Source organism: Zalophus californianus, chromosome 17 (genome assembly GCF_009762305.2).
Source record: "Zalophus californianus isolate mZalCal1 chromosome 17, mZalCal1.pri.v2, whole genome shotgun sequence".
In the NCBI taxonomy this organism is placed as follows: Eukaryota; Metazoa; Chordata; class Mammalia; order Carnivora; family Otariidae; genus Zalophus; species Zalophus californianus.
This window is the reverse complement of record NC_045611.1, coordinates 57,333,039-57,436,312: the sequence shown is the minus strand read 5'-3', so window position 1 is coordinate 57,436,312 and position 103,274 is coordinate 57,333,039. Positions and strand designations below refer to the sequence as shown.

Below are 103,274 nucleotides of genomic sequence, written 5' to 3'. Positions count from 1 at the left end.
ACCCTGGGTCACATGCAGAGAAGCACAGTCAGGAAGGGATCACGATCATTCTTGTTAACCGAGCACATGATATGCCGAGCTCTGTCCTTGCCCACACCACCTCATCTAATCCTCACCACCACCACCTCCCCAGAGGGCACGTGCTATTTCTCTCCCTGGGTACCCGACGAGAAGGTTCAGAGAAAGGAAACAAAACCCCAGAGTCCCACCGCCTGGACATGGTCTTGAGTCCAGGATAGTCTAACCCTGGGTCAGACAGGCCTGGGCACCAATCATGGCTCCACTAGATCTTCCCTGAGTGACCTGGGGCCTCAGTGCCCTGATCTGTAAAATGGAGATATGTACAATAACAACTGGCACAGAATGAGCACTTATCGAGAGCCAGGCCCTGTGCTAAGCGCTCTTACATATGCATTAATTTATCAGTTAATCGGCACAGCAACCCATGAGGTATGTCCTCATTATCCCCCTTTCATGGCTGGAAAAACTCAGACCAAGAAGTTAGGTAACTGGCTCCGGTTCACGGCCACGAGCAAACTCAGGCGTTCAGGCTCCAAAGCTCACTCCTTCTCTGCTGAGCTGTGGTAACAGTACCCTCCTCAGCAGGTGTTCATGAAGATAAAGTGACATTATGCACGTAAAGCTCTTAAAACAGAGCCTGACCCAAAAGAAGTACCCAACAAATATTAGTCATTATTATCATGTACTCATTCATTCAAGAGATATTTAAGGAGTGTGCACTCTGCGTCAAGCTCTGTTCGAAGGGCTGGGCATACGTCTGTGAACAAGACAAAGACTTCTCCCCTCGTGGGGCTTCGCCACTGCGTGGTGGCGTCATCTTCATCACCCCCATCTCCACCATGATCTTCATCACTATGTCGTCACAATCATGCCCAGGCCTGTGAGCACCTTCGTCAACAACACTGCCATGACCATGGCCAACCTGACTTCCATCACCATCATCGTTGTCACCATGACCATCACCACCATCACGGCCATTGTTAAGCTCACCATCATACGTCTACCACAGTCACAGGGACCATCATGCTCATCGCCCGTTATCACCAACACCATCACCATAAACACCATTGCCTTGCCTGGTGCCTGTGGGATTGACAAATCAAGACCAATCTTGCGATTCCATCTCTCTGGAGTTCCCCCTAGGTCCCCACAAATGTCACTGATATTTTGTTTTTAATTAGATACTTTGGTTTTCATTTTTTGTTTGGCTGTGTCTTAGCCCCTCAAATCCCATACAGGGTCACACGTCTCCCCTCAGAGGCCTTTCTTCCTCCTCTGGGGTGGTGGTGGTTGGTGCAGATGTGCTGGGGGGCCAGGCCCCCTCGGCAAGTCTTTTTACAACCTCACCCAGCTGCCCGAGGTTCCGGGTGGCCTCCACCAGCTGGGTCAGCCCCAGTCCCAGGGCTTGGCGCTGCTGCAGTTCCTGCTCCAGGACCAGGGTCAGCCTCTGCAGCTGGCCACCCACGTCCCTCACAGCAGCCACCAGCTCCACCAGGGCAGGCGGCTCACAAGCCATGACCCTTACAGGTGGTGGCGGCGCCACACATGGGCCAAGGGGGTCTGGGCTCTCACCAGGGGTTGGCTTTGGGGTGAGATGGTCAGGGAGAGGTTGAGCCAGGGGGTGGGCCATGGAAGACAGGTGGAGGTCAGAGGTCACAGTAGGGTCAGAGCCTGAGTGTGGGGTCTGGGTGGGTGGTAGGCTTGGTCTGGGGCTCTGGCTTCTTGGTGGTTCAAAGTCCTGAGTGGACAGTGTGTCCATGCTTGGGGCTGGAGAAGGCGTGGAGTGGCTGGACTCTGAGGCTGGAAAAGGCGCTTGGCTCAACATCTGGGATGTAGAGAGATGGGAGGACCCCGTGGAGGTCAACCAGGGCTGTAGGCTAGGCTTGACTGTTGGTGCTGGAGTGGGAGAGAAGAGTTCTGTTCCCAAGGAAGTTAGAATGGACTTGATAGTGATCATAGGGGTGGAGGTAGGGCTGGCCGTCATGGCGGGGCGAGTAGAGGTGGCAGAATGAAGGGTCATGGTGGGGTGAGGGGTCGTGGCAGGGTAAGGGGTTGTGATAGGGTGAGGGGCTGTGGTGGGTTGAGCGGCGGTGGACTGAGGGGATGTGGTAGACCGAGGGGTCGTGGTGGGTTGAGGGGTTGTGGTGAGGTAAGGGGCTGTGGTAGGCTGAGGGGATGTGATGGGTTGAGGGGTCATGGTGGGTTGAGGGGGTGTGGGGGGTTGTGGGGGCGTGGGGGGTTGTGGAGGTGTGGTGGGTTGTGGGGTCGTGGTGAGTTGTGGGGTCGTGGTGGAGTGAGGGGTGGTCATGGGTTGAGAGGTCATGGAGGGGTGAGAGGTCAAGGTGGAGTGAGGGGTGCTAGTGGGGTGGGGCCTTGTGGAAGGGTCTGGGGATCTGGAATGATCTGGAACTGTGTTGGTGTATGGAGCTGTGTCCAAGTTTGGGGTTGTGTCGGATTCTGGAGTCAACTCTGAGGTAGAAAAAGGTTGGGTCACCACTGCTGGTGCAGAGGGGTCAGAGGTCAGTTCTTTGGGCAAGGTGGGTGGTAGGGTGGGTGAGAGATCAGGTGTCAGCGCTGGAATCACAGCGGCCTCGGGGGTGGACAGGGTGAGGCCAGAGTTCATCCAGGAGGCCAGGTCTGGGCTGGGTGGCAAAGTGCCAGGAGGGTCAGAGGTCACCTCCCGCGTTGACGCCGTCTCGGGAATAAGCCCTGGCGCAGAGTCGGGGGTCACCGGTGGGCCAGGGGGCTCTGGCGAGGCCGAGGGAGCCGGGCAAGGGGCAGGGGGCGCCGTCCTGGCCGTTGTGGGACGCTGCAGCCGACGCTCTGGCCACGGTTTCCTCAGGGAACCTGGAGGAGGAGGAAAATCAGATGGCTGAAGTCAGCTTGCCCCGCCCACCCACTCGGCCCGCCCCGCCCCTCCAGGGAGAAACCGACCAACGGGAGGGCGCAGGGCCTTGTGACGTCATGGGTTGCCAGCAGACTTCACCCCGCCCTAGCGCCCCACCTCCCCGCCACCTGTGATGTCTCCAGGCGCCACCTGGCGTCGTCCCCTGCCGGTGAGGGAGCGCGAGGGAGGCGGGGGGGTACCGCGGCCGGCGGGAGGGGGCGGAAACGTGGGGAGCAGTAGGGGGAGGCTGCAGGGGGTTGTGGAAGCAAGCAGGAAAATGCGGGAGTGTGGGGGATGCGGGGGCTTACCTGGGGATGCAGGAGGGGCTGAAGGGCAGAGGGGTTGAGGGGGCACACGGCGGGAGGAATGTGGGAGATGCCGGAAGGCTCAGAAACGTGAGGGGGTATGCAAGAGGGCTCTGAGCCTAATCTCAGTAGTCAAGATTTTTATGTCACATTTTTAAACAAAATTATTGCAAAAGATCCACTGTGAACAAAAAAGTCACAATTTTACCCCAACAGAATCTGACGGGGCCAGGATTCGGGAAAGTCAAGTGAGGTAGATGGGATCCTGCCTTTAGTTAAATTTTTGATATTTAGTTCATTGTGAATGCTTTACACTACTTTTTATTTTTAAGACCATAGAGGTACTATTCACCTTGATAACTGAGTGTTTTGACGGCTCCTTACATTTAGGGCCTGAGTAGAGTGAGAAGCCTCACCCCCTTCCTGGCTCAGCTTCCAGGTAAATGAGAATTTTATCCCTTTTTGCAGATGAGGGGAGTCAGGCCAAGAGAGTAGGTACCTTGCCATAGGTCACACAGATACAGTTCGCAAATTGTGGGAACAAGATATGAACCAAAGTCCTTTGCATTCAGAGTCTAGGTCATTAAGTATCACTTTCTCAGTGATGGATATGATAACATGTGGCCACTGAGTACTAGAAATGTGGCTAGTCCAACTAAGGAAATGAAAGTTTCATTTAAAAAAAATTTTTTTTTTTTGGTGGGCAGCAAAGCAAGGGTTATTGAGACTTAGCAAAGTGATAATACAAAGCTCCCTAGGAGGGAGGGGACCTGAGGGGGTTGCCCTCATTTTTCAAATTTTTGATTCATTTAAAGTAAAAAGCCACCTGTGTTGATAGCTACCATATTGAACGATACAGCTCTAGAGGATTCCAGTTTTCCTGTAGGATTTTTGATGTGCATCCTGTTCTTGCCATTTGTTTACAGCATTAGAGAAGTGGTTAAGTAAAGTGTTTGGCCTCCAGCCAGGGCTTAAACCCCAGATCTGTCACTTTCCTAACTGGGTGACCATGGACAAGTTATTTAACTGCCTTGAATCTCAGTTTGTGGATGATCAATGTACCTCCCTTGTAGAGCTGTGATGATTCAGGGAGCTCCTGTGTGTACAGGGACTTAGGACAGTGCCTAGCATGTAACAGGCACTCTTGTGATTATTAATACTGTCATAGTCATTGATGTCCATACCTCAATTTCTCTCATCTGTGAAATGGGCATAATTCTAGCACCTACATCATAGGGCTCCTATAGATGTTGTGAGGGCTAAAGGGGTAATATATGTAAAGTGCTTAGAATAGTATCCAACACATGGTATATTGCTCAGTAAATATTAACTGGTTTAGTTATTATTTCAAGAATCTCAGCTTGCTTAAATATTGTAGGGGTTCAGATGCCTACAGTGGTATTTTTAATTTTTCAGACGCAAGGTACAGAGAGCTAAGCTAATCATACTCCTCTGTATATTGTCATCAACAACCCTGCAATGTCTCTTCTTTCTTCTTTTTCTTCCCCGATCTCCATCCCTTGCACTTTCTCCCACAGCTACCTCCATTAATGTATTTGACATATGTCCTTACACAATATCTTATACAATATAGAAGGCATATATGTATATATGTTAATATATTAAGTGTATGTGTATTTTTGTGTTTGTGCTTTTTAGTTTTTGCAAATCACTGGAAATTTCATTCTGCTTCTGTCTTCCTCCATATTATGTTGTTCATACCGCTCCATGTTGCTCTCTGTGCAGCTAGTCACTGCTTTAGCTATTGCATGGGATTCCATCATGTGCACCCACTGCATTTCTCTTGTTACCCATTGCTGGACCCGTAACCTGCCTCCAACTCCCTGATACCACATTCCAAAGAAAACCCTCATATAGGTTTCCCTTAGAAGCCTGTTCAACAATTTCTCTGGAATACAGGAAGATGATTGCTGGGTCACAATGTACAATCCTACTTAATTTTACTAAATTGTCTTTATCAAATAGCTATATCTAGTGGGGATGTCTGTATTCCCACATCTTCACCCACACTTGATATTACCTACCTTTCAAATTTTGTCCATGCTTGTCATCATTTTAATTTGAATATCCTGATTCCTTATGAGTGTGAATGTTTCTACATGTACTTGTGGGCCATTTGGGCTTTCCCTTCTGTGAATCACCTATTCATAACTGTTACCCATTCTCTTATACGGTTTCCTGTCATTTTTTTATTGATTTGTCAGAGTGAATTGCATAGTATAGGTTAGGGCTTCCCCACCTGGGCATCGTTGATATTTGGAGCTGGATGATTCTCTGCTGTGGGGACTGTCCCGTATGTAGTAGGATATGTAACAACATCTGTGGCCTCTACCCATTAGGTTCTAGTAGCCTCACTACCCTTAGTCATGACAATCCCAAACATCTTCAGATATTGCCAATCATTCCCAGTCGAGGGCCACTGATGTAGATAATAACCCCTTGTTTCAGGATGTATTTCTGTTGGGTCTCTGGGGTAAGAGTGGGGTCAGCACTGGGGAATTTGGAGTCCATTTCTCTACCCCACAACACAAACGACGTGGTTGTCACAGCTACAGTCCTCACCTGTGTCTCCACGGATCCTTGGAGCTGGAGAGGAATGGCCTGGGCTCCAGGTGGTAGTAGTGGTAAGAGTGGATCCAGGTCTGCCTGCGGTGGGTGTCCCCTTGGGCAGAGCCCCTCCTGAAGGTGTATCCCACGTCTGAGAAGGCTCATAACTATCCTCATCACCTTGAGAGATAGAGGGAGAACTGAGTCTCGCTTCCCTTGATTTTGACCCTCTGTTTCTCTTGGACCCCAACTCAGGCTTCATCCTGTCTCAACTGGACCACCACCCCAATCTCCTCCCTGACTTCACAGCCACCCTGGTGACTCAGCTGAGATGCTCTGAACTACCAAGAACAGAAACTTGGACTAAACCAGCTTATAAAATAAGAACAGTTATTATGTCAATGTCCTGATGTCCCTGCCCTACTCATTCTTTATATTTCCCTCGGCGGGGGGGGAAACCTATAATATCTTTATTAATGAACCACCAGGAACATTTCCGTATTATTTTCCCTATGGTTTTTGGATGAATACACTTGGATAATCTCTACATGACAATAATTTTATATAACATATAAATGTATAATATACAGTGACCCTTGAACACCATAGGTTTGAACTATGCAGGAACACTTGTATGTGGATTTTTTCCATAAATACAGTATGGTACTGTAAATATATTTTCTCTTCTTTATGATTTTAGTAACTTTTTTCTCTAGCTTACTTTATTATAAAAATACAGTGTATTATATGTGTATATATATATATAAAACTTACAAAATATGTGTTGTTTATGTTATCAGTCAACAGTAGGCTTTAGTAGTTAAGTTTTGAGGGAGTCAAACATTATATGTAGATTTTTGACTGCATGCGGGTCAGTGGCCCTAGCCCCCGTGTTGTTCAATGGTCAGCTGTGTAATAATAAAAATATACCATTTTATAAGTATAATGTAAAATATAATGTAAAGTATATCATTTTATATAGGGAGAATAGAAAGACTGAATTCAGTCTTCTAGCTTGGTGGATCAAAAAACTTAACAATAGCTTTGTTGGGCGCCTGGGTGGCTCAGTCGGTTAAGCACCTGACTCTTAATTTCAGCTCACCTTGTGATCTCAGGTTTGTGAGATCCAGCCCCACGTGGGGCTCCATGCTCAGCACCCAGTGAGTCTGCTAGAGGTTCTCCCCTTCCCTCTCTGCCCCTCCCCTTCACTTGCATGCGTGCGTGCATGCTTTTTCTCTCTCAGGTAAATAAGTAAATCATTAAAAAAACACAATAGTTCTGTTGAGATATAATTCACATACCTTAACATGTACAATTCTGTGTGTTTGAGCGTATCCACAACACTGTACAACCGTAAAGTCCATGTTCCTCATCTCACTTCATTAACTGCCCCGTGCCCACCTCTCCAGCACTCCCTTACCATGCCGCCTTCCACACGGTGTTGCTGCTCACCCTGGACCCCAAGCCTTGAGGTGTTCACATCTAGCCTCCGTGCACCTCTGAGCCTTTGCCTTTCCCTTCTGCACCACAGACATTTTCCCACTCTGCATGTGAAACCAGGCAGAAGGATGGTATCTGACATACTAGGCATGTTTGTCCTGGTCACCGTGAGCTCTGCGGCTAGCTGTCCCAGTCGCAGAAATCCCTTGCTCTGTCACCTGGCTGATACATCACACACGGATAGAACATGGGTCAGTTTTCACCCCGATGACCAGCATCGCAGATACCTCAGTCATGTCTCCCTATTATTAACCGTTCTTAATTAAATACCTTCCCCATGCCTGTCAAATATCTTAAGAGGATAACTGTGAAATCCTACCTGACGGTCACACTCATTAGGAATTTTAAAAACCATTAGCAGTACTATTAATTAAAAAATGAAAAATGGAAAAAAGATGAGAGAAAAAAAACCATTCGTGGTGAAGATTTCTTTTCAAGATGCTGGGTTTTAGGAGAACTCCATTGAGAACATAAATTGAACTCCGTTAAAATGTCAGCCCACCAACTGCAGGCATACTCCTTGGGTCTCTGTGTTCTTGAAATGTGCTCTAAGATATGGCCACCTGCTCGTGGTCCGTTAGCATGGGATCAATTTGATTTTTTTCATTAAAATATGCATTTTTAATTTAAGCAGCAGCATTCCAGAGTTACAGTCCTGGTGAGGCCCAGTCACACCCCTTCTCTGAAGGACTTTCTGATGCCATATTGTTTCTCCATGCTTTGGCTTCCTAAGTTGAAGACTTTGCCCATCTACATATATACTGCATACGTCCTTTTGCAGCTTGGTTTGTGGGTGTGTCCCCTCCTAGCTGGGTGAGCAAGTCACTGAACTCCATGACTCAGTTTCCTCACCTGTAAAATGGGTACCATGATGGTCTACTCCATGGGGTCGCAAAGCCTGGCATGTGATAAGCTTATTCTTTGAATTAAATTCATCTATCTCTAGCTCCTTCTTTTTAACCTTCATATACCATTCCGTTGTATGAATACACAACTGTTGATTCCTCTGTACCCCTGTCGACAGGCGGTTAGGCTGTGGCCAATGTTTTGCTGTTACAAACATGGCTGCAGTGAATACCTTAGATCTGCGTCCTTGGGTTCACGAGTGAGAACTCCTCAATACCTAATTGTGTAACTGCTGTGTGGAAGGCAGAAGCATCTCCCTAGACATTGTTAAACTGCCCTCCTAAATAGGTGCAGATTCTCATGCCCACCTTTACCCCACATCCTTGGTGCTGTCAGACATTTTAATTTTTGGCAATCTCATGGGGAGAGGGTGGGTGGAGAAGCTGCCGTTTTGCTACAGATGACCAAACTGAAGCCCAGAGAGGGCAAGGAACTTTCCCGAAGTCACACAGCCAAGGAGCAGTGCTAGGCTTCAGACCCAGGCAGGTCTACCTGGTCCTAAATGGAGACCTCTTTCCCTTGGGGTGCAGATCTCCTGAGTCCTACCCCACTCCTCCCCTGGTGAGCTTTTATTCATCCTTCAAGATTTGATTCAAAGGCCACTCCCCTTCCCCCCTCAATGAAGTCATGCCCTGCTTTATGCTTCCTGGGTTCTTCAGAGCTAATTCTGTCATATGCTCCTTCCCCGTCTCCATGGCTAGAGTGGTTAAGAGTGTAAATCCTGGAGTTAGAATCCAAGCTCTGCCCTTTGCTGTACTGGCCTCTTTGTACCTCCGTTTCCTTATCTGTAGAAGGGTGTTAAGGATAGTCCTGATCTCATAAGGTTCCCTGGGGGGAGGAAGTGAGTTAAGCCATGTGATCCTGGTAGAAGGTCCCTGACGCACGGAGCACATTCAATGAATACTAGCTATGATTGTTAATACTTTCACCCAACCTCTGAATTTAATCCTGCATTTACTCTTGGATCCCCTCCCCTCTGCATGACCTCATGCAGCCATAACATACAGCAAAAGCCCAAATCCGTCAATCATCCCACCTCCCAGGCTGGGTGTGGGAGGTCCATTAGACAAGGCTGTCCGTCTGCACAGCTTCATCCATTCCCACAGCTTCAAATTCCATCCTGTCAATTTATATCTTCAGCCCAAGCACTCCTCAGAGCTCCAGTATTGCGTATCTAATGTCTCCACCTGGGTGTGTTAAACGCATCACCAGTGGATCTAATATTCCCACTGTGGATCCTGTGGATCCAGCTGCAGTAGTCCCTGATCCAGTAAAAGGTGGGTCCCCATCTCCCACCTCCCTCTTCACACACCCTACCCAACCCATCATTCAAATCCATCAGCTCAACTCCCAGAATATAGCTTACATAATCCACTTCTTAGTCTCCACTGCCACCTTTCCAGAGACCTCTCAGTCTCCCTGTATGCACTCTAGCTCCTCCATCCATTTCCCATGCGGCATCCTGGGTGACTGCTTTGAAAACGCACACGTGACCATGTCCTTCCTAGCTCAAGATGCTCCACCGAGGGCTTCTCGCTGCACAGAGAATAAAACTCAGAGTCTAGCCCTCTGCTATCACTCTCACCCTGCCTGGCTTACTCTGCTTCAGCCACGCTGGTACCCTTGCCATTCTCTCAAGATCTCACCATAGGGCCTTTGCATGTGCTGCTCCCTCTGCCTGGAATGCACCTTTAGCTCCCTCGGGGCTCCCCAGTACAGATCTCATCTCCTGCCATCACTCTGATCAACCACTCCATTTCAGCCCCACTGACCTTGCTGCCGTTTCTGGAACCAGCTAAGTACACTTCCACCCCAAAGCCCTCACATGCACTGTTCCCTCTGTATGAAACACTCTCCAACCAGATATCTGCATGGCTTTCTCCCTCTCCTCCTGAAGGTCATCACTTAAAGGGCACTTTCTCAGTAAGGCATCTCCTGTGGCCATCCTATTCCAAATTGCAAGTCTCAGCCTCCCTTTCCCTTGCTCATCACTGCTATGTTCCCAGGGGTTAGTATTCACGCCTGTCACACAGCAGGTATTTGACACACGAGTTAATGTCTGCGTCTCCAAATCCCGAGAAGCCTCAAAAAATGTTACTTCAATGAACTAGAAAGTGAAAATTCAACCTTTGAAGCCTCTAGCCTCAGCTGTTACAGTTCAGTCAACAAATGTGTCTCTGCTGAGTCTCTACAGCGCACATTGGATGGTAGACAGAATAACGCTCCCCCAAAGATGCCTGTACCCTAATCCCCAAAACCTGTGAATAGGTTACCTTTTTGTGGCAAAGGGATAGTGCAGATGTGATTAAAGGTCCAGACCTTGAGATGAAGAGATTATCCCGCATCAATCCAAGTAGGCCCAATCCAATCACACAAATCCTTAAAATCAGGACAGAGAAAGATGTGAAGACAGAAGAGAGGTCAGAGAGGTGCAACATTGCTGGCTCTGAACATGGAGGAAGGGGCCACGAGCCAAGGAATGTGGGGCTTCTAGAAGCCGGAAAAGGTACAGGAACAGATTCTCCTCCCCTAGAGCCTCCGGAAGGTACACATCCCTGCTCACACCTTGGTGTCAGCCCTGGGAGAGCCCTGTAGGACTTCTCGTGCACAGAACTGCAAAATGAGCTTGTGTTGTTTCAAGGGAGTACATGTGTGGTTATGTTATGGTAACAACCGAAACTGACAGTTAAACAAACGCATGGACCTAAGGGTCCAGGGAAATGACAATGTCCTACTGGAGATGCCGTTTCTCACCTAGAGCCTTTGCCCCTCCGAGAATTCCCTTCCCCCCGGTGTCTGCCGCTGGATAATACCACTTCCTCTGCAAGGTTTTTCGATTGCTCCACTAGAAATAACAACTCCTTCCCTGGGATCCTGCAGCTGTTGTTCATTTATGGTAAATCAGCCTAACCACCAACGTCCTGTGGTTTTAAACTATGTCACACACATTTTGTTCATGGGATCGGGACCTGAGGTCACCCAGCTAGTTCTCATCTTGGTGGAGCCACAACTGGAAGCCGAAGAGTTGGACTAAGCAACTCGCTCAGTGATCTTTCCCAACCCAATGAGCAAAATGTGTGTGAAATCATGTAAGATGGACCTCAACAGCTTTAAGTTCTGAGTCAAATTTTCTCCCCACCTGAAACACGGGCGTTAACAGGACCTGGGTCTCCCGGTTGTTGGAATCATGCGTGCCCAGCACGGAGTTAGCTCGGCTGGGCTGTTTTTCCAGAGGAAGAAACGGGCTCAAAGAACTGGAGTCATTTATATTCAGGGTCACCTTGCAGTGAGGATAGGAATTCACGTCTGTCCTTCCGCCCACTCCCCATCTGGCCCCCTTATTACTGTATCTGGGACCACCCGAGATTTCCCTTGAGAGGCTCGCATTCTGCACTTCTCCGAGCTCACGCAGTCGCCTCCCCTCCCCCCGCTCCAAGCAGGAACTCCATGCCCCGCGTCTGACCGTCTCCGCCACGAGGGGGCGCGAGAGGACAGACAGGGGTCTGCGCCGGGTTGCAGAGAACAAAGGCTCTAGAACCCCAGCCGCAATGCACCCGGGAGCAGCACCTCGGGAGACTGGGCAGGACCGGCCCCACCTCACCACTCCGATCCCCCACCCTAAAGCGCGGCGGCCCCGCGGCCCGCTCCTCCCCTCCGTTTCCCCTCACAGCGAGCCCAACCTCTCGTACAGGTCGCCGCTCTGGAAGCCCACGGAGCGCTTCACCCGGCTTTTATTACCGCGGGCGCGGGTCGGCCGGCCAATCAGGAGGCGCAGCGCGCCTGCGGCGCCACAGGGCGTGAGGCGGATTGGGCCCACGCCTCCTCCCGAGGACAAAGGAGTGCGCGTGCGTGCTGAGCGCCAGAAAAAGGCGGGAAAATGCCCGAGGGGCGGGGCGCCCCGTTCCTGAAGCGACCAGTCCCTCAGGAGAAGACAAGCGGAGGGGCGCGGGGCGACAGGCAGCAGTGGGGCCTTCGGGGGATGGGAGAGCACACGGAGAAGGAGGGAGGGGGCAGCAAGCTGGATGGAGTGAAAGAGGCGGGGCCGGGGCGGGACGAGACGGCCGTGAGCTGAGGGCGCAGTCAGCGTGCGAGGCACAGAGGGGCGGCAAGAAGCACGAGTGGCCGCGGTGCGGGGCAGGCAGACAGCAGGGCACGCAGGGGAAGGTCGAGCCGCCGGCGTGAGAAGCGGTGGGTCCCGGAGGAGGAGGCGGAGAGAGCGAGAACGGAGGAGGATGGAGGCATCGTGCAGATGCCTGTGGGAAAACAGAACGCTGGGAGCGTGCACAGGGTGTAGGCACGCGAGAGCGAGGGTGAGAGACTAGCCGACCAAGAGAACAGTAGAGCGATGGATACGCGGAACGGGGGGATGGAAGAGCGAGAGCGGGGCGGGCGGGCGAGGACGGAAGGGCCGCGGACGCGCGTGCGCACCCATGCGCGTGCGCACCCATGCGCGTGCGCACCCATGCGCGTGCGCACCCATGCGCGTGCGCACCCATGCGCGTGCGCACCCATGCGCGTGCGCACCCATGCGCGTGCGCACCCATGCGCGTGCGCACCCATGCGCGTGCGCACCTATGCGCGTGCGCAGGGACGCCGGGCGGCAGCGGCAGCGAAGCCCGCGAGAGCACGTGCGCATGCGCAGGGACGCGGGGCCTGGGAGACACCGCGGAGAAACCCGGGAGAGCAGGCGATGGAGCGTGTGGGCTGGGGCGCACGGGCTCCGGGTGTGGCCTCAGGGGTGGAAGGACACTCAGGCCGGCCGCACGGGCCAAGCTGTAGGGGGCTGGAGGATGACGTGGTGACCTCGGCCAGCTGGGAGGTCTCGGGGCTCTGGGTGGAGGGGCCTAGTCTCAGGTGTCGCGGCTGGTTTGCGGGAGGACTGTGAGCTCAAGCCATGCTGAGCCTGGTCCGATGCCCAGAGACACACGGGCGTCTCCTCGTCAGGGCTCTCGAGGAGAGCCCAAGGAGGGAGCATTTTAGGGTCTCTAGAGCCGCGGAGAACCTGTCCGTGATCTCCGACACTTCGGGGTCTCTTGGGAAGCCCTGCCAGGAGGCGCACACAGATTGATGGGGGCCCCATCCGCACCCCGGCCGTGCACCTCACCTGTGTCCGGAAGACGCCTTGTCGCCGGGGAGGGGGCCCCTGGGCTCTTGGTGGTGTCCCAGGAGAGCCTGTGTCCAGGTACCCCTGCAGCGGTGGTCCCCTTGGCCAGGTCCTCTCCCGAGGTGGGATCCCAGGTCCAGGGGGGGTAATCATCCTCATCCGCGTAGCCTTGGGAGAAAGCGGGGCATGGGTTGAGCCCCACCCTGTCTCAGGTCCTTGCTGCTGCTCCAGACTACCCTTCCAGAACCTCCTGGAGTGACTCTGGGTCCCCCACCCCATCCCCAGTACCAGTGCAGGTGAGCCCCACGTCTTCCTCGTGGTCACAGTTGTGCTGGCCCCATGCCCTAGCTGGGCAGTCACTCAGCGAGGCCTCGATGCCCTTGCAGCCCACGTCATCCAGCCAGATGGGACCGGTCCCGGGGCCGTAGTGGGTTTTGCCCACTCGGGCCCGGACCCTTCCACAGCCCAGCTCCCAGCAGGCCACGGTACTGTCCCGCAGGTCCCAGCTGTCATCGCATACTGTCCCCCAGCGCCCAGCATGCCACACCTCCAGCCGGCCAGCACACCGGTTGGGCCCATCGGCCAGACGCACCCGGAACGGGCCTGCTGGTAGAAGACCCCAAGTCAGGAGGGGTCAAGAGGGGTCAGCCTCACCTCTTCATGTTCCCTCCACTCACCTGATCCCCCAGTGGTGCTCCCAGTGGGGGAGGGGGCTGGGTCTTTGGAAGACTCTGGAGAACCTTGTGCTGGGGTCTCAGCGGATGGCTCCGTGGAGGCCAGAGGGATTCGCTTCACCATGGCCTCAGAGGTCACTTCTCTGGGGCCTTGAGTGGTTGATGTTGCCACGGTCTTGGCGGTCCGTTCTCGGGGGGCCCGGGGAGTCCGTGTTGCAGTAGTATGTGAGGTCATCCTGTGGGGAACCTCAGTGGTCAACTTGGCAGTAGACTCGGAAACTGTTCTTCGGGAGGCTTCAGTGGTCAGGGTTGTAGTGGTACGTGAGGTCAGTTCAGGGGGCCTCTGGGTGCCCAGGACCCTGGAGTGTTTAGTGGTTGGCATCGCAGGGGGCTGTGTGGTCGGTCTCCTTGCATTTTTGGTCACCCACTTCTTAGTACTCTTGGGCATTTTCCCTGGGGCCTTGGTGGTGGTTTTCTCGGGAACACTGGGGGTCAGCTTTGCGGGGGGCTTGGTGGCCAGTTCCCCAGGGAGCCAGGCATCCGGATCTCTACCCAGGCCAGGGATCCAACTCCAACTGAAGGGGTCTGCAATGGAGTCCAGGCCAGGGGTGTCTGGAAGGTGGGAGGAGAGGACAGGGAAGATGGTGGATACCATAATGACAAGGTTGTCTTTTAGACCCTTCCTCCTCTCTCATCTCTGCAATCACCAAGTTTCCATTCATTTGTTCATTATTCATTCACTCATGCATGTCACCAACATTCATCGAGCATCTTCTATGACCCAGGCATTGTGCCAGATGCTGGGGATACAAACCTCCTGGCCAGAAATACCACCCCCTGCTCCTTGGCTTTTACAGTTGTGACGTGACTGATCCTCTCTGCCCTTCCCACATCCGACCTCTCCTCTTCATCTTGCTGGCCGCCCATGGCGTCACTTGCTGTGACTTCTGACATTCTCCCTTTCTCCCTGTCCAGCTCTTACCAGTTACCAGAGTGGTACCAGGTCTGGCGGGTCACTCCCCAGCTCAAAACCCTTCTGTGGCTCTGTGGCTTTAGCTTCAGTGACTCCATCCTGTGGGTCACCACTGTTGTCACATCTCTCTGATTAGCACCTGTGTGCAGTAAAGTGTCACCTGTGCCCAAAGAAAGGTTCGGCCCTTGGCCCCTGGTTCCTGGGGCTACCCAGAGAGTCGGTACGAACATTGTGAGTTATGGGCAGCCAGCCGGCAGGCAGCCATAGCTTGTAACCGAGCTCCTATAAAAACTCTGCACACGGAGGCTAGGGGAACATCTCTGCTTGGCAGTACTGCGTGTGTGTGGTCACTCTCCCCTGCTGGGAGAACTAAGTGCTGTCTGCATGGCTCCCCTGGGACAATGGCTGGAAGTTCCGTGAAGGTCTCCCCTGAACCGGCCCCTGAGCCTCTTCCTTGACTGGTTTTTATGACGGCTCTTCTGATTTCTTTGTGAGTCCTTCTAGAAAATCACAGAAGCTGAGGTTGGTCTTGGCGCCCCCCCCCCCCCCCGCAAATGATAACATGTCGCACGGGTTTGCGGTGATTTGTTGGTGCATCTCTTTCTGTCAGTGAGTTGTGAGCTTCCCAAAGGCCGGGACTGTGCTCGTTGCATCCTGAGGCCCCAGCACCTGGCTCAGTGGCACTCGATAAATGTTAGCAAATGAACGACAGACACAACACTTGTGCTTACTGCAGCTGGCCCTCACTTTGGCTTCTCTCCATCTCCCAGTGTCCCCTCTCTTCACCTCCTTTATCTTGGGGAGGAGAAAGAATCCCAACTCTGCCACTTAGTTGCCGTGTGACCTTGGGCAAGTTACTTAACCTCTCTGTGCCTCAGCTTCCTCAGTAAAATGAGCCTAACATCCACCAACTTGTACTAATCGTGAGGTGTGAGTGCGGTCACAGGTGTGGGAACACCCAGCCTGGGGCGGGGGCTTAGGAGACAGCACTCAGTAGATGTTAGTGCAGATGTTAATTCCTATCCCTTCTTCCAGGAAGCCCTCCAGGAGCCAGCAGGTGGGCAGGGCCTCCTTACCAGTGCAGGTGACTCCGACGTCTTCATTGTGAGCACAGTTGTGCTTCCCCCAGGGCGCAGCGGGGCAGTCTGAGAGTGAGGCCTCGGTCCCCAAGCACCCCACGTCGTCCAGCCAGATGGGGCCAGCCCCCCAGCCGAAGCGGCCAGCCGCAGGGTCCTGCTGCCGAGCTCTGCCGCAGCCCAGCTCCCGGCAGACCACGGCTGAGTCCTGCAGGTCCCAGCTGTCATCACACACCGTCCCCCAGCGCCCATCGTGCCACACCTCCAGCCGGCCTGAGCACCTGCTGGGCCCTGCCACCAGGCGCAGCTGGGGGGACCCTAGGTTGGAAGAGACCCAAAGAATTAGGAAGCCGTCTGGCTCGCTGAGTCCCTCCACCTGCCTTGCATCCATCCACCCATTTGTCCATGTGGGCTTTCCCACATCCATCCGTCCTGGCGGCAGGCACAAGGGATAGAGTCAGGCACGGTGTGGGTTCCTCGAAAAGTTCAACACAGAATTACCACGCGATCCGGAAATCCCACTCGGGATCTACCACAAATCAAGGGAAGATGGCTATTCAAAGGGTTACTTGCACACAAATGTTCATCGCACCGTTCACAGTGGCCAAAGGGGGGACACAGCCTGGGTGTCCGTCACTGGATGGAGGGACAGCCGAGTGAGGCATACACACAACATGGAACAGGATTCAGCCTTTCTAAGGAAGGGAATTCCGATACCTGCCCCATGGACGAACCTAGAGGACATCAGCACAAGTACTGTAGGATTCCATCTGCGTGAGGTCCCTAGGGGAGTCAAGTTCATAGAGACAGAAAGTAGAAGAGTGGGTGCCTGGGGCTGGGGCGGGGGGGTGGGGAGTCTGCGTTTAACGGGTCTGGGGTGTCTGTCTGGGATGGCGACAGAGTCCTACAGCTGAATGCCGGTGGCTGCCCGACCTTACGAATGTATTTAATGCCACTGAAATGTACACTTAAAAACAGTTGAAGTGGTCAGTTTCATGTTACGTATAGTTTACCACAGTGAACCAAAAAGAGGAGGTGGGCTCTGGAGCAAGTTGCTTTCACCTGTGTTTCAGTTATGTGGCCTCCTCTGTAACACGGACACCAGGCAGCACCCACGGCCCGCGTGGCCGCGAGTGTCACCCGATGGAGACATGGAGCGTGCCTGCAACAGCACCGGTCACACAAGCCAGTGAGCGCTGAGTGCCACAGGAAAAGGGGGAGAGAGGCCTCCGGCAAGAACAAGTCTCCCACCCTTGACGAGTCAGCTGTGCTAACCAGGCCTTTCGCTGTTTCTGACGCTGTGACCTCTCGGGGCCTTGCTGACCCTGGACGGACTGCCCCTCGAGGGACAGCTAATTCCGAGAGACAGGAAACCAGCGGAGCGTGCCTCTTGTATGCACGCCAGCCAATCCAGAGCCCACCCCCACCTGCTCCGGGGGGCCTCACCCTCTGGGCCGCTGTCCACCTGCCCTCGGCCCCCCAGGGCCAGGTGCCCAACAACCAGGGGCAGCCCCTGCACCCCACCGCTCGCGGAGACGATCCAAGGGAGCCGACCCTAAGCCTGCTTGCTCGGCCTTGCCTGCTCCTTCCCACAGAAGCCATGGCCCAGGCTCTTGCTGCGGGTTCCCCTTGCTCCCTCTACCTCCTGGCCGAGGCGCTGCTTCCCTGCATGGCCCCTGCAGCACGTGGGCTAGAAACCCACTATCTTTCCGGCGGCAGTCCTGTCTTGATCTGCTGGCCGCACTGCACCTGAATAATACTAAGGCCTGTGTTTTACAAATGACAACAATTGTGGATCCAGTCCTTTCGGTGTTTGTGGGGAGACCGCCTCCCCAAAATCACGCGTTTCAAGATGGCACCAGGAGAACATTCAACCAAGCACAGACCCTTCTGGGCATGGGGCTCTGTTCCCTCCTCCACCCTCATCTTTGCCCCCGATGAGACAGTCTCTGAGCAGGGAGGAAGGGTGCCTCGTAGCTGACTACGGGGGAGGAAGCAGTAGGTAAGGCCCCATTTTCTCGGGGAGCAGAACAGACTCACCAGCTTCCGGTCCAGGCTCCCGAGGGACAGTGGGGGAGACAGGAGGAGGTGAGAGGCCTGCTGTCCCTGGGGCCTGGCTCGCTGTGGGGGCCGGGGGCCGGGACGCTGCCTCCCTGGGCAAAGAGCAGTTGCTGTCCACTGCCGGGGCCGTGGGAGGGACATATCCAAGAGGCATACCTGGGGCAGGAGGGAGGTGATCACCACCACGGTGATGCTGGACAGCTCCCCACACCCTCCATCCCAGGACCACTGATGCAGAATGAGGTTTCGCGGATGAGGACAAGACGGGGCAAGTGGGCGGTCAGGGCACCCCACGAGCCCCCCACTCCCCGTGCCCCCCCCCCCCGGTGCTCTGGCACAGCCACATCCCCAGCCTCCCCCGTGTGTCCTCACCGTCACACACAGCCCCGGCGTCCTCCCGGTGGTGACAGTCATGCTGGCCCCAGGGCCGTGCTGGGCAGAATCGCAGGGCCGTCTCGTTACCCCGACACCGAAGGTCGTCCAGGAAGATGGGTCCAGCGCCCTCCCCGAAGAAGGCGCCTCCGGGGGCGGCCAGCGCACCCCCACAGCCCAGCTCACGGCAGGCCACGGCGGCGTCCCGCAGGTCCCACGCATCGTCACACACGGTCCCCCAGCGCCCGCTGTGCCACACCTCCAGGCGGCCGGCGCACCCGTGGGGGCCGTCAGCCAGACGCAGCCTGGGGGCCGGGCCTGGATGTGGGGAGAGGGAGGGGAACAGACAGACGGGAGACTGCGATGGGTGAGCGGCGTGCGCTCCGAGCTCAGGCAGCTGCACATGCGCAGGTACCGAGCTATCTGTGGGGCTGGGCTGCCTGCCCACGACGACGCTGGACAGCAGGTATCGCACCTTCCCTTTGCCGATGAGGAAAAGGCTCCAGGATGGGAAGTCACTCAGCAAGAGTCCAGCTCGGATCTGTCCGCCTCCCAATGCCCCTGCCTGCCCGGGGGCAAGCCCTGGGGACGCTGGCCCTGATCCCACTCCCCGGCTGCCTGCCTCAAGCCTGTAAAGCAGGGCTTCTCAACCTCAGCACCACTGACCTGGGGGGGACGGGTCATCCCTTGCTGGGGGGGGGGGGCATCCTGTGACTGTAGGATGTCCCGCAGAATCCCTGAGCTCCACTCCCCACATGTGAGTAGCATCCACAGTGTGACAACCAGGCACCTCAATAGGGACTGCTTCTTTTCCCCAGCAACTTAGCCCTCCCTCGAGCCTCAACATACCTCCCATGACCTGGGCTCTGAAGGCCCTGCTTCTGCCCCTACGTCCTGCCCATGCCGTGCAGCACTGTCCCTGGCCCTCTGCTCAGTGCCCCAACCCGAGTGGGTGGGCTCCGCCCCCGCCCCACCCCACGCTTCAGATGCCTGGCCCACGCAGCAGACCCGTCTGTAGCCGGACAGACCTGGCTGGCCAAGTTCTGGGTCTGGGGCTCAGTCTGTGATCTGGGCCATTTGGGTTCCTTCTCTGAACCTCATTTCCACATCCAGGAACAGAGGGGTGAGAACAGCCACCCCAGGGGCCGTCCACATGGGAGTGAGGCTCAGAGACAGCAGGGAGGTGCCCAGCACGCTGCTTGGCACAGAGCAGGGACTCAGGGGGACATTTGTCCTCTTCCCCTTCACATCAGCCGCCTGAAGCATTGCCCGCCTCCTGCCCACCCCCCCACCCCCCGTCTAGTAGGCACCTACTGTCTGCCTGCAGCCCCTGTGCCTTCCCACCCACAGCTATGGGCAGCAACCGCGGTGTGCCTGCTGGGTCCTGCAGCAGACCCACTGGAAGCCCATGAGAGTGAGGACTGTGTCTCATGCTGTGTCTGCAGGCCAGGCAGGGATGGTGCTTCAGGGGTATTTGTGGGAGGGGGAGAGGAGGAGGGAGGGAAGAGGGGAAGGGAGGAAGAGAGGGAAAGAGAGAGTCAGGAGGGAGGGAGGAGGAAGGAGGGAGGGAAGGGAGAAGGAAGGGAAGGAAGAGGGGGAGGGAGAGAGAGAGGGAAGGAGAGAGTCAGGAGGGAGGGGGAAGGAGGGAGGGAAGAGGGGGAGGGAGGAAAGGAGAGAGGCAGGAGGGAGGGAAGGAAGAGGGGGCAGGGGGGAGGGGAAGGAGGAGCGAAGGAAGAGGAGGGAGGCGGGAGGAAGGCCGGCGGAGAGCCGGGTAAAGCAGGTGCACTGACCGCAGCAGGCGGGCAGGGGCGGACCCAGGGGGCGGGTGAAGCGCCGGGGGCGGGGGCGGGGGCGGGCGGTGGACATACCGGTGCAGACCAGCCCTGCATCCTCGCTGTGGTCGCAGTTGCTCCTACCCCAGGGGCTTCGGGGACAGTCCCGCAGAGCCTGCTCTCCGCCTCCACAGCCCACGTCATCCATCCACACGGGCCCTGAGCCCGGGCCAAATCTGGCGCCTCCGGGGGCGGCCAGCGCGCCCCCACAGCCCAGCTCGCGGCAGGCCACGGCGGCGTCCCGCAGGTCCCATCCGTCGTCACACACCGTCCCCCAGCGGCCACCGTGCCACACCTCCAGGCGGCCAGAGCACCCGTGGGGGCCTGAGACAAGGCGCAGCCTCTCTGGGGGTGGGGCAGGGAGGGAAGGGGTGGTGAGTCTTGTGCGAGGCAATTTGGGAAAAGCGGATTCAAACACCCTTCATTTTCCATCTGGGAAAACAGCCCCAGAGGGAGCAGTGGCCTGAGATCCAGGGAAGGAGCGGCCACCTGGGGCCCCTGATGGGGTGGGGGTGGGCTGGGGGCACAGCAGGAGCCTGGGCCCCACTGAACCCCAAGGGACACAGTGCATGCTGGGGTCCCCAGGTCAGTCCAGGATGCACGGATCGTACCCTGTCGGGGGGCTCCAGCCGTCAGCACAGGGGCCCTGGTGGATTTGGGTTGCTTGAACGGCCGCGGGCTCTTCTTCCTGGAGTTGTTCTGTGGGGTCCCAGCTGGGCGGGGGGCTGGGAGAGACAGCAGGCAGAGCGCAGTTGGTGGGGAGCTGTTCATCCTCCCGCCTGGGGGCCTGGACTGTGCTGCCTGAGAGTCCCTGAGGGTGTGAAGGGGGCTGTGACAGGGGCCCCTCCAGGTGGTGAAGCCAGTGTCCCCGTCTGTCCCCTGGGAGATAACAGCGCAGAAGTCCCCTCACAGCTGGAAGCGTGGCCAGGGCAGACTCACCGTGGGTCACAGGAGGCTCCTCAGAGCCAGGGCTCAGCTCCCCAGACAGCCCCGGCCAGGAGTCCCCCTCCAGGATCAAAGGTGGATCGTCCCTGTCCCTGGAGTTGGCCACACGCTGACCTGCGGGACGGCACAGGAGCTTGGCAGGGGCCCCCCCGGACCGAGGCAGGCACCAGCCCCCCCAGGCAGTGGTCAGCTGGGAGTCCCAGAGGGAGACACCTGGTTTTGGAGGGGGTGTCAGGGGTGGGGGTGCCTGGACTTCTGGATCCTCCGAGTCCCTGGGTCACATCTGTAGAAGTGCCCCCCAAGGAGGGTCCAGGGCCCCTCACCTGCACAGACGACGCCCGCGTCCTCCTCGTGGGAGCAAATGTGGGCCTTCCAGCCGCGGTGGGAGCAGAGCCCCAGCTGCCCCTCACTGCCCCGGCAGGCCAGCTCACTCAGCCACACGGGCCCCGCGCCCTCCCCGAAGAAGGCGCCTCCGGGGGCGGCCAGCGCGCCCCCACAGCCCAGCTCGCGGCAGGCCACAGCGGCGTCCCGCAGGTCCCAACCGTCGTCACACACCGTCCCCCAGCGGCCGCCGTGCCACACCTCCAGGCGGCCGGCGCACCCGTGGGGGCCGTCAGCCAGACGCAGCCGCTCTGGGGGGACAGAGGAAAGGCTGGGACATCCAGGAGGCCCAGGGCCCAGGAAGGGCAGGGCCAGAGACTGGCCTGCAGCGTGTGGTGCGAGGCCAGCCGCCCTGGCCGCTGCCGGGGGGGCCCCAACTCCTGGGTTCCCAGGAGAGCAGGGGCCCCACAGGAAGTGGGAGGTTGGTCAGCGGTGGTTCTGGGGGGAGCAATGCCCGAGGTCATAGGTGCCCGCGGGGCCCCTGGGGTCCCCCTGGAGGGTGAGACTGGGCAGGGGTGGGTTGGAGCTGGGCAAGGCCAGACAGAGGTGCTCAAGGCCACTTACCAACAGCCTGGATCCCCATCAGAGCCACTGGAAGGGAGGTTGGAGGGGTAGGGTAGAGTGAGGGCAGGCCCCGAGGGCGTGCTTTCTCCTTGTCTTAAATACTCACACACACACACACACACACACACGCACACACACAGAATCTGCACAGCTCTGAACCAGAAACCCCACCGCTGGGAAGCAGGACTCTGGGCAGTGGACTGGGCAAGACTCAGGTCCCTGAGACGGGCGGGGCCCCACATGCCTGGGGTCAGGGCTGGGAGCCAGGCCCTTTGTGCTCCCCCAAGGGCCTGGTTAATGTCAAATGGTGAGTGACCCCCCCTCGGGGTCAGGGCCGGTGGGGGGGGCGGGTAGTCCCTGGGGTCCTCAGAGGGTGGGACTGGGTGTGCAGAGGCTGGGTCCCTTGGGGGATCAGGCAAGGAAGACCAGATGTCCCTTATCACAAGCACCAGGGACAAGGCCCCGGAAGTTGGACTTGCTTAAGGGTATGAGCTCAGGGGTCAGAGGTCCCTGAGTCCCCAAGAAGAGGGGGTCACTCACCGATAAGACAGGCCCAAACCCTCATGTTTGCAGACTCCAGGGCAGGGATGGGGTGAAAGGGGACTCGGAGCAGAAGAGGGGAGGAGGCTGCGGCCACCGGAGGGAGGGAAGGAGAGAGGGAGGGAGGGAGGGAAGCGCCTGCCAGAGGCGCCCTGGACCGGGAAGAAGCAGCAGGCCGTGGCTGGACGCCTTGCCAGAAGGAAGAGAGGCTGCCTGCCGAGGAGGCAGCAGGGGACAGGAGCGGGGGCAGGGAGGGGGCTGGCCGGCAGCTGAGTTCTGAGGAGGAGGGGGGTGGCGGTGGGGAGGGAGGGTGTCCAACTGCAAACTCCCACGGGGAGCCAGGGAGCCGCCAGGCCAGGCGCCCTGCAGTGCTTAGAGATGCTGAGGGGAGGGTGGGCGGGCTGCAGGAAAGGGACCGGACAGAGGCATGCACGGGCAGCCAACCTCTGCCTCCTCTGTCCAGCCAGGGGACATGGTGAGACCAGGGTGGAGCGGAGGGAGCGTGCATTCAAACCAGCAGCAAGACGGCTTACAGCCAGACACCAGGAAGGACTTCCTGATTGGGAAAGGAGATGGAGGAAGCCCTCTTGGTTGGCCCTGGTGGGGCTGAACGCAAACCCTTCAGGCCTCCAGCTGAGGGAGCACTGGGTGAACCCCAGGGAAACTGGAGTGGGGGGGGCCAGGCGGACTAAGCGCTGAGTCCTGGGTGAGGGTGGGGGACTCCACACACACACACACACACACTCACTCACTCATTCCCCCCCGCCCCCCACTCGGCACCAGGCAGCTGTGAGGTGGAAAAAATTCGGTAATGGGGAGCGTGAGTCAGAGGGCTGGCAGGGAGCGGGGCTGCCGTGAGCTCATTGCCTCCCCTTCTCCCTGTCCAGCACCCCCAGCAATAATTAATGGAAGGAAAAGCCAGACAGAAGGGGGAGGGAGGCTCAGAGACAGACTGGAAAAGACATCAGAGAGAGAGAGAGAGAGAGAGAGAGAGAGAGAGAGAGAGAGAGACGGCCGCACAGCAGTTTCAGGCTTTATTAACAATCGGGTGTAAAAAACCAGATGGGTCTGGCCGCCCCTCTTGGCCCACCTTCCGGGGAGGGGCCTGGCGTGGGCAGCCCTGTGCCCACCCCACCCTTGCCAGGGCCTCTCTCTGGGCGGACTACCCTCCTCTGCAAAGGCTCTGCTCATCCCCTCCAAGCAGTCATCAAACCCCTCCCCATCCCCAAGAGGGCCTTGTCCCCATTTGGGGTGCCCCTGCCCTAAGTCCTAACCCATGGGGCTGGGCCCCCTCTCCTCCTCCCCACGTCTCTCTCCCGGGCTCAGGCCTGGAGCACAAATGGTGCAACCTTTGCAGACAGACTGAGGAGATTTCTCAGTGCAGACAAAATCTGGGGCGGGGAGCTGGACAGGTTGACCTCTGTGAAAAGTTCAAACACTACAGACAGACCTCAGCCTGCAGTGGGGTGTCTTGCCCTCTGCAGGCCTGCCTCCGGGCCCCGGGCAGGCTGGGGATTCCCAGAGGGAGAACCCGTATACAGTAGTCGCTCACTTAAGTGCTCTCCCTCCTGCCAGGGTCCGGAGTCACAGGTCCTTGCTGAACTCCCTCACGAGGGTGTAGCCCATGCAGCCCCAGCTCCCCGCAGCCTGGTAGCCACACCCCTCCAGCATCCCCGCCACGCCCCATGCTGCCACAGCCACTGGGACCACAAGCCGGGCCCGGGGCTCCCCCATGCCTCCCGCCCAGGCCCGCGCCCGGGATTCGGCGAAGGCCAGCAACCGCCTGCCCACACCTCGGCGGCGGTGCCATCGAGAGACGGAGAGGCGGGTGACCCGGGCGCCGTCCCCAGCGTTGGAGCCTGGGGCCAGGGCCAGGACGCCACACACGTCACCCGAGCTGCGCACTGCCACCCAGGGGCCCCCCAGGCCGCCTGGAGGAGGCAGTGAGCCCCATCGGGCCCGCAGGCCCAGCTTCATGGCGGCCACCGCCAGGAACACGGGCAGGAGGAGGGCCAGGGCGAAGGAGGCCAGGACAAAGCGCAGGCCGCTGCTGGCTGCTGCGAGGAGGAGCAGGGCCGGCGGCCGGGTCAGGGCGTGGAGGGCCACGCGGTTCTCCGTGTCCTTCACACCAGCCTGCGGGCAGAAGGAGCCGTCAGAGCCGGGGGCCTGGGCCTTCCAGCACATAGGGCCCCCGTGCCATCAGACGTCGGGGAGAGGGGAGGGGGTGGGCCCAGGCAGGGGCGGAGAGGTGGGAGCTCCCAGAGGAGAAGGGAAGGCGGCGTGATGGGGCTTGCGGCCAAGGAACAGGCAGGGGACAGGACCAGTCTGCTCTAGGCTCCAGTAAGCAAACGTCCAGCACACTGGGCCGTGAGCGAGCGAGGGAATTAGGAGCTGTGCCGCACACCCGATCCAGGGGAGCTGCAGGGAAGGCTGACGCCACAACAGGACAGAGGACTGGCCCAGTTCAGAGTAGGCGCATGCTCTGGACACCAGGAGGTGGCACTGGGGGGCGGGGGAGACGCAGCGCCAGGCTGCGGCCCAAGGGCTCTGCTGAAAGAGTGCTGGGGAGGAGGCTGGTGCAGGGGGGCGGGCTGAAGTCTGCAGAGGAGGGAGGGAGCTGGTGCCACGCTCATCGCACAGCCCTCCGGCTATTAAAACTTTTATTTTTAGTAATCTCTACATCCAAAGTGGGGCTTGAACTCACGACCCCGCCGTCAAGACTAACCAGCCACGAGCCCCTAAAACCTTCCTGACCCTAGGGGTAGGAACAAGGCACTAGGAAAAGAAGGGACCGAGCCAGAAAGCCTGTTAGGAGGAAAAGATCAGGTTCCAGGAGTCCGGGCTGGCTCAGGCAGGTGGCTGGAGCCGCTCACGACGTGGTCCCGCCTGCTCTCACCTTCAGCATCTCCAGCACCAGGGGTTTCTCGTCTTCCCTCATCTCCCGCACTGACAGGTGGCTGGGGGCCATGGCAGCCCCCAGGCTCCCGCGCCCCGGAAGGCAGCAGGAGTGCACCTGGTGGAAACAAGCAGGCCAGCGTCAGTGAAGGGCACCTCTCGTCCCCACAGCGCCCCAGACATGGGGACCAGCAGCAGCATGGTCCAGATGGGGACACCGGGAACGCTCGGGTCCCCCGAGCGAGGTCCCAGGCAAGACGGGATTCACCCTCCACCCGCGACCTTTCTAAAATCTCCCGGACCCCCCCGCTCCGCCCGCCGCGGTGGTCAGCGAGTTCCCCCTAAAACCCCTGCGGACGCCAGCACCGTGCAACCCGGGGTTCCCTCCCAGGCTCCGGGGCTGCCCTGGGGAGTCAGCGGAACTCCCACCCAACAGCCAGGGCATGGACCACGCTCCCGGCCCCCCAGGCGTCCCCGACCCCCGTCGCAGGAGCAGGCACCGCAGGAACCTCGGCAGGTCGCTTCAATCCTTCCACCAGGTGTGGGGGCAGCAGGGTCGGGAAGGGGTCGCCTGCGGAAGTGACGTCGCACCGCGCACGGAGGGGGGCGGGGTCCGCACCCTGCCTTAGCAACGGTTGCCAAGCGTCCTGGCTGGGGTGGGCGGGTGGCAGGACTCCGGGCGCGGGTCGGGGAGGGACCGGAGCAAGGAGCAGCGACCCCGCCAGGGTTGGGGTAGAGGGAGGAGACGCCAGCCGACGCGGGACGGGGCGGGGCCGGAGGGGATGCGGACGGCTGGGCGGGGCAGAACGGTCCTTAGCCGAGCCGCAGGGGAGAAGCGCACGTTCGCTTCCTGACCTTCCCTGGTTGCTAAGCAAGCTGAGAGGCGGGTGGGGGGCGGTGATGGGAGCGCATCAGTTCTCATTGGCTTGGGGGGCCTTCGCGGGAGGGGCCGTATCCTGGGCTCACTAGTTCCCAAACTCCCGACCCCAGGAACCTCCACCCCAACCCACCTGGGCTCTCTGTCAGGCACCTTCGGGATAAGGATTCCCACCCACCCATTTTTCAGATGCGGGGAGAGGTGGGGTGACTGAGCGCACAAGTGGCAGAACCAGGATTCTGGATCCCAGCTCCTCCCCACTACAGTGACCCCCGTAGCCCTTTTTTAAGGATAAACAGAACCTCACGTAGGAGAAGTGGCTGGCCCCAAACCGCAAAGTCAGTCACCTGAGAGCCAGGAAGCAAGAGATACAAGACTCCAAGCTCCCAAGCGGTGGCTATGGCCATGACATTCCCCCCACCCCAGCCGCCCCCAAGAAAACAAAACACGGGAGAGGAGATTCTGGTCTTTATTAGCAAGCCCAGCCGGCAGCTCCCCTCCCCCCACCCCCCAGCCCAGCCCAAGCAGTGAGTCCGGGTCTCCGTGTCGGGCAGAAGAGAACCCGGTGGTTCTACTCAAAATGTGTGCACCAGCTGGACTGCGGGCAGAGTCTGGACAATCTGGATGGAGGGCAGGCCCTGCGGGGTCATGCCTCCAGGTGCAGCGCCAGTGGGCACCACTTGTACCATCTGGGAGGGGGGAGCCGTGGAGATGCCCACTGGGGCAGAGGCTTGGCCAGGTGGTGGTGGGGTCAGTAGCTGCAGCGTGGCAGTGCCTCCCCCACCGCTGCTATTCTCGAGCAGTTCCGCGGCTGGCGCACTGCGGATAATGAGCAGTTTCTGTCCCGGTGGGCCTGGGGCAGGAGGCTCGGCCAGCCCAGGGGGTAGGGTCTCCACCTCCTGCACACACAGCTGGGTCTGCTCCCCATCTGCCCCGCTCAGCACCAGGACGCTCTGCAACCCCTCGTCTGTCTGCAGCGTCTCAAACAGCACATCCTGGACAACACCAGTACTGGCCTCACCATCACCTGGCTCCCCCGGGCCAGGACCCGCCAGCAGCTCCTCAGCTGTACCACTCTGAACCACCAGCAGATTGGGGGCCTCAGTGGTCACAGCTCCCCCACTGGGATTGGACAGCTGGCCTGCCACAGGCTGGAGCTGGACGGTGGTCACTTCCTGAGCCGGCTGGAGCTGGACGGTGGTCACCTCCTGGGCCGGCTGGAGTTGAACAGTGGTCACTTCGGGGGCTGGCCGGAGGGGCTGGAGCTGGACCCCACCCACTTCCTGTGCCCCTGCCTCCCCACTCCCTACATTCTGTAGAACAATGAGGCTCTGCCCTCCCCCGCTGGCCCCTGCGTTGCCCCCTCCCTGAACCCCCAGTCCCCCAGGACCTGGCAGCCACACTACTCCAGGCCCCTGACCAGATTTCCCTGCTGCCCGTGGGCCCTGCCTTCCGCGGCTGCCCCCAGCACCAGTACTGGAGGAGGGTAGTAGGATGAGCTTGGGGGGAGCCGGTGGGGGCGGGGGCGTAGGGGGTTGGACGCTGCTGGGGATAAGTTGGAGGCCCTGGGCGGTCTGCACCAGGAGAAAAGTCTGGGAGTTGGGGGCTGCCTGGCCTGGGGGCGGGGCCGGGGTCGGGCCCCCTGCCACCTCGAGGGAGAGCGTGGCCTGGAGGTGCGGGAGAACGTGGACGTCTTGGGTGGCGGATGGGGCTGGCGCGGCAGCCAGCGGGGCAGGGGGCTGGGAGCCGGCGGTGGGGGCTGCGGGGCAGGCAGCCGTGGGGGCGGGGGCGTGCGTCCTCAGGTGCCGCTGCAGGTAGGCCGCCATGACAAAGCTGCGGCCGCAGATCGGGCAGGCGAAGGGGCGCTCGGCCGAGTGAGTGCGCTGGTGCAGCAGCAGGTTGGACGAGTGCGTGAAGGTCTTGGGGCAGAGCGGGCAGCGGAAGGGCCGCTCGCCCGTGTGCACGCGCTGGTGCTGCCGCAGGTTGGAGGTCTGCGCGAAGCTCTTGCCGCACACGCCGCAGGCGTGGGGGCGCTCGCCCGTGTGCACGTGCCGGTGGCGCCGCAGGCACGACGTGTTCCGGAAGGCCTTGCCGCACTCCCCGCAGGCGTAGGGCCGCTCGCCCGAGTGCAGCCGCAGGTGGTACTGGTAGTGCGAGGACCACTTGAAGGTGAGGCCGCACTGGCCGCACGTGAAGGCCCGCAGGCCCGTGTGCACGCGCTGGTGGATGGCCAGCAGCGACGAGCGCTTGAAGGCCTTGCCGCACTCGCCGCACTGGTAGGGCCGCTCGCCCGTGTGGTCCCGCAGGTGGTAGCGCAGCCCCGAGGAGCCCTTGAAGGCCTTGCCGCACTCGGCGCATTTGTAGGGCCGCTCGGCACAAGCCGGCGCAGGCGCGGGCGGGGCGGGCGCTGCTGGGGCCAGGGGCTCCTGCGGACAGGTGACCTCGGCGGCCTCCGCCTGCGGGGGCGGGCGCCCTGCCGCCGCCTCTTCCACGTGGCACTGCTGGTGCGCCAGGAGGCTGGCCAGCTGCGGGAAGGCGCCGTCACAGCTGCCACAGCGGAACGCCTGCCCGCCGGCCGCCCCGTGGTTGTGCTGGTGGCGAGAGAGGCCGGCCACCGTCCGGAAGGACTTCCCGCACGGGAGGCAGGCGAAGCCCGGGGCGGCGGCGGCCGGCGGGGGCTGCGGCGGCGGGGCCGGCGGGGACTGGGAGGGCGGCGGGGCGGGGTCCGCCTTGGGCGCCGTGGTGGCGTGCCCGTCCCGGGGCGGGGTGGCTGCCTCGGGCCCGGGGCAGGGCTGGTGCTCGAGGAGCAGCTCCTCGCTGCCGAAGCCCAACTCGCAGCCCTCGCAGCGGTACACCAGTTCCACCGTGGTCTCCGCCGCGGCCAGGAAGAGCTCGGGCACCACGGGCGGGGGCGCAGGCGGCGGCGGCGGCGGCGGCGCGGGCGCATGCAGGTAGGCGTCCGACACCAAGACCTTGGCACTGGGCTCGTGCTGCGGCGGGGCGGGGGCGGCGGCGGCGGCGGCGGCGTGCGTGCGCTGGTGCAGCAGCAGGTTGGACGAGTGCGTGAAGGTCTTGGGGCAGAGCGGGCAGCGGAAGGGCCGCTCGCCCGTGTGCACGCGCTGGTGCTGCCGCAGGTTGGTGCTCTGCGTGAAGCTCTTGCCGCACACGCCGCAGGTGTAGGGCCGCTCGCCCGTGTGCACGTGCCGGTGGCGCCGCAGGCTGGACGAGTTTTTGAAGGCCTTGGGGCAGTCGGGGCACGGGTAGGGCCGCTCGCCCGTGTGCTGCCGCAGGTGGTACTGGTAGTGCGAGGACCACTTGAAGGCCAGGCCGCACTGGCCGCACGTGAAGGCCCGCAGGCCCGTGTGCACGCTGCGGTGTATCTGCAGTAGCGAGGAGCGCTTGAAGGCCTTGGGGCAGTCAGGGCACTGGTAGGGCCGCTCGCCCGTGTGGCCCCGCTGGTGGTAGAGCAGGGCGGACGAGCCCTTGAAGGCCTTGGGGCAGTCGGGGCACTTGTAGGGCCGCTCGCCCGTGTGCGTGCGCTGGTGGTGGAGGAGCCGGGATGACCACCGGAACGACTTGCCGCACTCCCCACACTCATACTGGGCTGTCGGGGCAGGGGCTGCGGGGCCGGGCTTCTCCCCAGGCCCCTCGGTGGTAGAGGCCGGCGCCATGTCTGCGTGGGAGCCGACCATCGCACCTGGCGGGGGATTCCGGGTCAGGGGAAGGCAGGAGCTCACCCAAACACCCCACCTTCTCAACCTGGACATACATCTTTGCCCTTGAAGAGGCAGAGGATACCTCCCCAGCCCCCCTCCACCCACGGGATAGAGAGACTCCCTGAGGATCAGGGCCCCCAGTGGTCCAGGTCGGCCCCAATGCAAGGCTTTAGGTGCTGAAGCAGAAAGTTCTGGCAAACTGGGACGAGTGCTCACCAGCCACAGATGCTGCCCATCCCCTCCAGGAGGCTACACAAGTCTGAGAAGGCTGTGCGTGGTCTTTAGGAGGTCGAGCACTCCCCTCAGGACTAAGCTCCTTCCCTCTACAGATAGGTACCGCCCTGGAAGAAGGCTGGGGGTCCCTCTAGCACCCCGGCTTCTGATCCTGGACCCTTCTCCCTCTAAAGTCTCATCTTCCATCCTGCCTCAACACCAGCTCCCATTGCCGCTACAACTAAAGCCCTGTGTGCATTCCACTCTCCACCCGCCCCACATCCTGCTTGCCTACTCCCTCTTGTGTATTAATCAGAGATCCCCAACCTCCACCAGACCCATTATAGCACTGCACCCTCCACCCCATCCACATCCTCACTTCCTGCCTGGCTACAGTCTCCCCCCCCTTTTTTTTTAATTTTTAATTTTAAGATTTTATTTTAATTTTTAAAGATATATTTATTTATTTGAGAGAGAGAGCACAAGCAGGAGGGGCAGAGGGAGAGGGAGAGAGAATCTCAAGCAGAGTCCGCGCTGAGCATGGGGCCTGATGCGGGGCTCCATCTCATGACCCTGAGATCACGACCTGAGCTGAAACCAAGAGTCGGCTACTCAACCGACTGTGCCAGCCAGGCGCCCCAAGATTTTATTTTTTAAGTAATCTCCACGCCCAATGTGGGGCTTGAACTCACAACTCCGTGATCAAGAGTTGCGCTCTACCGACTGAGCCAGCCAGGCGCCCTTGGATTCAGTCTCCCTTTGCACTCACACCCATGCATCTCAAAGTTCCCTGCACTGCTCACACTGCACTTCTCTAGTCCATTCACCGCACACACACCCCCACTCAACAGGTGGTACTGGACATATTTCTGTTCCCCTCAAACCTCTCTCCTTTCCCCTCCTCCCCTTAGCAGGTGACCCTGCCATTGATCTTGTCACTGAGAACAGAAAAGCAATCGGAAGAGAACATTCCCATGTTCTAACTACTGTAGCAGTGATTCTCAACGAAAGCAATCAACTCTCACATCCCAGGGGACATCTGGCAATTGTGGGACTGTCCAGTTGTCAACTGGAGGGGCTAGTGCTCCTGGCATCTAGTGAGGGGAGACCAGGGATGCTGCTCGACACTCTACAGTGCACAGGACAACCCTCCACAGCACAGAATGATCCAGTCCAAAACACCAGTAGTGCTGAGGCTGAGAATTCCTATACTACCCCTCCCCCTTGCCTGCCTCAGCCCATGGACTCTGACTTCCCACTTACAACTTTTCTTTATCTCCTGGACTATTTCAGTGTACCCACAAGCTGCATCTCCCATCTTAAAAAAAAACAAACAGCAAAACCTTTCATCCCGCCCCCTCCCCCAGCTATGGCCTTATGTCTCTCCACCCCCTTTGCAGCAAAGCAACTCAAAGTGCTGTCAATACATGCTTTTTCCTGGGGCATCTGGGTGGCTCAGTTGGTTAAGCGTCTGCCTTCAGCTCCAGTCATGATCTCAGGGTCCTGTGATCAAGCCCCACGTCGGGCTCTCTGCTCAGTGGGGAGTCACCTTCTCTCTCTCTCTTTCTCTCAAATTAAAAAAATACACGCTTTTTCCCATCCCAAACCCCATCACTCAGATCCTCCCCCTGACTCTACTCCTGGCCTCCCTGGTACTAAATTGCATGGTCTCTGTTCAATCCCCACGGGTCCGTCCCTCCTTAAGCCATTCTCCTCACCTTGGGGCACTGGTTCCTTTTCATCTCCGACTTGTGAATTTAGGAGAGCCCAGGGCTCTGCCGACCCTTGGTCCTCTTCCTCATCCACACTCTCTCCCAGGGAACCCCCACTCACTCTCAGGATTTCAGTCTATAAGTGGGATGACTCCAAAATGTATCTCTATTTGACACCCTCTCCTTTGAACTCTAACCCCCTGCTACAGTATGCCATATGGATGCGTAACAGACATCTCAAATTTAACATGCCCCAAATCTAACTTGGTGGGGTTTTTTTCACTCCTGCTCGCTCCCTTCTTCACCCACAGTCTCCATCCCTGAAAACCGCTCGGTCCTTCCTCAGGTGTCGCCTCTTTCTCTCAGCACCTATGCCCAATCCAGCAGGTTCTCCTGTCTCAGAAGGAACATATCCAGAATCTGGCCACTTCTCTCCTGAGGCCCCCATTGCCACCTTTGTCCAGGGCCTTCCTCCTGGGCAGCTGCAACAGCCTCCTAAAACAGATCTCCATGTTTCCACCCCACCTCCTCCTACCCCCCAGGATGCGCCCAACACAGAGGCTGCGTGGAACTTGCCAAAGGCCTCTACAGCTCCCATTTCAGAGAAGACAAATCTCTTACAGGAGCCTACAGACTCCCCATGCCATGGCTTCCTCCCCTCCCTGACCTCCGGCTAGCCTCTCTGACTCTCACACCATCCAGTCACCACCTGGAGCCTCACACAGGCCCCTGCCAGGGACCCCCCCCCCTTCCTGCCAGTGTGCTTGCTGACATTTCACCTCGGGGAGACATTCCCTGCACCAGACCTCAATTTGCAACCCCTTCCAACACTCCCCGTTCTCTGTAGTACTTATCACCTCCTAACCTGCTTCTGATCAGGGTGTCCCAACCTCAGCACTGTTGAGATGTGGGGCTGACCAGCGCCGAGGGGCCTGTCCCGAGTACTGTGGGGTGTTTAGCAGCATCCCTAGCCCTCTACCCACTAAATTTAGTGGCATCTTATTCACTGTCGCGCTCCAGCGCCTAAAACAACGTCTGGCACAGGGCGAGCACTGAGAAAACATATTCTGAATGAAAAAAGGCCGGGCACCTCCTTTGGACAGGCTATAAAGATTCCCTTTAATAAGATGAGCATCCTCTTTAAAATGTAGGGAAGTCCTTTTAAGAAAAGCTGCCCGTGCCTTTCGGAAGACCGAGCATGCCTTAAACAAGAGGCGTCCGCCCCCTGCAAGAGCCGGGCCCATCTTGCCCAATGAAGAGCATCCCCTTCGAAAGGCCGGACCACACCCTTCCATCAGACCCGACTTCCCCTTTAAGAGGCTTCTCCCACCGCACACCAATGTCCACCTTTGTTGAGCTAAGCTAGTGGAGTCTTGGAAGCCACCAGGACTCAGAAGCTATTCCTTCGATGTCTGGGACACTGTCCGTGACCTTTCACAAAATAACCCATCCTTAGAGGATAAAAAGCGGGAAGCTGCGGGGAACTACAGAACCTCACCCAACGCTCCAAAAGCAGCCCCTTGCCCTTTAAGAGGGCGGAGCCGGCCTAGCGGACAAAAGTCGGAGGTGAAGTAGCGCCCTTCCCTTTAAGGCATCCCTTCCGGTTTCACGCTCGCCGTTTCCCCAACGTCTCCGCCCTCCGGTCCCTCCCCCCACCCCTCCGGTCTCTCACCTGCGGCCCCGACCGGGGGAATGAGCGGGGGAGACCTAGGGCCTTCCCGCGGGGGCCGACGGGAAGACGGGGCCCCGGCAGCGGCGGGACAGGAGTGGGGGCCTGGGAGGGGGGCGGGGGCGCGCTCCCTCCCAACAGCCCCCGGCGCGAGGCACCCAACCTTTATCGGTCGCCTCTTGCGCACACAAACCCCGACGTCGCCGTTGGCGCGTCACGACGCCACGTGCGCCGAGGCCCCGCCCCGCCCCTCCCGTTGGCCTGCGGCGGTCGCTCGTTCCCCGGCGTACGCGGCGCACGGCATCGTGGGAGTTGTAGTTCTTCCCCGACCTCCGGCTGCCTGGTCGTTTTGGCGGTAGCGGAAGTCAGCACAAGGCCGGGGAAAGCCAGTCGTGTACCTGGGGTGGGTGGCTTGTTCCCCCTTTCGACTGTCGATTCTCCCTCTCTGTCATAAAATCCCTCTGCAGCAGCGCGGTTTCCGAACGGCCTAGCCAACCAGGGGCGTGGGCCTTCCTGGCCTGGGCCCCACGCCCAGGCCCTGGTCTCCTAATTTCCCCATCGGGGAAACTGAGGCCCGCGAAGCTTCCTGCCCCCCAGAGGTCCCACGCGCTCGCGGTTCCCAGGCGTCTGCTGCGTGCCCGCGTTGTGGTTGTGCAGGAGCTTGGGCCCCGCTATGCCTTCTCCTTCGTGGCTTGGGGGCTTAGGGAACCACTGAGCTGTCCCGGATCCCCTGTCCCCCTTTCCACCTCAGCCCAGGACCGCTTCAGCCTTTGAGCCATACTGGCTAATGAAGGGCATCCAACACAGTTCCTCAACCATGGCACTAGTAACGTCTGGGCCAGATCGTTCTTTGTTGTGAGGGCCATCCTGTGCCTTGTAGGGGGGTCAGCAGCCTCTCTGTGCCTGGCCTCCACCTTCTCTCCCCCACATGTCCCCTCACTGCTCCAAGGCAAGCCCCCTCAGCCTGAGGGCTGTTTATCAAACCAAAAGGCCCTTCTGCTCCTACCCCACACCTCCTCAACTCCTGTGGGAAAGCCCGCGGTGCTAGGTGGGGTCCCATTACATGCTCAGCAGCACTCAGCCGTGGTTCATGACACAGGGCATCCAAGTGTCCACAACAACCAGCAAGGGGGCCTGATCAGAAGCAAGCAGTACTCTTCGTTGAATGAGCCTCCCAGGCAGTTTCCCAAGGCCCCCAGGCAGGCCCAAACTCAGGTGTGATCTGAGCTGATGTGGACCTTTTTGTCCCTGCCCTGCAGGATCGTTTTTGCAGTCTCCAGTGAATTTGTGCATGGAAATCCTAGGATTCCAGCTCAGCCCAAACATCCCTTTCACTTCAACTTTTACCTCCTCTGCCAGAAGGGAAGCTGCCCGGGGACTGGCAGGGACACATGAGCAGAGCTCTGAGCTGTTGAGGAATAAAGAGGGGAAGGAGAGAGTTGCAGGCATCAGGGTAGAGTTAGGAGGCCCTGCCCCAGGAGGTCGATCCCCACCCGCTGCTAGAGCTCCCCAATACACCGGACCCCACCTCCTGAGGTTGCTCCCAGATGGAGGGAGGATTCCACACTGGGTCAAGGTGTGGATGTGGAATGTACGGCCCAGCTGGCTGCAGGGAGAACCTAGGCCCACCTGCTTCATCTCAGGCCACTGGGGCCCCTGCAATAGTGAAAGGAGCTCTCCGAGCCAACAGAGCCCCAGCCAGCCCCCATCTACCTGCCAGTCAGGAGGTATAATGAGGGAGGTGAGAGAGGCAAAGTCCCAGTACCTGCCCTTGTCAGCCATCCCCTACTCTGGAGCCAGAAAATAAAGGTTTTGAACTCAATGGCCTCAAGCAACTGGCCGTGCAGATTTAACTGGCTTTTTCCAAATAGTAGTAGCTGGACACCTCATGTAGAATTCTCTACAAGGGACATCATGGGGCCCTCATACAGACAAGCAAACACCGCTGCAGGCCCCTGGCATTCTTGTTTCTGGCCAACAACACCCTGCCCCAGGTGCTTTTGGGGGAGACTAACCCCCTCAACTAGATCAGGCATCTTATCCAGCCCCAGACCCTCCAAGCCCTTGTCCTCCACCTTGCCGGCCAGATGAACCGTTCATCCTGGAGGACAGAGCTGGGAGTGGGGACTGCAGCCTTTGAAGGTAGCCAAGACCTACCTGACCCTTCCCAGGGATCTAGGCTGTTACTCCTGCCCCAAAGGCCCTATGTGCATGTGGGGTTGTCCCTCTCTGTCTACCCCATCCCAAAGCTGTCAGCCAAAAAAGGGTTGGCAAGGGTCTGCACCCACTCCACCTCCTGATTCCAGAGAAAGGCAGCCCCTCCCTCAATGGTAGTCAAAGGAGAAGAGACCCTGGGAGGAACTGGGGAGCCTGGGCCTTTCCCTCTTCCTCACACTCCCCTGCCAGCCACACTATGGGTGGTGGGAAATGTGTCCTGGGTTTCTGGAACAGTCCAGCTCCAAGGTGGCCCAGCCAGGACCAGAGTCTGGGCCTGCCCTCTTTGGGATCACAGGGTGGGGAGGGGGCTCAGTTCTCACTCTCGGTGCCCCCAAATGCTCAAGCCCTCCAGGCCACATCCCTTCTCTCTGGAAGGAGGGGGCATGTGATGTCAGGCTGTGTGGACATTCAGTTCTGGTTTGGGCCACTCAGCCCGTTGCCTTCATGATGGCACCACTTGTACTCACTAGAGAGGCGAGGAGTAGGGGCTGGGGTGAGAGGTGTCCCTGGAGCACCTGTCTCCCCCTACACACACAGCAGGAGGTATCTGGACCAAAGACAGGACTCCCAGGGCCAGAGGTAAGAATAAATAACCTTTTTCACCTGAGTGCAGGAAAGAGAGCAGAGATGCACTTTAAGCAAGGTGGGGGGTGGGCAGGAGCCCAGGGGGCTGGCCTACACCTCCCACAGACTAAGGATGGTCCTTTTTGACATTTCTTGGGTCTCCCATGGGGTGCCCAGCCGGCCCTGCCTGCATGGGCCTGTCCCAGGGAAGGAGTGTTATCCCCACTTGACTAGGGGCTAAGTAGAGGTCCTCTGAAGTCTCTTGGCCAGGCAAAGAACCAGGAAGTGATTCCTGTAACCCGGAAGTGATTTAACCAGTAGTGTCTCCAGCCCCAGAGTCCATCGCCATCCAAGGCCTATCTAGCAGGTCCCCACATGTATCGTCACAGCCCAGCACAGAGGAGCCAGAGGAGACTCCCCAGCTGGTCACGCTGGGTCACATGGTCCCTCCTGTACAGGGAAAACACATCCCTCGGTTTTAAGTACAAAAATGTGGACAGGGACAGATCTGCACCAAATGCCCTCCCCAGGAGTGGCCTCCACTTTCCATGATGATCCCCAATGACCCACGCCCTCGTACACTATGTGCCTTTTCTTCACGTGGCCAGTGGACATGACAGACCCCTGTGACAGGTCATGTGATACGGCGAAGGTGAAGGGATTTGGGCAGGTGCAATCAAGGCTCCCTGTCAGTTGATGTTGATCAAAAAGAAATGTAATGGTTAATTTTATGTGTCCACCTGACTGAGCCACAGGAAGCCCAGGTATCTGGTTAAACTCGATTTCTGGGCGTGTCTGTAAAGGTGTTTCTGGAAGAGATAAGCATTTGCATCAGTAAACCGAGTGAAGCCAATGGCCCTCCCCACCGTGGAGGGGAGGCGATTGGCCATCACCCAACCCAAGGGGGGCTTGGCTAGAACAAAAAGTTGCAGGAAGGTGCAGGAAGGTTGGATTCCCTCTCTACCTGACTGTTGATCTTTGCCTGCCCTCGGTGCTCCTGGTTCTCAGGGCTTCAGACTCAGACTGGAATCCACACCATTGGCTCTCTGGTTCTGAAGCCTTGGAACTACACCACTGGCCTTCTTGGCCTCCAACATGCAGATGGCAGATCATGGGACTTCCTCCATAATTGCATGAGCCAGTACCTTACAGTAGATCTCTTTCTATATAAAGGTTGTGCTGGGTCTTTGAAGCTGGGTCTAGAGGTCAGAGATGTGAAATGTCAGCGATTCTCCTGCTGGCCTCGAAGCCGCCCAATTCCATGAGTTCTACAGATGAAAGGAAATGAATTCTTCCATGTGAGCCTGGAAGAGGACCCAACCTCAGATGAGACAGCAGCCCCAGCCTACACCATGATCGCAGCCTCGTGATCAAGTGCCTGGACTCCTGACCCATGGCAACTGTGAGAAAATTAGAGGATATTATTTTAAGCCATGGTATTTATGGTTATTTGTGACACAACATAGATAACTAATACACTTCTTGTGTTAGTTTGCTGGGGCTGCCCTAACAAGGCCCCACAGGCTGGGTGGTTTAAACAACAGAAATTTATTTTCTTATATTTGAGACTAGAAGTCCAAGATCAAGGTGTTGGCAGGGTTGGTTTCTTCTGAGGCCTGTCTCCGTAGCTTGTCTTCTCCCTGTGTCTTCACATGGCCTTCCCTGTATCTGTCCGTGTCCAAATTTCCTCTTCTTATAAGGACACCAGGCATACTGGTTTGGGCACAGATATATGACTTGATTTTAAATTAATTACCCCTTTAAAGACCTTATTTCTGAACACAGTCACATTTTGAGGTATGGGGGTTAGGACTCCAATGGACGAGTTTGGGGAGACACAACTTAGCCCATACCGTGGTGTGAAACAAATATGACAGTGTTGGCCTCTGAGTTCTTGGTTGGGAACACCAGGAACCTGCCACCTGTAAATTTTCACAATAAATTTTAAGAGAAACAAAGCCCCATTGGAACTAGGTAGAGAGATCACAGATGAGCAGGATGGAGGCAAGTTTTGTCTGGGCTCCTGGCCTGATCCTGACACCTCATTTCCCCGCTCCCCATATTAGAGAGGGATTCAGGAGTGAGGTCTCCACATTCCAGGTGCAGCAAGGCCAGCAAAGGAGGTTTGGGGCAGGGCCCTGGGGTCTAGGCACTACCTCTGCTTCAAACCCTACATAGCTCCTCATCACTCTTGCCTTCATAACCCAACTCCTACCTGGCCTACAAAGCCCTCAGGGTTCAGCCCCTGTCCACGTCTCTGACTTTACCTCTTCCTATCGTTCCCTCTGCCTGGGAAGCTCCTGGCTGCCCTGTCTTCCACTCAGGCTGCAGGACAATTGTCACCTTCTCAGAGATGGCCTCTCCATCTGAAGCAGCACCCCTCCCCCATCCAACCTCCCTCATCCTGGACTGGTCTTTTCTTGTTTGTGGGTGTCTCCCTCCCAGACTCCTCCAGGGACACACTGTGCTTGTCTTGATCACTGCCATATCCTCTGTCTACTGTAGGTGCTCAGTCAATGTTTATCAAATAACTAAACGTCCCCCCCACCCACCCCCATGATGAGGGTTGGGATGCGGGAAGGGAGCCTGTGCGGACCTTCTAATACCAGGAAGGGCAGGTCCTCAACAAACCTCAGAGGAAGCCAGCCCCCAGCTGTGGGTGACGCTCATCCATGACCAGACAGGAGGAGAGGGACCCGAAGGTGAGGGTGCCGCCGCTGGAGCGCCGCCTCCCAGCACTGCCCGGGATGTGGGCGCCCCCTGGTGGAGCATCCCTAGGCCCGAGTCAGGAGGGCTGGCGGCCCTAGCTGTGCTCCAGACTCCCCTGGCCGAGGGACAGAGCTCGCTAGCAGATGCTGCCCTTGGCTCCTGGTGTTGGATTCGGGTCTGCTCCTGGAGCCGGGCTAGCAAAGGTCACGCCCCGGCTATGCAGTGGCTGTCCTTGAGCCTGAACCCCGACCTCCAGAGGGTCCCCTCCCCCACGGCCCCTTGCCAAGGGACCCTGCACGTTCCCCTCTGGGCCTGAAAGTCACAGGAGAGGAAAACTTCCAGGCTGTCCCACAACATCACATGCACGCCCTGGATGTGCACACACACGTGAACACACACACACGCACGCCTTGCCCAGGGCAAGAAACACAGACACAGACTTGGAGAGACACTGTAGAGACAGAGACGGCCAGAGAAGCTGAGAAACAGCCATGGCAAGTGCTGTGGTCAGAGACAATGAGGAGGGAAGGACAGGAGACATCCAGGGAGGGGCAGAAAAGCCAGGAGGGGCCAAGGGGCAAAGTGCAGCTCAGCGACGGGGCTGGAGAGCCTTGGAGGCGTCCAAGACGGTCGCTTGGTGTCTGCCGCGGTCGGCCTGGTGGCCCCCATCCCGAGCCCTGGGCCCGGCCTCTGCTACCGTATTTGGGCTGCTGCCCCAGTGCTGACCCTGCCCACAAGCGCAGGGTGGCGGGCCTACGCTGACTCGAGTTCAAATCCCAGCTTGGCCACTTACTTGCAGCGTGAGCTTGGAGAAGTCACGGCGGCTCTGGAAGCTGGAAAAGGCTTAGGGGACGGATTCTCCCCTGCAGCCTCCAGAACGGACACCTCGCCTTCAGCTCAGAAGACCCACCTTGAACTTCTGACCCCCAGAACTGCAAGAGAATAAATGTACATGGTTTTAAGGTTTGTGGGAGTGCGTACCCCTAGGACACTCACACCCCCCAACGCAAACCTTTAACGCAGTCCCCCCAGAGCAAACACGAAGACACCTCTCCCGCGCCAGCCCAGACCAGGGTCCCCCACTTTGGCCAATGCCCTCCCAGGAACAAGAGGACCCCACTCCCGCCCCCCAGGAGCCAGCCTCCTCCCCACCCGCCACGTCCCAGCCTCCCCCAAATACCAAGGGCCCCCCAGTCCCTCAGTACAATGCCTTCAGGGAAACCACACCGTGTTTTCTCTTCCCCTCCCACGGCCACAGCCAGGCTGTGCCAGAAACAGTCCCTCCTGTCACCCACCTAAGCACCCAGGCCAGCCGGCACCTGTCCCCCGCCCCCTCCCTTGCTCACTCACTGCTCTGGTGGAAATGCAGGGTTTGGGGCTCAACCCCCTCACACAGAAGCCAGCCCTTCCTGCTGGCTGGAGGCCTTGGGCACAGGCGAGCCCCCTCTCTGAGCCTGTTTCCCAGGATGCTGGGCCCGGAGCCGAGGGAAGCACAGGGGGGATACATCTGCAGGTGGGTGGGGAGATGTCAGGTGTCTGCCCCGCAGCTGGAGGCTGCCAGCATCCCTCCCAGGGAGCCGTGTCCCCCTCCCTCCCAACCTGCACCCAAGCCTCCCACCACTCCCTCCCCTCAACTCCAATTAAGGGTCCTCAACACTAATCGATGCGGTTGACTCAGCCCCTGGCCTCGCCTCCCTAATGAGGCCTTTGTCCCCATAATTGGCTATCTCCAGGTGCTTTTCTCTGCCCCCCACCATGCTGCCCTGTCCCATATCCTAGGTCCAACTATGTGCTAATTGGGCCCCTGGGGGGGCGCACATAAAGCACCCCCCCCTTGCCTTCCTATATCAGCCCCCACCCACGGGTTCCTCAAAGCTCTGCATCCAGCCTCCAGGAGGTAGGGGTGGGGCATAGGAGGGAGGACTTGTCCTAATTCCCTGGGCCCTGCTTCCTCCAACCAGAGCCTTGCCTCCCCTCCAGAGTCGGCCTGCCCCTCCCAAAGGCCCTCTCCTCTCCTGTCTGCTGTCTGCCTCCCCAGCCCTGAGCTCCTGGCCCTGGTTGCTCCTCTCGCCTCAGATTTAGGAGCTGCTTTCTGATCAGCAGGAATATTGTGGAGAGCTATCACCCCAGCCATGCACCCCGGGACCCCTACAGCCTCTGCAGTCTCTGAGCCCAGCCCTCGGGAACTGTGTGCCTTCGTGAGTGGGGCAACCACCCACATGCTGCGTGCCCTGCACCCTCGGCGGACCCGGACCCCCAAAAGGAGACCCAACCACAGGAGGTTTCTGCACAACCAGATCTGCAGGTGAGTGGGGGTGGACGAGGGGAGGGGCCAGACAGCTCAGAGTGGGGGAGACCAGGCCCAGACAGAACAGAGAGAAGGGGACCCCAGAATGCAGGTCCCCTGGTGATGATGGTGATGGTCATTTATTGGTCCCCAATAAATCAACATGCATTTATTGACCATTAACTGTGTACCGGGCCCCTGAGATCCATCTGTGCAAGTAGACAGAACCCCCTGCCTCATAGAGCCTGTGTTCCAGCGGCAAGGCAGCTGATCAGGGACAGCTAGATAAAGTAAGTGATACATGGATGGACCTTGAGAACATGATGCTGAGTGAAAGAAGCCAGACACAAGGCCACATATCGCATGATGCCATTTCTGTGAAACATCCAGAACAGGCAGAGCCAGAAAGCAGGGGAACAGTACCAGGGGAGGCACTGCTGGAGGCAAGTGGGGATGGTGAGTGATTGTCACTGGGTTCGGAGTTGCTTTCTGGGGTGACGAAAAGTTCCGGAACGAATTAGAGGTGGAAGTTGCACATTGTGAAGGTACTAAATGCCACTGAATTGCACACTTTAAAGTGGCTCATTTTAAGTTATATGAATTTTACCTCAATTTTTAAAAATTATATGGCATGCTATGAGGTGATAAGTGCCATGGAGGGTGTGCTGGGGGAGGACTGGCATTTTAGGTGTCAGGGAAGGCTTTACGGAGAAGGTGACAGTTGAGCCAAGACCTGACTGAAGCCAGGGAACAAGATGTGGATGTCTGAGGGAAGAGCATTCCAGGCAAGGCACAGCAAGTGCAAAGGCCCTGAGGCAGGAACATCCTTGGAATGCTTGAGAACCAGTATGGCTGGGGCACAGTGAAAGGGGGAAGGAATTAGGTTCTAAAGAAACAGGAGCTCCCCATTTAGCACTATATCATTCAGCCTCTGGGCCTCTGCACATCCTGTTCCCTTTGTGGGACAACGCCCTTCCCTGTCTCTGGGAATGTAGATGGGGACCTGAGCTCCTTCAGGTCTGTACTCACGCCTGTCCTCCCTCTCACACCTCACCCAGCCCTGCCCCACCTTGCCCTGTGCTCTCCCCTCACTTTGTGACAGTAACCAGTTTTTAAGCACTTGCTGTGTGCCAGGCACACCATACTAAGGGTTTGACATACGATATGTCACTTAATGCTCCCAATAAAGAGTAGGTTGCACAGTAGGTTGTCTTTGTCCCTACATTAGCAACGAGGAGGCTCAGAGAGATTCGATGACTTATCCAAACTACACAGCTAAAGAATGGATACAACCCAGGCACTCTGAGTCCAGAGCCGATGTTCTGTACTACTTTGCTGTCCTGCCTGGAAACAGCCTCTCAGGGACTTGAGGCTGACGATGATGTGATGATGGTGATGATGGAGGTGATGGTGGTGGTGATGGTGGTGATGGTGATGATGATGGTGATGATGGCGGTGATGATGTGATGATGGTGGTGATGGTGATGGTGGTGATGATGTGGTGATGATGATGGTGGTGATGGGGATGATGATGATGGTGAAGGTGATGATAATGGTGGTGGTGGTGATGGTGATGATGATGATGGTGGTGATAATGATGGTGATGACAATGATGATGGCAGTGATGATGATGGTGATGACGGTGATGATGGTGGTGACGATGATGGTGATGGTGGTGATGATGTGATGATGGTGGTGAAGGTGATGATGATGGTGGTGGTGGTGACGGTGATGATGATTATGATGATGGTGATGATGGTGGTGATGACAGTGGTGATGATGATGATGGTGATGATGGTGATGGTGATGACGATTATGATGGTGGTGATGACGATGATGGTGGTGATGGTGATGATGATGATGGTGGTGATGGTGATGATGATGATGGTGGTGATGACAATGATGATGATGGTGGTGACAATGGTGATGGTGATGGTGATGATGGTGATGGTGGTGACGACAGTGGTGATGATGACAGTGATGGTGATCATGGTGATGATGGTGGTGCTTGTTCTGAGCACTTTAGTATAAACTTATAATACTCACTCACAATGAATATGAATTCATTAATCCCCCATAGTAACCCTAGGAGGTAGATTCTATTATAATCCTCATTTTTCAGATGAGGAAACTGAGGCACAGAGAGGTAAAGTGACTTGCCCAAGAACCTGCTTTTCTCAAAGTAGGTTGTTCCTCCCAGCCAGCCCAGAACCTTGCTCCAAGAGGTCTTGGAACCAAATCTGAGTAAACAGGAGCCTGGTCCAGCCTAAATCCTGCCTCCACACTACAAGACACCTTCCACCAGGATGCCCAGCGCTGGCCACAATGTTCACTGCCACTACCCTACACACCCATTATTGAAGAGGAAAACACACATCTCTTCAAACAGGGTCCAGCCCTGTGTCCCAGAGCTAGCCTTCTCACTCCTCTTCAGCCCCTTCATCAACCAGTTCAGGACCCCTCCCCCATCTCCAGCCCCCATCTGGGTTCCCTGCCCACCTCCAGTCTGGACCCTGGGCTAATGCCAGCCTCTTACCTCCCAGGTTCCCTGTCTACCCTCCCCCACTCAGCCTCCCTGCTCCCCCAGGGCCAATTCCTCTCCTGTAGCATCCCAGACATTCCCACCCCCATGCCTGGCTCTGTCACATGCTCCCCGGAGACCCAGGCCTCCCACGAGTTGCCTCATGGGCAGCCCAGGCAGCTCTGGAGCATATTCCCTGAGAAAATCCAGGTCAGAGGTAAACTATCCTCGGCACCTTCCCACCCACGCCCTCCTCCACCCTCCAGGCCCCCTCAGGCCCTGCTCCCTCAGGAGCCCCCTCCCACCCATGTATATGGATTTTTGACTTTTTATTGTGAAGAATTTCCAATCTACAGAAAAGTCAAGACAGCTAGCTGTCTGACAGAGCAGTTCTCAAAAAATGGTCCCCAGACCCACAGCATCAGCACCTCCGCACAGTGTGGGGATGTGCTAGAGACGCAGATTCTTGAATGTCACCGCAGGCCTGCAGAACCCAAAGCTCAGGGGCCCAAGGACCTGTATTGCCACAAGCCCTCCAGGTGTTCCATTGTGCTCTCAAGTTAGAGAGCCACTGGCTTAAAGATCACTCACGTACCATCACTTAGACTTTACCGCCCATAACATTTTAGCCTATTTCCTTCATCTATCTTCTTAAAATAGTTCAAGCACATCACAAATGTCATGACTCTTCAGCCCTAAATGTCATTTATACGGAGTTTGTTCAAGTCAACTCCCCCCCTCTTCCCACCCCCATCCTCTGCCATTTAACCTGACCTCCCATTTCTGAACATTTTTCCTAGGGACTCAGAGTGTAACTATTCTCTTTGGCGTCAAAGACAGTTCCGGAGTAGCAGCTCTCACTAATTTATTTATGAGCCTATCTTCTTGTGGTAAAATAGACATAACATAAAATTCACCATTTTGAGTGATTTAAAGTGTGCACTTCATTGGTATTTCGTATATTCATAATGTTTTGCAACCAGTTACCTCTGTCGGGTTCCAGAACATTTTCATCACCCCCAGAGGAGATCCCCTACTCCCCAACCCCCCTCCCCCAGCACTGACAGCCACCAGTCCGCTTTCTGTCTCCAGGGACCTGCTTATTCTGGACATTTCATGTAAACAGAACCATACAATATCAGCTACCTGTTTAAATAAAACCTTTTCTGGAAATTTACCAACTATAAGAAATGCACATAGTATTGGCGTAGAGCTTGACGAATTTTCCCAAAGGGAACCTACTAGTGTAAGCAGCGCTCAGGTCCAGGAACAGGGCCCTTCTTGCCCCTGGAGGCACCCATGGTGTCTCCTTCCCATAAGCTGCCATCCTGATTTCTCTTACTGTCATCGGGTTAGCCTGCTTTTTGAGCTTCAAATGGAGTCATGCAGGTACGAATTGTGAGTCTTGCTGCTTTTGCTCAACATTATGTTTGTGCATTGATCTCCTACAATTGCCATAATCAAACACCAGAGACTGGGTGGCTAAAACAACAGAAATTTACTTTCTCATGCTTCTGGAGGCCCCAGTCCCAGATCAGGTGCTGGCAGGGTGAGGCCTCTCTCCTTGGCTTGTAGATGGCCTGTGTCTTCCTTCCACGGGTCCCAACCTCCTCTCATTGGATTAGAGGCCACCCTCACCATGTCATCTTAACTTAACTACCTCTTTAAAGGCCCTGTCTCCAAATACAATCATGTTCTAAGGTACTGAGTGTTAAACCTCCAACATATGAATTTTAGGGGGACATAACTGAGCCCATCATGGTTTGTGAGATCTTTCCACATAGTTCTTGAGAGGTAGGAACGATAGGGGAGGGGCCAGTGTGATGGCTGTTGTGGTCATCCAGACAGGAAATGCTGGGGACTTCAACCAAGGATTGGTGGGGATGTGGAGATGGGCAGATTCAAGAGCTCGGTAGGGAGTAGAATCCCCAGCGCATCACTGTTACACGTGCACCCCTAGCCCATAGTGCGCCTTGTGTGGAAGACACTTTTCAAGGCACCCTTTCCTTCAGACGTTTTTTACTTTTAAACATTGGGATGTGGTCATAACAAATCTAAATGTCAAAAATGTGCACTGTGCTGAACTGGAGGTGCTACCTTGTGCAGTACAAAACCCCCACAGCTGTTCAGAGCTCCCCTATGAATGGGGTTAGAAAAACTGAATTGTCAGACTCAAGAAAGGACCCAGGTAGCACAGAGCAGAAAAATGGAGAGGAGGAGAAGGAAGAAACTGGTTCTGGGAGGGCAGACAGGAGGGGAATGCTTCACGCTGCCCAGTAATGCTCATCTCTCTGCAGGCAGTTTGCCAAGATTGAAGCTGCCACCCGGCGCCTGGCGCTGTCTATCCTATCCCAGGAGGCACCTCCCCAGAGACCTGCGCCCCGGAGGCCGCCCCTGCCGCCTCCATCCCCCTTCCTGGGGGTGGCCTGTGCTGTGGCCCCCACTGAGGCACCCTACGCAGGCCCCAGCCTGAGCCTCGCGGCCCTGGACACCTCCACCCTCGACCTCTTTGATGACATTGCACTCACCCCCGAGTGTCCCTCAGGGCCATCTGAGTTGTCCCTCTGTGCTTGGGGCCAGCCAGACCTGAGGCAGGCTTCACATTTCTATAATCCCCTCCCGTCTCCCCCAAATACCCGGGGGGGAGTGGATGGGCCCTGGGCTCCTGAGGCGTATTGGGTGGGCAGGTGGGAGGTGCCTCGTGCCTGTCATTCTCAGGGAGTCCCTGAGGGCTGGGGTACCTGCTCCCCATGATGCTCAACCACAACCCAACCCAGGGCCCCCCCCCACCGGACAAATCAGAGGCCACCCTCATGATAGCTCAGCAGCCACCCCCCAGGAGCCCCCTGTCCTGTCAACTCCCCTCCTGGCAACCCCTGGGAACATGAACCAAGCCCAGACTCCTCCCACCTCAGGCCACGTCTTCTCCTGGTCCAGGTCCCCCACCTCTGCCTCTGCCAGGGGTGCCCCCTTGCACTCTCCCTCCCCCACCTTCTCCCTCCTTTCTTCCCAGGCCCATCTCCTCAGTGTCTGCGGCTCCAGGCTCCTCTCACCTTGGCTAATTTCTGCCTAATGTCTGGTCTTGTCTCATTTATTCCCAAATATGTACCGAGGGCCTACTATGTGTCAGGCCCCATCTAGATGCTGAGGATTCAGGAGTGAATAAACAGACAAGATGTGTGCATTTAAGGGGGTGGGGGGGGATGACAAAGGGTACATTCGTACATTTCTTAAACGCAAGATAAATTTCCAATTTCAGATTGAAATTAGTGCTGTGAAGAAAATAAAACAGAGACTTGACTGAGTGGCTGTTTGACATCAGGTGCTCAGGGAAAGCCTTGAATGACAAGGAGCCGTCTAAGCGAAGGTCTGGGGCTCCAGGCTGAGGAAACAGGACGTGCAAAGACTCCGAGGTGGCTGGAGCAGTGTGAGCAGGGCAAGTGGTAAGAGATGAGGTCAGGGAGGTTGACAAAGGCAAACATGAATTGGGAGTAGTTTGGATTTGATTCCAAGACTGATGAGGAAATTCTCTCCCCAACTCTTTCTCAGCCCCATTTCCAAGCACAGAGTCTAAATATTACAAACACCACGCAAAACAAACAACCAAACAGCACCCTAGGAGGCAGGTGCTGTACAGATAGGGAAACTGAGGCTGAGTGGGGTTGGGAGGACTTAAATCCCCTTTCCTGGAAAGTGCTTGGGTCTCTTGATACGTTTCTGTGTCTAGGCCCAAGGGCCAACGTTCGAACCCCAGGCCTGCCTCTGCTCTGGCTACGCCCCTCCCTCCCTCATTTCTCGGCCTCAAAGGTCTTGTTTATACGATGCGGGTGGCCGCTACCCACCTGCCCAGCTGGAGTTCGCGTTCTCCGCACCCACGGCGCCGCTCCGCCCCGGGCCCGCCATTCACGCCCTTCCCGGCTCCCCATTGGTCAGAGGCGCTGCCTTCCCGCCCCCCCCCCCCGGTGGGCCAATCACGCTCTCAACATTGACAGTGTGCCCGGCACCGCCCCTCCACGGAGGGCCAAACAGCCTCGCCTGTGGATTGGCCGGCCGCAAGGGCGGGGCAGAGCTTGGCGAGCGCCGATTGGGTGGCTCGGCCTGGATGGGCGGACGCGGATGGCGCGGGGGCGGGCCACGTGTGGCGACCCTACAAAAAACGGTGACCTAGCCTTGGAACCCGGCAGGAGGAACTGAGCGGCTTAAGTCCGGGCTTTGAGAGGTGAGTGTCCCCCAGGCCTCTCCAGCGAAGGAGCGGGACAGGCTGGGGCCCGGCGCCTTCCGGGTAAGCCTCCCCTCCCCCAGGGCTGCAGGGGGACCGATCTCCCCGCCTTGCAGGTGGGGAAACGGAGGCTTTGCCAGGCGGTCCAGGCCGAGGTGACACGGCCAAGGGGAGCACTCCTGCCCAGGCCCTACAGAATTGGCTGGCCAGGGACTCGAGCCCTCCACGGGTCGCACCCGCCCTCTCTGCATCCCCGGCCGAGTTTTGCCTCATCCCTATGAGTTTGACCCCTATTTTCAGGCTCAGACAGAGCATGAAACTTGCGAAGGGTCACACAGCCAGGAAATCCCGGCTGCAGGGCTGCCCACCCCCCTCCCCCTGCTGCCCCTCCTCCTCCCGCCTTGGACTCCCTCCACCCAGAGTTCAATTCTGTACCTTCTCTCCACGGCACCCGCAAATGGGTCTCCAGCCCAGACCTCCCCACATGCGTGCACACACACACACTCCCCGCCCTCAATTTTTCATCTTCTTCCCCACACCAATTCCCCTCTCCAGGTCCCCAGTTCCCCCCAATTCCCTTCTCCAAGTCCCTGGGACTTGCCACCCATGAACCAGAAACCTGAAGATCTTCCTCCTTCCCCCCTCCCCCACAGCCCTGCCCCCTGAATCTCTCTGCCCTCTCTGCTTTAACTAGAGCCCAGGCCTCACCCTTGCCCACCTGGACCCCAGCCCTGGTTTTCTTCCTGGCCTCCACCTCCAGTCCAGCCCCACAGAGGCCAGCGAGGCCTCCCCCATTTTATCTGATATTTTGAAAACTTTTTATGGAGATACACTGCATATGCAGGAAAACCATACAAATCACAAGTACATAGCTCAAATAACGTTTCACATAGCAAACACTCTGGTGTAAACAGCATCCGAATCCAGCCAGAAGTAGGACATCCCCCACATCCCAGAAGAGCCCCCCTTGGACCCTGTTCTTCACTGCCACCCAAGGATAACCATTCATTCATTGATTCATTGATTCATTCATTCATTCATAACTTCACCACCACAGACTGGTTTTGCTGGGTTCTCACCTCATGTAAATATTTTATTGTATTGTAGTTATTATGGACCAGACAACCGATCACACATTGTCCAAAATTGAAAAGGAACAGAACAGTACACCGTTAAAATCAAGTCTCCTTCACACCCGGTCCCTCAGTGACCTGCTCCCTGGCCTGAAGTACCTGCTCCATATAGAGAAGAGGGCTACACTGGCTTGTTCTCTCCTGATTGGGGCACAGATGGGAGCATTGCTAGATACCCTGTTCTGCTTCATTTCACTGTTACCCCTCTTGGACAATTTTCCATATTGTTACTTAAAGAGCATGCTTGTCATTCTTCCTGGCTGCAAAGAATTCCATAGTATAGACACACCGTAACTCAGGTGACGGCTAAAGGGCTGCCCAACCGTAGATGTTTACATTGATTTCTATTCCTTTGCTCTGTGGAAGAGTCCCATAATGAGTAACCTAGGCCTGGTAGTGAATAACCTCATGTCTCACATGGATGTCTGCAGGGCAAACACTCAGGAGAGAGTTTTCTGGGTCACAGGGTTCACATAACTCTAATTCTGAGAAATGTGGTCCCACGTGCTTCCCTAAGGGTTGTTGCAATCCACACTCCTACCAGTGTGCAGGGGAGATCCTTGTTGCTCCAGACACATGTCGTAGGCTTGCAGCCATTAGAGCCCTGATCTGACCTTGACCCTCCTGTCTCCTGAAGACTCAAAAGAGTAGAAGTGAGAAGAGCACCCCAGCTGGAGGGACCACCAGCAAAAGGCCTTGAGATGCAACATGACTGGCCAAGGCTGGAATGGTCCACAGCGCCTTGTGGGAGGGGGTTATGTTTTAGTCTTGAGGACAGAGAGAAGCCATGCAGGACAGTGGGGGCTGAGACAGGAGAGTGACAGAGTCCGCTTTGTGTTTTCAGATTTTCTCTCTCTCTCTCTCTCTCTCTGGCCACTTCCTCAGGAAGAATTTTGCACTCTGCCAAGATAGATCAGGTTTCCTAGAAATCCCAGCACTGATCACAGTTGTAATTATGTGATTAATTCATTGTGTGGTTTTGTTTTTGTGGGAGCTTCCATGCCATTTTGTTTTTAGATAAAATTCACATAGCATAAAACTCCCCCTTCTAACCATCCATCCTTTTTTATAGTTCAGATATGTTGCCCATAGAAAACATTTTCTACGGTAGACCTGTTCATCTGAGAGAATCCCCATAAACACCTGTGTGTACTTACCACCCAGCCTTCACACCTCCCCCGTGTTAACCCTTTGGCCTTCCACTAGGTCTGCAGGGTCTCCCATGTCCCAGATAAATTAACGAGTAAATGAGTGAGCACACAGGGGATGAGAGCTGTGCAGCAACTTGGGGACCCAAGGACTCAGACCTCCTGGGGACATGGGCTGGGACATGCTGAGACTCAGGGCCCCAGGTGCGGGAGACGGAGCCACTCTGACCGGGAGGCTGGCTGTCCTCTAGTCCTGCAGGACCTCGGGCAAGTCATGGACCACTCTGCGTCTCAGTGGCCTCCCCGTAAAAGGGCTGCTGGGCAGGTGGCTCCACCAGCCCCGCCCCTTCTTTCTCTCTCTCTCTTTTTTTTTTAAACCGTGCTAAAGTACACATAATGAAATTTACCATTTCAACCATTCTTAAGCGTACCATGAAGTGGCTGTTACAAACATTCATGACTTTGCGTAACCGTGGCCACCATCTAGTTCCAGAATGTGTTCATCACCCCAGATGGGAACTCTGCACGCATTAGGCGATCAGTTCTCGTCTCTCCACCTGCCCAGCCCCTGGCAGCCACCAGCTGCTTCCTGCCTCTGGACTTGATCCCTGTGGGCAGCGGTTCATATACAAGGGCTCCCACAGAGGGGGGCCTTCAGTCACTGGCCTCCCTTACTGAGCACAGCGATTCTGAGGTTCATCCATGATGTAGCACGTAGCAGCGCTTCATTCCTTTCTACAGGTGGATAATAGTCCCCTGTGTAGGTACCCCCGCCTTTCTGTCTAGGAACCATAGGGACATGCAGCCCGCATTGCACACATGGGTAACTGAGTTTCAGAGGCTCAGTCCGGGGGAGTCTGACTTGAGGGAGTCAGCACCGCCCCTCCACCCAGGCTCTTTTTTCCTCAGGAGCCACATCTGTTCCATTAGCTGCTTGGGCCCTTGGGTGGGTCACTTCACACCTCACCCTGAGGGTGAGGATCACAGTTGGAGCCTGGAGTGTGGCAGGAGAGAGGGTGACCTTGACGGAAGGAAAAGCCTTCCCAGGGCCCTGGGAGAGTGAGGCTGGGAGCACCAGGGTGGTCGAGGTCAGAGAAGGCTTCTGGGGGAAAGTGATGTCCCAGCTGAGTAGGACACGTTAAGAAAGAAATGGATACCAGGCCCCAGGGAACTGCAGACACAAAGGCCTGATGGTAGGAGCACAGTGGTTTCCAAAGCACCGTGTAGGACCCTCAAGGGTCTAGGTGCATGGACCCTGGATGTGCAAAGAAGCCCCTTGCCCATCTGACCCTACCCACTCAGCACCTCCGCCCATCCCCAGAACATGGCGGCTGTGAAGCCCAGCCTGGGCCGAGTCCTCCCTGGATCATCCATCCTGTTCCTGTGTGACATGCAGGAGAAGTTCCGACATATTGCATACTTCCCCGAGATTGTCTCTGTGGCCGCCCGCATGCTCAAGGTACAGCCCCTCCTCCCTCAGACCAGGTATCAGGCCCCAGCCTCCTCCCTCAGACCCAGGAGTCCAGCCCCCAGCCTCCTCCCTCAGACCCAGGAGTCCAGACCCCCAGCCCCCTCCTCCCTCAGACCCAGGAGTCCAGACCCCCAGCCCCTCCTCCCTCAGACTCAGGAGCCCAGCTCCCAGCCCCTCTGCCCTCAGACCCAGGAGTCCAGCCCCCAGCCTCCTCCCTCAGACCCAGGAGTCCAGACCCCCAGCCCCCTCCTCCTTCAGACCCAGGAGCCCAGGCCCCCAGCCCCTCCTCCCTCAGACCTGGGAGTCCAGACCCCAGCCCCTCCTCCCTCAGACCCACGAGTCCAGACCCGCAGCCCCTCCTCCCTCAGACCCAGGAGTCCAGCCCCCCCAGCCCCCTCCTCCCTCAGACCCCGGAGTCCAGGCCCCCAGCCCCCTCCTCCCTCAGACCCAGGAGGCCAGGCCCCCAGCCCCTCTGCCCTCAGACCCAGGAGTCCAGCCCCCAGCCTCCTCCCTCAGACCCAGGAGTCCAGACCCCCAGCCCCCTCCTCCCTCAGACCCAGGAGTCCAGCCCCCCCAGCCCCTCCTCCCTCAGACCCAGGAGGCCAGGCCCCCAGCCCCCTCCTCCCTCAGACCCAGGAGTCCAGGCCCCAACCCCCTCCTCCCTCAGACCCAGGAGTCCAGCCCCCAGCCTCCTCCCTCAGACCCAGGAGTCCAGACCCCCAGCCCCCTCCTCCCTCAGACCCAGGAGTCCAGCCCCCCCAGCCCCTCCTCCCTCAGACCCAGGAGGCCAGGCCCCCAGCCCCCTCCTCCCTCAGACCCAGGAGTCCAGACCCCCAGCCCCCTCCTCCCTCAGACCCAGGAGGCCAGCCCCCCCAGCCCCTCCTCCCTCAGACCCAGGAGTCCAGCCCCCCCAGCCTCCTCCCTCAGACCCAGGAGTCCAGACCCCCAGCCCCCTCCTCCCTCAGACCCAGGAGTCCAGCCCCCCCAGCCCCTCCTCCCTCAGACCCAGGAGGCCAGGCCCCCAGCCCCCTCCTCCCTCAGACCCAGGAGTCCAGACCCCTAGGCCCTCCTCCCTCAGACCCAGGAGTCCAGGCCCCAGCCCCCTCCTCCCTCAGACCCAGGAGTCTGGCCCCACAGGCCCCTCCCTCAGGCTCAGGCCTTTGTCCCCTCCCCTGGCACAGGTGGCCAGGCTGCTGGAGGTACCCGCTGTGCTAACAGAGCAGTACCCAGCAGGCCTGGGCCCCACGGTGCCTGAGCTGGGGGCTGAAGGCCTGCGACCGGTGGCCAAAACTTGCTTCAGCATGGTGCCTGTGATGCTGCAGGAGCTGGACACCCGGCCCCAGCTGCGTTCTGTGCTCCTCTGTGGCATTGAGACACAGGCCTGCATCCTGGTGAGACCCCCCATCACTGCATCTTCCCTGAGCCAGAGCCCTCCATCCTGGCAGGACCCCGTTCCTGACCTGGGACCTTCATCCTTACTCTGGACCCCTCTCTGCCTGGTGCTCCCCTCCTGCCCTAGGATCCTGTTGTAGACCGGGGGCCCTCCTGCCTGATCGGAGCCTCCTCATCCCATCCCAGCTCCCCAGTCCCTCACCCCAGACCCCCGTTCTTGTCTGTGCCCCCAGAACACCACCTTGGACCTCCTGGACCGTGGGCTACAGGTCCATGTGGTGGTGGACGCCTGCTCTTCTCGCAGGTGAGTGGGTCCTGCTGAGGGGGGTGGTGCATGTGGGGTACAGATGGGGTGGCCAGGAAGAACCAGGGAGTGGGATCCCTGCTGAGCTTGCCAGGGGTCTGGGTGTCCAGGCCGAGGCACCAACAAATCCCTCCCACCCACCCACCCAGCCAGGTGGACAGGCTGGTGGCGCTGGCCCGGATGCGGCAGAGTGGTGCCTTCCTCTCTACCAGTGAAGGGCTGATTCTGCAGCTTGTGGGTGATGCCGCCCACCCCCAGTTTAAGGAGGTACTGGCCCCACACCCCTACCTTTGCCTCCCTTTCCAGCACCCACCACCTATTGGTTGACAGAATCCATCTGGGAACACAGCAGGCTGCCGCCTCCAGTGGGCAAAGTTCTAAGTTCTGTAAGAGAAGCTGTCCATGGCCATAAGGACAGGAGAGAGAGAAAGCAGGGGAGGGGGCTGGGAGGGCTGGGGTGCAGAGGAGCGGGGCTGCTTGGGGTGGTGTGGGAGGCCTCCCGGGGAGAGGTACGGGAGGCAGCCAGGTAGACAGGCAAGAACAGTCTGGCAGAGGCCCTGTAGGTGGGAGCCCTGTGACCCTCTCTGTTCCTTCCTCCAGGACCTGCAGCCACCACCACTGGCCCTCAGGGTGGCGGGAGGTGCCCAGCCCTCTGAGGTCCGCCCCTTTCCCTCCTCTTAGTTCCGTTCTGTTGAATATTTGCTAAGCACCTACTGTGGCCCAACCACGGTGGCAGGTCCTGGGGCAACAGCAAAAGCCAGTCTGTATTCAGTTACACATTGTGGCCAGAAGCTAGAAAGGGATGTTCAGAGTGTGCGAGGAATAAGATGGGGGCTTACAGCAGAGAGGTCCTTCCCCAGGGGTGGCCTTGAAGCAGAGACCTGAAATAGGACAAGCAGCCAGTCATCCAAAAAGTGTTCGTGGCAGAAGGAACAGCTAGGACAAAGGCCTGGACACGGGACTGAACCTGCCTTATTCAAAGCACCGTAGCAAGGCATGGTGAGCTCTCGATGAATATAGGAGGAGGGCGAGCAGAGAGGAGCCAGAGCCCCATCTTCTCAAGGATTTGAGGGTTTTGCACAAGGGAGCTGGCCACGGTCTGATCTGCAGTTTGGTTCTGGGTGGCCCATGGATGTGGGCTGGTGGCCGGAAGGAGGGAGACAAGAGTGGAGGCACTGGGGATGCAGACTCTGCTGATTTTTCTGGAGGCAAGCACAGTGAGGCCTGCTGATGGGTGCAGTGTGGGGCCTTGGGAGAAGGTGGCCCCAGAGAGGGGGTTGAGCATCTGTGGTCTACTGACCGTCGGTGTGAGAGGTCAGGTGGTGACTCACATCTAAGAGGCAGTTGGATCAGTGAGTCTGGAGTTGAGGGGCAAGGCATGGGCTGGATTTGGGAGTTGAGAGGGATGGGGGAGGTAAGATTACTTAAGCAGGAGCCTGTATAGACAAGAAGCTCCAGGACAGGGCCTTGGTACAAGCCAGCAAAGTGGACCAAGATGGCAGGTGATCAGGAGCCAACCCAGGCAGCCATTGTGAAAGGGAGGCCCAAGGAGAAGTTTCAAGAAGAGGGAATGGTTGGCTTAGCCAGTTGCTGCCAAGAGGGCAGGCAGATGAAAATGGAGAAGTGCCCCTCCAAATCTGTCCTAGAAATGGGGACTCTTGACTCTTCCTGAACCCTCCTCTTCCCCTTACAGATCCAGAAGATCATCAAAGAGCCTGCCCCGGACAGCGGGCTGCTGAGCCTCTTCCAAGGCCAGAACCCCCTCTTCCGCTGAACTCCTCACCCTGAAGACCACCCTCCTGTCATTGGGACCTCTGTGAAATCATTTCACCCCCATCCTTGGCTCCCAAGAGTGGTGCAGTCCACAGGGAGTACCACCCCCCCCCGAGGGGAGGTGGAGTGCCACCTTGCCATTGGGCCAGAGCGCCGGAAATGCAAATGAGACTCCAGGAAGCTGTGCGGCAGTTGGCTGAGCAGAGCTGGGGGCGGGGCTCGGCCCCGGGCCACTTCACGAGGCGGGGAGGGGCGGGGGAGGGAGTGTCACAGGCTGTGGAACCCGGACTTGCAGAATAAACATTGATGTGGCTGTGGACCGAACCATTCTTGGACTTGGGGGTGTCCCGGGGGCGAGTGGGGGCCGCGGGTTGGGGGAAGAGGGGTCCCAGCAGGTGGGGAGGGGGAGGTGCCTCTTCTCGGCTCCTAGCCGGCACGAGGCGAAGGCAGGCTGGCCGCGGCCACATCTGCAACGAAGCCGGCGCGCATCTGCACGGACGGGAGCTGCGGGCCGGGTCGCACGCCCCACACGCTGCCGGCCGCCCCCTACCAGCGCCGCGCACACGCCCAGCCTGTTGGCTCGCAGACACGCGCTCGCTCTGCCTCCCCGGCCGGCCCCCCACGCCGCCACCCCCGACTCCCCAAGGGTCCCGAATCCGGAAAGTGAGGTGAGCGCGACCGCACCCCGGTGCGGAGGGGGAAACTAAGGCACTGGGGACATGGGGACGGGAGGAAGAGCCCGGCATGCGGATGAATGGATGAATGGCTGGGAAGGACAGACGGCTTCATCTGAGTGGTTCCTGTTCCTCTAAGACGCAGGAGCCTGGGGATCCACAGGGGGGCTCTCAGAATTCTGCAGCCCCCGTGAAGATCTGGGGGCCCGGACTCTACGGAGTCCCCAGTCAAGGCCCCTCAGCCCCTTGAGATTCGCAGTCCTTGCTCCCCGCCCCCCCAACCTTGGAGACCTAAGAAGGCAACCTCTGAATCCCCCAGAGACCCAGGCGTCAGAGCTTCCAACTAGCCCGCCCCCCACTGGGGAATCTGAGTCCCCCCACCCACCCCCGCCAATCCTGGAATCCCACCCTCCCAGAAGGCCCGGTCCCCGGAACCCGGCGTCAGAGCGCCCAGCACCCCCTCTGCCCAGGGACCTACGAGTCCTATCCTCCCCCCGTCCTCCAGGAGCCCCCGGGACTGGCGTCGGCGCCCCCCCGGCCCCCGCCTTCCGGATCCAGGTGGCCCCCCTCCTCACCCCCAAGCCTGATGCTTCGCGTCTCGGAGGCCGCGCTCGCGTCGCCATGGCAACGGGAGTCTATTTTGCGCTGGGAACACACAGCTCCCGCTGCAGCGCTCCCCCACCCCGCCCCTCCAACCCGGGCCCGAGTGAGAGTAGGGGGACCAGGGAGGGAGACTGGGGTCCTGCGTGGGGTGGTGGGAGCCACGGAGGCACTCAGAGGGGCAGAGATCTGTAGATAGCAAACCTGGGAAAGAGACATAGAGCCAGAGACAGAGTCGGAGAGGTAAAGAGAGTTGGGGATGTGGGGGTTGGGGGTTGGGGGTGGGGGGAGACACAGGATGTAGAGAGACGGAGACAGACGGGCAAAGGGAAGAACGGACACAGAAAACAGAGACTCAGAGAACGGGACAGCGTGTGGGGGGCGGGGGAGAGGTGGACAGACTCAGGGACGCAGAGAAGCGATGAGACATGTAGAGAGACACAGGCTAGGAGGACCGTGACCCAGGGCAGATCCCGTTGGAGACGCGAGGCCGCCTGCGGGCGGGTGGGAGGCGGGGTCCGGGAGGAGGGGTGGGCAGGGAGATGCAGACACCCGGAGTCGGAGAGGCACAGGACACGGGAAGACCTGGGGATGGGCGGCCGCCGGGAGCGCCTGGGGGGGGGTCGTCGTCCCTGAGTCCCCGCTGCCTGGGTGCCCAGTACTGGGATCCCCGCCCCCCACCCGGACCCCTCCCCTTTCTCCCTCCGCTCCACATCCTCTCCTCTTGCCTGCCTTCCACATCCCTACCTCAAACCGACTCCTCAACCCCAGATATTCCTAGGATCCCCTCCCTTTGCACACCACCCGGACTGTGCGTGTGCCCAGCCCCTCTCTCTCTCTCTCTCTCTCTCTCTCTCTCTCTCTCTCTCTCTCGATACCCACCGCGCACCCTCAGCCCCCCTCTGCCGCCACCTGCAAACCCCCTCCAGCCCCCAGTTTCCCGAGGTTAGGTCTTCTCTTTCTGGGTCTTACCCTTCTGTGGGTTTCTGTCCTCCCCCTTTCTCTCCTCTCTCTCTCTCTCTCTCTCTCTCGTTCTCTCTTGGCTTCTCAATCTCTGAACCCCACTTCTCTGGGATCTGTGCCCCTCTTGTATCTGTTTCCCCCCAGCCCACTCCCCCTCTGGGTCTCTGCCCCCTGTCTGTCTCTTACCCCTTCTCTCTGGGTCTCTGTGCCCCTCTCCCTGGGTCTCTCTCCTTTCTCTGGGCCTCTCCCCCCACCAACCTCCCAAAACTCTTTCCCTGCCCCCTCGCCGCCCTCTCCATCTCTCATTCCCTGCTGCCATACGTTGGCCCCACCCAGCCAACCCAGCCCTAGCCCCCGTCCCCAGCTGGCAGGCTGTGGAGGGTGGGCCCAGTGCTATGCAGGTACTGTAAGGTTCCCAGGAGCCCAAGGGACCGAGTGGGGCCTGCTCTGGAAACCTTTCTCAAGTTGGCTCCCCTGATCTCTGTCTGTACGTCTCTCAGGTCCTAGGTTGGTGCTAGGGCGGGGGCACAGCCCTGGCCCTTTGCTACTGAGCATGCATGGTGCAGGGAGGGAGGAGATTGGGGTGAGGGGCCCCCTTCCTCTACAGCTGTGGGGGAGGAAAGTGCCTGTGTGTGTAAGGGGCTGCGGGAGGACTGTGTCTGTGGGGGGGGGGTCACATGTGTGCTTCCAGACTCCACCGCTGGGTGAGGGTGTGTTTGCACATATGTGTGTGTGCACCCACGAGGATGCATGACCGTGGGCTGGGATGTGCATGGTTGTGTGTCCATGTAGAGGTGGCTTAGGCAGGTCCCTGGTTGTGTTCTGGAGCTGTGTGTGGTCCCAGTGTGTCACAATGTCTGAGATTGTGTCTCGGTCTTGTGTACTGTGAGTGGAAGTGCCCAGAAGTGCACAGCTGTGTGTCCACATGGAGCTGTGTGCATGTGTGTTGGGAGGAGGCTACAGGTGCGCCACCAGGATGACATTGGGTGTCCTTGTGTGTTGTGTCTGCACACCATGTGGGTGTCCTGTGTTCTCTGTCATTGTGTGTATATAATGTTGCGTGTCTTTGTGTTATTTTGTGTGAGGCAAGGGAAGACTCGGCCCCCCCGTATCCTTGTGCCTAGACAGGTCACTGTGTCCCTAGGTGTGTGTCCTCCTCCCTTCAGGAGGTGTAAGGCGGGGGCAGGAGGCCATGGCTCCCTCCACTGGTAGATGTGCCATGTGTATTGTGTCTGGGTGTGTCCCTGGGTTTGAGGGGACAGGTGCCACAGCCCCCACTCCCCAGAGTTGTCAATGGTGTGAAGTTGTGTCTCCCCGGGCATGTGCATGTGTGTGCAGTTGGAGGGGACAATGGGACTCTGTTAGCAGAGGGAAGAATTGTGTCCATGGAGCTCAGCTGGAGGCTTGGCACAGAATGGGGACTGAGTGGGCAAACTGCTAGCCCATACAGCGCTTTATGCAAATGAGACAAAGGTACCCCCTGGCCCAACGTAGCTTCCCTGTGTCTATGCTTTGGCAGGCAGATGGCAACTTTGTGTGAGTTCTAAAGGGTGCCCCTTCCCCCAGATGGATGCAGTCCCACCAGTACGCCTTAAGGAGGAGAGCCTGGCTGGATTCCAGCCTCTCAACCAGATCTCCTTGTGCAGTGCCCAACCTGCCCAACCGTATGTGGCAGCCCTCAGTGAATGAAGAAATCCACATCACTGCATGCATGTGGATTCACTGATGAAAGGTGTGTGTCTGTATGCATGTCAACCCACGTTTCTTTGCATGGGATAAAGGTTCTACAGGTGGCAGTGCCCTGAGACCTGAGTGCAGAGCCCAGCTCCAGTGCTTGGGCACTGTAAGGCTTAGGCTAATGATGGGACCTCTCAGAACCTCAGTGCTTTCATCTGAATCGTGTGTGTATGAGAGAGAGAGACAGACAGAAAGGGAAAGAGAGAAGACCCACCTCTCACACTTCCTTTCAACATTCATCCGTGCAATAAATATTTCTGGAATACCTCCTGTGTCAGGCACTGATACTGGGTGCTGTGGACACCACGGTGAACAAGCCAGACAAAAAAGTCTGCCTTGATGGAGTTTATGGTCTAGTGGGGGAGACAGACAGTAAGTCCCTACACATACGATGTGGCAAGTAGAGATGGAAGCTATGACAACACAGAAAGCAGGTGTGGGGACCAGAGCAGTGGGAGGTGCTGCTTTGGACAGCACAGGGAAGGTCAGTGAGACGACCCGTGAGGGACACCTGAGGGAAGGAGCGGGGGGCACAGACCAATATCCGCAGCAAGGGGAAGGCCCAGGCAAAAGGAGCAGCAGATGCAAAGGCAGGAAGAAGGGGCCCTCTTGGGCATGGGACCTGGAAAGGCATGAAGGTGGAAAGGGACAAGGGTTTTCATGTTATCCCAGGTGTGACAGGAAGCCAGCGGACAGTTTCAGCAGGGGAGGGCTTGATGTCATCTGACCTATGTTGGTGTTTTTTTGTTTGTTTCTTAAAATTGTGGTAAAATACACCTAACTCAAAATTTACCATTTTAGCTATTTTTAAACTGTTTTTAAGTGTTGAGTTCAATGATACTTAGGACATTCATCATGTTGTGCAACTGTCACAACTGTCCCATGCAGAATATGTTCATCACCCCAAAGCAGTCACTCCCCATTCTTCCGCTCCCCCAGCTCCAGGCAACCACTAATCAGTTGTCTGGCTTTATAGCTTTGACTACTGTGGATATTTCAGATAAATGGGGTCATACAGTATATGACCTTTTGTGTCTGGCTTCTTTCACATGATGTTTGGAGGTTCATCCATGATGCAGCAAATCAGTGCTCCCTTCTTTAAGGCTAAGTAATATTTCGTTCTCTGCATAGACCACATTGTGTTTATCTGTTCCTCTGTTGATGGCCCTTTGGGTCTCCACTTTGGGGATATTACGAATAGTGCTGCTGTCAACATTCGTGTGTAGGTTTTTGTGTGAACATACATTTTCAGTTCTTAGGTGGTTGGAACTGCCGGGTCATGTGATAACTCTGTTTAACTTTTGAGGAACCGCCAAACACGGCGGTCCACAGCGTGGGCCAAGCCCCTTCTTAGATGCCTATGAAACACTGAGTGGGGGGTTCTAGCCCAGAGTGCAAGGGAGGGCCTGGAGCTGCAGCTCAAAGGAGAGTTGAGGCCCCAGGTGGGAGGGGGACCAGCTGGCTGAGGGGTGGGGAGCCTCAGCTCCCAGGACCCTCTCTCCACCGCAGCCCGTACGACTTCTGGGGGTGACAGTGTGGTCCCCAGATACGCACGCACGCAATGGAAGGGGCCATAAAAGTACTACCTGATGATGCTCATCGGACTAATCCTATCCACGCTGCCATCCCCTTAAGCTGCTTTCACTTAGCCATGACTTCCTTCAAGATTTAGTATCTCTTCACAACAGTGTTCCGCATGCTTCACACTGGCTTCTGTCTGCGCACTAGCCCTCTCCCGTCGCTGGAACGTAAGCCCCACCGAGGCGGGGACCCCGTGGGTCAGTCACCGCTGCATCCTCAGGGCTCAGTCCACGCGGCCCGCAGCGTCCGTGCTGGGCCGACCCGCCCCTCCGGCCCCTCCCTCCGCACCTGCGCCACGGCCCCGTCCGCCCTGCGCCGCCCTCCGCCAACAGCGGCCGCGGCAAACACCTGAGCGCCCGTGTGCAGTCTGCCGCTCGGCAACAGGCCCGGCTGCTCCGGGCTCCTTACACAGGTTAACCCCGCTCATCCTCGTAACCACCCCCTGATAACCATCCTTACCCCCATTTTACACATGGGAAAACTGAAGCACGGGACGCTTAGGTAAGAGCCTGTGCAGTGTCAGGCAGCTGGCACATGGTGGAGCTGTGCCACCCCGCCTCTCCTGCTGGGGGCTGAGACCCTTCAGACCCGCAACTGTGAAAGTGTGTGTGTGTGTGCGTGCGTGTGTGCGTGTGTGTCTGTGTTGCATGTGTGTGCATGTGTGCCTGTGTCTGTGCGTGCGCGCGCGTGTGTGTGAGAGAGAGAGACACACAGAGAGGGCGGATGAGGGAGAAAGGGAGCGGGAGAGAGACAGAAGCTAGAGACCCCTGGATTACCAGACCTAAATAAAAGAGAAGTAAGCCTCTGGGGCCGCTGAGCACCATGCCGGTCTACGCAAGCCATTCTCAACCGGGCACAGTTGTGCCCCCAGGGGGACGTTTGGCAGTGCCTGCAGGTATCTTAGGCTGGCAGCATGTGGAGAATACGAATTCTCCTGGCACATGGTGGCTGGTGCTCAACACCGGGCAGCACGCAGAACGGGGCCCAGAGAGTGGAGCCCAGGTTGAGAAGCCCTGCACCACCTGGTTCCGTGCCTAGTCTGCCAACTCCGATTCTCAGCCCCGATCTCTCTCTCTCTCTTCCCCCACCCACACCTCTCTCTACCCTTCCCCATCTCGCCCCCCCCGAACATGTTTCCGTTCCCTCCCCATCCCCACTGACCCACCCCGCCGTCCTCACCGCTCCTCCACTCCCCATCTCCCACGCCCGCCGCTCTCACCGCCCCCTCTGTCCTCCCTCCTTCGCTCCCCCGCATGCTTCCTCCCCACATCCTATCTTGCTTCTGGTGTTTTTGTCCGTCCTTTATTTCTGCTCACCCCTCTGATATCTCCGCCGACCTTCGCCACCTTTCCTCCCGCCTTCTCGCTCACCGCGATCCTTTCCCCGTCTGCGCGTTACCATTTCCATCCTCCTCCGGCCGCGTCTGGGCATATGTCCGTCCCCCCGCCAACGCCGTCCACTGCCCTGTGGGACTGCTCACTTTGGGCCCATGCATCGCCCGCTCCTACACCCTTTCGCTCTCCTGCTGCTTGTCTTCCTCCATCCTTCTACCTTCCCTCGCCCGCCTTCCTCACCCTGTCCGGCCACCCATCCCCACATCTCTGCACCCCTGGCCATCTGTCCCGCGCCCACAGCTCCCGCCTTGTTTCTCCCCGCAGCCTGGCGGCCCCGTCCGACCTCCTGCGCGCCCCATGCCGTCCCTCCTGCTCCTCGGGACCCTCCTGCTCCTGGCCTCGACCCCCCGCCAGGCTGGGGCGCGCCCGTCCAACGCCACAAGTGCCGAGCCCCCCGGCCCGCTGCCCGCCCTGCTGGCGCACCTGCGGCGCCTGACCGGGGCGCTGACCGGCGGCGGGGGCACAGCGGGCCCGGGCGCCAACGGCACCAGGACCAGCCCCGCGAGCGGGACAGGCGCGGCGGCGCGGGCGCCCCCTCCCGCCGAGCTCTGCCATGGCTACTACGACGTCATGGGCCAGTACGACGCCACCTTCAACTGCAGCACGGGCTCCTACCGCTTCTGCTGCGGCACCTGCCACTACCGCTTCTGCTGCGAGCATCGCCACATGCGCCTGGCGCAGGCCTCCTGCTCCAACTACGACACGCCGCGCTGGGCCACCACGCCGCCGCCGCTGGCCGGGGGCGTCGGGGGTGCTGGGGGTGTGGGCGGGGGGCCCGGGCCCGGCCAGGCGGGGTGGCTGGAAGGGGGCCGGGCGGGAGGTGCAGGGGGGCGCGGGGGCGAGGGCCCCGGGGGCAGCACGGCCTACGTGGTGTGCGGGGTCATCAGCTTCGCCCTGGCGGTGGGCGTCGGCGCCAAAGTGGCCTTCAGCAAGGCGTCCCGTGCGCCCAGGGCGCATCGGGAGATCAACGTGCCCAGGTACGTGAGCGCTGGGACCCTAGCTGAGTGGGGCCTGGGGGCGGGGCCTGGGCAGTGAGACGTGGAGCCAGCTGGTGAGGGCGTGGCTACAGGGGTGCCTGTACAGGTTCAGAGACGCAGGAGGCTTCCACCGCGAGCCTAGGCGCGTAAGCCTAGGGATATGGGCGGGCCCTAGGGATAGGCGACAGAACGGGCCTGGCTGCGGAGTGACGGGTGAGGCTCAGGCCTTCATTCGTCCAACAAATTATTTTTTGAGCACTTTCTGTGGTCAGCAGCTGGGGATACAGCAGTGAAAAAACAAGATCCCTGCCCTGCTGGGTAAACCCGACTTCCAACCCCAGGTCTGCTGCCTGCGGTCTGCGTGACCCTGGGCCTGTCCCTCCGTTTGCTTGCCTGTCAAATGGGCCTAATAACTGTTCCCCATCCATTCAGACTGTAACGAAGATTAACTGAACTGATTCATGTCGAGTCTTGGCACATGGTAAGCCCTCAATAAATGTTGGCTGCCATTATCATTAAACGTTAGTGGTGGAGAGAGTACGCAAGCAACCACATATGCAATATAAATTTAGGTATTGATAACCGCTGTGAAGAAAAGAAAGCAGCATAACAGGTAGAGAGTGGGGGCCGAAGGTGTTGCTTTATGCGAAGAGGTCAGGAAAGGGTCCTGGAGCAGAGACCTGAGGGGAAGGAGCAAGCCAAGCAGGGATCTGTGGGAAGGGCAGGCCAAGCAGAGGGAACAGCGAGTGCAAGGGCCCTGGTGGGAGCACTTGCAGGACAGTGAAGGGTCCCATGAAGCTACAGAGCAGTTGGCGTGGAGCAGATTTATTCTGAGAGTGATGGGGGAGCCTCTAGAGAGCCCTGAGCTCCGGCGCGAAGCCATCTGGTAATTTCAAGAGTCCCTGGGCTGCATGTGTGCGGCCGGACTGCAGGGGAGAGGGTGGAAGCGGGAGACCTGTTAGGACACTAGCAATGAGCCACGTGAGAGCAGGTACCGGGAGCAGCACTGGTGGGGAGAAGTGTCCCGCTGGGGATTTATGTGGGAGGTCGAATCTGCAAGACTGCTGAGGAGCATGAAAGAACAACAGGAGTCAGGGGTGATTCTAAGGTTTTCGGTCGCACAGCCGGACGAATGGAGCACACTTTATCACCGTGGGACGGCTGTAAAAGGAACGGGAGTGAGGTGCCAAGCTCAGGGCGGGGCAGGTGCCCAGGGGGGACGATGTGGGAAGGACCACAGGGGGGTTGGGCCCAGATGAATTGAGGAAGGGGCTGTTTCAAGCAGGAAATGCGGTGGGAGGAACCTTAGGGTGGGCGGCGCTCAGACTGACATTAGCGATGGGCGTGGCCAAAGGCAAGGAGCCCGGGGCGAACTGACAGACTCCCCCAGAGGGAGAACAGGGAGGGAAAGAATCCTGGGCCCTCCCTCTCCCTGCCCCCACCCCCGTCCCCAGGCCGCTGACCGTCGCTCTGCCACCTCTAGGGCTCTGGTGGACATTCTGAGGCATCAGGCGGGGCCTGGGACCCGCCCGGACCGGGCACGAAGCAGCTCCTTGACCCCAGGGGTCGGAGGCCCCGACAGCATTCCCCCGAGGACGCCCAAGAACCTCTACAACACCGTGAAGCCCTCCAATCTTGGTGAGTGGGACCTGGGAGTTGGGGCGGCTGCTGCTGCCTCTGGTCACTCCCACCATTCCTGTAGCCCCGCCCTCCCATATAGCCCCGCCTCCCCGCTGCCAAGGCCCCGCCCCCAGTCCTCCAGCCCCGCCCTCCCCGGATAGCCCCACCTCCCGCTGCCCAGGCCCTGCCCCTAGTCCCATCCACCGGCCTCAGCCATCTCTGAACCATTACGGGTGGGTGCCATGGACGCCAGGGTGATTTAAATTTATACATTCTCAGCCCCTGCACTTGAGAAAGTCCGTGTCTGAGCTCCCAACAGCTCACAAGAAACTCACAAGAAAGTACCTAATAACTGCATTAGGAGGTGTCCTGAACCAGAGAGCCTGGGTCTGAATCCTGGCTCTGCCACCACTGACCTGGGGCAAACCGTTTCACCTCTCTGGGCCTCAGTGTCCTCACCCATGAAACCAAGAGCACAATAGCACTCACCTCACAAGGGTTATCGTGAAGGTCAAGTAAATCAATGACCGAAGGCTTAGAGCAATGCCTCACACAGAAAAAGTACCATACAAATAGGAGCAGTTATTAGTGTTCTTCTATTTTATGATGAGTTCATCAGTGGAGAAGCCCAGGGAGCTGGAATGGGTTAGAGGAGGAGGAAGTCTTCCCCCAGGAAATGCTATTTGAGCAGTGGCCTGGAGGGTGAGGGGGTTACTTGGGCCAACGGAGCTCTGGGCGGCTGAAGCAGAGTTTACGGGCCAGGGAGAGGGTGTGCAGACACCTCAGGGAGGACCTGAGCACCAGGCTGGGCTGAGAAGCTCTGCCTTTGTCCTGATGGCAGCGGGAAGCCACGGTCAAGTTTAGAGCAGGGAGGGGAACAAAGTCAGAAGTGAGTGGAAGAATGATTTTTCTGGAACCCATGTGAAGGGGGAGGGATGAGACGAAGAAGGCTCAGGCGGAGGGTGGATGGTACTCCAGCCTGGACAAGGCCTGGGCTGGGGTCAGAAATGGAGGGGAAAAGGTGGGTTTGAATAGTAGTAATAAGGAGGAGACATTTGAGGTGGATCTTGAGGGCTGAGTAGCAGGTCTTCAGGCAAAGAAGGAGAGGAAGGAATTCAAGGTGGACAGAATAGCATAACAACATGTGCAAAGGCCCTGTGGCAGGACTGAACTAGGCTCCTTCAGGCAAGGCATCAGCTGGAGCCAATCTAAGCCAAGTAATTCCTGGCTTAGATTTTGTCCTGTGGGTGACAGCCAGACATGGAAAGAGTTTGCAACAGCAGAGGGGCAAGGGCAGGGGCAAGTGTGGGTGTCAGGAATACTACCCTGGGGGGGCTGATCTTGAAGAGCGGGCTAGCCAGATGGCCAGAAGGCCGATCTGATGGTCCAGGAGGGAGAGGCAGGTCAGAGCAGAGATTCAGAAGGTAGCAGGGATCAGAGCTGGGGACCAAGTGGACGTGAGTGGAAATCCTTCTGCAAGACCAGGACAGCAGCACCAGCTGGGAGTGAGTGATGACAGTGACACCACTTCTCTTCTTGGTCCCCACAGATAACCTGCACCACAACTACCTGCACCTCAACGTCAACAGCCCCAAGCACCATGCCACCACGATGGGTACGGACTAGGGCTGGGCTGTGGGGAGGACAAGGCTCCTTTCCTTCCCTGCCTTGTATTGAGCCTGAGCTGGGGGCCCAGGACAGAGCAGGCATGAGACCCTGTGAGCCCTGACCCCCCAGTCTAGCCAGGTAACCAAGCTAGCCTCAGCTTCCCAGGTTGAACACCAGAAGTGGTCATCCCCCTCACACCTGGGTTGGTGGGAAGATGAACGGAGTGGACTGCCCCTCCAGCCTGGGGCCAGGCACACAGCAGGTGCTGAGCAAGAGCTAGCTGCCGCTCTTCTTGTGACATGACCTGCTGCCCCAGCAACGCGCCTGTCTCCTGAGGTGGGGGAATGAATACAGGGGTCCTGGACTGCTGGTGCTCTGAGGGGCTGGAGTCCCTGGTTCCCACTCCCTAAGGGGCTGGGGGCTGGAACTGCTGGGTCTGAGGGAGGAGGGGCTGGGCTCACCCCTGCCATGCCCCTCTGCCCCAGATTGGCGCGCCGTTCCACCACCCAGCCCCTCCTTGCACTACTCCACGCTCTCCTGCTCACGGTCCTTCCACAACCTCTCGCATCTGCCCCCGTCTTATGAGGCTGCTGTAAAGTCCGAACTCAACCGCTACTCCTCCCTCAAGAGACTGGGTGAGTCCCAGGAAGGGGAGGGGCACAGGCAATGGGGTGGGGTGAAGAGCCAGGGCCTGGGTTCAGGATGGTGGAGAGTGGCCCAATTGACACTGAGGGTGTTTTGTTTTGTTTTTTTAATGTTATGTTAGTCACCATGTATCATTAGTTTTTGATGTAGTGATCCATGATTCATTGTTTTCGTAAAACACCCAGTGCTCCATGCAGTACGTGCGCTCCTTAATACCCATCACCGGGCTAACCCATCCCCCCACCTCCCTCCCCTCTAAAACCCTCAGTTTGCTTCTCAGAGTCCATAGTCTCTCATGGTTCATCTCTCCCTCGGATTCCCCCGCTTCATTTTTCCCTTCCTTCTCTTAATGTGACACTGAAGGTGCTTTTTAAAAATGCAGATTCATGCTCTCTTAAGATCTATTGTATTCATCAGGACCTGTATTTACAATTAGCAGAAATACAACTTAAGCAAAAAAAAAAATTTTTTTTAAGGCAACTACATTAGCTGGATAATGGAAAGTCTCTGAATCATATGCTTCAGGTATGGCTGGATCCAGGAGCTCAAAAGCTGTCTCCAGGATTCTGTATGTCTCAGCTCTGCTAAATGATGGGCTGGCTTCATTTTCAGACAGATCCTTCCTTAGTGGTGGCAAAGATTGACCTGAGGAATTTCAGGGTGCCATTCTATCAGCAGAAAAGCGTCTTTCCCAATGATTCCAGCAAAAATCCCAGGTCTGGAGCCTACTGGCCCAAACTGGGTCACATGCTTGTCCCTGAACCAATCACTGTGACTCCGGACATTTCTGGGTCAGTGGCAGTAGCCTTCAAACATTTTTAAATTGAGAGCCATATTAAGAAATGCTTTTTATATTATCACCCATGAGACATGTATATATGCATATTTTTTAATTACAGGAAAAATGTGAAACTTGTTATTATGAACTTTTTCAAACAGACCCAGCATTAGAGGAAATCGTAAAATGAATCCCCATGTTCACATCACTCAGCTTAAAATGAGCAACATTTTGTTAATCTATACTCCCTTCACCCCAGTTTTTGGTGGATTATTTCTTTTTTTTTTACTTTTTTTTTAAATTTTATTTTATGTTATGTTAATCACCATACATTACATCACTAGTTCTTTTTAAGATTTTTATTCATTTTTTGACAGAGAGACAGACAGCAAGAGAACACAAGCAGGGGGAGTCGGAGAGGGAGAAGCAGGCTTCCCTGCTGAGCAAGGAGCCCGATGTGGGGCTCGATCCCAGGACCCTGGGATCATGACCTGAACCGAAGGCAGACGCTGAACGACTGAGCCACCCAGGCGCCCTACATCATTAGTTTTTGATGTAGTGTTCCATAATTCATTGTTTGCATATAACACCCAAGTGCTCCATTCAATATGTGCCCTCTTTAATACCCATCACCAGGCTAACCCATCCCCCCACCCGTTTTTACTTTTTTTTTGAAGACTGATTTATTTTGAGACAGAGAGGGAGAGTGGGGAGGAGTAGAGGGAGAGAGAATCTCAGGCCAACTCCAAGCTCAGTGCGGAGCCGACAGGGGCGGCACTCAATCCCACAACCCTGAAATCAGGATCTGAGTGGAAACCAAGAGCCAGACGCTCAACCCACTGTGCCACTCAGGCACCTCTTTGCTGGATTATTTTAAAACAAACCCTAGATATTGTCACTGCATCCATTAATATTTCCGCAACACAAATTAACTGAAATAAAAACTTTATGAACTGGTACTCACACTTGTTCCCCTATTATGTGGATGCTTTCTTTTATTTTTTTTTAAGATTTTATTTATTTGACAGAGAGAGAGAGAGAGCACAAGCAGAGGGAGCACCAGAGGGAGAGGGAGAAACAGGCTCACTACTGAGCAAGGAGCCCAATGGGGGACTCAATCCCAGGACCTCAGGATCATGACCTGAACCAAAGGCAGACGCTCAGTCAGTTGACTGAGCTACCCAGGCACCCTTAGATACTTTCTTTTTTATATAACTTTTAAAAATCTTTTTCCCCACCACCTCCCTTAATCTTTTTTTTTAATTGATTTTTTTTTGAGTAATATCTGCACCCAATATGGGGCTCAACTCAGGACCCGGAGATGAAGATGGGGATGCTTTACCGACTGAGCCAGCCAGGCGCTCCTGTGTGGATGCTTTCTGATAATTTTTTATTCTATTTCATTTTCAAAATGCCAGTCACCATCCACAAAACTGACTTCATAACCCATGAATAGGTCACATCTCCAAGCTTGGGGGAAAAAAAAAAAGGAAGTCGCCCCACATCTACCGGCCTACCATCGTGTGTGGCCTAGGAATCTGCATTTTGGTCACATAGCTAGCCTGATTGTTTTGACAGATTGCAATGTGGGACTCACCCACCTGTTCCCAGGCTAATGACCAGGGCATTCTGGTGATGTCTGGGGTCCTCGTGGGGGTGGGATGTACCGAGGCCAGGGGATGGGGGAGGTTCTGGGCTGGCTGAGGACTTACCTCTATGACTTTTCCCCCCTTCCCCCAGCTGAGAAGGATCTGGACGAGGCCTACCTGAAGCGCAGGCACCTGGCGGAGATGCCCCGCGGGACGCTGCCCCTGCATGCCCTTCGGCGACCCGGCACGGGGGGCGGCTACCGCATGGATGCCTGGGGCGGCCCTGAGGAGCTGGGCCTGGCGCCCGCGCCCAACCCGCGGCGGGTCATGTCCCAGGAGCACCTGCTGGGCGACGGAGGCCGGTCGCGCTATGAATTCACCCTGCCGCGCGCGCGCCTTGTGTCGCAAGAGCACCTGCTCCTGTCGTCGCCCGAGGCCCTGCGCCAGAGCCGGGAGCACCTGCTGTCGCCCCCGCGCAGCCCCGCGCTGCCCCCGGAGCCTGCCGCCCGCGCGGGCCTGGCCGCGTCCCATTCCAACTTGCTGCTAGGACCCGGGGGCCCCCCCACGCCGCTGCACGGGCTGCCCCCCCCGCCCGGCCTGCACGCGCACCACCACCACGGCCTGCACGGCTCCCCGCAGCCTGCCTGGATGTCGGACGCCGGCGGGGGAGGGGGCACGCTGGCACGCAGGCCACCCTTCCAGCGCCAGGGCACGTTGGAGCAACTGCAGTTCATCCCCGGCCATCACCTGCCCCAACACCTGCGCACTGCCAGCAAGAATGAGGTGACGGTCTGAGGCCAGGCCCGGGGCCTTGGGGGCTGCGGCCTCGCCGGCCCCCATCCCAGCCTGGATCCCCCAACACACTCCAGGGGCCTGGGACCCAGGATCAGCCTGTGGGCAGGGGGCTGCCTCCAAGGACACTGCTTTGGATGAAATCGTCACCGGAGACAAAACCCCCTTCTGGGATGTCATGGTAGATCAGACCCCTTCTCCTATGTCACTGTTTGAGGCAAGGCCTCTTTCCCATGACGTTATCACAGAGGAAGAGCCCTGCCTGTGAGGTCATCACTAGTGAAAATGTCTGTGTTCTGTGATGTCATCACAGGGACAAAACTTTCTTCCCATGAATCCATCACAGAGGAATAGGCCCGCCCCTGAGGTCATCGCTAGAGGCCATGTCTCTGTTCCACGAAGTCATCACAGACTTTCTCCCTGTGATGTCACAGCAGAGACAATGCCTTGTCCTATGACATCATCCCTAGAGACAAAGATTCCTTCCTGTGAATGTCACTGCAGAGACACATCTCACTCTGATGATGTCATGTCTGGTACCAAAAGGCCTCTTTTGACATCATCACCACCAGGAAAATGTTTTCTTCCAGAGAAGATGTCTCTGTCTATGATGTTGTCACTACAGACAAAGCCATCTTCCTGGGACACAGTGCAGGGGAAAGGTCTTGCCAACTGTGTCCTCCCTATACGTAGGACCTTTCCACAACACTGTCACAGGGACTTTGCCTCCTTCCTGTGATGCCATCTCCAGAGAAGGTGCCTTGCCCTATGACATGATCAGAGGGACTGTGCCTCTTCCCATGATATCATCACCAGGGATGACAGCCCGCTTCTGTGATCTCACCTCTGGACTCTGCCTGTCCTGGGGTGATGCTCTAAGACACCTCCATGCCAGGTCATGAGAAGACAGGGCATGCCCCAAATCCATGGCAACCCTGGGGTCACCAGAGAAAGTGCTCTGACTGGAGTTGTCTGAGGAAATGTCATCACTGGGGAGGCAACCCCAACTGCAGAGGTCTCCATCAGGATGAATGGTCTGACTGTAGGTTGTTAGCAATGGGCCCCCACTGAGGTTCTGTCCCAATGCTGTGATGTCATCACCAGAGACACTGCCTGCTCTGGAGGGCCATCACTTGTGATGATGTCACCAGAGTTTCTGCCTTGTCCTGCCATGACTTTACTTGGTCACTCCTTTCCCTGACACCAGGGACATGCTCTGCAGGATCTTCACCAGACCCTCCCTCTAAAGGGTGGTTGGGCCTCAGATCCCACCCTGTGTCACCTCCTGTGTGACTCCTGGAGGACAGGACTCCCAGACTGGCTTCTGCCCCCAAGGAGGCCACTCTGGCCCACCAGCCTCCCAGAGTCCTGGGACTCATAGTGGCCCAAAGGCTGGTGTCACGTCTTTCTGCCATAACTAGAGACATCGTCGCCTCTGTCAACAAACTCCTGGCTTCCTGTTGGGGGTGAGGTGGGAGGGGGTTGGTTGGGGTGTGCCCACTATTAATTTTGCTGATGATATCATCAGTACCATAAGACTTCCACCACTCATGATGGCATTGTACCTGGGGTCAAAGGCTAACCATGGCTGACGATGACATCATTTCCCAGGATTCCCTATGACCTATGGTGTCTTCATCTCCCAGGATCTACCACAACCATTGTATCATCATCATCTCCTAGGATCCACCATGACATATTATGTCATTACCTTCCAGAATCCTCTATGGCTGATGGTAACATCCTCTACCAGGATCCACTAGTACTGATGATGCCACCATTTCCCATAGTCCCTGATAATTGTGGTGTCGTTACCTCCCAGGATCCACTTCAACCATGATGTCATCACCTCCCAGGAACCATGAGAACCAATGGGGTCATCACCTCCCAGGATCCACTTCAACCATGATGTCATCACCTCCCAGGATCCACTTCAACCACGGTGTCATCACCTCCCAGGATCCACTTCAACCATGGTGTCATCATCTACCAGGATCCACTATAACCATAGCATCATCTCCTAGGATCCATGACACCAAAATATGTCATGTACTAGGATCCACTTCAACCATGCATCATTATCTTCCAGGGTCCGTCATCTTGAGTGTCAAATACTACAATGGCTGTATTTCAATTGTTTTCTGGGACCCCATGGCACCTATAACTGTTCCCTTAAGGGCAACTAGCACAATACACACCATTTTCCCATTCCTTCAAAAAGGGAATAGGTGGGGGCCCCTCCGATGACATCATCCTTAGCCCCTTCTTAATGATGTCACTGCCTCCCTCCTGACTTGAGCTGATGCCTGCATCAACCCCACCACAGACCTGGTCTTGGCCAGACTCCATCACCCCGTGGTGAGGGCATCCAGGCCCCTCCTAATAACTCACCACCCTTCACCCATCTCATCGGTGACAGGGTCAACACAGAAAACTTTTATCATCATGGGGGAGTGGGATGGGCTTCACAGTCCTCAGGTGACATCACTGCCCCTGTGACCTGGACCCCCACCCAAAACAGCACTCCATTGGCTTGGGCCAAACTCTCCTCAGAGACCCCATGGGCTGGGTGGACAGCTGCTGACCTCCCTGGGGCCCTCACTCACGTCTTCTGCTGGCCTGGTCCTGGAGCAGGCACATCTGGAGGGCCATGGCCACTGCCAAGGCCATGGGGGGGGGGGGTTGCTCTGCATCATCTCAAGATGGTGGAGAAGCAGCATTCTCTCATCTCCCCCTCACACACCAGGGAGCCTCCAGGGGTTTTGGGGATTCCTCAATACCCAATGCACAATTTGCCCCAATTCTCTGTATATAGCCATGTTGCGGGGGGGCGGCCATTCCCCCACTCTTAAAGGGCTACATACCCCCTCCCCAGCCCCCAAGGCAAGGTGAGGGGGTTCTTCTCCCTCCTCTGGGCCGTCCCCCTCCCTCTTTTGTCTCCCTCCAAATACTGGCACCTCAGCTCACCCCTTCTCGTCAGGAGCTTGGGGCAGATAATGCCCTCAGCTCCCAGCACCCAGTGGAACTGGGGAGCTACCCCAATCTCCCTGGGTCCCCGTGTCCATGCTTCTAGCTGCTCCTGTGGGCTCCCCCCAGTCCCATCCAGGGCCTCCCCAAGCCCAGCGCCCCTCAGGCAGACTGTGACTTCCCCCAGAAAGGAGCCAGCTTGAGCGCCTGCCCCCTTTCACACCCAGTTCCCTCTGCTCACCATCCCCCCTGAGCACTCAGCTTTCCCCAGCCGCCTGGAATACAGGGGCTTGGGGCCTTTCAGCTTTCGTACACCACCACCGCCCCCCCCCCCCCGACTTGCTGTCTCCTGGCCTGGATTCCAGGTATCTTGTTCCCTTCCCCACACTCACTCTGCCACAGGCTGCCTGACCTTGGGGCCTTGACCTCTGATCTCAAATAAGCCATAGTGGGAAGAGGTCTCAAGAGGGTGAGGAAGTGGGCTTGTCCTGCCTAATCTCCCTCGATGCTTCCAGAGCTGGGACCTCGCCATCTGAGTCTTCCGCCCCGATAAACCGGCACGCGCGGCGTGTACACACACACACACACACACACACACACACGCACACACACACACACGCACACACACACACGCACACGCACACCCCGTTGTGGGGAACGGTGGGGGGGGCTGCAGAGAGAAGATAACCAGTTCTGGACCAGAAGACTCTCCACAGCTTCTTTATCCCTCTCTCTCCCTGCTCAACACCAAACTCTTCCCCCAGTCCCTTGGTGAGGACAGCGGCGGAGTGACAACCTGGTATTTTTTGGAATAAACAGATGTTTCCTGAGCCCAGGTCTCAAGGTTTACTATCGGGAAGAAATGGGCTTCCACCTCCGTGCTTCTGTCACTGGGGAGTGCCCTGCGTGGCCAAGGTGGGGGGCAGGCATCTAGGAGTCTTTATGGGTGGTCAGGGCTGCCCCCGAGTCTGCCCCCAAGCCTGGAGTCAGGGATGGAGCGTGGCGCCTTTACGTCCTTGGCATCTTCCTAAGAAAAGAAAGCCTCTTCTCTCTGCATTTCAGCATTTGTTTGCGCCTCCTTCTCTTCGTGTTCTCTGGCCGAGTCTCATTGCAGTGGGGTGCTCTAGTAGTTTGCTGGGGCTGCTGTAACAAGCAGCCGGAGCAACAGCAATGGGCCACCTGCTGGTTCCTTCCGAGGCCCGTGGGAGAGCTGGTGCTGGGCCTCTTCCCCAGCTCTCTGCTCAGCTGCCACTGGTTGGTACCCTCCACGTGCACATCACCTTCTCTCTGTCCTTCCTGTGTGTACAAATCCCCCCAAAGTTGATGAGGACACCAGTCCTGTTGGAACAGGGCCCACTCTCAGTGTCTTCTACACTCAATCATCTGCAAAGACCCTATTCCCAAGTAAGGTCACATTCACAGGTCCTGGAAGCGAGGACTTCCATAGCTCTTTGAGGGGGCATGATTCAAGCCAGAACGGGGCTGTGGCATGGCACTGTTCATTCAAATACCAGCTTTTATGAAAACCAGGAAGCATCTCCCCCAGGGCATTAAGATACTAGCATAGTGACCATAAGAGCTGCCCTCCCCCCCCCCATCTTAGTGTCTTGACAGTAAACCAGTCAAGTTGTAAACCAGAGAGAGGAGATGCTTCCAAGGCTTGGCTTTATGGACTTTAGGACACCTCTCCCCTAGGGGCACCCAAGTGTTTGTTGAGAATTGTAGGCTTCTATCTTGCACTGAAGGGCTCATTTGCACATCCCTCTGGGTGTGGGTTGTGCACGTTCATTTCAGTATTGACTTTATCATTAAGAAAACACCTTCCTGGGGTGCTTGGCTGGCTCAGTACGTGGAGCATGTGATTCCTGATTGTTTTGAGTTTGAGTCCCACATTGCGTGTAGAGATTACTTGAAAATAAAATCTTAAAATGAAAAAAGAAAAGAAAACCCTTTCCTCTCTCATGCATTTAAGTGTTTCCCAAATTTCAGATTTTACTCCATCAGGGTTCTCCAGAAAAACAGAGCCAATAGGGTGTGTGTGTGTGTGTGTGTGTGTGTGTGTGTGTGTGTGTGTGTGTGTGTGTACAGATTCATTTTAAGGAACTGCCTCATGACTGGGGGGGGGGGGGGGCTGACAAATCCAAAGTCTGTAAGGCAGGCCTTCTATGTTACAGCCTTGAGACAAAATTCCTTCTTCTGTGAGTTACTTCAGTTTTTAGTCTTAAGGCCTTCAACTGATTGAATGAGGCCCACCATTTGAGCTAGAATCATCTCCTTTACTTGAAGTCAACTGATAAAATTAATCACATCTACAAGGGGCTCCTGGGTGGCCCAGTCAGTTAAGCATCAGACTTTCTTTTTTTTAAAGATTTTATTTATTTATTTGAGACAGAGAGAGAATGAGAGATAGAGAGCATGAGAGGGAAGAGGGTCAGAGGGAGAAGCAGACTCCCTGCTGAGCAGGGAGCCCAATGTGGGACTCGATCCCGGGACTCCAGGATCATGACCTGAGCCGAAGGCAGTCGCTTAACCAACTGAGCCACCCAGGTGCCCCAGACTCTTTTTTAAAAAAAGATTTTATTTATTTAAAGGAGCACAAGCAGGGGGAAGGAGCAGAGAGGGAGAAGCAGACTCCCTGCTGAGCAGGGAGCCCAACTTGGGGCTGGATCCCAGGACCCTGGGGCCAACTGAGCCACCCAGGCGCCCCAAGCATCGGACTCTTGATTTCAGCTCAAGTCATGATCTCATGAGATCTCTCTTGAGATCAAGCCCCGCATGAGGCTCTACACTCGGTGGGGAGTCAGCTTGAGGTTCTCTCCCTCTGCCCCTCCCCCCAACTCTCTCTCGCTCTCTCAGATAAATACATCTTCTAAAAAAAAAAATCACACCTACAAAATACCTCACAGCAACATCTGGACTGGTGTTTGACCCAACAAGTGGGAACACGAAATCTAACCATCACACCCTCCTCGTGCGGAGGTGCTTGCTCCTAGCTTGCTTGAGGAAGACGTGGGATCTGTGTTTGAGAAAGCCTCATCCCCTTCAGTAAAGTGTTCACCACTGGCCGGGTGACTTGCCTGGCTATAGATTAGTCGGGCAGGAGGGGACACGAGTATTGCCGGTGTGCTCACTTGTAAAGCGCCCCTGGTGGTGAATGTAAGCGCTGTCTGCATAGTCTCAGAAATCACCTCTTTTCATTGACGTCTTTGTCTGCAGATGACTGGGGGTGTGTGGGGAGGGCGGGTGACCATGCTGTGCATCTGAGCATGGGTTTTCTGAGCACTCAAAGATTCTCCTCCTAGAGACACGGGAGGGCTGTACTTCCCTGCCCCCTTGAGATTAGATGTGCCTTTGTGACTGGCGTGAAGTGGGAGCAGAAGTACCTTGCCAGGTAGAAGCTTCCGAGAGCCAGTGGCAGACGGATCCCCATGTTCTTCCGTTTCCCCCTGCTATGGTCACTGGCGATATTCCAGGTAATGCCTGCTCTGTCGGCCCGGGTCCCAGACAGATCCACCAAAGCCCCGGAATAAAGGTGCTGCCAGATGAGGACTTCAGCCAAGCCTCAAAGGATATGTGGTGTGAAGGAGAAATAGCCCCGTTCCTTTAGCAACTGGGGCATGGGGGCTACTTGTTACTGCAGCATAGCATGGCCTATCCTGGCTGGTATGCGTGGCCTGTGGAGATGGGGGAGACAGACAGCAAGGGGCTCTTCAACATCTACTCTCTGTGCTTCCAGGTTTTTGGTGTCAGTGTATTGCCTATTTAAATACAAAATCAGTTTGAGTGTAAATGTAAGTGGGGCCAGCTCTGACTGGCATCCCCATGGCTGGGCATATGCCCGGGGGTGACTGCGAGCTGGGAGATGCTGGTCCTGGTGCTCGGCCCTGCAGGGAGACCAGCTTCCCACTCTGAGGTGGAATGCCAGGGCTCACAGGCACACAGTTCTCATTCAGCATGGCCTCTCCTTGCCAGACACCTTCTTCATCTGTGCTCCACCAAGAAGAGAGCAGTCTGATCCACACACCCTGTCCCTCAGTGGGGCCAATGAAGGCTCAGATTTGATGCATTTCTGCCTTTGTGGCCTGACGAGTGTTCAGTCTTCAACGGTGGCCCCTGCGCAGCTATCTTAACCTGTTTGACGGGGCAGGTCTGCGGCATCTGAATTCTCCACCAGATAACTTTGTGTTTTGAAATGATTTCAAACTCGCAGAACGGAGACAAGAATATGTCCAAGAACCCCTGTGTACCCTTCGCCCATATTCACTGATTGTCAACATTTCCACACACTACTTTAGGATTTTCTTTCCCTACAAATATCCTTTCTTTTCCTCCAGAGGCATTTGAGAGTAAGCTGCATACATCATACCCCTTTATCCCAAAAGGGACATTTTTGAAGAACAAGGACATTCTCTTACATGTCCCCAGGACAATGATCAAAACCAAGCACTTCACGCTGATAAAGTCCATGTTCAAGTTTCACCAACGGTCCCCATATTGTCCTTCAGAGCGATTTCTTTTCAGCCCCTGCTACGTGGGGACAAGCACTGCATCTGCTTACCACGTCTCCTGAGCAGTCCCTCTGCCTTTTTCATGACAATGACGCTATTCTGTGCAACGTCCCTGCACCGGGTTTGAGGTTCCCTTGTGAAGAGGTCCAGGCTGTGTACGTCCAGCAGGAGAATCTCAGCAGTGATGTTGACCTCTTGAGGCATCAGCGTTCCGGGAGCCCAAGCCCTCAGCTATCTGGGACTGCTGATACCAGCCTTGACCCCGTGGCTGACCGAGCACCTTGGTAAACAGGAAGCACCCTGGCTGAGGGTCCCATGATACCGCAAGGCCATCGTGCTCCTCTTCAAACTTCCACCTGCTGCCTCAAACCTCCACAGGCGATTCTCTGGCCTGAATCAGTTGTTACGGTGGTGTTTGTTGATTGATAATTTGCTAATTTTACGATTCCTCTGGCATTTGCTAGCTTTTGCATGTGATCCTCCCAGGGAAGAGGATCCAGTCCCTTCATCACACTGTGAGACACCAGGGATTCCAACAACAAATTCACTCTCATTCTCAACTGCAGCAGAGTTTTCCATATCCTGCAGACACGTGGAAGTCGAATATTGCAGTCCCTACCCATACACGGTTGGGTTCTTCCCGATTTTCATGACTGTAAACAATACCCCAAGGGACATCTTTTGCATACCACTGGGTGTGTTCACTTCTTCTCCCCCCCCCCCCCCCCCCCGCCGGGATGAGCTCTCAGGAGACGAATGTCAGAGTTGGAAGGTTTCAAAGATTTATGACTCAGGGGCGCCTGGGAGGCTGAGTCAGTGAAGAGTCCCACTCTTGGCTGCGGATCAGGTCATGGTCTCAGGGTCCAGGGATCGAGCCCCATGTCAGATTCCACACTCAACGGGGAGTCTGCTTGAGATTCTCTCTCCCTCTCCCTCTGCCCCTCCCCGCTTCTCAAATAAAATAAACAAATAAAATCTTAATACATAAATAAATGAAGATTTGCTACTTGTGTGCCAAGCTGCACCCTGGAAAGCCTGTCTGCTCCCACCCTTGCCAGCACCGATCTGTTGAACCTGGGGGTGCATCAGGGAGACCGGTTTTACAGGCATCAAAGGAAGCCCCTGGTGCCTGAAAGCATGTTTGTATCCAGTGTGCAGTAGGCCCTGCTGTCTAGGATTTGTGGAGCTGAAGCAGAGCCGGTGGTGCGTTTCCTTACCAGTGTGTCCATCACTAGAGGGAGTACTGATCCACTACAGGGCATATTCACCAATCAAGGAAGGCCACTCCCACCCCGGGGAGCTCCGACTTCTGCTCCTGGGACCTACTGCATGCCTGCAGATGCCGAGCTGAGAGACAGCAAGGCCACCAAGGGCAGAGGCCTCAGAGAGGAAGATGGAGGCACTTGCGCACGTAAAGATGCTCAGCCACAAGTTGGGGAAAGCAAGCGCACAGGAAAGATAAAGCACGTGTGTCTACCCGTGATGGCATGTATCTTGAAGAATGCTGATATTCAGGCTCATTCCCATACCAGGACACTGACAGAGGCTGCATCCCGCCCGGAATGATTTCCTCCAGATTTCCACACAACATGCTCCCTCGCTTCCTTTAAATCTTTACTCAAATGCCTCCTTCTCAATAAAAGTCTACCCAGACCACCCGGCCTAAAATTCCCTCCCCCAGTGTTCCTGATACTCCTTACCCTGCTCTAATTTTTCCAGTAATTAGTATCATTTCATCCTTCCAACTTTTCTTACAAACTAGCCCAAGACTTTCCCAATCTTAGCACTGAAAGTCCCGCATCTGGGGCAAACCAGGACAGCTGACCACCCTGGCTTTTACGCTTATGGGTTGACTATCTTTCTCCCTGCTGGAATGAAAGTCCCAGGAAGGCACTGTTTGGCTTCCTGTCTTGGTCACTGATCCACCCCAAGCACCTGGAACAGCACTTGGCAAACAGTTGGTGCTAAAAAAACAAAACAAGAACAAAACAAAAACCACTTGTTGAATGAACGGGTCAGGTCCTGATGATGGTGGGGATCCAAACAAGGGCCACTCGGGAGAACTGCAAACACACAGGCTCTTTGTGCAAATCTCAGTTCTAGGAATTTCTCCAGAGAAGCTCACAACTGCGCCCAAAGATAAACGTTCAAGCGTGCTCACTGCAGCTTCTAGCCAAGCAGACTGAACCTGGCGTAAATGCCCACTGGCGGGAAAATGCGAGAAGCCGACTCGTGCTCCTGTCGAGGAGCAATGCACAGCACCTGGTCTCCACAATCCCACAAGGGGGCACGTGTGGACACGTGTGGGAACGTGTGGGAACGTGTGGGAACATGGACTCAGACGTCTCTAGGTCAACCTCCAGGAAGTGTGGGGAGGACCCCCGGGGTGCTAACAGGGGTACCTGAGGGGGTGGGAGCATGGGGGGAGGGCAAGGGCAGCACCCCCAGATTTTACTGGGTGCGTTTGGGTGACTGTGTGAATTCCCCCCAAGTACCTATGGTCTTTCATAACTTACTACAAACGAACAAGGGAAACGACGATTAACTTGTGAAGCCAGAACTCAAGCGGAAGGGACAACCTGAGCTTCAGTGTATGAGTCTCTGGGCCACCAGTATTCAGTACCCCTCCCCAGTCTCCCAGGCCGACTCAGAAGGCCGTCGCTAGGCCACCTCCTGACTAGTTCTCGAGTCTGTCCCCTTCTCTCCAACTGCCATGCCACCACACTAGCCCACGCCAAGACCAACTGCTGCTAGATTTCCTGCTTCCACTCCAGGCCTCCAATCCAGTCTACACAGCAGCCCCGAGCTAGCCTCAGTGCGAATACCAAGCCCACTCACCACCCTACCCCATCAAAACTCCTCACTGGCTCCCAAGGGCTCTGAGGAGCCTGGCCTTCAGGCCCGCAGAGCCTAGCACCCCTCCATTCACACTCCATACACACAACTCACCAATTTAAAGTGCACAATTCAATGGTTTTTAATCTACTCAGAGAGTCATGCAACCATCACGATTTTAGGACCTTTTCACCATCCGAAAAAGAAAATCTCCACCCGTTAGCTACCCCCTCCCTGTCCCCCATCCCCCACACCCAGCTAGGCAGTCACTAATCTACTTCCTGTATGTATGGATTTGATGATTCTGGACATTTCATGTCAACGGGGTCATAACATATGTGGTCCTGGTGCCTGGGTAGCTCCAGTGGTTAAGTGCCTGCCTTCGGCTTAGGTCATGATCCTGGGGCCCAAGGATCGAGCCCCGCATCGGGCTCCCTGCTCAGCAGGAAGCCTGCTTCTCCCTCTCCCTCTGCCACCACCCTCACTCATGATCTCTTTCTTAAATAAAATCTTTAAAAATAAAATAAAGTAAGATAAAATACGTGGTCCTTTGTGACTGGTTTCCCTCAGCGTAACATTTCTGAGTCTCCTCCATCTCGTAGCAGGCGTTAAGAATTCCGTTCCTTCCTACGGCCGTGGAATACCCCATCGTGTGGCTATACCACAGTGGGTTTGTCCATCGTCAGTCAATGAGCTTCTGGGTTGTCTCCACCTTTTGGTGATCCTGAGTAACGCCGCTATGAACATCTGTGCGTGGCTATTTGTGTGCGCGTATGTTTTCATTTCTCTAGAGTAATACTGAGGAATAGGATACCGGGTCACGTGGTAACTCAATGTTTGAGCGCTTGAAGAATTGCAGGAATGTTTTCGGAAGCAGTGGTAGCATCTTCCATTCCTACCGGCTGTGTGTAAGAGTTCCAATGTCCCCACATGCTCTCCCACACTCACAATCGTCTGACGTTTCTGCAATAACCACCCTGGTGGTGTGAAGTGGGATCTCATTGTGGTTTTAATTTGCGTTTCCCTGACGGCTGATGTCGTCGAGCCTTTTGTCACATGCTTACTAGCCACTGACAGATCTGTCACTGCCATCAGTGACCCTTCTCAGGCCGCTGCCCTGCCTCTACCCTCACCCTCCTCTTCTGCACCCCACAGTCAAGGGACCTGGAAAGACCTGAGTGGCCCTCCTCTGCTCAACACCCTGCAGTGGCTCCCCATTCCCTCAGAGAAAAGGCTTCCAAGGCCCTGTGTGATACCACCCCAACCACACACACCTCGTTCCCCCATGCCCCATCCTGTCCCAGCCACACCGGCCTCCCTTCCACCCCTCCAATGTGCTGAGCCTGTGCTCCGGCTGTTCCCACACCTGGGACGCTCGTCCTTGGACACACACACAGCTCCCTTCCCGCCTTCCTTCAACCCGGGGTTCCAATGAAGCCTGCTTGGTGAGGCCTACCCTGGCCACCTGGCTTGTAAAATTCAGCATGGCGTTCACACCACCTAGTACCCCGAGCCCCTTCCTGCTCTACTTCTTCTTACACAGTTCCTGCTCCCTTCCATGCACCCCAGGTTTTACTTATTTGTTGGATTGTTTTATGTCTGCCTTTCCCGCTACAGGGCAAAGAGGTGCCCTAAGCACCCAGAGTGGTGCCCAGCACACAGCAGGCGCTCAGTAAATGCCTGTTGAATGAATGAACACCTCTGGTCTGTATGGCACTCTGCTAGGGGCTGGGGAGAGTCCCTGCTCTCCTGGGGCTGATCTACTCAGAGGTGACAAATTCTGACAGACCCTGATCAAAGAGGGTGAAGTGAACAAGTCTGGGAGTGGAGGTGAGGGACGATAAGGTGATCCGAGGCCACGAGGAGGAAGAGGAGAAGACAACGGACCCACGTCCACATGTCCCCCAGTGAGACAGCTTGGCTGACACTGGAGACCCACAGAAAGGCGGCCCAGGGGCCCAGGGGAGAGTGTGCTTATGGCAGCGTGGGGTTTACTCAAAATGTAGTGCGGCAGAGGACTCTTGCCAAGTTTCCAGCAGGGATGGTGCATGTCGGGATTGGCATTCCAGGGGTTGGTAAACACCGACCTACCCGAGGGCCACTTGGGGCACCACCTGCTTCTCTAGACGAAGTGTGACTGGAACACAGCCCCGCCCCCCGCCTTGGTCTGCATATTGGCTAGGCCACTTGGGCTGGAGCAGAACTGAGTCCTGGGTTGGGTTTGCTGACTCCAATTTTAAGGTGACTGTTCAGGGCGCAGGCGACCCTTCCCTCCCCCCCACACCAGGTCCTGTTGACTTGCACTGAACCCCATCACCTCTCCCGACCCCCACGGCCACAAACCTGCTCCGCGTGCTATCGCCTCCACCTGCATGGCCGCAGTCACCTCCTCTTTGGCCTCTCTGCTCCTCCCCGGAGGTCAGACGGAGTCATGTTCTACTCAGAACCTCCAGCGGCTCCTCCTTGAAGGAAAGAACACACTGCTTACCGCGGCCTGGACTTGGGACCTCCCTGCCTCTCCCGTACCTCTCTCCCCTAGGCGCCCTCCACTCGCCAGCGTCCTGGCCGTGCCTGAAACACACGGGGTGTGATCCCCCTGCCAGGCCCTGTGCCTGCTGTTCTCTTTCACTGAATGCTTTTCCATAGACCTTCCCAAAGCTCAAGGTCCCCACCCTCCCTCCCTTTCTATCCTCCTGGCCCTGATGTACCCTTCTTCAGTCTTCATCGTTTCCGACAGGGCCGCATATTCTTGCTTGCTTGTCTGGCTCCCCCAGGAGGGTGTAAACTCCACGGCAGCAGGGGTTTCATCCCTTTTATGCTGCTTATTCCAAAAGCATCCTGCCTGCACAGCACCAGCGCTCAAATCTGGAGTGAATCTACCGCGATCCACCGGACAGGGTTGTCGCAAGCACCAAGGAACCAAGCCCAGGACCATGCCCAGGCACGCAGAGGAGGAACAGGGTCTGGCCCACAGCGGTGCGTGCTACACAATAACCACCATTACCCTTATTTCTGTGTCTTTTGGATGCCCTCTTGCTGTAGGACCCGGTTTGACTACCACCCCAGCCTTGTCCCTGCTGGTGGGACACCGCGCCCCCAGTGCGGGCCTGCAGGGTGGAGGCCGGGAGCCCGTCGGGGGACACCGCACAAGCCTGCAGGGTGGAGGCCGGGGCCCCGTCGGGGGACACCGCACAAGCCTGCAGGGTGGAGGCCGGGGCCCCGTCGGGGGACACCGCACAAGCCTGCAGGGTGGAGGCCGGGGCCCCGTCGGGGGACACCGCACAAGCCTGCAGGGTGGAGGCCGGGGGCCCGTCGGGGGACACCGCACAAGCCTGCACGGTGGAGGCCGGGGGCCCGTCGGGGCACACCGCACAAGCCTGCAGGGTGGAGGCCGGGGGCCCCGTCGGGGCACACCGCACAAGCCTGCAGGGTGGAGGCCGGGGGCCCGTCGGGGCACACCGCACAAGCCTGCAGGGTGGAGGCCGGGGGCCCGTCGGGGCACACCGCACAAGCCTGCAGGGTGGAGGCCGGGGGCCCGTCGGGGGACACCGCACAAGCCTGCAGGGTGGAGGCCGGGGGCCCGTCGGGGCACACCGCACAAGCCTGCAGGGTGGAGGCCGGGGGCCCGTCGGGGCACACCGCACAAGCCTGCAGGGTGGAGGCCGGGGGCCCGTCGGGGCACACCGCACAAGCCTGCAGGGTGGAGGCCGGGGGCCCGTCGGGGCACACCGCACAAGCCTGCAGGGTGGAGGCCGGGGGCCCGTCGGGGGACACCGCACAAGCCTGCACGGTGGAGGCCGGGGGCCCGTCGGGGGACACCGCACAAGCCTGCACGGTGGAGGCCGGGGGCCCGTCGGGGGACACCGCACAAGCCTGCACGGTGGAGGCCGGGGGGCCCGTCGGGGCACACCGCACAAGCCTGCAGGGTGGAGGCCGGGGGCCCGTCGGGGGACACCGCACAAGCCTGCAGGGTGGAGGCCGGGGGCCCGTCGGGGCACACCGCACAAGCCTGCAGGGTGGAGGCCGGGGGCCCGTCGGGGCACACCGCACAAGCCTGCAGGGTGGAGGCCGGGGGCCCGTCGGGGCACACCGCACAAGCCTGCAGGGTGGAGGCCGGGGGCCCGTCGGGGCACACCGCACAAGCCTGCAGGGTGGAGGCCGGGGGCCCGTCGGGGCACACCGCACAAGCCTGCAGGGTGGAGGCCGGGGGCCCGTCGGGGCACACCGCACAAGCCTGCAGGGTGGAGGCCGGGGGCCCGTCGGGGCACACCGCACAAGCCTGCAGGGTGGAGGCCGGGGGCCCGTCGGGGCACACCGCACAAGCCTGCAGGGTGGAGGCCGGGGGCCCGTCGGGGGACACCGCACAAGCCTGCACGGTGGAGGCCGGGGGCCCGTCGGGGGACACCGCACAAGCCTGCACGGTGGAGGCCGGGGGCCCCGTCGGGGGACACCGCACAAGCCTGCAGGGTGGAGGCCGGGGGCCCGTCGGGGGACACCGCACAAGCCTGCACGGTGGAGGCCGGGGGCCCGTCGGGGGACACCGCACAAGCCTGCACGGTGGAGGCCGGGGGCCCCGTCGGGGGACACCGCACAAGCCTGCAGGGTGGAGGCCGGGGGCCCGTCGGGGGACACCGCACAAGCCTGCACGGTGGAGGCCGGGGGCCCGTCGGGGGACACCGCACAAGCCTGCACGGTGGAGGCCGGGGGCCAGTCGTAGGCAGGGCCGTGCCTCGACCTCCCTCCTGCCATCACCAGGGTTCCCAGCGTCCATCTTCCACGTGGGGAGACAGAAACCCGACTTCGTGACTGACGCCTAACCAGATTCCTAGGCCACAGGCGGCCAAGCCCTCAAGGCCGAGCGGCCTGTTCCTTCAAGCCCCGCGCACGGCACGGGTCACGGGGCAATGCCCGCACAAAATGGCGCCTCGCAGAAAAATGTAGCCTACTCGCAGCGCCCACCCCCACCGCGGGCTGAGGAGCTGGCGCGGGTGACCGCGCACACCTTATTTGCATATACAAAACCGACAAATTTCGTTGGCTGCGAGGCGCTAGGCCCGCGCTAGGCAAGGACCCCATTGGTTACTCTCCATTCCTCCCCGCCCCTTGGCACCGCCTTCTCCGCCAAGGGCTGGCGCGTACGAGCCTCGTGACGCCGGTCTGCGGTTGAGCCTCCCTATTGGCCAGTCAGCCTTCCATCATCAGTTTAAACCGCCGGAGTCTCGCCCACCCTTGCCCTGTCCCGGCTCCGCGGCCGACCGTTAGTCGCGTGCGCGATTTCCTGGGCGTCAGGGCACGCGCGCGTACGCCGGGCCGAGGAGGCGTCTCATTCAAACGGCCCAATCAGCGATCGCGTTGCCCCGCGCGTCTTTTCTCTCTCTACCCTCCCTTCTCAGCGCCCCCATTCTCCTGGGACCCCATTACGACCCCCGCGCGTCCCCATTGGCCAACCCGCCGCTCACCCCCCTCCCCAACTTCTCCTCCTCCTTCCTGCAGCTTACGGGAGGGGAGCGAGTGCCTCGAACGCCGAGGACCGTGCGCGGTGACGTCACGGATCGAGGCGCGCCGCTCCGGAGCAGCGGGGGGGGTGTGGTCTACGGGTGGCTATAAAAGGGCGGCGGTGCGCGCGCGACCGGCTTAGTGCGGCCGGGCGCTCGGGGCGGGCGGGGTTCTAGGCGTGCTGCGCGGCGGCCGGCGGAGGAAGCGGGGAGTGGAGCGGGGCCGCCGGGGCCTCTCCAGGGCCGCAGCGGCAGCAGTTGGGCCCCCCGCCCCAGCCGGCGGCCCGGAGAGCGCAGGAAGGGGGCCGGGGGGACCCGCCCCCGGCCGGCCACAGTCATGGTGAGCGCGGAGGCCAGGCCTGGGAGGGGCGGTCGGGGTTCCCCCCTGGAGGAGGAGGCGGGGTCTCAGGAGCCTCTCGCGGCCGGCCCGGGGAAGTGGGGGGCCCGCCTGGGGTCCCGGGCCTGGAATGGGCTCACGGGCCTTCCTGGAGGCGGGGCAGGAGCGGAGCCTGGGCGGTCCGCAGGTTCCCCAGAGGGGAAGGCCCGGCTGAGTCCCGGGGAGGACTCAGGGGCTTTGTGGCTCGCCCGTGGGTGTTACGAGAGCAAGGACGCTCCGCCTCCGTCTCCAGTCCCGAGCTGGGGTTTCGAAAAGGGTTTCACCAAGGTTAGGTAGGGAAGGGGACCGAGGTAGGCCTCGGGCGTACCCGGAACCATGGGGGACCATGCTGGACGATGAGCGAGCTTTGGATGCTTCTTGTGAGGGTGGACCCATCCGCAAGCCCCTTCGAAGACCCCCCCCCCCATTTCTAGTGGGAGGTCAGCTTTGGACGGCCAAGTATACTGGGTGGGGGTTCTGGGACTGCAGGGTCAACACCAGCGTGGCCACTGCGTCCTTAGATCCTGCAGGAGGCCCCAGCTCGGCCAGCTACTCACCCCTTTTTCTCTGTGTCCAGAACTCCAATGTGGAGAACCTGCCCCCCCATATCATTCGCCTGGTGTATAAGGAGGTGACAACGCTGACCGCTGACCCGCCTGATGGCATCAAGGTCTTTCCCAATGAGGAAGACCTCACTGACCTGCAGGTCACCATTGAGGGCCCTGGTGAGTGTGGGATTGAAGGAGGAGTGTGCTTAGAACTTTCTCCTCTTCAGTGCCAGAGTAGTTCAGAAAGACAGACAAATAGCATAGCGTTTCACTTATACGTGGAATCTAAAGAGCAAATGAACACACCAAAAACAGAACAAGAACAGGAAGCCCCCATTATAAGTTGAGCTCTGCCAGGTGCTGGGGACACAGCTGAAGTGGTGGTGTGCTGCACAGAGACCTCTTACTCTCGGAGCTCACGGTTTGCAGGGCAGGACACCACAAATAACAAGTCATCGCGGATATTTTTGCTGCAGGTAGTGAGAAAACCCTGACCCCCGAGAGAGCATTTAAGGGGCGCCTTGCCAGGGTTCCTCAGATGGGGGTTCTCTGGAGGGTGGGCCAGATGACCGCAGGCTCCTTGCTGCTGTGCCAGGGGTCCCCAGGACAGGGCAGAGGACAAGCCAGATGCAGCGTCTCAGGAGGGAACGGTAGTAACTGAGTGATCATACGTGGAGCCATGCGGTGATACAGTGAGTTGTGTCTATGAAGTAAGCCAAGGGGTGCCACGGGCGTGTGGTGGAGGAGCTGGTCAGGGGTGGGACAGTGGTGATGGTGTCAGCGCTCCCCAGTAGGCCAGGTCCTGAGGCAGGCACTCTGAATACTTAGTAGATAGCAGGAAGAAGAGACCGATGAAGCTTTTAGGGCTTGTAGGAGTCTGGAAGGAGGTGGGAAGGGAATCCGTTGGTGGATTTCAAGCAGATGTGAAGGCTGCAGTGTTCAGCTGACGGGGAGGGGGCAGTCAGGAGACCATGGACCACTGGCGTTGGGTGACAGGTGAAGTGGCTTGGCTGGACTAGGGGTTGGGGTCAGGAGGGTACCGGGAGGTCACCTGCCCAGGTTACCATGGAGGGATGTGGTGACGGGGGCATGAGGAACAACTGTGGGTCTGGAACCACTCCCCGTTTTGTTGTGAGGTGAGCATGTCGGGGGATGAGAAGCATTCATGGAGATGGGCAGACGAGAAGACCATGGAGGTTACAGAGCAATCCCGTCATTCGTCTGCGGGCCTTCCAAGTAGACGGTTTTCCAGAGAGACAGTGGTGGGGAGTGTCTGCCCTTCTTGGGAAGGGGACGTGACTGGGACACTTGAGAGACGAGACATCCAGGGGTGGCTTTGGGGGTCCCCTGGGAACCTAGCCCCATCCCACTCTCAAGGATGCCTCAGTCTGGTGGAGGAGGCAGCAGAGCACTAGCCTCATAGCCAGCCTGGAGACGAGGCTTTGGGGGTTTTTTTGTGGTGCCAAAGAGTCCTGAGCCTCCTGACCGCACTCCCTCTCCCTTACTGCAGAGGGGACCCCTTATGCCGGAGGCCTGTTCCGTATGAAACTCCTGCTGGGGAAGGACTTTCCTGCCTCCCCACCCAAGGGCTACTTCCTGACCAAGATTTTCCACCCCAACGTGGGCGCCAACGGTGAGATCTGTGTCAACGTGCTCAAGAGGGACTGGACGGCTGAGCTGGGCATCCGACATGTGCTGCTGGTGAGTTCTGCGGTGGCCCAGGCGCCTCCCTCCTGGACGTCCCACTGATGTCTGAGCCATGGTACACGGTGTCTGTCTGAAAATCAGCCCTAAAGGAGTTGGGGGCTTCCGTGTAAAAATCCAGGTTTCCAGCTGGAAAGTCCTGGAAGGATTGGCAGTGCTTGAGCCAGGACGCTAGAGTATGGTTGTCCAGGGTGCATGGTGCCTCGGGCACCTTTGCTGTAGAGCAAGCAATGGGTTTGTATCCTGGGACGCTTTCCTGATGGTACATGTCAGCATGTGGTTAGGGGTGTTGCTCTTTCCCAAGCTAGAGTTCATGGTATCATCAAATTCGACAATCTAAAGTCTGTAGTTCGTTAGTTATGCGGTAGTCACCTTTGTGGTTCTAGAATATTTTCACGAACTGTCATTTGTCAGCCATCAGTGATTTGGCCCGCCGGGGACGTTTTGTGTTGTAAGCGTTGTATCTAGTGGGGGCAGACCAGCAGTGCTGCCTGACGCCCCCAGAGAGCTGTGTCAGCTGAGCCAGCATGGAGACGCCCGTGATCCCCACGGGCCACCAGAGCAGTTAGGTCACCTACTGGCTCCGTCGGAAGAGCAGGCAACTCGTGATCTCTGGGGCGTGCGTTCAAACCCCATGTTGGGTGTAGAGCTTACTTTAAAAAAAGAAAAAAAAATTTCTTAATGGCATTGCTGAGGGGCCCTGGGGCAGATGGTAGAGGGACGGGGAAACCGAGTTTCCTGCAGGGCACGTGGGGAGGCGTGAGCTCCAAGGTAAACATCCTACTCTGTCCCTGGAGTGTCAGCCGTGGCTGCTGGGGACCCTGGAGAGGAGCTCACGGAGTGACTGTCCCCGGTGATCCCAAGGAGCTGCAGTGTGTGGGGAGCTGCAGGTGGGGCCTCTGGCTGTGGGGTCAGGGGAGCCGCTCTTGCCTCGTTGGCAGGCGAGAAAGTCTTGTCACCTGATGGAGGCCAGGCATGTTTTGGGCATTGCAGGCTCCCTGTCACAGTGGCTGACGTGGAGGTGGGACAGACAACCAGGGTGTAGGGGCCACCGCTGGTCCAGCCAGACCCACCTCAGGCTCCCCCAGGGCTGCCCGCCACACCTATATGGAGTCCATGCACTTTGGCCTTTAGTTTGCTCCTCCGTTAAAAGGGGTTCAAGAAGGGGTACTAGGACTGGCTCCCTTCCTAGATCTCCCTCTGGGTGCTCCTCAAGTACCGGCCCCCCAGTGGGCCTATGCAAAGGTGAGGACACAGGTGTGAGCGGGGCCAGAGTTGGCTTGGGGGTGGGTGTTGAGAGCAGAGAACACCAGTGTGGAGCCCCTAAGGCTGGATTCCAGAGGCTTGGGGGGCCCCCGTTGGTGGCCCCAGCCCTGACCTTGGCCCTCTCGCCACAGACCATCAAGTGCCTGCTGATCCACCCGAACCCTGAGTCGGCCCTCAACGAGGAGGCAGGCCGCCTGCTCTTAGAGAACTACGAGGAGTACGCGGCCCGTGCCCGCCTGCTCACCGAGATCCACGGGGGCGCAGGAGGGCCCAGCGGCGGGAGCACCGAGGCCAGCAGGGCCGTGGCCGGTGGGGGTGCGGCCCCCTCCACTGACCCCATGGGCCCGGGAGGGGCCGACGGTCCCATGGCCAAGAAGCATGCGGGTGAGCGGGATAAGAAGCTGGCGGCCAAGAAAAAGACGGACAAGAAGCGGGCACTGCGGCGACTGTAGTGGGTTTTTCTCCCAGCTCTACCCCCTCCCCCCGACCCCGACCCCCAACCCCCAACGCTGTCTCTAAGTTATTTAAATTATGGCTGGGGTGGGGGAGGGTGCGAGGGCACTGGGACCTGGATTTGTTTTTCTAAATAAAGTTGGAAAAGCAGCTGCTCTGCCTCACAGACACCCCAGGACCGCTGCCTCAGCCACACTGGTCCCCCTGGCCCTTGAAGTGCATGCGTGGACTTGGGGCGCGGGGCATGGCAGGGGTCAGCCGTGGGAGTGGAGGGAGCCCCGTGTCCCAGCTGAAAGCGGGGGAGCTGGGCCTGCTCTCCATCACATTTGCCCTTGTTCTTTCCTGAAGTAGGCGTGTGACTTGGCAGGCTCCCTGCCCGGGACAGCCAGGTGACAGGTGTGGGCCCAGCTGCTGGCAGCTCAGCACCTGATCCAGCTCAGGGTGGCAAACCATGTTCCATGTGTGCTTCTGCGTCCCAGGCCTCAAACGACGCCCGTCCAACCCCTTTCTGTTGCTCTGTGGTCCAGGCATGGCGAGCTGGCCACTCTGGTTTCACTAGCGAAGACCTCTGCCAGTCCACATCCCCAGCTCTTCAAGCTGATGGTGGGTTTCAGGTCCTCGGCTCTTGAAAGCTGCCTGGGTTACTCCCCTGTGGGCTCCTCTCCCCGCCGCCCCTCTCAGCCTCAGGTGCCCCACTTAAGGGCCAGGTCCTTCAGATAGGCTCAGCTGATGAGGTGAGGCCACCCAGGTTCTGTTTAACCACGAGTGACCTCATCATAGAAACTGACCTGTCACATGGGCAAGTTCTGCCCCCCACACACATACACTCCAGGGCAGGGCCAGGAGACATGCGGCAAGTTAGCTTCCTGTCCCATCCTGTTTGACTGCAGGCCCTTGTACGTCAGATTTGTTGGGGCCAGAGGTGAAGGCTGCAAAACCAGAGTGGTGGAGTGGGGACGAAGAGTGGGTCTTGGCAGAAACTGTTGAAGGCACAGAGGCTTTTAAGATTTTGACAGCGAGAGAGGGAACGCAAGCAGGGGGAGTGGGAGAGGGAGAAGCAGGCTTCCCACCGAACAGGGAGCCCGATGCGGGGCTCGATCCCAGGACCCTGGGATCATGACCCGAGCTGAAGGCAGACATTTAAAAACAGCCACTCAGGCGCCCCGGCGCAGAGGCTTTAAATTGGCTCATTGTCCATTAACAAAAATGTTGGTCCTCTCAAAAAAGGATAACGGAAAGAGAAAGGAAACCGTATCTACATTAAAGACTTGTACATGAACTTTCATTGTTGCTTCCTTAGTGCTCGATGAAAAATGGAAACAACCCCAATGCTCAACAGATGGAGTAAAAGAAACTGAGTTCATAGAAGGGAATACCACTCGGCAAAAGATTAACCCCCAAAACAGCACGGACGAACCTCAAAAATACTCTGTGCTAAGTGAAGCCATATTCAAAAACGTACAAAATACCCGAATCCACTTAGATGAGATCCCAGAACAGGAAGTATGGCTTTAGTGCCTGGAAGCAGGGCGTTGGCCATCTGGGATCGGGGAAGGCAGGCATGGGGAGCTTTCTGGGGTGAGGAGCAGGTTTCAGACCTTAATTATACCGGTGGTCACACAGGTGCGTAAATGTGTCAGAACTTCAACTATACTTTTTATTCTTTTTTCAGATTTTGTCAGCACAAAAGCAGGGGGAGCGGCATGCAGAGGAAGAGGCAGGCTCCCCGCTGAGCAGGGGGCCCGATGCAGGACTCCATCCCAGGACCCCGGGATCATGACCTGAGCCGAAGGCAGACGCTTAATGACTGAGCCACCCAGGTGCCCCAAAACTTCAACTGTACTTAAAATAGGTGTGTTTTTGTGTAAACTATATCCATGAAGTTTATTTAAATATTTTAAAAATCAACTTGTTTATCTAAAGTAGATGGACGATAAGTCAGTGGGACAGAAGGGATGTGCAAGACCTAGAACCAAAAAAGACTAATCCAAAGCACATAAAGAGCCCTCACAAATTAATAAGAAAAAAACAAGAGTTGGCAAAAGCACTTAAACATGTCACAAAAAGAGGAAATCCACGCAACTGCCAAACACATGAGAAGATAGTCTTCACGAGTACTTGAGAAAATGCGGTGTAAGCTAGAGTTGGTAGGACTCCACTGCCACGAAGCAGAGAAGTTTGTTTAAAGTCTACCAACACCAAGTGTTGACGAGGTCATAGAGCCTCGGACACCTTCACATGCCCCTGGTGGGAGCATGTGACGGTGAAACACGCGTGGAAACTTGGTAGAAAGTGGAAAGTACGCACCCCTTACTCAGCATCCTTGCACATATGCTGCAGGCTTTCACCATTTGTCCTAATTACAAGTGGTACACACACAGTCACACGTTCAAGAAACAACGCCTAGAGCAAAAAATGGAATTACCACTGCTTCTAGCAGCATGGAGAGATGACAGACGTCACAATCAGCCAAACCAGCAAGTCACGAAAGATTGCCACAATTTGGATGCCTTCGTGCACAATGCCAAAGCAGGCGAAAATAAGTCGTACTGGGGCGCCTGGGTGGCTCAATTGGTTAAGCATCTGCCTTCAGCTCAGGTCATGATCCCAGGGTCCTGGGATCGAGTCCCACATCAGGCTCCCTGCTCAGCAGAGACTCTGCTTCTCCCTCTCCCTCTGCTCCTTCCCCCTGCCTGCGCTCTCTCTCAAATAAATAATCTTTTAAAAAAATTCTGGGGGCGCTTGGGTGGCTCAGTCGTTAAGCATCTGCCTTTGGCTCAGGTCATGATCTCAGGGTCCTGGGATCGATTCCCGCATCGGGCTCCCTGCTCAGCAGGGAACCTGCTTCTCCGTCTGTCTGCAGCTCCCCCTGCTTGTGCTCTCTCTCCTCTCTCTGACAAAAAAATAAATCAAGATTTTTATTTTTAGGGCGCCTGGGTGGCTCAGTTGGTTAAGCGACTGCCTTCGGCTCAGGTCATGATCCTGGAGTCCCGGGATCGAGTCCCGCATCGGGCTCCCTGCTCAGCAGGGAGTCTGCTTCTCCCTCTGACCCTCTTCCCTCTCGTACTCTCTCTCTTTCATTCTCTCTCTCTCAAATAAATAAATAAAATCTTTAAAAAAAAAATTTTTATTTTTAAGTGATCTCTACACCCAGCAGGAGGCTTGAATTCAACCCTGAGATCAAGACTTGCACGCTCCAACAACCCAGCCAGCCAGGTACCCCTATACTGCAGAATTTTTAAAACACAAACTCATTATATGTGAATATGGGCTGATCTTCAAGCTTGATTAAGTGAACAAAAAGCAACAATGCGAACAGAGCATATGATATAGTACCATTTCTGTTCATTTTTTTAAAAAGATTTATTTGAGAGAAAGTGTGAGTAGGGCAGAGGGAGAGAGAAAGATTCCCCCGAGCAGACTCTCCACTGACCATCGGGCCCCACGGGGGACTCGATCCCACAACTCATGAGATCATGACCTGAGCCAAAACCAAAAGCTGGATGCTTAACTGAGCCGCCCAGCTGCCCCTCTGTTAATTTATTTTAAATTTTTGTTTTTTAAGATTTTACTTGTCAGAGAGAGTGTGTACAAGCAGGGGAAGGCATCCCTAAATTTTTCTTTAAAATAGGATACGTGTCAGGATGCCTGAGTGTCTCAGTCGGTTAAGCATCTGCCTTTGGCTCAGGTCATGATCCCAGGGTCCTGGCATCGAGTCCCATGTGGGGCTCCTTGCTCAGCAGGGAGCCTCCTTCTCCCTCTGCCTGCCACTCCCCCTGCTTGTACTCTCACAAATAAATAAAATTTTAAAAATAGGATACGTGTTGCTTGCTCACATATGAATTTAATGCTCTGGAAGGTCACATTGGAACCTGGGAATACTAATTGCCTCAAGGAAGGAGAGCTTGGGGTACCTGATGAATGTTACTCTTTCAAAAGACAAATGCTTTTTTTTTTTTTTTTAAAAGAAAAGTTTCTACAAAGGGAGGGGTGCCCTGGTGGCTCAGTCAGTTAAGCATCTGCCTTCAGCTCAGGTCATGATCTCAGGGTCTTGGGATCAAGCCCTGAATTGGGCTCCTTGCTCAGCAGGGAGCCTGCTTCTCCCTCTCCTTCTGCCCCTCCCCCCGCTTGTGCTCTCTCTCTAGCTCTATCTCAAACAAATAAAATCTTTAAAAAGTTTCTACAAAGAAACAGCTACCTCTCATTCCTGTCTCCCCGACACCCAGTTCCCTTTATCACCGACAACCAGTGTTACCAGGTTCTTCTATATTTTTCCCAAGAAATTCTACACAAATGCAAGCAAATTTAAATATTTGTTCTGTTAAGCCAACACCCTTTTATTTTCCTCACAGCACACAGTGTCCTGCACACAGCATGCCGCTCCTTGCTTTTTCTTCTTTTCTCTAAGATTTTATTTGTTGGAGAGGGGGCACAGAGGGTGAGAGAGAATCCCAAGCAGAAGTCCGTGTCGAGTGCAGAGGTGGATGCGGGGCTCCAGCCCAGGACCCCCGCTCATGACCTGAGCCGAAATCAAGTCAGATGCTTAACCGACTGAATGACCTGAGCCACCCAGGCGCCCCTGCCCCGTGCTTTGTCAACGACCCCGGAAGTCTTGGAAGTCTGTGCACAACAGCACCTCCCTGCTCTTAGCTGCCTAGCGTTCCATCATACACATGTGCCACGATTTCCGTCACACGTCCTGTTCTCACTGACCAACAACGCCAGAACGAATAACCTTTGGACATGGGCCAGGTGGCACACAAGGGAACAGATCTTTAGAGCAAATCTTAGAAGTGACATTAACGTGCCAAACTGTACATTCGTTTTGTACCGATGTTGCTGAATTGTTCACCATGCGGTTTGTACCCGTCTATGCTCTGTCAGCAATTCAAGTATACCTATTCCCCCATGCATGCACTAGCACTTTGAGCTCTACCTAAGATGTGGGTTTTTCCCAGTCTGAGAATCATAAACCATCTTAGAATTTTATTTTATTTATTTGAGAGGGAGGGAGAGAGAGAGAGCAAGCGAGAGCGCAAGAGCAGGGGAAGGGAGAAGCAGAGTCCCCGCTGAGCAAGGAGGCAGGATCATGACCTGAGCCAAAGGCAGACACTTAACCTACTGAGCCACCCAGGCGCCCCTATCTTAGAATTTTTCCTCCAAAAGATTCCATTTATTTGACAGAGAGAGACACAGTGAGAGAGGGAACACAGCAGGGGGAGTGGGAGAGGGAGAAGCAGGCTTCCTGTGGAGCAGGGAGCCTGATCCCGGAACCCTGGGATCATGACCTGAGCTGAAGGTAGACGCTTAACGACTGAGGCACTCAGGCGCCCCTATCTTAGAATTTTGTTAATAGGCTTTTTTTTTTTTTTTAAGAACAGTTCTGGATTTCTGGAAAAATTATGAGGACAATACAATGTTCCCTATTGCTGCCTCTCCCATAAATACTATATTAAATATAGATGCTAAAACAAATATGCTGGTTCTGCTGGGAGAGAGCCCAGGGCCAGGGGTGAACACACAGTAGGGGCTGACTCAGCAGGCTGCTTGAACCCCACATGTACACCTGGCAGGTGGATATTTATAAAGTTTCCAAAAAAGATAAACATGTTGCAGAACCGGGGGCTGGGATCCTGGGGTCCCTCTCGCCCTGGATACTCTCCTTCCATTGGCACATCTCCAAACCTCATGCATGTGCCATTCTCATAATGAAACACTTTCAAAGAATAGATGATTTTATTCCAGCAAATGACTACAAGAGAAACGAAAGGAACTCAACACAATTGTTGGTCAGCCTGGATCAGAAATGCTGCAGAGGATGCCATGACATTCTCTCTCTCTCCCTCTCTCATACACACACACACACACACCCCTTGGAACCACAGGCTATTGGGGGGTGTGGATTTAGCACAGGTGTTCAAAGTGCTCTGGAAAAGCCAAGCATCATTTTGCTTGCAGGCAAAGAGTTATAGACCTGGAAAGTCATCTCAGATGGTTTGTGTCCATCTGTTCAAAATAACTCATAATAGTAAACATTCATTCATTCATTCATGCAAAGATTTGCGGGCATGACACACCAGGCCTTTTCCTAAGCTTTTTGCACACTGCATCCCCTCGACAGCATCAGGAAGCCAGGGCTGTTGCTATGCACACGTCACAGATGAGGGAACAAGGGCACAGGGAAGTTGAGCCATTTGCCCAAGGTTGCACAGCCAAGGAGTGCAAATGCAAGCAAATTTAAATATACAGAGAGCCCCAACCTATCTCCTGTGCCAGTACAGGTGGAAATATAATCCAGGCCAGCCCCTGCCATGAACAGAGCATGTCTCAGCCCCGAGTCCCCAGCGCCTAGTGATGCCATGTAGGAGCCACCAAGGGTGTGCCCTACACTCAATTTTGCAAGCATTCCCAGGGCTAGCACTGGAGACAAGCAGCAAACAAAACCAGTCTCTGCTTTGTGGAGCCCTTGAAATAATCCTTTCACATATGGGGAAACTGAGGCATCGAGAGACTAGGTGACCCACCCAAATGCCCACAGCTGGGAGCTGGCAAGCCTGTCCTGACCAAGACAGCCCAACTCCTGTGGCTGCTTTGAGCCACTAGCTCTGATGGGGAAGGTGGGTGGCAGGCTGAGGGGGCAGGGTGGTCTCTCAGCAGGTGTCATCCCATTGCCTCTTGGCCCCACTGTTTCCACTGAGAAGTCAGGTGTCAGTCTTGGGGCTCCCTTGCATGTGAGTCATTTTTCTCTTGCTGCTTTCCAGATTTTCCCTTTGTCTTTGGCTTTCAGCATTACTGTTATGTATCTCAGTATTTGAGGTTTACTTTTTTGAGAGAGAGTCAGTGTGCAACTGGAGGGGGGTGGAGGGAAAGACAGAATCCCAAGCAGGCTCCATGCCCAGCACAGAGCCTGACACAGGGCTCCATCTCAGGAACCCCAGATCATGAGCTGAGCTGAAATCAGGAGTCAGATGCTGAACCGACTGAGCCACCCAGGTGTCCCTGAGGTGCTTTATTTCATTTTCCCTGTTTATCTGTTTTCCAATTTCCATGCCAACACACATCACTGCGAGAAAAAGGTTTGAATAGATGACCCCATGCGAATCACACCTCCCCAAGTTCTCTCCTTTCCCAGGAGGGAGGAGTTGGGAAGCTGAGGCCTGGGGAGGGGACACCATGTGTCTGAGTCCAAATGGCACCAGGGACTCCAGTGCAGAGACTCAGGGTAGAGACCTGCTCCCTCCATCCACCCTTCTCCTGGTTCTAGCACGCAAGTGGCATCCAGATGCCTGGTGTGGCCTCCCAGCCCAGCCACCCTGATGAGGCCCAGTGCCTGAGCCCATGTCACACAGACTGAGGTCAGGAGAGGTCACACAAGGCGGGAGGATTCAAATACTTCTCTAGAAGATGCCAGCAACTAGCAGGACTCCACGTGGACTGAGGGCTCCAGGGCAGACAGAGACACCACCTAACCGCCAGCATCAGAATGAGGTGGGCAAGCAGAGGGCTCACGGCTGTGAGCCTCAGACCTCATTTCTTCAACGTCCAATACTTATCGAGTATCTTCCAAATGCTGGGGCCCTGGACCAAGTCCTGGCTCACCAGCACAGGGCATACGTATTAGATGGACATCAATGCTATGGACAAAAATAAACCTAGGGTGGAGAAAGGGTTTCAATTTTTAATGAACTGATGAGCAAAGAACTCACTTTCAGCTGACATTTAGTAGGGTGCGGCTGAGTCTCACTGCTGGGAAGCACCTTCCAGGGAAAGGAACAGCAAGTACACATGCCCTGAGGCAGGCCTGGCTGGAGGAAGGAGGGGTTGTGTAGGCTGGCTTAGGCAGCCATGGCCGAGGACCTGCTTTTCATTTGGAGTGGGATGGGAACCCTGGGAGGGTTCTGAGCAGGCTTAAAGCCGCTGGACTTAGTTCCAAAAGGATGCCTCTCCACCTGGGTCGAGAAAAGACCCAAATGAGGCAAGGGTGTAGGCTACTGCAGGAGTCCGAGCAAGACAAGAGGTTTTGTGAGGAAATAGGTCAGGTTCACATCTGCAGACTGAGGAAAGCTGGAGGCAAGAGTGTCTACACCAGGATGTGTTGGGGTGAGCCAAGGCAGCCCCTGGAGGCAGGGCTCCTGCCCCAAAACAAACGGGGCCTCTGAAGGAAGATGCCCTTGGCCACAGAGCTCTGGTGTGGGGATGGGGAACAGGCTGCTGTCTCAGGACATGGTCTCCAGAATGGTAGGGCCCAGGGGTCTTCTCAACGCTGATCCTTGATCCATGGCATATTGGCTGGCACATGGCAGGTATGCAGGAAACAGGTCAAAGCAGTGACAGTGGAGACCCTTTCGCATGGGAGGCTCAGTGACTCCATCTGTAAAGTGGGAGTGACAGCTGCTCTGTGGTGTCTAGGGTAGCTGGGATCAGAAATGGCTACAAGTATGTACGTGTCCGTGAGTACACACACAGTGCTTACCTTGAAGACAGAACACAGACCTACTGAGCACTTGCCATGTGCAACCCCTGCTCAGCCCTTTGCTTTCCTTAATCTGAATTCTGACAAGAGGTACAGAGAGGTCCAGTTCCTTGCCCAGAGCCACACAGCAACGTACGACCCATGAGGCATCACCAGTTTTCTTAAACACCGGGAGGCAGGCAGGCAAGGGTAGGAAACTGGGAGAACCCTTTCTAGCTCCCCGGAATGGGAGACAAAGACCTCCTGGGGAAGATGGGGCATGGGGGTGAAGGGCAGCAGCAGCAATGAGTGGGGGAGCACTGCGGTGGGGGTTCCCGAGGGGCAGAAGTGGTGACTGGGAACAGAGAGCAGGTAAGGGACGCAGGCTGGGGGACAGACGGAGCCAGGAGGAATGGGGCACTCACAGTCCAGCAGGGGCAAACAGGTGGCCGTCCAGGTTCCTAGCCAGGAACAGGCTGTTTAAAAGTCTGGACCCGGACCCGTGAGGACTCCGGAGCTGCGTCCATGCCCAAAACAGCAGCTCCTGCTTCACGGTGGGTACATTCCTGCCCCACAGCTCTGTCCACTTCACTCCTGGAGGGCCTAGTCCTTAATCCCTGGGGGAAGCGGCCCCAACCTGCTTCCCACTTCTGTCAGTCTTCAGCCCCGCCCCCCCCCCCCTTCGCCGGGTCCAGAGCCCAGTCCCAGGCGATGAAGCCCCACACAGCACACCCTTTCACGTGCACAGGCCACAGGTGCCGCAGGAGGCAGACCCCTGGCCTGGATCCCCAGCCCTTAGATTTGGGCTCTAAATGGTCTTTCTTGAAACAGTCATGTATCCACAAAGAGACTGGGATTGTGAGGACCATAGTGGAGGTTCCCTGTTGAACACAGACTCATCTGCTGCATGGTCACACCTCTGATGTGTTCAACTCAAGAACCTGGACCGAGCCCCATCCCTGAGAGGCAGGAATGCTGGGACAGAGCTCCCCTGACCCAGACCTGCTTCCTCCAGTCCCAAGACACTATGACCCGTATGGTAACAGCAGGGGCGGGGGGGGCGTGCTGGGACACGCAGGCGCACACACACGGGGCAGAGCCCCAGGATGGCACAGGAGGGAGGCCCAAATGAGGAGGCTGACATCTTTATTGCTTTAGAGGCAAGGGCAGGTGCTCAGGAGCTCTTGGTGGGGCGGGCCCGCTTCCTCTTCACCATCACAGGCTTCTGGCTGCGCAGGATGGCGCTGGCTCTGCGAATGGCAGCCTGGACAGACAGGTAGAAGGCTCAGCACACCCGCCCACACCCGAGTGTGGGTCCAGCCATCAGCAGAGACCCTCCTCATAGGACGGGCCAGGCTCCCCCAACCACTGCTGGTCCCCACTCACCATGCGCAGATCTGGGCGGTACTTGTTCTTGCGGATCATGTGCCGGATGCTGCTGAGGGTGGCCCGGGCATTCTTGTTAATGGTGGTTCGAACGTAGGAGGTGGCGGGTTTCCGCTGGCCTGGGGGTGGTGGTGGGGGTGGTGGCAGGGGTGAGTCTGATGGTGCACTCTCACCCTGGGAACCTGAGCCCCTAGGCTGTGAGCCTGGGCAGGCCACTCCCTGCAGTCGGCCCCATCCACCCATTTAATGCCCCAGGCCAGGCCAGGCCAGGCACAGCCTGGCCCAACCTTGAAGCCTGCAGTGGATCTTCTTCTATGTCCCTGACAGAAGGTTCATCAAGTCATTTCTCAGAGAGCAAAACACAAGCAACAGAATGAGGACTCCTCATCCTGTCCAAAGCCACAGGCACAAAGCTGTGATCTGACCACAGCCTGCCTGCCTGACTCCAGGGCAGGACACTGGCCAGGCAGCAAGTGCCCATGAGACTGTAGCTCTGGTCTCTTCCTGCCTGGCCTCCAGGGCCCAAGCTACCCTGTGTGGAACAAGGGTCTGAAACAAGCTTTGAGGCTTGGGCCTGGATGCTGGAGAGCCAGGAAAGCATCAGGTAAGGCCAGGGTGAGGAAGAGCCCTGCAGCAAGCACCTGCCTCCCCCCCATCCGTGCACAGGTGGAGCCTGGACCCCACTGCCCCTGGATCAGGAGGAAAGCACCCCTTCCTTGTGAGCAAAGCTGCGGGCCTCACTCAGGATGTGAAGTAAGACGGAGTCTATGGGGTCTTGGCGAGAGTCCTGTGCCCCAAATAAGAGGCGGGGAAGGTTTCACCCAAAAACCAAGGACCCTTCACCATACCAGTGACTTTCAACGTCGGTCTGGACCAGTCCCTGACCCCAGACCAGGAACACGGTCAGTCCAGTTCCTGACAGCCCAGGAGAGGCCACCCAACAACCCAAGATGGGCAAGTGAGGTTTTCAGGGTCCAGAGCACCAGAACGGTGTTCTCAGAAGCGTGAGAGCCCTAGGAACTCACTGGTGAGCTGACAAGGGAAGATAACCCCCCTCCAGGGTGGACAGGAGTCTGATCAAGAGCCAGGTCATGGACACTGCTGTCCCTGCACGGGTGCTGGGCTCCAAACCCAAACAGAAAGCAGCCCTAGGGCGCGGGTGGCTCAGCTGGTTAGGCGGCTGCCTTTGGCTCAGGTCATGATCCTGGAGTCCCGGGATCGAGTCCCATGTCAGGCTCCTTGCTCAGTGGGGAGTCTGCTTCTCCCTCTGACCCTCCCCCCTCATGTGCTGTCTCTCTCTCTCAAATACATAAATTCTTAAAAAAAAAGAAAGAAAGAAAGAAAGAAAGAAAGAAAGCAGCCCTGATGAGAGAGCAGGAAAAACCCCAGAGAAAAACAAGGCTGGTGGGGCCATGATAACTCAGAACTCAAGCCTACCTGCCTCTAAGCTCCTGGGTCCCCACGACCCTTTAAGACACTAAAGGCCCGTCCAGTGGGGGCGGGACCCGCGGGACCTCTCCTGAACGCACACAGCAGGCCAGGGGTCCAACTACTGCTGCTTCAAACGGACAACGAGCCTGTCCGTCCTCACCAGTGGGAGCCAGGGGGAAGGCCCCCCCCACCTGTGGGACCCCGGGAGCAGCTCCTGCGCCTGCCGCGCTTCACGGATTTCACCGGGCCAAGCGCTCTACTTGAGCCCCTCTGGCCGGCCGGTGCAGACCGGAGGCGGAGCGACGCCCAGCAGGTAGGTGCTCACCGGATCGCCGCTTCATGACCACCACCACGCCTTTCCCGTCGGCCGCCGGCTCCACGCCCACGGTCTTGCGGTGAATCAGCCCGTTGTAGCGGAACGAGTTGCGAGCCTTCAGGTTGTTGGGCTCCTGGGAAGGAGGGCGCACCGGGGCCGTGAGGCGGGGGCGGGGGGGGGCATCCGCCCCAGGCCCAGGGCCCGAGCCCCACTTACAGTGCTGTAGGTCTGCTTGTTCCTCTTGATCAGGAAGCTGGAGCAGTTCCGCACGACCATCCACTGCAGGTGCGCGGACATGGCTGCGGCTGCGGGAAGAGCGGCAGGGGAGGTTGTCAGCGCGCGCAGCGGGCCGCCGCGGGACCACGCGGCCGCACCCGCGCAGCAGGGGCAGGGGCCTGACCGGTCACCGGGCCAGCAGGGGTACCCGCAGGGCGCACGGCGACCCCAGGCGGCGGGCTGAACTCAGACGGGGGATGCAGGGGGAGAGAACGTGAGAAGCCGCAGCGACCTCCGGCGGCGGGCTCGGGGGGCGGCCACAGAGGCCAGGCAAGGGCCAGGGCCAGGCAAGGGCAGAGGCGCCGGGCCTCGGGAAGATGAGGCAACCACGCGGGCGACGGAGAACCGCGCGCTCACCTCCTCTCGCTATGGCAGCCGGAGACGGAAAGAGACAAGCAGGGGGCGGGGCGACGGCTTTAATACCCACACGCATTTCCGCTTCCTCTGTGGGCACGCGCATGCCCTCGCCTGTCCCCGCCTCTTCCCGTCCGCCTCCGAGGCGGCTCGGTAACGTTCGGCTATTCCGCCAGCCTGTCGCCAATCGCTCGGAGACCTTCGGAACTCTTCGGCTAGTAACCCGAGGGTGTGTTCTCGGAGGCGGAGCACCACCCTTCCGAGGGACCTTCGTGTGTTTTCGGAACTGCTGCGCTGGATTTCCGAGTGCGTCCGGTTCGAGAGGCCCCAAGTCCCCTTCCCCAGGGGTTTCTCTCCAGCGCTTTACACAGTATAGGCGCTCAATAAATATTTGTTTTACAAATGAACGTACGGATGCCT

The 103,274-nt window shown here is 57.2% G+C and overlaps 8 protein-coding genes and 2 long non-coding RNA genes across 28 annotated transcripts; 5 read left to right on the top strand and 5 right to left on the bottom strand.

Annotated features, from left to right (window-relative positions):
* Positions 1-715: 715 nt before the first annotated feature.
* SSC5D (scavenger receptor cysteine rich family member with 5 domains) lies at positions 716-22,992 on the bottom strand. Of its 3 annotated transcripts, none has more exons than XM_027618257.2 (14): positions 22,710-22,992; positions 22,170-22,196; positions 21,548-21,856; positions 21,219-21,338; positions 20,891-21,004; positions 20,316-20,624; positions 18,448-18,765; positions 18,055-18,231; positions 16,015-16,332; positions 13,969-14,577; positions 13,580-13,897; positions 13,292-13,459; positions 5,797-5,961; positions 716-2,868 (listed from the first exon to the last, which is right to left on the bottom strand). In XM_027618257.2, exons 1-14 carry the CDS (start codon positions 22,732-22,734, stop codon positions 1,262-1,264), a joined length of 4,584 nt encoding a protein of 1,527 aa, XP_027474058.2. In that variant the 5' UTR covers positions 22,735-22,992; the 3' UTR covers positions 716-1,261. The 3 variants fall into 3 exon arrangements, with proteins under 3 accessions (XP_027474058.2, XP_027474059.2, XP_027474060.2); XM_027618258.2 differs by having other exon boundaries at positions 13,580-13,894; XM_027618259.2 differs by lacking the exon at positions 13,580-13,897.
* On the top strand, positions 3,294-5,852 carry LOC113935911. Its single transcript, XR_003524159.1, has 3 exons — positions 3,294-3,466; positions 3,604-3,652; positions 5,683-5,852. It is a non-coding gene; the product is annotated as an uncharacterized LOC113935911 (long non-coding RNA).
* A 738-nt stretch (positions 22,993-23,730) lies between the features above and the next one.
* NAT14 (N-acetyltransferase 14 (putative)) lies at positions 23,731-26,353 on the bottom strand. 5 transcript variants are annotated; one of them, XM_027618496.2, is made up of 3 exons: positions 26,224-26,353; positions 25,606-25,722; positions 23,731-24,842 (listed from the first exon to the last, which is right to left on the bottom strand). In XM_027618496.2, exons 2-3 carry the CDS (start codon positions 25,675-25,677, stop codon positions 24,294-24,296), a joined length of 621 nt encoding a protein of 206 aa, XP_027474297.1. In that variant the 5' UTR covers positions 25,678-25,722; positions 26,224-26,353; the 3' UTR covers positions 23,731-24,293. The 5 variants fall into 5 exon arrangements, with proteins under 5 accessions (XP_027474297.1, XP_027474294.1, XP_027474296.1 ...); XM_027618493.2 differs by having other exon boundaries at positions 26,114-26,243; XM_027618495.2 differs by lacking the exon at positions 26,224-26,353 and adding an exon at positions 26,084-26,170.
* Positions 26,354-26,942: 589 nt separating this feature from the next.
* Positions 26,943-33,982, bottom strand: ZNF628 (zinc finger protein 628). Its single transcript, XM_027618260.2, has 2 exons — positions 33,795-33,982; positions 26,943-30,178 (listed from the first exon to the last, which is right to left on the bottom strand). Exon 2 carries the CDS (start codon positions 30,171-30,173, stop codon positions 27,057-27,059), a length of 3,117 nt encoding a protein of 1,038 aa, XP_027474061.2. The 5' UTR covers positions 30,174-30,178; positions 33,795-33,982; the 3' UTR covers positions 26,943-27,056.
* A 7,358-nt stretch (positions 33,983-41,340) lies between these two features.
* LOC113936278 (uncharacterized protein C19orf85-like) lies at positions 41,341-48,252 on the top strand. The gene is made up of 4 exons (XM_027619340.1): positions 41,341-41,586; positions 46,387-46,680; positions 47,897-48,017; positions 48,082-48,252. The coding sequence occupies exons 1-4, from the start codon at positions 41,414-41,416 to the stop codon at positions 48,250-48,252; spliced, it is 759 nt and encodes a 252-aa protein (XP_027475141.1). The 5' UTR covers positions 41,341-41,413.
* ISOC2 (isochorismatase domain containing 2) lies at positions 48,160-55,853 on the top strand. 11 transcript variants are annotated; one of them, XR_004819745.1, is made up of 6 exons: positions 48,160-48,308; positions 51,911-52,048; positions 53,242-53,451; positions 53,580-53,756; positions 53,906-54,023; positions 55,450-55,845. XR_004819745.1 is itself a non-coding variant. In XM_035725096.1 (6 exons), the coding sequence occupies exons 2-6, from the start codon at positions 51,914-51,916 to the stop codon at positions 55,528-55,530; spliced, it is 474 nt and encodes a 157-aa protein (XP_035580989.1). In that variant the 5' UTR covers positions 48,160-48,308; positions 51,911-51,913; the 3' UTR covers positions 55,531-55,853. The 11 variants fall into 11 exon arrangements, 10 of the variants coding, with proteins under 10 accessions (XP_035580989.1, XP_035580983.1, XP_035580987.1 ...); XM_035725096.1 differs by having other exon boundaries at positions 53,383-53,451; positions 53,686-53,756; positions 55,450-55,853; XM_035725090.1 differs by having other exon boundaries at positions 53,686-53,756; positions 55,450-55,853.
* An 83-nt stretch (positions 55,854-55,936) lies between these two features.
* SHISA7 (shisa family member 7) lies at positions 55,937-75,345 on the top strand. Of its 3 annotated transcripts, XM_027618346.2 has the most exons (8): positions 56,749-56,761; positions 58,267-58,273; positions 59,333-59,498; positions 62,743-63,455; positions 64,939-65,093; positions 66,625-66,690; positions 67,169-67,318; positions 69,847-75,345. In XM_027618346.2, the coding sequence occupies exons 4-8, from the start codon at positions 62,776-62,778 to the stop codon at positions 70,488-70,490; spliced, it is 1,695 nt and encodes a 564-aa protein (XP_027474147.1). In that variant the 5' UTR covers positions 56,749-56,761; positions 58,267-58,273; positions 59,333-59,498; positions 62,743-62,775; the 3' UTR covers positions 70,491-75,345. The 3 variants fall into 3 exon arrangements, with proteins under 3 accessions (XP_027474146.1, XP_027474147.1, XP_027474148.1); XM_027618345.2 differs by lacking the exons at positions 56,749-56,761; positions 58,267-58,273; positions 59,333-59,498 and adding an exon at positions 55,937-56,197; XM_027618347.2 differs by lacking the exons at positions 56,749-56,761; positions 58,267-58,273; positions 59,333-59,498 and adding an exon at positions 56,971-57,046.
* Positions 74,627-83,918, bottom strand: LOC113935912. The gene is made up of 3 exons (XR_003524160.2): positions 83,506-83,918; positions 83,141-83,259; positions 74,627-74,750 (listed from the first exon to the last, which is right to left on the bottom strand). It is a non-coding gene; the product is annotated as an uncharacterized LOC113935912 (long non-coding RNA).
* A 2,494-nt stretch (positions 83,919-86,412) lies between these two features.
* On the top strand, positions 86,413-90,801 carry UBE2S (ubiquitin conjugating enzyme E2 S). Its single transcript, XM_027618492.2, has 4 exons — positions 86,413-86,632; positions 87,246-87,393; positions 88,727-88,917; positions 90,318-90,801. Exons 1-4 carry the CDS (start codon positions 86,630-86,632, stop codon positions 90,636-90,638), a joined length of 663 nt encoding a protein of 220 aa, XP_027474293.1. The 5' UTR covers positions 86,413-86,629; the 3' UTR covers positions 90,639-90,801.
* Positions 90,802-100,220: 9,419 nt separating this feature from the next.
* Positions 100,221-102,928, bottom strand: RPL28 (ribosomal protein L28). Its single transcript, XM_027618508.1, has 5 exons — positions 102,858-102,928; positions 102,441-102,529; positions 102,234-102,357; positions 100,478-100,596; positions 100,221-100,355 (listed from the first exon to the last, which is right to left on the bottom strand). Exons 2-5 carry the CDS (start codon positions 102,519-102,521, stop codon positions 100,266-100,268), a joined length of 414 nt encoding a protein of 137 aa, XP_027474309.1. The 5' UTR covers positions 102,522-102,529; positions 102,858-102,928; the 3' UTR covers positions 100,221-100,265.
* Positions 102,929-103,274: the final 346 nt, after the last annotated feature.

Excerpts from the sequence above, each read along its gene's own strand:
- UBE2S (XM_027618492.2), top strand. Across the intron at positions 87,394-88,726 it reads GGTCACCATTGAGGGCCCTG|AGGGGACCCCTTATGCCGGA; the intron begins GTGAGTGTGGGA and ends CCCTTACTGCAG. Across the intron at positions 88,918-90,317 it reads GCATCCGACATGTGCTGCTG|ACCATCAAGTGCCTGCTGAT; the intron begins GTGAGTTCTGCG and ends CTCTCGCCACAG.
- SSC5D (XM_027618257.2), bottom strand. The coding sequence starts at position 22,734 with ATGAGGGTTTGGGCCTGTCTTATCG. Across the intron at positions 18,232-18,447 it reads CGCCGGGGCTGTGTGTGACG|GTATGCCTCTTGGATATGTC; the intron begins GTGAGGACACAC and ends CTCCTGCCCCAG. Across the intron at positions 14,578-16,014 it reads CGTCGGAGTCACCTGCACTG|ACACCCCTGGCCTGGACTCC; the intron begins GTAAGGAGGCCC and ends CCCACCTTCCAG.
- SHISA7 (XM_027618345.2), top strand. The coding sequence starts at position 62,776 with ATGCCGTCCCTCCTGCTCCTCGGGACCCTCCTGCTCCTGGCCTCGACC. Across the intron at positions 65,094-66,624 it reads CGTGAAGCCCTCCAATCTTG|ATAACCTGCACCACAACTAC; the intron begins GTGAGTGGGACC and ends TGGTCCCCACAG. Across the intron at positions 66,691-67,168 it reads GCACCATGCCACCACGATGG|ATTGGCGCGCCGTTCCACCA; the intron begins GTACGGACTAGG and ends CCTCTGCCCCAG.
- RPL28 (XM_027618508.1), bottom strand. The coding sequence starts at position 102,521 with ATGTCCGCGCACCTGCAGTGGATGGTCGTGCGGAACTGCTCCAGCTTC. Across the intron at positions 102,358-102,440 it reads ACAAGCAGACCTACAGCACT|GAGCCCAACAACCTGAAGGC; the intron begins GTAAGTGGGGCT and ends CCTCCTTCCCAG. Across the intron at positions 100,597-102,233 it reads GGTCATGAAGCGGCGATCCG|GCCAGCGGAAACCCGCCACC; the intron begins GTGAGCACCTAC and ends CACCACCCCCAG.
- ISOC2 (XM_035725088.1), top strand. The coding sequence starts at position 51,914 with ATGGCGGCTGTGAAGCCCAGCCTGGGCCGAGTCCTCCCTGGATCATCC. Across the intron at positions 53,757-53,905 it reads GACGCCTGCTCTTCTCGCAG|CCAGGTGGACAGGCTGGTGG; the intron begins GTGAGTGGGTCC and ends CCACCCACCCAG. Across the intron at positions 54,024-55,449 it reads CCCACCCCCAGTTTAAGGAG|ATCCAGAAGATCATCAAAGA; the intron begins GTACTGGCCCCA and ends TTCCCCTTACAG.
- ZNF628 (XM_027618260.2), bottom strand. The coding sequence starts at position 30,173 with ATGGTCGGCTCCCACGCAGACATGGCGCCGGCCTCTACCACCGAGGGG.
- LOC113936278 (XM_027619340.1), top strand. The coding sequence starts at position 41,414 with ATGCACCCCGGGACCCCTACAGCCTCTGCAGTCTCTGAGCCCAGCCCT. Across the intron at positions 41,587-46,386 it reads CTGCACAACCAGATCTGCAG|GCAGTTTGCCAAGATTGAAG; the intron begins GTGAGTGGGGGT and ends ATCTCTCTGCAG. Across the intron at positions 46,681-47,896 it reads TGGGGCCAGCCAGACCTGAG|GTCTTGTTTATACGATGCGG; the intron begins GCAGGCTTCACA and ends TCGGCCTCAAAG.
- NAT14 (XM_027618496.2), bottom strand. The coding sequence starts at position 25,677 with ATGGCCCCCAGCCACCTGTCAGTGCGGGAGATGAGGGAAGACGAGAAA. Across the intron at positions 24,843-25,605 it reads TGGTGCTGGAGATGCTGAAG|GCTGGTGTGAAGGACACGGA; the intron begins GTGAGAGCAGGC and ends TTCTGCCCGCAG.